At 40.8% G+C, this 144,179-nt stretch overlaps 6 protein-coding genes across 13 annotated transcripts in view; 3 read left to right on the top strand and 3 right to left on the bottom strand.

The window, feature by feature from the left end:
- Positions 1-13,459, top strand: part of LOC138201073 (uncharacterized) — an 18,557-nt gene extending 5,098 nt beyond the window's left edge. For both annotated transcript variants that reach the window (XM_069154199.1, XM_069154198.1), the window contains 18 exons: positions 922-1,037; positions 2,222-2,340; positions 3,005-3,332; positions 4,513-4,670; positions 5,899-6,039; positions 6,138-6,171; positions 6,900-7,127; positions 7,325-8,070; positions 8,385-8,512; positions 8,985-9,101; positions 9,236-9,352; positions 9,552-9,647; positions 9,735-9,946; positions 10,045-10,091; positions 10,204-10,247; positions 11,291-11,359; positions 11,442-11,592; positions 11,742-13,459. In XM_069154199.1, the coding sequence (XP_069010300.1) occupies positions 922-1,037; positions 2,222-2,340; positions 3,005-3,332; positions 4,513-4,670; positions 5,899-6,039; positions 6,138-6,171; positions 6,900-7,127; positions 7,325-8,070; positions 8,385-8,512; positions 8,985-9,101; positions 9,236-9,352; positions 9,552-9,647; positions 9,735-9,946; positions 10,045-10,091; positions 10,204-10,247; positions 11,291-11,359; positions 11,442-11,592; positions 11,742-11,897 (3,007 nt within the window). In that variant the 3' untranslated portion in view covers positions 11,898-13,459. The remainder of the gene's footprint in view (positions 1-921; positions 1,038-2,221; positions 2,341-3,004; positions 3,333-4,512; positions 4,671-5,898; positions 6,040-6,137; positions 6,172-6,899; positions 7,128-7,324; positions 8,071-8,384; positions 8,513-8,984; positions 9,102-9,235; positions 9,353-9,551; positions 9,648-9,734; positions 9,947-10,044; positions 10,092-10,203; positions 10,248-11,290; positions 11,360-11,441; positions 11,593-11,741) is intronic.
- Positions 13,460-16,031: 2,572 nt separating this feature from the next.
- Positions 16,032-37,925, top strand: impg2a (interphotoreceptor matrix proteoglycan 2a). The gene is made up of 21 exons (XM_069155236.1): positions 16,032-16,230; positions 17,577-17,743; positions 17,822-17,847; positions 17,959-17,991; positions 18,741-18,787; positions 19,091-19,146; positions 19,230-19,385; positions 20,620-20,678; positions 20,806-20,826; positions 23,364-23,575; positions 25,349-25,392; positions 26,796-26,943; positions 27,167-27,966; positions 28,734-29,015; positions 29,118-29,337; positions 29,701-29,911; positions 31,168-31,356; positions 32,921-33,122; positions 33,765-33,844; positions 34,357-34,423; positions 35,332-37,925. Exons 1-20 carry the CDS (start codon positions 16,032-16,034, stop codon positions 34,400-34,402), a joined length of 3,198 nt encoding a protein of 1,065 aa, XP_069011337.1. The 3' UTR covers positions 34,403-34,423; positions 35,332-37,925.
- A 30,509-nt stretch (positions 37,926-68,434) lies between these two features.
- Positions 68,435-98,164, top strand: LOC138201072 (target of Nesh-SH3). 5 transcript variants are annotated; one of them, XM_069154193.1, is made up of 23 exons: positions 68,435-68,731; positions 76,747-76,926; positions 77,091-77,159; positions 77,260-77,392; positions 79,162-79,352; positions 80,140-80,183; positions 80,962-81,010; positions 82,263-82,328; positions 82,489-82,566; positions 84,360-85,607; positions 85,901-85,978; positions 86,377-86,559; positions 87,333-87,398; positions 90,065-90,127; positions 92,098-92,220; positions 92,581-92,670; positions 92,819-93,028; positions 94,286-94,391; positions 95,190-95,269; positions 95,836-95,865; positions 95,989-96,147; positions 96,989-97,111; positions 97,191-98,164. In XM_069154193.1, exons 1-23 carry the CDS (start codon positions 68,623-68,625, stop codon positions 97,304-97,306), a joined length of 3,594 nt encoding a protein of 1,197 aa, XP_069010294.1. In that variant the 5' UTR covers positions 68,435-68,622; the 3' UTR covers positions 97,307-98,164. The 5 variants fall into 5 exon arrangements, with proteins under 5 accessions (XP_069010294.1, XP_069010295.1, XP_069010296.1 ...); XM_069154194.1 differs by lacking the exon at positions 87,333-87,398; XM_069154195.1 differs by lacking the exons at positions 84,360-85,607; positions 85,901-85,978.
- A 2,165-nt stretch (positions 98,165-100,329) lies between these two features.
- Positions 100,330-113,923, bottom strand: tfg (trafficking from ER to golgi regulator). 3 transcript variants are annotated; one of them, XM_069154190.1, is made up of 8 exons: positions 113,772-113,923; positions 111,454-111,667; positions 111,256-111,339; positions 108,300-108,446; positions 106,420-106,587; positions 106,183-106,329; positions 101,727-101,816; positions 100,330-101,615 (listed from the first exon to the last, which is right to left on the bottom strand). In XM_069154190.1, exons 2-8 carry the CDS (start codon positions 111,635-111,637, stop codon positions 101,179-101,181), a joined length of 1,257 nt encoding a protein of 418 aa, XP_069010291.1. In that variant the 5' UTR covers positions 111,638-111,667; positions 113,772-113,923; the 3' UTR covers positions 100,330-101,178. The 3 variants fall into 3 exon arrangements, with proteins under 3 accessions (XP_069010291.1, XP_069010292.1, XP_069010293.1); XM_069154191.1 differs by having other exon boundaries at positions 100,330-101,612; XM_069154192.1 differs by having other exon boundaries at positions 106,183-106,260.
- Positions 113,924-114,038: 115 nt separating this feature from the next.
- Positions 114,039-116,196, bottom strand: jagn1a (jagunal homolog 1a). The gene is made up of 3 exons (XM_069154189.1): positions 116,112-116,196; positions 115,328-115,428; positions 114,039-115,237 (listed from the first exon to the last, which is right to left on the bottom strand). The coding sequence occupies exons 2-3, from the start codon at positions 115,414-115,416 to the stop codon at positions 114,775-114,777; spliced, it is 552 nt and encodes a 183-aa protein (XP_069010290.1). The 5' UTR covers positions 115,417-115,428; positions 116,112-116,196; the 3' UTR covers positions 114,039-114,774.
- A 3,329-nt stretch (positions 116,197-119,525) lies between these two features.
- Positions 119,526-122,056, bottom strand: col8a1a (collagen, type VIII, alpha 1a). The gene is made up of 2 exons (XM_069153588.1): positions 121,753-122,056; positions 119,526-121,462 (listed from the first exon to the last, which is right to left on the bottom strand). Exons 1-2 carry the CDS (start codon positions 122,054-122,056, stop codon positions 119,526-119,528), a joined length of 2,241 nt encoding a protein of 746 aa, XP_069009689.1.
- Positions 122,057-144,179: the final 22,123 nt, after the last annotated feature.

Raw genomic sequence — 144,179 nt, 5'->3', positions numbered from 1 at the left:
GGACACTTTAAGGTCCCTGAGGATACAGATGATGCATGAACGAAGGACTCGGTTATGAAGGATCTCAGACATTGGAACAGTCCTTTGCATGATTTCTTGATGTATCATCCTAGAAATGCAGCCGACCAAGGACGCATCTTTGTGATTGAAAAACACCTGCTGCCCCCCCACTTCCTGTTTGGATATCCACACGGATATTAGTTTGATCGACTGCCAGCATACACGAAGGACATTTTGATAGTCTTACTGAATCTACTCTTAATTTGTAATCAAACTCTCCAGATGTTTTTTTTAAAAATTACATATGAAAATACTCTGCTTGGAATGATAATCTGTCTCGTATGTTTGTTCGAAAACAACAAAATTTAACTTTAAATTCTCCTGTTGAAAAGCCCTCTCTCCCTTGTTAAATTTAAAAAAAAAAAGTTCAGAATCTTTGAATATTAAAGGTCTTTCATTTTTATAAATTTACCAGTTGGGAACAAAATGTCTCGTAATTTAAGTCCACTCTCAGAAGACAGTTTGTGCTCCAGTTTGAGCTCTCTCTCTGACATATGAAGGCAGATTGTGTAGTAGGTCGTTACTTTTTACACAACTCTTGACTAAAAAGCAGTGGGAGGTATTCTTTATTGGGGTAATTTCATCTATTTGTTTTCGATTAGTTTAAGGAGGAATTACTTCTTCATAGAGTTTGGTTTGGCCAGCTATTTTCCAGGCTGAATATGTGGTGATTTTAATACCTCAGAAATCTAATTTTCTGCATTTGTTTTTCCTGAGCCTAGTCCTGGTTATTTTGTGATTAAATATAATTTTAGCGTAATGTCCTGAGATGTTTTACACAATTTAACTTGGCTTTGCTAAAAATGAAAATAAAGTGTACAGCAGAATCAGAAAATAGTGTTTTTGGTTTCATGTCCTCAGGTCCAGAGTCACAAGAAGACTACTCGGCGCTGATAACGAAGACGATAATGACGATATCAAGGAGGTGATAATAGGCAAGGGCAGCGAAGAAGATGACAAGTTTGCTGAGGTTGTAGGTGGGTAAACCTGAAGATTTCACCTCTATTGAGTCCCTCCAGGATTTCAGGGAGTTTTGCCTTTTATTTTGTCCTTTTTTAAAGATTGCTTTGTAATTTGCAGAGTTAAAAAAAAATGTTGTGGTAAAATTGTGAGAAGTAAAATTGTTTTACTTTTTTCCATCTACTACCTAATAAAGAGTCATATTTAATCACTGCGTATGATAATAAACATACTGCATATCACAGAAATATTTAGGTTATTTTTTTTCTTTTTCTATCTATTTGGACTTAAGATAAGGGCTTTAAAAAGCTTTATAAATAATACTAATTGAACCCTACTGTATGCACAAAAACAAAATGCACGCTCTTACGACTGGAAGTGTGTATAAAGGTAATTCAATTTACAGTATTCCTCATTCCCATTATAGGACCACATTTCTCATAAACTCCTTTTTTTCTGGTTGTTTTGATTTGTCTGTTCAGCCAGTAAGTCGTTTGTCTTGATGATGAAAGAAGAGGTTGAAGAGCCCCGCTGACTATAAATTGGGAGGCACAGTGGTGCAGTGGTTAGCATTGTCGCCTCACAGCAAAAAGGTTCCGGGTTCGAATCCGGTCCTGGGCCTCTCTGTGCGGAGTTTGTATGTGCTTGTGTGGATTACTAAAATGAAATAAAATAAAGGAGTTATTTTTATTGATAAGGTGATTTTTGTTTGGAAAGGCTTACTTTGTGCTTCTTTGAAGAATCTTTTTTGCTGAAGAATTGTGTGAATTTTTCAAAATTGCAAGCTCATGGAAATATTGTGAATATGACTGATTTTTAAAAAAAATTTTTTTTTACCTGGAATCATGAATCATTTATCTTTTCCTTTGGAAAGCATCACCCTTCCTATTTTCCCACTCTCCCTTGACTTTGCCGAGAAGTTTTTCTCAGGTGTCCTTTAATGTCGAGCTTTTTTTTCAAGAGGAGAGGTTTATTCACACGCCTTATTTCCAGAGTAAATAAACCCGTGATGCAATTTGAATTTCCACAAGACAGACTTTACTCTGCGATACGCCGATGTGCACATCTGAGTTCACAGGTCAGCTGTATGTTTTTCCATTTATCATACACTTTGAAGACAGGAAAGTCCGTCTGTAGTTTGTCGATACTGTATGCATTTAATTTAGCATCAGTCTGATCAGTGTGTGTCTGTCTCAAACAGATTGTGGGTTGTCAGTGAGCTGGGAGCCCAGCGAGGATACAGAAAGCTGTGATGAGTTCTCTCCACCGAGCATCAAGGACACGTGGACAGATCCAGAAAAAGACGTACAACACAGTTTGGTGGGTATCGCACAAAGCCACAGGTTTAAAAACCTCTAAATGTTACCAAGGATAATTTCCTTTCATTAAACCAAACCCATTCATGTAGAAGGCATTTAAAAAAAAAAAAGCACAAGTGTGCACCTTATGATGTGAACTTGGTGGCAACACTTCACTTCTGGCTCTTTCCATGTTTATCTTACCAGGACGTTGCAATTTTGGCTTTCAGCCCACTTATATTATGAAAATCTAATTTTTTCTATGCATTCAGATGTTGTCATTCTATTCTTGGCCTTTATCAGACATATTAAAGGCAGCAAAATATATTTTTAAGCAATAATTTTTAAGTAAGGGACCTTTGTTGCATGTCATGCCCCTCTCGATCTTTGTTGACTCTTCACCATCTGCTGTCATTTAAAGGCAGAAATAGAAATACCAAACAAAATCTTTGAAAGGATTTTTTTTTTTTTTTTTTTTTTTTTGTGGCCAAGAGTTACATGAGAAGGGAAGCGGGAAAACAGCTAGCCTGCTAGCCAAAGAAGGTTTCTGTGTGGAAAAAGGCTTTTAAAGATAATCCTCTCACATTGTATTTGAACTTGGCTCTGTAGTCGTTGTTTTATCCATCTGAGGTGTTTGTTGAATAAACACCAAAAATGATGCATTGTAATCTGCGCTGTCTCAACAGAAGAGGAAAAGAAAGGTTTCTGTGTCTCAGTGTAATGGGACGGGAAGCCCCAAACGCCACTGCGAGAGAGTGCTTCGCCTCACCGGGGAAGACGGAAGTGATGGAGAACTGAGCCCTGCGAGTATTTGTCAGGAGGATAATGAAGAAGATGGAGATGTGGAGAGCCTGGAGCGCAGCATTGTACAATTCACAGTGGGAGGAGATATGACCGATGTTCTGGTCCCAGTCATCACCCCCAATCTGGAAGTTGGAGACTTTATGGACAGCCCCAGACTAAGTTTATCGTCCAGCCAGGATAACACGACTATAACCAGCCCGGCTGAGCCCAGTGAGTTCACCATGTCTGTTTGTTTCTGTCACTGAGGAAACAATGTGCTGGCCAATTATTCTGCTCTGTGTGTGTGTGTGTGTGTGTGTGTGTGTGTGTGTGTGTGTGTGTGTGTGTGTGTGCTTAATGTATTAGGACTCCAGAGATGATAAGCAGCTGCATACAAACATATAGTATATGACCTTATTTGATGGTGTATAATGGAGATGTAATGACCTTTAAAGCAGACAGTGGTCGTCCTACAAAAGACATGTGGAGCGGCTGAACATTAGAAGCACAACAGCAGCTAATAAGCCACACAAGCTGCCAAACCAAAAGACTAATGGAACACAACATAAGAAAAGGTTGTAGTAAAAAAAAAAAAAAAAAAAAAAAAAAGAACTAAATATTTACACAAAACTTAATTTCTTTACTTTGCAATTGTCATAGAAACACATTAACGAGTGTGTTGTTTTGATTAAAGCTGCTCATGAAACAGTTACATAGTACAACATGACGAAAGTGCTAAACTTAGATGATGTAATGAAATCTGAGCAGTCTCCATCTGTTGTTGAAGATCACGAGATTCAGATGAAAGAAAAACTCACAAATTCTTAAGTTTACTCTGATTTGAGATATTTTTTTTTTGGGCTCTACAATCTCCAAGGTAGGATTGAACTTTCATGTTTTGTCGTTTTGAAAGATTGCTGTTTAGTCTTTGATTAGTATTTACCTGTTTTTAGGCTTTAACAGAAAACGTCACCCCCACTGTTTGGGTTACTGCGACATGCCTACTCTCTCCCACAGTGATCTCTATCATATAAAAACATTAATCCATGAAAAGAAAAATAGCAACTTGCACGTTTACAGCTATATTTGCTTAACAAACTTGTATCGACTAACTAATTCAAGCCTTCCTGATAAATTGCCAATCACAGATTTATCTCTGAGCATTTAAGAGATAATTTGTCCGATTTCAGCTGTTCTCCAAATCAGTGCTTTTCTTGGTTCTTTATGTTTTTGCTGTTAGTCAATATTGTTTGAACAGATTCTTTTAATGCTCTCTTTTTTTTTCTTTTTTTTTTAACTCTGTTGATTTTATAATTGGCCTGAAATGTCTGATTGTTCGAGCTCCACCGATAATCGGCTTGAGAGTTTGCGTAACTTTTTCCTAAGGCTTTTCCTCATGCTTGTATTTCAGTCGTGCTGTCCAGTGATGATGAGGAGGGTGGAGTTTCTCAGCGCTGCAGCCAAGTGCTCTGTACACTGGTCACTCTGGGAGACGCGGTAATAAAAGGACAGTCCTCTCAGGAAGGTGTGGCCAAACAGCAGCAAGCTCCCGACATACAGGACCTGCAGGTTGGTACAATGTCCCCTCGTGTCTTATTTGATCCATGCGGTACATCATGAACACATTTCTTAACTGATGTCATCAATGTTTCCGATCCCCTTATACAGTTCTTTCACTTTTTTATTTTACCCACAGAAAACTACGTGTGTGAATGGGAAACAGTGTAAAGCGCTTTGAGACCGCTAAGGTGATAAAGTTCTGTATAAGTGCAGACCATTTACCACAGGCCTCTAAACTCATGCCCACAGCCAGAGTGTTTAGAGACATTATGCGGGGAGCCGAGGTTTTACTTCACCCTGGGGTGCCGTGCTCACCGCCTGCCAATTGAATTAAACATTTGTGTATACATATTACACACTGTAATATATTGTAACACTTGCCAATAGCAGAAAGAGGATGTGGCAATAAATTAAAAGGTATATCTGGAGCTTAAATAGCCGAATTCATGTTGTGAACATATACGTCACTAAATAATGAGCAAACTCGTTGCATCGATGGCTCACTTGCAGAGATGGGTCGTTTCAAAGGAGGGGATTTTTCTTGTGACTGTTCGAGACAGTTTGTCCTGCCAATCACTATCATTGTCCAATAAGTGTCAAGATGTCTTCTGTGGAGGAGCTACCAGCCCTTTCAGGCGGTTTCAGTCTGGTCAGATTCCTCTGATAGTGCTGACTTTCATGTCCGAATAGCAGACGCTGAAATTGAACCATCTGTTTTCATCATATGTAACCTGATGTAGAGGTCCAGTCACATTTTGGCGCCATCTAGTGGTTACTATGTGATGCGCACTGTAACTGCAAAAAGTTGTAGGCTCTTCATTAATTTTTTTGGTTTATTAAAAGAAATTCTAGTTTTGCTTCATCTAGAATATAAAAAAAGGTTTATGAGAATAATGTGCAAGTGAAGACGTTACTAAATTATATCTGATTAATAATAAAGCAGCATCACTCTCTTCACATTCAAAGGTTAATACTGATTGATTTCCACCAGTTATTTTACCTTTACAAATTATTGCTGTCATCCACACTCTCCATGCTGTCATTCTTGTTAACACCACTAGATGTTGCCAAATTATTTTTAAGCTTGCACACAATGGCTTTAAAATATTTACATAAAAAGAAAATTGGGGATTATTGAGATGTTTGTGCGTATTACTGTGTCCGCCTTATTTTGCCACCACACCACCCTCTTTGCACTATTTTCCACACACTATACGTGCGTATGTTTGTGTTGCAGGTGTTGCAAGCAGCCGTTGCAGAAGTTCCTCGTCCTCTGCCAGCGCCACCCATCCCTAGTCTGGACTACGCTTACATGGGGGTGCCCTTCTTCACCTTCCACTGTGGAAGTGTCGAGGGGAAAGCAAATGGAGGCATCATGGTAACCTGAACAAAACACAAACACCAGCATATTCCACTTAGTGTTCATATCAGAATTCGAGTGTATAAAGTTGAATCCATTTTTCTCTACCTTCACAGATTGTAGAGCAAAATGTCATCATCCCATTGAAAGGTAACGATGTGAATATTTTTTTTCATCAATACTACATTTGAGTATCTGACTAGGTTTCCCAGCAATCTCCCTTCTGACTCTAGTTTTTAAAAAAAATAATCCTGAAGATAATATTTCTTGATCAGCCTGATTGATCAGTGTTTGCAGTGAGGTAAAGCTCCTGCCTGTGACCTTTGGTCTGGGTCTTCATAACTTTGACACAAAAGGATCTCATCTCATCTCGTTTTAGTCGAGCTGTCTGCACATCATCGTCTCCCAGTTTAGAGGTCTATTTCAGTTAGTTAAGTTTGTTTGACCTCTTGGATTAGACCCTGAAGACCCTTGTGCACTGTCACCGCTGAGCCAGAGAATATCCCCTTCTGGGAACTGAGGAGGTCTGATCTCAGCTTTGTGTATGTGTAAATATGTATATATATTTGTGAAAGGGAAACTAAAACCGAAGATACATTTTACAAATACAATATGAATAGTGAATCATGAATAAGACTTTAGGATGGGCGTATCACGAAGTGAGCAATGCAACCAGCAGGTGAAACCCAATCCAGCATCACTAACGCAGTATAACGCATCAACAGTGAAGCATAAGATTCGTTTAAATGCTGCAGATATGAAAGACTGTTTTTGGTGAAAGAAATTGACTGATTGCTTTTACTTCCGAATGATTTACTTCTGCACCAGGAGAAAACACTTCTAGATGAATCTGTAACCTGACCTCCTCTTGTCCTCAGACACTAGCGAGCGGTTGAATGTGGTGTTGACCTTCGAGCGCAAAGAGCTGAGGAGGTACAGCGTTTGGGAGCAGCAGGAACTGGAGGAACGGGAGGTTTGCTTTAAGAGTGACAGGGATCCTCCTCCTACGGCGGCCCTGCTGCTTTGTGTGTCTGATTCTGCTGCAGCGGCTATACATCAGGACCTCTGCGAGCTGTGTGTCGAACAAGATGGAGCCATAAACGCCGGTGAGACTACTGGAAGATTTTCTGGATACAGATGCAGAAACACAAATTCCCAATCTGGTCTGAGCAGACAAATGTGATGCAGACTAGATTTCCTCTAAACTGTTGGCAGCTGTTTGCAGTTGGAATTTATTTTTTGTTATGTATTTCTGACCTGATTTTCAGTATTTTTCATATTGTTATGCATTTTATTCTGATAGGGGAGGCCAGCCCCTTCATCCTGCTGACTCTGAGAGATCCCCTGGAGGGAATGGAGGGCGCATTGTTGCGCTCTTTCCTGGACATTGACTGTCTCAGCAGTCTAACACATGAACAAATCATGTTGACGACCCATGATGTCAACACAGCCAGTATCTTGGACCATACTCACGTTCTTTCCCTGGACGAGAGCATAGAGCTGATTAGAAGAAGTGGACTGGACTCTCACCTGCTCTCCATACTGGGCGTGACGATCGACGACCCTGAACTGAACACACCCGAGGAGGACTGTGATGGAGATAAAAACCCCACAGCAACCGTCCACGTGGAGATGGACTTACAGGAAGAACTGTTGGAGCCGGAGCCTGTGCCGGAGGCGGAGTCGTCGGAGTCGTCGGAGGCAGAGGCGTCGGAGGCGGAGGCGTCGGAGGCAGAGGCGTCGGAGGCGGTATTGGTGTCAGAGGCGGCGTTGGCATCGGAGGCGGAGGCAGAGTCAGAGGTAGAGTCGGCGCCGGAATCTGAGGCGGAGTTGGAGGCGGAGCCGGAGTCTGAGGCGGACCCGGAGTCTGAGGTGGAGTCGGAGCCGGAGTCTGAGGCAGCACCAGAGTTGGAGTCGGCGCCGGAGTCTGAGGCGGAGGCGGGGTCGGAGGTGGGGTCGGCGCCGGGGTCGGTGTCGCAGAAAGACACGAAAGTGGAGCTCACGCCAAAGGAAGAGCAGAAAGAAAAAGAAGTGGAGCCGCCCTCTGAGGTACGTGGTTCCCATTCGAAGTGAAGCTACTCAGAGAGTCCACCTCCTCAGTGTGTCTACTGATTGTCAAAGGTTCAGTCAGAATCATTTCCATTATTATATTTGAGTGAAAAAAAAAATAGAAAATTGTTCTAATTCTAACAAACAAAAATAAAACTTAGTAAAACATGAAAAAAGCAACACTGTTGGTAAAAGAATAATTTCTTCTTTTCTATAATCATCTCAACCCCTCAGATTTATTTTTTGCTCGTTACTGGAGGTCTTTACCTCCGAGGTAAGAACCCCTCATCAATGATATACGTTCCCTCCCACAGAAGAAGAAGGAGGAACCGGCTGCTGTATACACACTGTGCCATTATAGAACCAAAGGATCCTACTCTGCTTTGCTGTGTAAACCCAACTCCAAGTGGACTAAATATAAACATCAGGGTCTGCCCCGCAGGCAAGTAACCTCCAGTTATCGTATATATCCAGCTTCTCATGCTGCCTGGTGCCACAGGGGTCGGCGTCTGGCTTTCAAATGCGGATCTTCACAGCCGCTGCAGTTCTCTGTTAGCAATAAAAATATTTGAGATTAATTTCTCAGTTCTGAAATTTGAGATTTGCTCATACAGAAAAGCAATCTGATACCAAAGTGCTCTTTTCGTCATAGGGATCTTTTTAATTGAAGGGAATACTGTCTGATTAAGTACCCTGAAACATAAAGCACTGACTTTTATATTGACCTTAACAAAGACATTGTTTTATGTATTAATAAGGTTATAATTTCCTCCCGTATTGATTTGACATATTGGATCAGTGCATCCCAAAAAAATGCATTTGAACTTTTATACTCTACAATCTACAGTCTGTCATCTACTGTCTACTAACAGCCCATTCTTCTCTCCTCCTCCTCCTCCTCCTCCTCTCATTAGGTTGATCCAGTTTCCTCCTCCGCCCTTGAAAGGAGGAATAACTGTTACAATGGAGGACCTGCAGTGTCTCGACAACGGGCAGTTCCTCAATGATGTGATCATTGATTTTTACCTCAAGTACGTGACACATTTTTAAACAAAAGGCATCAAGCTGATGATGAAATTTCCTCATGAGTTTAGGAGAGAGAGAGAGAGAGAGAGAGCGAGAGAGAGACGTTTAAATAAATTGTGTTGTTGTGTTTTTGAACCAGGTACGTCCTCCAGAACGCCTCCGCTGCTGTGGCCGAGCGCTCCCACATCTTCAGCAGCTTCTTCTACAAGCAGCTGACACGCAGGGACAACGCCAGGGAAGGCAACAACAGTGAATCGTAAGTATCGCATACAAAGTTCGGTTACTTAAATTACGAGGTGTGTTAAACTCAGGAAAGTCCGAGTCGGAGTCCCTTAAGATGTCACGTTGAAGTCCAGATGTACTGGAAAAAAAAAAAAAATTGCTATACAACTTTCAAACTTCCCAGCGTGACTCCAGAGTGTGCTGAAACATCCTGTTTGTATTATCGTGTGCAGCTGTCAGAGGCAGAGACGGCACCAACGCGTGAAGACATGGACACGGCATGTGGACATCTTCAAGAAGGACTTCCTGTTTGTGCCTGTCAATCAAGAGTGAGTTAAATACATGAAGAGGTGTATTGTCGTCCAGGGTATTTTTGGTATGCTGTTTAACACATCACATTTCTGTTCTCTGATTAGAGCTCATTGGTATTTAGTCGTCATATGTTTTCCTGGGCTGGATGAGCCTAAAATGGAGGACTGGACCAGTCCGAACGTACAGAAGGGAAAGAACCCCGGTGGGGCAGGCGAAACTCGGGGTCAAGACGTGCCCCAAAGATGTAAAAGCTCGAATGATAATGCAGAGACACCACCTACGTTACAGCGCAGTGACAATGTGGACACAGAGACAGGTGTGTCCCCCTTTCTTCTACCTTTTGTGCATATTTTAAGCTTTGATTTAAGTTGTGAATGAAGCTGAAGGTAATTTGGCTGCTTTCATGTATTTTAGGAAATGCTAAAGAAGAACCCACCAAAGAGCCACCACCTGGTCCAGTGGTAAGAAATGATTCTGTTGTGCTCACTAGGGAAAACAATATTATCTTTACTGCCTGCAATTTTGTCTTCATTCGTTTTTCCAAATGTGCTCAGTCTCATTTTGTCTTTGTAGAACTGCACCGAGCTGACGTGCCAGAAAAAGACAGTTTGCAAGAGGTGAGGTTTGCTCTGCTGCTTCCATGAAAAAGTCGAGATAATATGTTTATATTTTTGTTATTGAATCCATGATTTGATTTGATCGTTCTGTATAGTTGTTGCACCAGTAGAATTCATTCCTTTAATTATGACAGAATTTGGCATAAATATCTAATGGACCAAAACGACGAGATGATGACATTTTCTATTCAATGGGTCAAAGGTCAATTTCACGGTGACATCAAAATGTTCTTAAAAAAACTGGTCTGGCTTTTATTCAACACCATAACTCAGAAAGTGAGGGGAGATGGTGACCATATTTCACACATGGTCGGATACTGAAGTGGTTTAACCTTGAAACTGCTAATTGTACAGATCTTCTGTGCTTTCGGGTTTAAAACGTGTGAAGCAAGCACGTTTCAGAATCTGTAGCGTCCCTGCAGTAACGTGTGTATTTGAAGCATTGTCTGCTGTCATGGCAATGACTTCATTTAATTTTGAGTTAGCCTAAACGTCAATTCAGTGGCAGCTTCCATTTTGCCTAAAAAAAAAAAAAAAATAAAATAGTTAGAATAGTTTTTTATTGAATTCTTTTAAAGTCTTCACTACATACATATATATATATATATATTCTGAGTTTTGATAGATATGGATGTAAACTGCCCTTTGACTTATATTTGTTTCATGCAGATTGTATTGAATTATTGGTTGTACTGCATGCGTGAGTGTATCCACAGAGCAACAGTACATTCACAGATACCACAAACTCATACTCGGTACAGTTTAAAAGCGCGTTCAGATCGAATGTCTCGGACCCAGAGTTGTAAACAACCTACATGCAGCTGAGACAGACCGCACACAACGCCTGACATCAGAATGTGCTCCGTGATTCAGATGACTACTTGTGCGCACACTTCATTTTATTTGGGAGGAAACTGCAGCTGCTGTTAAACAAAAAGCCCACTTAAGCTCTGGTCTGTCAGTGTAGTCGACTTGCATTTGTATTTATTAAACTGAACGTGTGGACTTAAACACTGACTCACAGATGTGTCTCCTCACTGCAGGCCGTGTATTCTCATTATGGATTCCCTCAAACTTTCTCTTCATGAACGAGTATTCAAACTCTTGCGGGAGTGAGTATGACACGTCGAATCCGTCTGTCTGTAGCTGCATGTGTGTTGATGTGTTTTTAGACGACCTGTGTTTGTCTCTCAGGTACTTGCAGTCAGAGTGGGAGGTCCGGCGTGGTTCATCACGAGACTTTGGTCCCGATCAGATGACGAGCTCGCACTGCAAAGTTCCCCTTCAAGACAACACCAGCGACTGCGGCCTCTACCTGCTCCAATATGTCGAGTGTTTTTTGAAGGTAAAGATCTTATTGTTGTCTGTTTTTTTTTTTTTTTTTAAGGCCACCGCAACCGCAGTCTGACATATTTTAAAATATGGCCACTTAATTTGGCATAAAACTTAAGGCATGCACATTTGGAGGGTAATTGATTGTGCTTCTGCTTGCAGGACCCTGTGGTGCACTTTGACCTCCCTCTACAACTAGATCGATGGTTCCCGCGGCAACAGGTTCGGCGGAAACGAGACGACATCAGAGATCTGATTCTTAACCTTTACCGTCATCAGAACCTGGATAACAGACGTATGAAGCAGCTCAGCCGTTGAGGCCTCTGCATTCCCGTAGCCATTATTATTAAATCACTGCTCATACTGAGCGAGGGACATTTCAGTATGAACTGAAGATATTTCCCTTTTAGTTAGATCTTGTTGTTATTTTATGCATTTTTAACTTGAACCAAACACGTAAACCTTTAACTATCAGTGGGTCCTGTTAGAGAACATGAAGGTATCGGCTCAGTTAGAATAAGTGTGTGTCCATCTAACCAGGATCTGAAATATATCTAAGCACGCAAATGTTTGAACACCGCAGGACTTTTTACTGATTGTTTTTATGTTGATAGATATTTTATTAAAGTAAATATTTGTATTTAATTTTCTATTTAGAATCACAAGAGGAATGTTTTACTTGTGAGAGTTTAACAAGTGGTAAAGCTTAGTTTGTACAGGAAACAGTTTCAACAGTTTTAGTTGCATTTAGTTGCTGACATTTTGTTTACATTTCATGTGATGTATGACTAAAAGTCCAGTTCACTTCCAAGTCATGTTTTTTTTAATTTAAAAAAAATAAATTAAAATAGTTCTGATTTCACCTTCTTTGGCATCAGTACACTTTTACTAGATGAGATTTGCTGAAGACAATAAAAAAATAGGAATAAAAATGCAGGCACCAGTATCCACTACATGGCAGTTTACTTTTCTTACTGACTATCTTTATAAAATGCCACTGAAGCCTCAGGAATGTGCCTCACTCAGTTATCCTATTAGCCTCTCGGTTACAGACAGGACACATGGGATTTAGTCGCCTCCTCTTTGCAGCAAAACAACTGTGTATCTCTGACTTTCTGGATTGCAGTTCATCAGACTGCAAAATACTACTGGGACACTGCAGTGTTAGCTGATGACAACTTTACCTGCATAAATTGGCAGATTTTAACCAAATCCATCAATGCAACCTACTGTACACTCTGTCACTCTGCAGATAACATATTAATCAACTTTTCTTGAAACTGAAGCATCGTCGTCTGTTTGTCCTAATTTGACAGCTGTCCTTCTGAAAGTTAGTGGTTAGTGGTTGCCGTCATATAAACTAACAGCTTCAGCATCTACACAATAGATTTAAGCGTTTTGGTACAAAACGTGGGGGAATGGATGGATCATACTATCTAAAACCATCAGGGCCTGTTGGGTGATGTCTCAAAGTACTTTATTTTAGTGTCGACAAATCATTTATTTTATGAACACGTAGAAGAAATAAGAATCTTTTAGGAATTTGTTTAATTTTAATACAACCTGCAAAAAGTTTATGGCTGCATAAACACTGGCATGTATTACATTATGCTCTAAAATGAAGACACGCTTAAGCCCCATCCCGACCTACAAGACACATACTACTTTACTGTTGTTGCCTAAATTCGTTTCAACAGACATCAATCTTGATACTCTTGTAGTTTCCCTGTTTTTGTCCAGATGTTTATGTCACTATTAACACCTTTATGACGTTCTCAACACAATGCTTTTTCAGACATTGTGCTGGATGAATGTACAGGAGCTGATTCCAAAAATACATTTGGTTTCAATGTATTAAGTATTAAAACTTGTAGAACAAATTACATTGTTTTTGTTGTTGTTGTTTTATCTGGTTTTCCATTTGAAACTAGATAGTTGCAGTGAATAAGCCCAGTCGGGACAACTGGAGACACGTTGGGGTTTTGACTCTTGACGTTTTGTCCTTCATGGTGTTTGTTACAAGTTGCGGCAGCTGTAGTTCGGATGTTCGGGCGGGTTGCCCGCTAATTGTAAGGTTGACGGTTTTATCCCCAGTTCCTCCTGTCAGCATGTCAAAGTGTCTTTGGGTAAGACTCTGAACCCCAGGCCGCTCCTGATGGCGGGCGAGCACCTTGCAGGGCAGCGGTGCCACCAGTGGGGTGTTAATGTGTGTAAGTGGGTGAATCGGAAACAGAGTAAGGCGCTTTGAGACTTCTAAGGTGATAAAGCGCTGTATGAGTGCCAACCATTTACTAGCATTCAGTTAATTGATTCTTTTCTTTTCTTCTTTTTTTTTTTTTTTTTACCCATTTTGAAGTTTTCTCCTATCCCTTAAATTATTATTTTTTTTAACTCTTCATAATTTATTTGTTTCTAAGGTCAAAAATGTAATAAAAAAAAAAAGCCTTTTATTGCAGTGCTTTGTATTATCTGTACAGAGGTCACCTTAGGTGCATTTACTGTCAGTCAGATCCCAACACAGTCACTCGGTAATCCTCCTGCTACCATGTACAGCAGTTTGCACCGTCTATGCTCCTATAGGTTCATCAAACACTCCCCTATGTCTGCACATTGTATTGCACATCATGATTTTAGAGGCGGAGGACCGTGGCTTCAGTGATCCCGCTCATTCAGGAAGCCACACATACAAAAAGTGAACAGTCAGACTAAAGCCAGTGGCGTGGCCGCCTGCTTGGCTAGATGGTTTCAGGTTATCAGATCAAGCACTCGCAGAGTTAAACATACTTCAGGTATTTGGCTTGACGCCTGGACCACAAACAAAGCTGTTCAGCCAATCAGAGTTTCATTTATGAATTGTTACTCTGGAGCAAAATACTTGAAATCTGTTTGGAACTGTATTTTCTCTCTCTGGTTTTAAAAGTCAGTTGTGTCAGCAAAGAGCAGTCTTTTTGTGGGTGTCGGTCTCTTGGTCCACCGCTGTGGTCCTGTCTGAAATAAATATCAAATTCTGCTACATTTTATGAAAGCATCTCTAGATCCCAAGCGATTAATCCTGCTGTCTTCTTGTGTTTCCCGACAGTGAGATACCTCAAACAATAATTGAAAGGGTTGAATGTAAAGACACTCCTGTTCCCCAGAGGATGAAAGTTGTTTCTGACTTTAACACCTTCCACCATCATCTCTAAAGACTTCATTGTGTTCGTTATGATAAAATAAATGCGGCAGTCCCAATCGAACATGGTAAACATCACCATTGCAGCATTCTCGGTGAGCTTGTTAGCATGCTGAAATGAGCATTCCCGTTAAGTACATTGTCACGGAGCCGCTGCAGGTTTTGCTGACTCTTAAGTCGTCTTGGGTGACACTACATCTTAGAAAACGTAAGCCCTCATCACTCGCGTCTCTTTTTCTTTGTTTTCAAATACAATGCTGTATTATCCATCGACTTAAAGATAAGAAGAGACAGACTTCCTCTTTTAAAAACAGGATCAACACCATTGGAAGCGTTTGGGGTTAGAGGTCGACTCCAAAGCCCATGATTCACCCTGCTGGCACTACGTTCAGTACACAGAGAGGATTTCAGTCGATCTCTGTGTGTCTGTGTGGGTGGATGGTCGAGGATGTTTGATGGATTTCTTTTACAGGATCAATTGTTTGTCAATGAACTTCTTAAAACGTTCGATCAGGCCTTTCCCGTGTTACATAATCTCGTTGCTTTTTGATTGAGGATATTTTTGGACTTTGGATGGACCTGCGTCAGTGGATGCCAGTTGAACTGACTGACAAGAGTTTTAAGTTATGCATTCGTCTGCTTGCCGTTGATTGCCTTTGCTACTTCCTCTCTGTCCACATTTCCTCCACAGCAGGTTCCCTCCCTTCCCATTGCTGCTCCAGTAACTTCTGGGGGAGCTTGTCTAAAAGGCTTAGAGTAAACAGGATTAGAGAGCATTAAAAAAATCCTCCTCTCACTAAAGGCCATCTGCTTATATACCTGAGCCAGGAGCTTTCCTTCCAGCACCATGGGACACACCTCTCTTCAGCCACAGAGGAGGAAGCTGAAAACCAGTTTGAGATTGTGTCGTTGAATGGTTTCTGATTAGGGTTCTGTTATTTTTTATTTTTTTTGCTTCTGGAGAATTCTGAATATGCAAACTTGTAAGAAGTTGCTGCTACATGACTTGAGAAGAAATACATATCTACTTGATCCTTTTCCGAGTCCGAGGATTTAAAACCTGATCACGGATTTAACATGAGCATTATATCTTGGAAATGTGTTTTCCACTCTGTTGTTATTAGTTTAGTGGCCATCTTTTTGGACATAAGGACAGGTATGTACCAATAGTTACCTTACAGTCCTGCTCTTTACTTACCTAAAGCACAAGCAAAGGCCAAGTCTTGTATACTGATTGTTGTTGTTGCGGTGCCCCAGATGCAGCTCTCGAAGGTTCCTCTATGGGGTACCTCGCTCTGCCTTACTCTGAGGTGTTTCCATCCATCACTCGTGTGTCTGAAGTGAGGGCATCTCATCAAGGCTATGCAGTTGTCTCTCGACAGAAAAGGGAAATCCTTTTCCCAAGTGGAATCAAACTGTGTGCACAGGACACTGCTGAGCAGGTTGCTGCAAACCATCTGAGCTACTTTCATCTCAGAGGTAGGTCCAAACGGAGAGAAGTATTGATCTCTGTGTAATGTTGATGGATTTTTACATTGTTATTGTTGGTTTTGTTGGTGTTGTTGTTTTTAGGTACTTCTACTCACATTATATTTCGTTTTGGCCATAGTTTTAATTTCACTACATTTCAGAGATTTATGTCATTTTTTATTTTACTATACTTTAACTTTTAATGCTTTTATGTGCTTTTTGTTTGTGATCATTTTACTTGAGTACAGTTATGAAAATTGTTTTCTTTTTTTGATTTGGCTCAGTTGACACTTCAAGTCACTTATGTGTTTCAGATATTCAACAGACATTTGATTTTTGTTTGCTTCAGAACATCTCTGTGATATGTGTGAGGGAGATCAAGGTTTGAGTCAGTCAACTCATGACCTGTCAAACACGGGTTCGTTGGTACAGAGAGACGCTCTGTGTCTCTAAAAGGTTGAGGAATGTTATGGAAGCTCGATTTGGATTTGGAGGTGACCACTGGTGTCTTGGGCCTCTCAGACAGTGTTTATTAGTAAAGAGGATTGGTGCGTGAACTATCTTTGGATCGGTGCCCAGTAGGCTGAGTCATCAAAAGCAGTTATGTCAGGGTGTCAACACGGCAGTGGAGGCAGGTTTGAGCTTCAGAACGTCTAGCTGGAAAAGATCTTGGTCTGAGATTGTTTGAATTAGTCAAAGTTGATTTTATATCCCTGCAAATGAGCAAGTGTAGTGAATTCTAGTTTATGGCCTAAAAGACACACATAAGTTTAATATGGTCTGTAGTTCTCATAGAGCTTTAATAATAATAATAATAACAATAACAAACATTATTTGTTTAGAACCTTTCATACAAGAAATGCAGCTCAACGTGCTTTACAGCAAGAAAATGACATGCAGCAGATATAAAGGGAAATAAAAATAGGTTGAAAACATGTTAAAATGTAATTTAAAAAATATAGAAAAGAAATAAACTGCATGAGAACAGATACAACTGAACATAAGATAAGACATTAATAAAATAGAGGAGATAAAAGAAATTTTTTTTAGAGGTGCCGTAGTGCATAGTGAAGGCAAGTGCAAGAGAGCTGTAGGCATAGCTAGTTAAAAGCTAAAGTAAAGAGATATGTTTTGAACTTTCTAAAAGTATTTACAGAGGTTGCTTCCTGATATCTACAGGTAGTGTGGAACGTAACTGTCAAAAGGTGAATCACGATTTGTTTTTGGCAGCTGCCGGGAACCTCCAATAAACAGAACTTGCCCCAAGAAAAATACTTCTGAAAGCATTATTATGAAAGCAGCAAGTTTAGCAGGTTTCGTTTTTAAGTGAAGTGTGTCCTTCCCTTTTCTGACAGTGTGCCAGGAGACCATATGGGAGGCTTTCAAGATCTTCTGGGACCGTCTCCCAGAGCAAAAAGAATACCAAAGCTGGATGAGCCAATGCCAAGAGGGCTCAGTCAGTGCACTGGATGTTGGCATTTACTTTAGCCAATCAGAGGAGCATCTGGCTGTGGTTAAAAAGGTCAGTTGCTGACTAACCATTTCATAAAAGTGGATATCTGAACAGCACAATACTCATAACATTGTTTTCCATTTCCAGAGAATATTTCAGCCTGGTTGGAAAAGGTAAAAGAAACTCCACACCTGTTTTTCCCCAGTGTCTTATTCAAATGATTCATTTATCGTCTCATCATTACGCCTGGTTTTGTAAACGTGTCCTTCTTCCACTATCTGCAGTGAGCCCCCCAGGTCCTGGCAGAATTTGTGCAGGTAAAGTTTCCGAGGCTCCTCAACCTTACCTGTTCATAATCCCACTCATCAGCAGTCCAAAACATCACTTCAGATCTCTCACGTTTTATTTGTTATGTTTTCCTGTGTCCCGCTTCATTTCTGTGTTTTAGACCATCCAAGCTCTGCTGTCATTTAAAGGATAATATTAATCGCATTATTTTGTCTTTTATTGTTTTTAACAAATTTAGTGAAAAGGCCAAAACCAACAATCAATTTATCCTGTAACAACAAGTAGTTGCAGAGTAATCACAGCCTGATAAAACGTATCCATGACGTCGCCAATCATAAACCAATCAAAGCACAAAATGGAGCAACAGTAAACATAAATCAGTACACCATAGTTGAGCAGATAAAAGGTTTTGCTATTAGTGATTTTAAATGTCATTATATTTGCATACAAATCTATTACAGGGTATTATAAATCATGTATTGCATGTTTATATAGTATTTATAAAAGCTCAATGACGGTTTTCAAGTAAAGTGTATTTTTTCCACCGTAAAACACCTCATACCGTGAGACAGAAAAAAAACCTCCACAGGTTCCGGTAAATGTCATGATTTACACACAATAATAAGGCTGTTTAATGCTGCCTTCACTGAGACAATACTTATTGGCAGAAAAAAGAATATTGGCTTTGGTCTCCTTATTTTCAAAATTATCGTTTAACCTCTACTCGTAGTGCAATGGGAAATCAGCATTGTTAAAATAATCCTTTGCTGTTTCACAGCACTCCGATACCAGATACATCGAGGTCTTTTGAAGCTCCTGAGCTCGGTCAGTAACACACACTGCATGTCGACACTGACAGCTGCAGAAAAATCACGTGCCGTACGATTGCTGTTTTTATGTCAGATCATTGTCTCACGTGTCGTTTTGTATTCTGTAGTACTTGTGTTTGGTCAAAGTTGGCTTCAGGCCAGTTCAGCCTAAGATTTAGAAAAGACTCGGGGGGGGGTCATGACAGTCTAATCCATAACGGCATCAGAGATCACGGCACATGTTACAGGTTTTTAACCTTGCGTCCACTTCAAAGAAACCAACAATCCCTTTTTTTTTAATTTTTTTTTTTATGCACAGCCAAAGAAGAAGAGGATGAGAATGCAGCTGCTATGCCAGAGCTGGAGGAGGATTCAGTGAGTCCAAGCGCAGTGTTAACAGATTTGGATTGATCTTTCACTGATGTGCACACTGACTGTATATGTTTCTGCTGACACAGCTGAACAATGACATCACCATGCAGCCTCACAGCCCTGCTGTGCTGGAGCAGGTGGTGGAGCTGAGCATCCTCCTGCCTGGGGAGGTGTACGACGACGACCTCGACGATCCAAACAGTCATAAGTACCAAACACTCAGCAGACAGCTTGCCAAAAAGGTTTGTCAAAAATTCATATTTATTCACATAGCACATTCAAAACACAACAAAATTTGATCAAAGTGCTGCACAAAACCAAACACAAACAGTCGAATAGACTTGATCAATTAAAAACAATTAAAATCAAAAGCAAGTTGAAGCCAACACAAAGCGCACAAAAATATAGGAGCAGTAAATAAAAACTTAAATAGTGGCTAATGTGGAAAAGCCAGTGAAAATAAATAGGTTTTTAAACAGAGAAGGCCCGGTCGGCCCGGGAAGTCAGTTTGGATCTAAGAACAACCAATAGGTCTCCGGCACTGTCTCCTGTCTTCACATCTCTCCTTAGCGCTACTGTGTCTTGGCACCGGCTTGAACCCACCACATGAGCTCCTTTATGGTCTGTGATTGATGCACTGGTAGTTTTAATAACCGGCACTTCAACAGCAGCAAACCCAAAAATGTCAGGCATGGGTTCAAAACACACACAGATTTTATGGAACAGAGTTGATTATGGTGAAATAACTATGTGCTGAAAATACAGCTTCATAACACGTCTTGGGAATAGATAAGCTTTTGCACATGTGTGCTACCTCAGGTACACCTTTGGAAGCAACTCCAGTATTTTACAGGTAATCGGAAAATGCAGTAAATATATCGAATGGCAGTTTTCCCTGACAGTCAGCTTAAGCTGTTAAATAACAACATCATACATAACATTCGGCATATCTGTTGCCTTTTAGTCTCTGTGGGTATTTCCTAGACATATATGATATTGCACATACCTGTAAAGTACTATTTACCAACACAAATACTGCATGCGAACAGGCTTGCGTGCCTTGAAGAGATTAAGGAGGAACAGCGGTGGAGAGGAGGACAGGGACAGAGGAGTAAACAAGGGTAAAGAAGGAAGGACAGGGGGACAAGTCAGCAGATAAAATTCCCCAGAGACCCTTTTACACCCTCTTTTCTCTCTGAAAGATGAAATGAACTGGGTCAACGGTCTTCAGAACAGTATGTGTGTTGTGTGAAGCCTTATCTACCAATAAAAACAGTTAATCGCGAGTTGACTGCTGAGCAATAATCGGCCTCTTGAGAATAATGATCCGGGCCATAGCACCAAAGACCTTTCTGCTGCTTTGATCAATATTAATCCTTTTAGAGCAATAAATCAGATTTATTTCAAAGTTAATTGTAACCTCCTTAGAACTAGCTGTGGCTTTAGTCTGATGCCAGATCATGTGTGTGTTTGCAGATTGAGGATGCTCTGGAAGGGCTTCCTGGATTTAAGAGTGTGACTGTCATCGAGTTCAGGTCAGTTTCTCTCCTGTTATTGCGTTGGACGAAACAACTGGACGCACTTTATTGCCAACACCAGCTCATTTATAACACAATTTCATCTCTCAGCAGAGGTTTAACAGCTCCTCCTTGTTTTGTATAGACCGCAGAAGGAAGTCCACGGGTGAGTCATCAGCGGTTTACTTTGATCTTGAATAATTCTCCTCATCCTGTCCTGTGTTTAAGCACCCAGAGCCCAGTCCCTTACTAGATCCATGTAAGTGTCCTCACCCACCTCACTCGAGTCCTCACCTCCATCTCACTCTTTGTTTACCTGCGGGTGTGGGCACGTGTTAGGATGTGTCGCTAGTTGCCTTTGTTAATAGTCTTGGCACCGTGCACTCACCTGTTAAGTGGGATCAGGTTGTGTCCCACCAAGAGAGCAGGTGCTTCTCCACAGAGACGATTATCGGGGTTTTACAGCCTCGCCATTTAGCCTCTAGTGGAAGAATGGAGAGGAGGAGGGTGAAAAGGAACTGTGCAGTGTGAGGCAGGCACAATGAGCAAAGACGAGAATTGACAAAGACACGGGGGGGGAAGGACAGAGAGAAGGTGATAGGATTTGGCCTGTAGCAAGTGGAAAACTTCCAAAGTGTAAAAATAAATGTCTTGCAAGCTAATTGTTTGTGAGATCAGTTTGACAAGTTGGAACATTTTTGCTTTCTGATGGAGCTTTTGTTGAGAAGGTTGATATCAATCTCTTGTTTTCATGGTCAGTATAACACTGCAGCCAGCGGCCGTTTGGCTTAAAACAGTGTCTGGCTTGGCTCAGTCCAATAGTAACAAAATCTGCCTACCAGCACCTCCAAAGCTCATTTACGTTGCAATTGGTTTGTGTAATCTGAACAAAATGGAAGAGTAGAAATGACAATTTGACATTTTATGGGCTGTGGGGTGCCTCGCTCCTTTTTGGCTGGGATGAGATTCCTGGAGTCTTCATGGAGCCAAGAAAATAGTCCTGCACGTAACTCACCATTTAACAGCAACTTTTTTACACTGTTTATTTTGCAGATTAAACACATAAGAAATAATGTGTTCATTAATGAGCTTTAGATGTGCTCGTAGGTAGATTTTATTATCTTTGGACAGAGAAAAGCTGTTACTCCCTGTTTCCAGTGTCTGCTTCATATTTAATGGACAGATTTGAGGGCGATATCTTCTCGCGTAACCGGGACAGAAAGAAAGTGGACGAATTTTACCTTACAGAACAACCACATGAATTTTACTTTACAGAACAACCACATGAATTTTACTTTACAGAACAACCACATGAATTTTACTTTACAGAACAACCACATGAATTTTACTTTACAGAACAACCACATGAATTTTACATTTGCAAAAACACACGTGATCAAATGTGAAACATAAAATGTGAAAACGGGAAATATCTAGAGCACAAACGCCTTCACATGTGAAACATGTATTTTTTCCTGTGTTATCATATGTTATAACGTGTTGCAACATGTGTCGTACATGTGGAAAACATGGGAAAGTCATGTGGTTGTTCTGTAAGGGTCCCTATCCATTCAATTCAGATTTTATAAGGCAACAAGTCATTATATTTTATACAAAAACTCAGTTTTGAATGTAAATTCTTAATCTGCAAAGTAGCTGGTAGATACAACCATTGTAGTCCAGCTTCGTCTGCCTCCCGCTTGTGAAACTGAAGAGGGAGAAAAAACTGGATCGCCTTCTTAATGGGGCCGACTGCGGGCCGGCACGTGCTCAGCTGCCCGCCAGAAACCCAACAAACTAGGTCAGAGTGGAGGGCTTCCAGCAGTCAAATGAAGGCTGATAGATGGCTTTTTCCAGGGACCTTGGAATCTCTTGTGAGGTTTCCATGTTTATTATGATGATATTGATCATTCTGCTGACTCGGCTGTTTTTGCCCTATACGGTCGCACGCCTGCGTTCCAAGTAGGAACAAATCCCTGCAGTCATCAGTCATGTGTAAGCGCTCTACAGTGATGTTGATGTTCAGTCAAGCTAAAGTCTGCAGCGATTTTATTTCTCTTCCTCTCTTTAAAATTTCCTTACTATAAATATGTGTACAAGAGGAATTTAATTTGTCATTTGCACACTAATCTATTGACTGGGAAATCTCTTTATCAAGTTTGGGTCATGAAAAGGAGTTACATCGGACTCTTAATTAGATAGGTGACCTTCCGCAAGGCACCCAAGTCATTCATTGCTGTAGAGGAGCTGTGACCTGTTGTGAATCGTGTCAGGGATTAAGGGCTTTTGAAGAGAGAAATGAGAGCTAGGGAATATGACTAAAATCAATGCCATAATATAAATAAGTCTGAAAAGTAATTCTTGACGTTGGAAACAGGAAGTTCAGAGGACAAAACAGGCACTCTGGAGGGTCCCTTTGGTTGCTTAATGAGAGATGTGGAAATAATATTTTGCAGTTTACTTAATGGAAACATATTCATGGCAGTCTGGTAAATTCTAACTAAATAACCTACTAAATAATTAAACTGATGTACAGTACAATTAATTGTGTTTCATTTGTTCACATCAGGCAAAACTCATTCACTCACAGTGTATTTATAGTTTTGTTTATACTGCTCCCTCAAAAGTCGACATGTTTTTGCGTAGTCCTAACTGTGATAAGCGTATCGACTGCATGTAATAACAACATATTTATGTCCCCAGCCTGGACGCTGTGGTGGTGGACTATGCGGTCACAGTGGTGGTGGTGGATGGAGCAGGAGTGAGCAGTGAACAGCTGGACTACCTCACCTTGCAGTCCAACCTGGTGGAGAACTCATATCGCGAGATCAACGAGCCCCCCGCGGTGGTCTACACCATCAGCGAGGTCAAAAACTTTCTCAATGAAGCCCTTCATAACGACGACCAGGACATGGGTAAGACGCTGGCCGCTGCATTACTGCCAGTCTCCCTAAAGATATTCCCTGCAGTGTAACAGAAGCCTCACATGCCTCCATTATGGCTATTTATTTAATTTGCATGGCAGTGAAGTCAGTGGGAAGGTTTTGGCAGAAGTGGTGGATGCAGTGCAGGGCAATCCTCCATGTGTCATATCAAGTAGAGACACAGTAGAGCCTGCATTGATATTACAACATACGGTACACTACTTGGGCAAACATTCTTGGGTTTTTAATAGTCTCATCTGTTTCTTATTGGACCGTTCTTTCTGTCAAAGATGACAGAGACATTTTTATAAGAAGTTTCAGCCTAACAGAGGGGAATTTTTAATGAACAAATTACAGTCATCACTTACAGGAACTGTGTATTTATTCTGTGCTACAGTAAAATCCTTGTCATTAAATGGTCTACGAAAGAAAACTCCGCAAAAAGGACATTTGAAATCTGAACCTTTCGGTTTAATGGCTTTGCTTTAATTCTTTAGTTTGACTTACACGCTGTGGATCTTATGGTTAACTCTTAAAAGAGTACTTCTCTAGTTTAGCATTGCACTCCTATATCATAGTCTGACATTAGGCAACAGTTTGTTTTTCTCGTCAAATCTTGGCGCTAACGCTGCTACCTGGTATCACGGCAAAGCGTGTAATACACCCGCCAGTCCGCTGCGGGGCGTGTCAGTGTCACATCTTTTCCTCATGCATTATCAAAAACCATGTGCTAGAAAATAATTAATTGACTTTGTATTTCATGAGAGAAGTTGAATGGGAGTCTATGGAGCCAAAGCCTTTTCAGAGCCAACCCCTGGCGGCATTCGGTGGTATTGCACTTTAAGGCACTGGCTTCACTTTTCAGACCTGTGAGCTACACAGTAGTCGATGGCTTTAGGACAATAAAAAAAAAAAAAAGTTGGAAAACTGATGAAGGTTTGCACAAAACAACACGCAAACACACAAAAGAAAAATGTCAAATAACAAAAACACACATCGACATCATCTTATCCCAGACCAGGATTGCGACCCCAACATGGCGGCCCGAGACTTAAGGCATCGTGGCCTTTGTATTTTGTGCCATGACGTCCGTCAAGTGACTTTCATCACGATTGCCGTCACTTGGCCTTTCTCGATTGATGTGCATCTTCTTGTCACGAAGACATATAACTTGAGTAAAACCACCTTTGTCATGTAAAGTAGGTGAAGTTCTCCTATGATTCACAGTCACACAAAGCTATCCCACTTAGATTTAGGCAGTCAGTAAGTAGGTTAGCTGCTGGGGCCCTTGAATGATGCGATAATGTTTATACCATCTCCTCCGGTGAGATGTCTCTGTGCTCATGTTTTTAAAGAATGTGTGTCATTAGTTTACTGTGTTTGCGAGCTCCTCTGGAGATGGCTGCACTCTGATGGTCGCATTAGTTATCGACTGTGACATCTGAAATAAAGGCTAAACACTCTCATATGGCAGGCATGCGTAGCTGGGGAACTTTAAGACACAGCTTGACTTTGTTTTTCTGCTTTGGTGGTGATGCGGTAATAGGCCCGCAGCGGCTGATATTCTCTCCAGATTTTTGCACTGATTTGTGGATATTTACCCCTGAAGGTAACACTGTCAAAACACAGGCAGTCAGTGTTGAAGCAGTTACAGTTAAAAGGATTCTGGAGACTCTGGCAGCCAGAAATATTTAGGCTAGTTGGCACATTTGCCTTTTTTTGTGTCAGTTTGTATTACAATTTGTTTCTCCTCTGGTTCCACAGTGTCTGAGATTACTGAGTCTTTCAACACTGGAGACGGAGCCACGGTGAGTAACAAGTTACCTTCACAACTGTCATGACAACAGTCTCTCTCTGTCCAGGCTGTCCCGCAGCTTTGAGCTCCACAATGTTGGTGAAACCTTTGTTTGAGTTTGCTGATGGTTGTAGCATGACTGATGTTGCTGTAACTTGTAACTGGCTCGAGATGTTATCCAGACTACACCAGTGCAGGTAGGGGATGATCTCACCAGTAGGGATGAAGTGCAGCTTTGAGGATTAGTTTGGCTCTTGCTATAATAATCCACTGCTATTCTGGGGCGAAGACTGCGGGGCACCACGCCACAGCGTGTCAACAGGAGAGACTGCACATATGAGTTCTTGCAGACGAGTAATACCATCTTAAGCCCGTCTTCATTTGTGCTGCCTTGTGGTCGAGTGTGCTCTTTGATGATAATTACAGTTTGGGTTGCACTAAATGCGTCTGCTGCTTCACTTTAAAGCTCAGCTTGCTAAGTGATTAAGTTAATTTGACTCATTATATGAGTTGGGCAAATTTCTCATCATTGAGTGATTTACAGGCAAGAGCAGAGAGCTACTGTGCCACAGAAGCACTCTGCTGCCCTGGTTTAGATTTGAAACGTTTTAGATTTAGCTGCTGGTGTTTATTTAGTGTATAAGTATAGTATGTAACTGACCTGCTCCATCATAATACCACCAGTAGGTCACTTAAGTCTTCTGACCAGGACCTACTGGCTGTTCCGCGCACCCTTTTATAGACAAAAGGTGATCGCGACTCTGTGGAAAACTCTTCTTGATTTTTTTTTTTAACGTTTTGCGGTTTCTGTCGACACCTTCAAAAAGCAACTTAAGGCACATGTTTTCAGATTAGCCTTCTAGTGCTCATATTTCAATGGTCTTTAAATGTTTGTGTTGATTGTTGGTTTATTTTTTAATATCGCTTCGTTTCTTTTGTTGTTATTGTTGTGAAGCCCTTTTATGACTTTGCTATATTGAATGAATTTTACTTCCTTTTTTATTTCATTTAGTTGACATTAAAAGTATGCAGCCTGCACTATGCCCCCAAAACAATTACCTGATTAAACAGAGAGAATTCATGTGAAAGAACCAACATTAGGTCCTCAAAGTGGAGGCATCTGCAGTCTAGAGGTTGAGGAAAACGGCTTAGAAATGAAGGGCTGCTGATTCCTTGCACTGACAAGGCAAAACATCATTAGCTGAAGTGTCCTTTAGCAAGCTCCCTGGGTGCTGCAGCTGCTCCAGATGTGTGTGTGTGGTCAAGGATTGGTCACATACACGGGTCAAATTCCTGCGTGTTCCTGTGTGTACTCTATGTAACATGCAGGCAAATAAAATGGATATTCTTCTTTTTCTAAAGAACACAGTAATTCATCTGGTAAATAAAGGCTAATAAATGCTGTTTGTGATGCAGGTCTTGATCCTGGATCAGGACCGTGATGCTGACGTCCTGCCTGAACCCTCCGAAACCGACATAAAAGAAAATTATGTTATTGTTCTGGAGGAGAGTGAAGCTGTAGCTCCTGCAGTTGTCCTGACCACCGAGGCACCTGAAGATGGCAGTGAGTCGTGATCCACCTCTGATGCTACGTCTTCCTTTCTTGGTTTTCACAGTTTTTGCATTTGTTTATCTTTTCTTCCTGCTTTTAAAATTCATTTCAGATCATTTCTATAGTTTTCAGTTCTTAAGTCAAAATATTTTTCTTGTGGGTTTTAGAAAAAGGGAGCCAGTTTCCATAAAAGGACGACATGAGGTTGAGTTTCTTCTCATCTTTGTTTTTCCAGGCATTGAGGAAGAGGGTCTGTTGCGAGAGGACACTGTGCAGACTTCTGCTGCAGAAATCCCACCTGAAGAACAGCCAATTGAACTTCCCACCCCTGAGCTGCCTGGAGGCGTCCCACTTCCTGAACCGCCCGTGGAAGTAGAGGCCTCCGGTTCAGGCACAGATGACATAAAGGGCCCGCTCGAGCCACCTACAACCACCGCAGTAGAAGAGGAAACGTCACTGGAGGAGACCGCTGCAGAGGATGTGTTGATAACAGAGGAAACCGGCAATAACATTGTTGCTCCCTCTGAGGCAGGAGCAGAGGAAGTTGAAGTTGCTGCAGTGGAATTACAACCGACACCCACTATTGCAACTGATACCACAGAGGAAGAAGAAGGCCTCCCTGCCCTAGTCCCACTTCCAGAGGTAGTAGATGTAGCAAGAAAAGGATCAGAGCCAGAGGCAGCAGAAACAGGTCTGCTTCCTGCTGAAGGTGACTCAGTAGACCTCGCAGATGCAGCCATTGAGGTGATGTTGACCCATCCTGAGGAACCTGCACCTGAGAGCGAGGGGCAAGAGGTGAAGGAGGAGACTGTACCTGAAGAGGTACCAAAGCCTACTGAGATCTCAACAGATGACTTTAAAAAGGTCGAGATTTTACGGGTGAACGAAGACGAACCTGAGCCAACAGTAACGCTGAGCCCTCCGCTGCCGACCGTCCTGCCTCCAGAGAGAGAGTCACCTTTTACCCGCATCTCTGACGTTAATCTTGATAATCTTGATAATGAACCTGACCTCGACATCCCTTCACTGGAGGAGGTAAAGCCAAAGAATGAACCAACGTTGGACAAATCTATCTATACAGTATCTCGAGGCCTTTGGGTTGCTGTTTCTCTTAGCAAATCAGCTGTTGACCGTCATCTGATCTTTTAGACGTACTGTAAATTCGTGCCACTAACTACAGAATATCACACCTTTTGTAGCCTACAAATACTGATAGAATGCATGTTTTCAAATCCGCATATGCTGCGCTGTTAACTAATAGAAATGTAAAAAAGATTGGCCTTTTACAACATTCCAAATTTGGGAGAACCCATCGTGTCACGAACGTACTATCGTATTTCACTCAAAAATGTTAAAAAAGCTAATTGGGCTAGCTTGCTAAAAATCGCTGTTTCCCACGAGTTAGTTTTTGTTCATTTCATTTTAAAACCTCACAGCAACAAAGAAGGTCTGTGAACCTCAGCTGCCCACATATTACCTTATGCACTAAGCAACAGCAAATGTGGGCTCTGCAGCTGGTTCATCTTCCTGTATGTCTGTTGAAATTTAAGTAGTATTTGGAGTTCCTACCCACATTTTTCATCAATCAAAGTTCCAGCACCAATGTTGGCAGAGGGAACCATAGATTCATTGCACTGGAGAAAATTAATGAAACGTCACAACAAACACTAAAGATATTTATACCGATTTCTTAGCAAACATTTATTTGAATTAGTCATTTAAGCAGTAAGACAAAGTAAACATTGTTGTACCCCAGTTAGAAGCAACATACAAAAATCAATCTACTTTTATTTATCCCCCAGATCCAACCCAATAATGAAAGCTTGGACGATGCCAACATCCCAGACCGCGGTTATGACGTGATTCATTATGGTTTGATTAACCACACGGAGGAAGGCAGCACTGGGTTCCCGTTCGGTGTGGTACACGGCACAGACCGCGCCAGTATCGCCATGCCTGTAAACCCTGGACGTGCACTGATGGTGTTTTTCAGCCTGCGGGTGACCAACATGATGTTCTCAGATGATCTCTTCAACAAGAGTTCTCCAGAGTACAAAGCTTTGGAGCAACGCTTCCTGGAGCTGGTAAATGTTTTACAACAATTTACAGGTTTTCAGTATTCCCACTGTTGTGTGACATTCTTTGGTTTGTCACCTCAAATCGTACGTGTTTCAATCTTTCCTCAGCTTGTGCCCTACCTTCAATCCAACCTGAGTAACTTTGAGAACCTGGAGATCCTGAACTTCAGGAACGGCAGCATCGTGGTCAACAGCCGCATGAAATTTGGGAAGCCTGTGGCTCATGGCGTCACCACCACTGTCTATCTGATCCTGGAGGACTTCTGTAACACAGCCTACCAGACCATGAACCTGGCCATCGATAAGTACTCGCTGGACGTGGAGTCGGGTATGTTCTCAAAGATCAGTGCTTTTGATCAATACAACAACACTGACAAAATTTACTGGTTTATATTTATGTCACAAGGAATGATTTCACATTTGGCATCTAGAGCGTCCTCTGGGTGACTCAGGCTGCTCAGTTAGCCTGTGGTTCTTCAGCCCACCGACTACGTCACCGTACACGTCAAATGACGGAGCTGGTGCAGAAAGGACAACAAATTTTGCAGCTCCCTCCCAGAGACAGAAAATGTATTGAAGAATTTCTTCCTTCAATCGACTACATTTTCAAGATTCTCTGATTGGACATCCATATGAAAAGTGGCACATTTTTCTTTCAAGTCGACACTAATTCTGTTTCTTTAATTTCCAGGTGACATGGCCGACCCCTGTAAGTTCCAGGCGTGTAACGAGTATGCAGAGTGTAAAGTAAACAAGTGGTCGGGGGAGGCAGAGTGCGTCTGCAATGCTGGTTACTTCAGCGTGGACGGCCTGCCCTGTCAGAGTATCTGTGAGCTGCAGACGGACTTCTGCCTCAATGACGGCAAGTGTGACATCATCCCCGGCCAGGGAGCCATCTGCAGGTGGGTGGGAATTAGGGTAAGTGATCCATGTGTGGGCTTACGGGAAGAAGTGTCTGAGTTTGCAGATTTGCAAGGCTAGCACTTCATCACATAACACTAAACAGATTTTCAAGTGTTAGTACAGTTCATGCAGGAGGTTCAGAGTTGTCTCGTTTTAAAGCTGCTCCTTTTGGCCCCAAGTCTTTTTTATTTTTTATTTGTTTCCACATAATTGAGCTCGCCTTAATTATGAATTATAGTCACATACAACTTAATGAAATATGCATTTTATTTTACACTTTTGTTGGCTACAAAACAATTTTTTTTTTTAAAGATTTGTGTCATTGGTCAAGAAAAAAAAAAAAAAAATCCTCTGGCAGTCCACCATGTTAATTTATTTACACCCAAAGGCATTAAATTCACTGTAATTAAATGAAAACAATGAGTCCCATTTGTGGAGAATTAATTGCTAAAATTGAATTAGCATTATGATCCATTTTTCAGCTGCAGGATACTTGATCAAATTTTTGTTTAATGCAATATTGTGCCTGATACAGCCCTACTTTTCATATCATTATAAACCCCTGGATCTTTTTCCCCCCCATACTTTTTTGAAATTATCTAAAAGATTTCCAAGAATTGCTCCAAAACAGATTGTGTTCTGTGTGTTAAAATGTCTGTGCAAGTGTTTCCATGTCCAAACAGGCATTTGCATGGGTTAATATGCGTAAGATGATTTGCCAATAATCCAAATCAGCGACAGAAACATGTCGGTTGGCTCTGCTCAGGCTTTTGTATGCATCGGGCTTTAACTCAACTGATTACGAACAGACACAGAGGAGGCCTGTGAGCCAAGATGAGTGCTAACCTTTGTTTCACACCCACTACCACATCATAAAACACGCAGGCAGCTCCAGATGCTGTTGGATTGTTATTTACCTCACACCATCCAATCCAAAAGTATTGTATTGCTCCATGGAGACAGGAAAAAAAAACATGTGACGAGATTTTTTTCCACACGTTTTGATTTAATGACACATGCAGACTTGTTATTTACTGTATCAGGACAAAATGCAAACGTCAGTGAGCATCCAGTCATCCACTTTTACGCTCTTTAATAATTTAACTACTGTTTTCTTTCTGTAACATTTGGGTCTTCTGTTGAGTTTTAAAAAGTGGCCTTCATCTGTCTGTGGTACAGTCGTCTGTTTTTGGTTCTCCCAGCAGTGGAAATGATTTCATCACACTGTTGATGAATTTTCCATCGTCACCCGCAGGTGTCGAGTCGGGGAGAACTGGTGGTACAGAGGAGAACACTGTGAGGAGTATGTATCTGAGCCGCTGGTGGTCGGCATAGCGATTGCCTCTGTTGCTGGCTTCCTATTGGTGGCCTCCGGAGTGATCTTTTTCCTGGCCAGGACGTTACGCGATCAGTATGACAAGGACGATTCAGAGGACCCTATACGGTGAGGTAGACCAGTCAAATATCATTTGATATTGTTTTTCAACAACACAGAGCAGGAAGACTTATCTGGAAAGAATATGAGTATTGTTTAATATTAGTACTTGTACAACACCTTTCCATGGGTATAAACACAGCTTCAGTGCAGTTGGAACGAGCAGAAACAGAATATACTGTATGTGGAACAATGGCATACATTGTGGAAAATCAGGGCAAAATTTAATAATGACATTAATAATGCTAATAAATTTTAGTTGTTTAGTACTTTTCTAAACTTGAGTTACAAAGTGCTTCACATAAAATAAGCCATTAAAACAAAGCTAAGCGACCTGTGAATTCAAACAAGCCTTAACAACACAAACCCCAACAACACAATGATCGTATTAAACAACCATAAAACAAATTAAAACAGGGTGTAAAAGAAATAAGAGTTGATCACTACAGTTAACTAAAATCGGCAAAGGCTCTCTGATAAAAGTATGTTTTAAGAAGAGATTTAAAAGATGTCACTGACTCAGAAGACCACAGACAGCTCGTTCCATAACTTGGCAGCTCTGACTGAAAATGCTTTGTCACCCTTGGTTTTAATCTATGTCTCGGGAATAGATAAAAGTCTTTTGCGTGAGGATCTCAGACTACAGGCAGGCTTATGTAGAACAATCAGGTCAGCTCGATAGAAGGGAGAAAGGCCGTGAAGAGTCTTTAAAGTCAACGGTCAAAACTTAAAATCAATTCCAAAACAAAAGTTTGTAACTCTACTCATGAATATAAACAAGTCATACTTTTCAGTTTGAAAGTGAACAAAATACTGCAATTTAGTGGGTTTTAGGACTCGTTCTTCTCAGTGTAATGGGCTTTGGATGAATGGAGCTTTGTTATTTTGTTCAAGGGGACAGAACAAGTTGAGAAACCCAGGACTGTGTCCTCAGACGGCCAAAGTTATTCACTGCACCACATCTTTATCCTTCTTAAGTTGCAGCATTACTGCTGCTCTGCCTGGGTATTTGGAGTCTGGTATTTTTTTTTCGTCTTGTCCTGTTTGCCCTTTGCTTTACTTTTCTCTTGTTTAAACTCACACACACACACACACACACACACACACACACACACACACACACACACACACACAGACACACACACACACACACACACACAGACACACACACACACACACACACACACACACACACACACACACACACACACACAAACAAACACAGAATCTGTTTACCATCCATCAGTGTGTGTGTGTGTGTGTGTGTGTGTGTCTGGCATGGATCCCAGAGCCTCCTGTGGAGAATCTCGGCATTAGCCTGAGCCAATTAACTGATCAGATATGGTGCTGATCTATTTCTAAAATGCCTTAACACCTAACACAACAGGCTTTGTGGTCAGCCGGGTTGGGCCCCGGGTCTAGAGAGTAATCCTAGGTAAATTAAGATGAATCCACATGCAGGTTTTATTCACTGCAGCTGTACATCAATTTTCTTCCTCAGTGATATATGACTTCATTTATCCTCCTGTCTCTGCATTGTCACTGATTTCTCTGTTTATGTGTCATCCTGCAGGCGAGTAGAGAGTGTTCCATCTTTGGAGAGAGCGACCAAATACAACCCCATGTATGAGAGTGAGGCCACCACAGGCTACAGCCACTACTACCGCCGCTATCCGGAAGGCCCTGTGTACAGCAGTGCCAGCGCTGAGGCCTCCACTGACTACAGCAGCGAAGAGATACGACACATCTATGAGAACAGTGAACTGACCAAGGAGGTGTGTGTGTGTGTGGTCTGTCGTCCACTGGTTCATTTAGAAGAGATGTCTCAGCCACGTTAAGAGGGGGTTTCCTTTGACTTTACCCCATTAACTATCTTGTAAAATCACCCAAGTTGCTTTTCTGAAGAGCTGAAAAAAAAAATGATTCGATAGCATGATGTAGTCTAATAAAAACACCAAAATCAAATCAATATGTTAATGGCTGTGGAATAATCACAGAAAAAGTTACCCTCACTGTGCTGGCTTACGTCATCGTTTTGCAAAAGCTCTGCCTTCCATGCGTGCCAAGCACTGAGATGTGACTTTAAGTCTCTCATTTAACACTCCAACATTTATATAGTTAACCAGAAGTCCAGGGGTAAAATGTGCTTCATCCAAGGGCATATGGATGCAGCTGCTGACTCAGGGCAGCGCACATCACTTGTTTATACATCCAAATTTTACCTGTCCAGGATCTGGGTTAGCAAACTTGTTTTAATCACCGTCTGGCTTCTGCAGCCTTAAAATAAAGTCCTTGTAGTGTTTTTTTCTGATTGTAAAATGTCATGTTTTGATTGAGGCCACATCCTGTTCAGTTTACTGTTTATCTGCATGTGATGTAGTGTTTCCAGTCTTGACTGATATCATGTGTTTCTGCAGGAAATCCAAGACAGGATACGCATCATTGAACTCTACGCTAAAGACCGGCAGTTTGCAGACTTTGTGCGGCAGCATCAAGCGTGAGTTCCTCGCTTGTTTTCCCTTTTTTTTTTTTTAAAACTGTGATAAGGAAATGGGGCCAAACAAACCCGGAGATGAGGAAAAAGGGAATTGAGTTTAAGATACAGGAGGCTGACGAGATTGAAGTAAAGAAAGGGGTTTGTTTGTAAGTCGAGAGCTGGCGGAGGATGAGGACTTCAAGCCGTGCCAAACCAGTGTGGAGACAGATTTATCATTCCTAGATCTTCACCAACCAGGCCTGGAGATGATACGGTGAGACAGAAACTCTAATGAGATGCAGACATTCCTTCCACTGCCAACAGCCAGGCAGTAGTACTGTGCCTGTGTGCAGTGGCGCTGATTGTTTTGAAGTTGTATCTGGCTGTACATGTCCCCTCTTTCTACCACAGCGATCCTTCATGCCAGATGAGTCTGTGTTGAGTTGTGGGTACTTTTTATATAGTAAATAAAGTTACTTATTTACCTGGAAAGATGAAATCTGAGGTGTTTGTGTATGTATCTTCATCTGCAGCAATGTCGTGGATACCCGCAGAGAGAAGTCCTCAGTGCACAAATGAAGCTTTCCTGTGAACAACAAGGTATTTCTTATTCATATGAAGACTGTTTGGTGACTTTGTAGTTTTATTACAATTAGTAATATCAACATCTTTGTTAAAAATGAAAGTTAAGTTAGTCGGAATATGTAATAATCACAGATTTATCGAGTTAATTGAACCTCTCAGTAAACTATAATAATTATGGTGGATATTAATACCTTTAATTTAACGTTGCACTACCAAGGCTCCTATCCTAATGTTTCTTTTTCCGTAAAAGAAACTTGGACACAAGGGAACACATTTTCAAAGGAACAAATTAAGACATATAAGGACAAACAAAATACCACCAAAACTACAGAGGGGGTTTAGCACTTCCAACTTTCAAGGATTGTTGTAGAGCATTCTTTGATTGGTTGGTGTAAACCACAGTGTAAAACTAGATGGAAAGAAGCTCAGTACGCAATGGGAAAAGATAATGATTTGTGATCCCGCGCATTCGAACCATATTTTATTAACCACATCATTAGGTCACAACAGATGTGGAAAAAATAACATTTTAAAATGGTTCTGACTCATGATTTAAGTGATGTTAAGGACTTGTTTAAGATTTACGTAAAAAAAAAAAAAATTCTTTCTTTATGAGAGTCAAACAAGAAGGTCTTTAATCAACTTTATCGTAAATGTGAAGCTACAACCAGCAGCTGTGGTTAGCTTAGCTTATCGTAAAAGAGCTGAAATGGCATTGTCCCAAGGTTCTGTTCTTTGTGTAAAAGTTGAAACTTTTGTACTGACATTTTTTTTTTGCTTCACAAAAACTCCCTATCAAGAATTTCTCGGTTCTGGACTGCGTGGTTTAAACTGGACTGTCTGTCTTATAATATCCACAGTAAGTCTGCGTCTGTCCCCGCCTGTGTGGGCAGAGGCGTTGACAGTTCTTTCTCCTTCCTCAGTGCCTTCTCTTGACTGGGTGAGCTTGCTGTGACATCAAGGGATGTGCTTGCTGCTCATCACCTGGACGTCTCCCTGTAGGGAAAACCGGACATCCTGTTACTATTACTTGAAGTGTGGACTGACACGCAACTGTACCAAGTAGTATTTTTGTGTAGCACTATAATGGTTTCTGTTCACCATATCATATCTGTCCATTCTTAAAAAGGAAGAACAATAACTGTGAATATGTATATAGTTGAAATACTATTTAATAGCCAAGATTTAATAGTTAACAGTTTTGATCAATCTGATCAGAGATTCTTTTTTTATTTAGTCACTGGTGCTATTCTAAATTATTTTGAAATGTAGTAGTCTACATTGACTCAAAAGCAACACCAATGGATGAACTGTGCACGTTAATCTTCAACTGTACGTTAAAGGAATAGTTCAATGAAATGCACTTCAGTGTATTCAGTGTCTGGGGGAGAGTTCGATGATAAGATCCACTGAACTCCAATAACTGTGAAATATGAAGCTACAGCAGCCATTTAATAGCAAGACTGAAAAGAAAGGCTAACAGTTCACCGGACTCATTTACAAAGGAAACAAAATCAGCCCATTTGATTATAAAACTCCATTTTCCGGCTTTTACATATTTTACACTTTAAGATTTAACCTGTTCATTCGTGAGCTTTACTAGGAATTCACAATAAAAGCAAGGCTGAAACTTTCAATCCGTCTAGTCCCGATTTTGACCTGTCTGGCAGTCACCAGGTGGACTGACAGTAGAATTTTACTGGATAAAAGTTGTTTTTACATCAACAGGAAGAGATCAGCATTGTTATTTGGTGTGGATTCAACGATTTTATTGTGGAATTTGAAAAAGAAAAGAAAAGTGAAACCAGGAAGCTCGCAATGACACTGGGAGTCGGATCAATAATTTCTGATACCATGAAAAAGTTCCCAACATATAAATGTATTAATCTTTGTACTGTAAGTACATTAGAAGGACAAAAAAAAGACTTAAAACATAAGAAAGCAGAGGAACCTTTGGTGATGGTTACCCTTCGAAAAACACTGTATGTGGATTTGCCAGTAGAGGGTCTAGTAAGTGGACTTTGCAGCTACAGAGCCAGGCAATCTGTGTGCTCTTGTTTCCAGTCTTTGTGCTAAGCCAAGCTAAATAGCAGCCAAATAGTATAATTATATTTAAAGTACAGATATGAAGGTTTTTTATTAATCTTCCCATCTAAATCTCCTATAGAAAACAAATAATCGTATCCTCCAAATTGTCAAACTATTATTTTAAGGTGGCCAAATGTAGTGTTCCTGTTCGTTATAGGCTGCTTATCAATCCAAAATTAGCCTTTCACAGTCTGAACGTTGAGTAGAAGGATCTTTTCAGGTATTTTTCGACTGGCAAGGGATTTTTCTGCCTTCTCTCAAAGCTCCAATCAACGAGAAGGTTCGGTGTTTGTTTGCAAATGAATGACAAGGCAGACAAGAGTGAAAAAACAGTGGTGAGGGAAGAAAGGCAGAGAGCATGAACCGTCTGTTGCTCTGGGATCCAGAAATAAGTGAAAACACGTTTCAGTGGAAAAATGCTCGAAGGCAAGCGGCCCAAGGATTTGATCAAATGCTCTGCTTTCAGATGTCATATGTAATGCAACTGAGAGAACAGGAAAACCAGGAGAAGCAAGCTGATAAACAACATATGCTCCTTGGAAAGACAACCTCAAGTTGCTTCTCCTGATGGAAGAAAAAAATGTTAAGATTACCAGCAGTTCTTAAAAAAAAAAATGTATCTGTCTTGAGACTACTTATTTGGCCACGATCCTGCTCCTCAATCTGAAACCTTCTGACAGACTGATTCCTGTGTTTTCTCTGGTATTCTCAGCCGATCCTCTCTGGACATGTACTTGACCCCTCTCGTTCCAACAGCGGACCCTCACAGCTGCAGCTGATTACAACCTGTAGGATTTTGTTTGTTGTCACAATCGCACCCGTAGATCACGTGCTAGCTCCTTGTTTACATTACATGCTTCTTGTCCTTTGCTCTTCCTTTAGCCGTCCACACGAGTGAAAAACACTGGTGAAGCAGACCCCAGTGACAATGTCATGCCTTTTGCATTTTGTGTGCTGAATTTGATTTGTGTGTGTGTGTGTGTGTGTGTGTGTGTGTGTGTGTGTATGTGTGTGTATGTGTGTGTGTGTGTGTGTGCATACAGTTGTTGTCACTGTTCTTTAACATCTGCCACTGGGACAAACAGCCAACCATCACTTATAGCTCTCTGTCATGTAAATAACATTGTAGATATTATTTTGAGTTGTCGTGTAGGATGTAAATCATGTGCGTCTCTAATGTTTCAATATATGAACTTTTTTTTTATACTTTTTATGACTGTTTTACCTTGTTAACAGTGTTATCATATCATGCAGCTGTGTAAATGACTAATAAATAAGTGAAATGTGTTCAAAAATAAATAATTTTATATAAAATACAGAATCTGGTCCAGTGAGGGAACAAAACTAAATACATTTAGGTAAAGAAAAAAAAAAGAAATCCCTTTTATGCAACTGCACTTCTGCTCTACTTCTTCACGGGAAATATTATCATTCCTGCCTCACTACATTTTATATATATACTTAGGATTTTATTGACAGAATCAGCTGGTAAAATAGGATGATTTGTTAAAGATTCAACATTCACAAGATTCATGTAGGACTTTAACTTGTAACGGAATATTTTTATATTGCAGTATTGGTACTTTTCTTTAAGTACAGGGTCTGAATACGTCTTCCACCACAGGCAGCCCGATAGGAGACAAAGCAGCAACTAATACAGCAAGTGCTGCTTACATGATAATATATCTGAAATCATAACTATCCTATAATGCAACACATATAGCAATAGAATAAATCTAAAATAAAACTCTAAATCAGGAAGTTAGATTGTGATTACAGCTCTTTATTTCACAGACACGGTGGTATTGATAGTTTTAAAACTACTTTCACGACTGCTTGCAAAGATTGTGCTCAAAATGTTACTTTCAAAGAGAGTGGGAGTGTACTTCGCTCTCTCATAGAATGACTGACTTATTGGCTTTCCCAAACTGTTTGACCAGGTGTTTAGCTGCTCCGGGATTATCCGAAAAGCAGATTAGCCACACCAGGTGTGGATTATAGGCTCGTCTGCAGCCATGACTGTTTCTTAAAGAGTGTATACCAGTAATCCGCCTGCGTTACACCATATACATGTGCCAGGATCTGCTTGTGTAATTTAACACTCGTGCACAAGCACATTATGTAAACATACCATTGGCCTGGTGAAACAATACAACTGTGAATCAGTGTGTCATTGTGCTGCTTTCAGAAACAATTGAATCCAGCTGCATACTTTTTTTTGTTATGTTTTTAGCATGAGCATTGTTCCAGAGGTTTGGATTATATTTGGAGTGGTTTGGTGAGGTCAGCCGGCCTGTTGGTGGCCAGCAATGGCGTCATTTAATTTTAATATAAAAAATAAATAAATAATCAAAATCGCCACGGTAACCGAACAGGAGGGTGTGTCTGCTTTAGGTCTCTTCATGTTAAATGTTAATGATCATTGGAGAATCACACGCACCAATGAGTGGTTCTGCACCAGCCCAGTTTGGACTGTTTACCAGCATGAAGTCAGTGTTGCTTCAGTGTCGGGCAACACGGATGAAAAATGGAAAACTCCAAGTAAGGGAGGAAATCATTACTGCACGTTGACAGACTGACATGCCATTTATTTATTTTTTGCTCAAGGATAACACAAATAGAGGAGTGACTTAAATATTAAAAGCACCAGTGGTGAGGGATGTTCTTGCTCGGGCTGGTTGATGTTGCTCATGTTAGAAAAGTATTTTCTTCCTTTTTCAACTAATGTAAAACTAATGTAAATCTTGAAACCCTTTTTTCTTTTCTTCTGACCATATGGTGGCTTTGGGTGAGGACCAGTGACTGGCAGTGCCCAGACAAATCTCTATCTGCCTTTAAAATGTTAAAACATTCTGGAAAATAGCGGTCATAAAGTGACGATTCCTAAAGTGATAAAAAACAGATTTTCTGTCAACTGACTCATACATTTATTTAATAATTTAGGCAAATATTTTTTTCACATTACAGACTGATGTCTTTCCCATTTTCAGGACGTGTTCTGAAATGAGTGAAACAGCGCCCCCCATGGACTTTAACGGCTGGTAAACGTCAGCCAGTGTTTGGTCAAACATGGTGTTGTAGCCTGTTTGGCTGAAGTCGATAGGATTCCCACTAAAAAGGGAATTTTAGTGGTGTACGAACGGATTGGACCCGTGTGAGTTTTTAACCGAGGTTTAGCAGAAACCTCGAGGTACACTGACGAGTCTACCTTAAAGAATTTACTAAGACCACAGCACAAAAGGACTGTATGAAGTAAAGTTCTAGAAAAGTGCGCAAGACGTACAACTGCTTTTTCCGCTACTTCATATCATAAATTGAATCGTAGAAAACGACCCAAATCAAGTCTACTTGTATTCATTTTTATGCATTTTATCTGTTTCTCATGCGTTTTATCTGCTTCTTATGCTTGTTATCTGTTTCTTGTACATTTTATCTGTTTTATCTCATTTCTTTAAATGTTCCTTTATATCTGTTTTTATGTGAAACACTGCATGTAATTCTCTTGCTGCGAAGCACTTTGAGCTGTATTTCTTGTACGAAATGTGCTATACAAATACAGTTTATTAGCATTCATATTTTTATTATTATTATTAAAAGTGAAGACAGGTGGTGCTGAAGGTATCTCTAAAATCCACAATGACTGAACGATAAAAAAATGATTTGTTTTAATCAGCGATGGTTGTCCTCTGCTATCTTCCGGAAATTCAGAGCAGATATTGTTTTGTTTTTTTCAATGGATGAAAGTTTCCTGAAATGTTTTGAAGAGACTTTGAGTTTTCTAGAGATACCGTATTTACTTTTAACTATCGCATAATGTCAGTGACAAATACTACTTATCTTTTATTCAAAGGACTTTACATGACAAAAAGGCTCTAAATCGATGCTTCTTTCTGTTTTCATAACATTATAAAATATAAGTTGCTCATATTCGACTAGCTACCATTTTACATTATGTTATTTTAACATGCAAATAAAAGACAGACAAACAGATCCAACTCTGAGATGGCACTGTACTATCAAGTCAACAAGAATTTACAAACAATTTCAAATATATTATACTGATAATGTGACACTAATGTTTGTAAACAAGAAACCTGTCAATAAACACCTTGGTCTCTCCCTGACCAGCTGAGTTAAAAAGTTAAGCTACACTATTGGTTTGCTAAATGGCACAGCTCCCTGTATCATTTTTATATTAAAACCCCTTTTTTTCAAATTGAGGCCCTCTAACGTTTCATAGGTGGTCAGGCCACTTACTAGTTTTTGACGTAGTCTTGTGTTAAAGCAGTTTGACAGAGTTTCCAGAGCCCCGAGCAGAACAGTCAGGGAATGCCTGCCTGGTTCCAGTCCCTAAGAAGACGACTCCATCTGGCCTCAACGACTACCGACCGGTTGCCCTCACATCTCATGTGATGAAGGTGCTGGAGAGGCTGGTCTTGGCCCACCTCAGGCCGCTGGTGAAATCTTCACTGGACCCTCTGCAATTTGCATACCAGCCTCATGTGGGAGTGGACGATGCCATCATCTACCTGCTGCAACGAGCTCAGTCTCACCTGGATGGAACCGGTGACTCTGTGAGAATCACTTTCTTTGATTTCTCCAGTGCATTCAACACCATCCAACCACTGCTGCTGAGTGAGAAGCTGCAGGTGGTGGGGGTGGACGCGTCCACCGTCTCCTGGATCACTGACTACCTGACAGGCAGACCACAGTTTGTCCGTCTGGGCAGTGTGCTGTCTGATACGGTGGTCAGTGGTACTGGAGCTCCTCAGGGAACTGTTCTGTCCCCCTTCCTGTTCACCTTCTACACAACTGACTTCCAGTCCAACTCAGAGTCCTGCCATCTGCAGAAGTTCTCTGATGACTCTGCAGTGGTTGGGTGTATAAGGGATGGACGGGAGGATGAGTACAGGGCAGTAGTGGAGGACTTTGTGGAGTGGGCGGGAAGAAATCACCTGCTCCTGAACGTGGCCGAGACCAGAGAGATGGTGGTCGACTTCAGGAGGAAGACGACAGCTCCACAACCGCTGAGAGTTCTGGGAGAGGAGGTGGACATGGTTGAGGAGTACAAGTACCTGGTGTCTCCATGACAACAGACTGAACTGGAAGACCAACATCAACGCTGTCTACAAGAAGGGGATGAGTCGACTCTTTTTCTTGAGGAAACTTCGATCCTTCAATGTGTGCAGCAAGATGTTGGAGATGTTCTACCAGTCTGTTGTGGCCAGTGCTTTGTACTTCGCTGTGGTCTGCTGGGGGAGCAGCATTGGAGCCGGTGACACCAACAGACTTATTGGATAATCCTGTCCACCCTCTCCACCACCTGCTGCAGGGACAGCGGAGCACTTTCTCCAAAAGATTCCTCCAGCTCCGCTGTCACAAGGACAGATACAGGAGATCATTCCTGCCGACTGCAATAAGACTGTACAATAACTCACCTCTGGCAAAATCCATCACATAGCAATAACACTGTTGACTGTGTTTCTTGGTTGTTTGTATATAATATATATAGATATATACTGTATATACTGTGCATTTTATATTTTTTACTGCTATTTTTCTGCTATTTTATTGCTTTTCTATTATTCTATTATTAACTTATTGCTTCTGTATGCTTCTGTAGCGAAAAAAAATTCCCCTCACGGATTAATAAAGTAACTGCCTAACCTAACTTAATGGTATAGAATGTACAAGATACATTTAATTGATTCATTTACACACACATTTTACATCTGCACCTGTAATTCATCATGAATAGTGACACTGTTTTGAGTTTGTCTTTTTTTTTTTTAACTAAACCAAATATTTCATCAAACTATTAAGGCCTAACCCAACTCACAAGAGCAGTTCTTCTGGGGGATAACTGGATGGGAACTGTGAGGTCTTCCAGCTGCACAAAGTTACTGTTGGAGTTGTTAATTTTGTTGTGGTGTCTGTGATGCTTATTTACATCAAGTGACGTGCCTTGCCGTGTTTTGGTTGTGTTTGATGATGTGCAGCCGCAAGAGGGCCGGGTATGTGTTTGTTTTTGGATAATGGCTGCATCAATCTCACTCCAATTAAAATCGGCCTTTCTGTTTTGATTTGAGTCATTTCATTGGGCATTGGATTCAGAAAAATAACTCGAGAAAGACATCTTTTTACTCTGGTTGTGTTTCCATACCACCTGTGTGAGTGATTGAAATCAGTGTTGTTTTGAGAAACTCCAAAGTGTGATTGAAGATGAAGAAGCCTTGTGATGAATGTTTATCTGTAGTTACAGCACACTGACAAACAGGATGATTTGGATTAAATGTCTGATTGCACAGGACAGTAATGGATTACAGGGTTCAGACAGGGCTCCTGTCCTCCTGCGTCTGCTTCAACAACAGCATGTAATTATTCTGATAAGCCTGCAGAGGTGGCATTTGATATCTCAATAAGTCTGCAGCTCATTTCCCCATGTCTCTACAGACTCTTGTTAAGTGTCTTATAAAAGTCTGCTGATTTATGAGCAGATAAATGACAGAGTGAGCAGAAAGTGCAACCATGGCCCTCACCACAGTGTGAAACACACACGCTGGAGAGTTTATCTCTTGTTTCTGTGCAGCATTAAACCACCAAGGCGAGTTGTTTGCTGCAGGCAACCTGGTACCTCTGAATGTGACCCTTTTTAAACGTGTTTTATCATTGCTCTCACAGCTGTTAAGGAAGGTTTTGTTAATAAAGATCCTGTCAAATAGCTACATCTGGAGGCAGATGAGCTTTAATAAATATTTTTACTGTAACGAGAAAAGCCACATGGCAGTTTTTTTTATGAAGTCATCTTAGACTTTCCAATGACTTTTATTATCAGTTTACATTCCCTTTTATCTCTTTTTATCACTTGTAATATCACGTTCTTCCTCTTTCTACTTGAATCTCTCGGGGCCCCTCGCACCAGCACCTCCTCTCATTATTACTCTCTTATCATTGTGTATTTTCCTTGTATGCCTGATGTGGACCCGATAATGTCTCCAGCATGTTTTCTGTGGGTGTGTGTCAGAGGAATGGCAGGGGGAGAGCGAATCGGGTTGAGGGAAAAGGGTCAGAAAAGGCACGTGGCTGGATTACGGCCCTCTTTTAAGCCCACGTGCTTCACTAGCAGTCTAATGCATGTAATGGGTGACCAAGAGTTCATTGGCTGTTAGGAGTATGGAAGTCATCATTGACTTTACCCAAGCCCTACTGGCCTGATAAACATCACCACAGGCCCCAATCCTCCCACTGTTGAACTCTCAGACCAGGTGCCTCTTTCACTGCTACAATTATGTTAGCATTAATTAGCTTGCTTTTGGCTTCATTGTAAAGTCTTGCTGTAAGGACTTTACTGTGTTAAATGCCATGAAATAACCTGTGTTGTGATTTGGCTCTATATAAATAAAATTGAATTGAATTGAATTGTCACTGATGTGATTAACAGTTGGTCTAAAAAAGTGTGTGCTAACTGGTCAGCAGCAAATATTGAAGGAAGTTAGGTGACCTCAGGAGAGCACCATCACCTACAGAACCAAATATTTCCCTCATGGGCTCTGGAAGACCAAACCAGAGCTAGAAAGAGAGTGAATATTGGACTGACGTTTATCAAACTCAAATGTGGAAATGTGCTTATCTGCAGAATGTGTTAACAGACAAGTGTTTCCCAACTTGTAGAAAATACGTTTTTTTTTTTTTTTTTTTAACCTCTAATGGCACTATGGAACAGTGTTTCTGAGACAGCTCTCTGTTTTGTTTGTCTTGTGTGTGCATGTGGGAGATGCGATACACATGTCACATTGTTCCTCTGATCAATAGGTGGCTTTCATGTGTTAAAAAAAACACAGCATTGTTCCAGCCAAGGCAGGAAAGAAGAAGACTGCTTACAAATGAAAATGGATTTAAACAACTTGGGTTTAAAATTTGCACGAAATATCAGCATTAAAGTGAATTTAGTGCAGTCTAAGAATATGATCATGATATTTCAGGGTATTTATGTGAAAACAATATTCTTGACAATATGATAAAATGCTGAAAATATTTAAATCATTATTTTCAATACCATACAAATGCACAAAATAAGTATTAATGCTTTATGTCTCAGCATAAACTTCAGTTTGTCTATAAAAACTAGCATATTACTGTGGTTTGTTATACATCTGATGCATTGTAAATAAGCCACGTCCACACCACTTAAGTAGCTATCCTTTTTTAAATAAGTAGTACAACAGCATCCAAGGCAGATCGGTTGACATCGACAGACCTGAGATACAATTAGCATAATGGGTTATTGACTCCATCTTGCTGTTGCATCACCCCATTCTTCAGTGTGTCTCCACATCTCATCTCCAAATCCCTCTCTGAGCATAATTTCAGTGTTTTGGCAATTAAAAATGATGTATTGCAGTTTTTGATAGTTACATTCCTTCCTCTTCCTTGGCAGTCGCTGCCAAGGGCTTTTCTCGCTGTCATCTTGAGACCTGGTGGTTTGTGAGGTAACCTCTCTGAGAGTGATTTATACCACACAGATGTTCTGGGATGAGTGGTTATCCTGTTGGGAACCAGTGTGTGCGTATCTGTGTGATGAGTGTAATGCCTCTAGCTGTGATGTCCTGATGTGTCCAAAAGTAGTCTGCGAGGGAAACACTCGTGGTCCTATGGCACTTTAATGAATAGAGCTCTTTTCTCTTTACGAGAATTTGATTCCATCATTTGAGTATCTGTCAGAAAAGGCACATTAGTGTACTGTACGCTACATGACAGCCAACCTCTTTTGTCATAGTCCCGCACCCTGTCAGACGAGCTCAAGGCGCATCCTGAGTGATGGTGAAGCCGTGTCCACACAGAATATTTCAGCTGTGGGTTTCAGTTCTCTTGCATGTGTCTAATGTTCTAGTTATCAATCCAGCTGTGGGCAGGCAGTGTGGATTTTACGGCACTTTTTTTCCCTTTCAGAAAGTTCTTTCTCCTTCATCAAATTGATTGATACACATTTCCGTGTGGGAAAAGATATTTTGATATAACATAGCTTTGATGCCTGCAGTAAAGAAGCTCAGGTTTATCTTAACACAAGGCTTTCTATGAAAAACAGTTCTTATTGTCATCCTTCTTTCATCAGGGGTAGCTTCAGATCACCTTCTTTGGCAACAACACTCACTAGCCGGCTATTTTATCAGTTGGATTTTTGTCACTGAATCGCATTCTGTTTTGGTGATTGTTGTTGTTTTGTGCAAACAGTTGACACACAGTCATGGGCCTGGTTGGTGAGTGTAAAAATCCCCTTTGATGCGATGATGCATTTCTCCCCACTGACAAAACAAATACAAAATGAATACCACTATTTTTTTTTTTTTTTTTTTTTACTCTGTTGAAATTATGTTCCTTCTTCTATTACAGAGGGGTAATGGAGCGTTTGGTCTGTGACATTATTTATAGCTGCATTAGAAATGCTAAATCAAGACTGTGAAAAACATGATCTCAGCTGTCTTGTTCCAGACCTTCTGTCAGCGGAGAACACAGCTGGAGCGGGTGAGAACAAACAGTTCATGGGGAAACCTCCTCTGGCCCGCCAGCACAACAGCTTATGGAGAGCGGCAGGTTTTCCTTTTCTACGTTTCGAAGAAGCTGATCACTTAACGATGAGCTCAAAGTCTTTAGTGGACATACGGTTGAATGCTGAAAAAAGGAACAAAATTATGTTTTGTTCTTCCTCATGATAGCGGAATGTGCTCTTTGTTTATAAGAGCGGTTTTACTGTATTGGCTTTGTGACACTATAAGTAATCATCTGGAGGTCTTTGCTGTTTTGGTTGCATAACAATCTGCACCATATTGACTGTTAATGGGGGAAGACTGCTGCACCCTCAGTGTAGGAAAGAACGCTACCGCAGGTCGTTTGTTCCGACAGCTGTCAGACTTTTCAACACCGCAATAAAAGAATGTTGCACTGGTCATTTCATTCCACAGCACCTGTCACTTTCCATTCATCGTCCAAGCTGTATTAATTTATCTTTGTTGTATTTTATTGTATTTGTTTTTGTGTATTTATTCTTTTATTGCTCTTATTATTTTCTAAAATAATGATTTTGTTTATTTCATATGTATTTGTAAATTTGTTCATACTGTGTACACGCTGCTGTGACGACTAAATTTCCCCACTGTGGGATTAATAAAGTCTAATCTAATCTAATCTAATCTAATATAATCTAATCTAAAACTGTCATAGACGACCAGCCAGAAATTTAGATCAAAGTTATGAACGTCACGTTTTATGCTCTTTGGTCAGCTGTCTTTGTGGAATAATAAGACCTAAGTGAACTCGTGCTTTGACATTAGAGTCTAAAATGGGAATCACCAACTGAAATGATCAAAGCCAAACTTGAGCGTCTGTGTACCACATTGGACGTTTGACCTTGACAGCTCGTGCAAAACCACAGAGAGCCAGAGTCATGACATCACGTCCAGGCTTCTGTTATTCAACACACCCTCTTAGTCAGCATTTGTGTTTCTAAAAAAAAAAAAAATCAAGAGTTTTCCTAAGGTTTAATGTCTATATTTTCAGAGAAATCATCATCATCCACTACAACATTTTAACCAGAAAGGAAATCTTTTGAATGAATAAGTGGGAAACACAAACAACAAACTACAACTCCCATGTAAATTCACCAGTTTGAAAGCATGCGTCATCATAGCTTGGTTTAGCTGTAGTCTGTGCTGTCTAAAAAGTTCAACACCGTTCAGTCCTGTTTGTCCTGCTGTTTTTACAGACATGACGTGACAACACAGGTCTTGTATGTCTGTTACTGAGTCATTTATGTCGTCAGTAATGGCCTACTTAACGGACTGGGAAGATAGAGGAGGGCTGTATGAGCCATATCGCCCCAAAACCAACTGACAACGCCCATTTAATGGGCTGAGAACAATAAAATCGGGTGTGTTACAAATGTCACTGTAATTTTTAATGTGATTATTTTTCTTCTGAAGCGGTGTCTGGAAGTTTCTCCTACCGACTTGTCTGCTGATAATGTCCTTTCCATTTTGAACACCACGTGTGTCTTGTGTGTGTGTGTGTGTGTGTGTGTGTGTGTGTGTGTGTGTCTCTGTGTGTGTCTGTGTGTGTCTGTGTGTGTGTGTGTCTCTCTCTGTGTGTGTCTGTGTGTGTGTGTGCGCACGCGAGAGTGAGAAACTGTTGACCTGCTGGCGTGAGCATCAAGGAATCATGTGGGTGAAAAAGATGACTTGTGGAAAAGGAAAACAGTCTGAGACGGTGTGCAGGTGTAGAAACAGGAGAAGACCGAAAGCTCTCTGAGGCCCTCTGCTCATCTGGAAAGAACTGTCTGATTTAAATGTGTAAACTGCAGACAGAAGCACAATCATCATTATCAGAAATTGAACTAAACCTAAACATGTTTAGGTATTTCTCTTGTGGTCAGAGCCACAGTGATTAGCTTTTAATCTAGATTTACTTAACATTTATTCAACACCTAATAAAACTGGCTTTGATGGGGTTTGTATCTTCCCTCAACACATTTTTTTGTTGGCTTTCTCTGTTAGGAAATAGTGGCGAGAGGTTGACGTTTTGGGGTTTCGCTATTTTCTTTTACCCAAAAATATAGTCTTCAAACCTGACACCCGGTACTTTGTGAAGAACACTTCAGCTTGTTGAGGCTCTATGGCTGACCATTTGGGTTTGCATGCAGTATGACGGGAAAGGGATTTGATACAGCAATAAATACAGCCCTAAATTATAATTTTTTTTTTATAATAATAAACAGATTAATTAGTCTCCAGTGAGCTGTAATTGTTGTTTTAACTGATGTTTTTCACCAAAAATCCTGCATTACAGGTAACCATGGTCGTTTCATTGCGGTATGAAAATTAACTTGAGGAAAACATCAATCTGCAAGACATAATCTATCAAAATGTGGTCCAGCTCTTTGCAGCTGGCAGCAGGGACTTATTCCAAGACTTCACTTGACAGAGTGTAGTAAAGACAAACCAACCAAAACATAGATGTCAGGAAAAGATAATGTGAGTTTGGTGCATACCCAACTTGCAACTGCATTACTGGGGATGAGTGTACCTTTGGCAAAAAATGAAGCCAGTCTAATGTTTGGGGAGTGACATCAACCTAAAAACGTGGATGGTTTCATGTAGAGTAGAATATACTCTACTTTTAGTAAGTGAGCAAAAAAAAAAGTAAAACTATAGGTATGACCACTCCAAACGGTACAAAAAAAAGAGCTTCGAACCACTCTGTACTGGACCTTTAATATTTGACGAACCTTTAATATTTCATTGTTACCATGATGACAAAGGTCTGGTACGTCTGTTATTGGGTCATAGATCTTAATTTTATCCATCCATCCTATTATACCTAAGGTTAGACAACTGGCATATGTTAATTAGATCTTAGATTAATGTGGCTGGGCAGATACCAGTCGAGCACTAGGACCCAGGGAGGGAAGGAGGAGAGGGAATAAAGGGAGACAGGAAGCTCACCTGGGCCTCTTTCCTGCACACCTGAGCTCAAGCTGAGGCCTGCCTTCATGGTGATTTTGGTAGGCTCCCTTTGTTTTAAATTGTTTGTTGAAAAACATGGTTTTACTAGATGCACTGTGCCTTTTAGCTTTTTAGACAAAATAAAAGATGTATTAATCGATTGTCTTTTCAACATATTAACTTGGCCTCTTTTTTTTTTTTTTATAAATAGTCTCCAGGCACCTGCATGTTTCCAACCAAGGGGAAGGGCTTTGTTTCAAGCATGGAGGGTATTTGCTTTTGTTTGTAAAATGTGGTTGTAAACATTTTTTGTATATTAATTTGTTTGTTTGTTTCCTTAGTTCTTTTACCAGACACTTCTGAGAAGACAGCCACTGTTCTTTTTTTCCCACCATTTGTTAGGTTTTAGTTGGTTTTAAATACAAAATGGTTTGGGCTGTTTGTTGTTTTATTTCTGCCAGGGAGAACAAAATGATGGCAGTCTTCATGCATGTTTTGTTTGAGTTCTTTTAAGTTTCAGCATATTGTAGTGCTGTGAAATAGTTTGTTTTAGCTCCAATTACAAAACGTGTACATGAGGATACGCTGCGCAGGCAGCTTAAGCAAAGCATCAGTCAAGATCCCACCGTCATTCATTATGCTCTGAAATATTGCCACTAGGTGGGAAGATGAGGGAAGAAACGGGAGTCGGCCAAGGGCTTGTGCGTCTTCGTTCAATAGATATACCAGCTCAAGGAACAGCAATGTAGTTGAGTCTGTTATGACTGTGACGCCACATAGCGACTTAGATGAGCTTAAAGAGTGTCTTGGGGAAACAGCAGGTACATCTAGAGGTTCATAGGTTGAACTGTTTTGTGTAACAGATGAGGAGCAGACATGTTGAGTTCTATCAGTCCCATCATGCTCCTCTCTCTTCCTCCTAGGCCTCAGAACAGCTATAAAACCATTGGGTCCATCTGTAAAACACTGTCAGAACACGAGAACAACGAGCACAGCAAAGCTGGCTAAGTGACTCCTCGTGCTGTTGATTTTTAAACCATATAAACCAAGACTGATCTGCAACTTTGTGTAATAAACTATTGTGGCATGTCTTACTTTGATTAGGATCAAAAGATTCCAACAAATGATTTTAAGCCATTTGAATTTGACAAATGTCCCTGCTAAATCAATGAGATGCTATTACATAACCGTGAGTGAGTGTCAAACCTGTAAAGAATGGAATCTGACCTCCTTAAAGACTACTTTCTTTTCGCCCCTTTGTTTATCAGTAAGCGGGTAAAACACTTTTTTTTTGACAATTTACTTTCATTCTTTGGAAGGAACAGTTTAACAGGAAGTCTCTTCACATAAATAGACCTACACATATATTTTGCATGTTTAATTAGTGAGCTTTAGAGGTGTCGGTAGACAGATGTTGTTACCTTTTGACACAGCAGGCTAACTGTTTTTTTTTGCTGTTTCCAGTCCTAATGCTCGGATAGCATAGCTAGGATAACCAACTGCTGGCTCCATCAAGAATGAGAGGGAAGAAGTTTGCTGTCTCTTAGGGAGCACCTCAGAGGGTGAAGGAAGTATCCCAAACAGATTCTGTAAATCTCTATCTGCCCTGCTGTGTTTCACTCCGTCAGTTTGTTTTGCTTGGCCCTTCTGTCGAGGTATTTCTCATCATATCTGTGGTCGACAGTGTTAATGTTGGAGATACATGTTGCTTTGGGAGGGAAACTCTGGCTTCCTGACCAATCTAAAGCGGTAATAACATACAGATCTCAACAGGAGAGGATGTTTTACATCATCTGTGATTGTAATCCTCCTGTTACAGAATCTCTTGGTTCACTTAGCCTTTTCCTCACAGATCACATCTCTGTGTTTTCTTTTTACTCTGTCTAACTTGGTTCTCTTCATGTTCTCCCTATTCCTGCCCAAGCCTCTTTAGCTTTTTTTATTGTCTCCTTCATCTTTAAAAAAAAAGGATATTACAGCCGACCTGTTCTGTGCCGTGCTCTTGTCCCATTTGCTGTGTGATGTAGAGATCAGAGTTAACACATATATTATCCAATGGATTTGCCTGGAATAACCTTGAATCTTTATAAATCTTGAAGATTTATATTGCAAGCAATAATCTATAAGGGAGTCCAATTCACACTGCTGCAACGTTCTGAAACAGGTTTGTCTCTATGAATTTTGTGGGTTTTAAGAGGCGAAACTGACCCACTGCTGTGCCCGGGCAGTTTTGGCTGTTTGCTGTTGGCTGTTTTCTAACGGATGATTGTAAAGTTAGATTGTATTGACCCAGTAGTTGAGGGACTAAAAAGATGGCAATCAGTTAAGCCTATAAAAACTTATAGTTTGCTCATCTCAGTTTTTGGCAAAACTGGAGTAACAGGAAAACCGCCATAACAAGAGCATATATCAAAGCTGCAAACTATATTTCAAAGTCGGTACACCTGGTTTGTCTGGTACATAAAATTGCTTCCGCTTGGTAGATGGTTCGATGACGAGCTGAGCAAGTCACAAACAGGCAGTGCGGATATTTTTGGGGTTTCCAGCCAATTATAAAAGTTGTTTGTGACAGACATATGGAAACCAGATGGTCCGGTTCCCAAACAACTTTTTGAAGGCTTTAACCAGTGTGTGTAATCAAGAGATTGCGCCTTGCACACCAACCTGTCAGCTGAACATAAACAACTCAGCCTTGTATGATGTATGGTGCAGAGTGTAACACAATACATGTATGTGTGAGCATGTAACGTGGACCTCCTCACATCCTGGTTGTCCCCCACTCACTGATTGTTGTGGATCTTTCGCCTTTGTTTGTTGACACTGTGGGGTTTGCATGCATCAGTTAAAACTGCCCACACACATCCATCTCCTGGGAGTAAAATGCAAGGTTGAGACAAGTATGTGTGTTAGCGTGTGTCTGGATGCTGTGTGCAGAGTTGGCCAGGTGGATTAAGGAATGTTATGAAAGATTAAAAAGGTCTGTGAGGGAGAAGGGCCAGTCGGGGTGACTGGCATTTGGAAACGGGGGCAGTTTTTCCAGTCCATCCGCTGTTCGCCTGCTAGTCACCTGCTCACAATTAGACCTGGATGTCTTTGCTCTGGTTTCCTTCTATGGCCTCAGAAATCACTGACTGTACTGAGCCTCTCACACACAGGTCAAGGACTTGGCGCGAAGGAGTAAAGTCCTTTTTATTGTCTGCATATTCAACATTAAGCTCACGTCGTTTGATGACATCGAGCTAGCGGTTGATTGTTGATCTGTGGATGGCGGGCTGCTTTGCTCTCAAATCGCTGTGCGTAGTTGCGCGATTTGAAAATTCAAAAATCATGACCCAACCCTATTGCTAAGGGATTTACTTAATGTAAGTTTTTAGTTTAAATAATTATCTATTAAATAAATGCATTTTTAAAACATTTTTGACATTCCTGGTCAGTAAAATTATTGTTGATTATTGTCATATTTTAATTTAGTGTCTTTTATTGTCATTACATTGATTCAAATTTCCAAACAAGATGGCTCGAAAAGCATATTTCTCCTTGAAAAAAAACCTAAAGTTTTCCAGCTGGATAAAAATCGTACCGCACACGCACACGCACACACACACACACACACACACACACACACACACACACACACACACACACACACACACACACACACACATGCACACATACACACAGATGGAACTATTTTGGTGTCAATTTTTTCCCTTTGTCAAATGTCTTATTTCACACCCAACACATTTTCCATATGGCTATCTGAGTCAGTCTTACTGTCGGCACTATAGACTGGTTCTGTGCAGCAGATAAAGTAAATAATCCGTAGCACGTCCAATTTACATTTAAATCACTGAAGACCAAAAACTGCTCTTGATGTATGCTGCTCTATGACGGCACAGACCAAAACTTGACACATACTATGCTCGTTTATTTGATAATAATCACCACTAACTTGCAGACTGATTGGTGCGCTTTGGATTAAAAAGAGAAGTAGAATAAAAGTATAGACTAAAGACGCCTTGCCGCATAAAGGGTGAAAAGTTATTGGAAAGATTTAAACATCCGGACCAGAGTCTAGAGTTCAGCCCAACTGTCTGGCAAACGCTCCAGCAGGTACTACCTGAGGCTGGCTGTTTCAAATCCTCTCCTCGGAGGCTGGAAACTATTTTAATGGGAAACACAGAGATGGATAAAAAAAAAAAGAGTTAAGAGCTAGAACTTCTCTCTTCTCCAGGCCCAATTAGATGTTGGCCTGTTTCTGTCAGGAATCTTTCAGCAGTGTTTCAGTGAATCATAGTTTATTAGACCAGCAGCACATCTCCTCTCCACAGTGAAGAGTTCGATCCCTGAAGAGACACGGAGGGACAGATTTAAAGACATTCACTGCTCACTATTGACACCTGTGTGTGATGTGACATGCCAGTCATAATACCCTGTTTGGTAATGAATTGAGGTATTATGCAATAATTGCTCCTGGTAAATTGCTGAATAATGTGCTCATTTGTATCAAATTAAATGCAATCAAGTATTTTTATGGTCCTTGCAGACCTGGCCCTGGCTGCTACCATGGAGAATATCTCCCACATGCTGCACATGATGTCAGGTTGTCTGCAGTTCACTATAGCCTATTCTACTCCTCCTTACTGTAGGAGCCTTTCTGGTGTGTATTCATTCACATTTCTGCTGTTTGCTGGGGGGCAGTTGTGCACGTTCAGGTGAAGTTGGGTTTTGTGCCAGAAATATCTGATGTTTTCCACGTGTTCATTTCTTCTTGTTAATTATTCATAAAAAAAAGAAAAAAAAAGTCTGTGCTTCTGATTGCATCCATAAGAACGGTGTCAAAAGAAAACCCTGGGAGATAAACATGTATGTATAACTGAAGCTTGTACTTACTTAATTTATTGTCTGCGTGTGTGTTAATCATGTTACCACTGCAATAACATCAGTGTTTCCACTCTTGTTGGGGAATTCAATCTTTTTCATGTCATGGTTGACTACCAGTGCATCAAGAGCACCTGGTTTGTGTTCCATTTCTGTCAGATTCAAGTACTCCCTCCCCTGTATTTTTTTTTCTTTTCCTTAATATGAATGTTGTGAATTGGATAACAAAAATGAAGTTGTTTCTCTGAATTTTATTTTTTTTTTTTATTTTTTTATTTTTTTAAGTTTCTGCAGAAACTGACACTCACACCTTGGTTGTCTGAGTGTTATGGAGTCTCCACCTTCAACAAGCAGATGCATTAACACACACTGTTAGCATCGCTTGGACAATGAAGTGCTGTACAGCTGACAAAATATCATCTGTGATGGATTGCATCTGAAACTAATTTAACTTCTTTGCAAGTTCATTTCAATAACAAACTGAACCCATGTACTTCTTGGAAGTTAGGAAAATCAATTTAAGAATAACTTATGGTGTGCTTTGGAAAATGGAAAGTAAAATAGTCTCCGTGTGGTTTGCAGTTAACGGGTTACACTCTGCTAAACCGCATGGTGTGGTCCTGTCATTTGTTTTTATGGACCAAATAATTAATTTCAACTTAAGGCTAATGGCCAACTGTGCTGGATAGCACTAAACTTTGGAGTTGTGTTTGTTTTGTGTCCTGCCTGATAAATCTTTCTCCTTGCCTCTCTATGTTTTTCTAATGTTTTGACATATGAAAATGATATTAATGCCACATTATATTGTAATGACCTAAAGAGGTAGAAGAGTGGGATTTTCATCATTAAACTCACCCAAGGATCAACAAAGCATCTATCTCAAGTCTGACATTAATTGGTATATTGTGTAAGGATTTGTCTCTGCTCTTTATAGGATCCACAGGGTGCTTCTGAGGATTTGTAATTACATATTAAACATCTTCCAAATATGAAGATTCACAATCTTTGGTATAAAAGTAGAATTTGTGCTCCTCCCTGCAGAGCAGAAAATCCACTCTCCCCGTGAGTCCATGTGAATGAGAAAGGAGTGTTTTTGTCATTAGAGGAGATTGAAAACATAGTAAACAACCATGGACTCGTGAGTCTCTCTGGCAGTTTAAGGATTTCCCTCTCTGCCAGTAAGGCTGCTTCAAGCAATGATTTTGGTTTATTGGCTCCTCATCAGCTGTCTTTTAGATTCACTTCACATGCTGCTCCTGAGGACACGCAGAGTGTTTCACTTAGGAGAAGACACAGCAGTGTCTGTGCTCATTGGGTTCATCGAACCACAGGCTGCATCCAGCGTGTGCCAAGTGTTGGAGGGGGATTGTGAACACATCCCTCTTTGCTATTCCTCTTTGTTAAGATGATTAATTAGTGTAATTTCACCTGACTGCTATCTTTGTAGCTTTGACGATGATTCCTATTTTTCATGGGTACGTGCACACGCAGAGACCTGCAGCAGTGTTATGTTGTCTGTGGTATCTGTTTGTTCAGTTTGCACTGAAGTTTGAGTTTGTTGTTTTTTTTGACATTTTTTTAACGTCTGGTGTTTTTGCCAGTTGTTTTTATTTGTTGACTTAAAACAGAAAATTGTATTAAAAAGTTTGGTCAATAACAGGAAACAGAAATGTCCCTTTTCTCCAACATCAAGAGTTTGAGACCAACTAAAACGATAAAATTTAAAGACGAATCTCTGTCATGTTGCCTTCTCCCAACTTAACTTTGTGACAAAAAGCATAACACACGCTAAAACTCTCACTTGTGCCTAAATTCTGAAGTGGCTATATAAAAGATGATAATGCTGCTTCCCTACTTCCGGATTGAAATAAACAAGCTTTTCCTTACAGTTGCCGTGGACACCCTCCCACCCAAGTGACCACAAAAATATGGTATTGCAATTTTGATAGCCTAATATTTGCATTCATTTTACTTTTTTGAATGGTTTTACAGTGTGCACTTAGTTTTTCACTCATTTTTGCCATTTCTTGCTATACTTTCCTTTCTTTGCCCCCAACCAGTCAAGGCCAACAGCGCCTCCCTCTGAACCTGGTTCTGTTGGAGGTTTCTTGCCAAAAGGTTTTTCCCTTATGAGTCTGACTGTCCGAGGTTTTCTTCCCATTAAAAGGGAGTTTTTTTTCCTGCCCACTGTCACTTATGTGGGAGTTGTTGAATTCTTGGCTTTCTCTCTATGATGTTGTAAGGTTCTGTTGTAAGGACCTTACTTTGTTAGGTGCCCTAAGATGACATGGTGCTACATAAATAAAACTAAATTTCTTTGTGTGTTTTAAGCCCCTCTTCTGGCATTGATTGAACCTCTAAGAACTCATTTCTGTTCATCTAAATTACATATTTAGAAAAACTATTCCCTGAAGGCTTAAAGGGGCTTTGATGTAATGTAATTCAGTCATATGGATCTATAAACATGCAAATAGTTCCCACCTCTATTTCCGCCCACCTGATACGACTTGCCTGCAACACAAGCTGGGATCTCGATGAAATGGAAAACTCCATTCTGTAAGTTGACTGAATTGCTTACTTTTTTATGTGTTGTATGAAACCCTGGCTGTCTGAATCTGTGTTTTTGAGCCTGTCGGACTGTAAGTGGAAATGCTCAGCCATGACGCGGACTGATTATTTTGCTGATGATATGTCTTCAAGCACATCAAAACCACCACAACTTCCTCCAAACTTCATTTTCACTGGAGGGTGCCATTAAGTCCTTTGTGTTTTATGCTGTTTCACTTTCGGGACAAAAAGTGATGGATGGGATTGGCTGATATTATACTCACAAAGTTAATTGCTGAGATTTGGGACTTGACAACTTGTCTAAAACAAAGTCCAACTGTCAAATTTATTTGGAAAAGAAAACGTATTCAACTTGTTGCAAATGTTTATCACAGTTTACAGACAGACCTCCTGGTCAACTTTGGCGTGTACTTACCGTCGCAGTTTTCCTGTACAATGAAGGATTAGTACCGACATTTCCAGTGTGCTCGATTTGAGATAATCTGTCAAAAATGCTGGGTTTTTTCCGACCTGGATGATCCCCAGACTGCTCATGTTTCCTGTCCTTTGTTACCTCTTTATTCATGTCATATTTGCAGAGCTTAACTATTCACAAATATTTAGCATAAGAACAATGATTTCATCACGAGTTAAAAAAACACAAATACAGCCAAAGTTGTAGTAAATCAGATTTTGCCTTTAGGTTGCAGAGTGCTGTGTGTTTGCTGAAGAGGCCGCCTGGTGCAGGTTCAGCAATATCAGTGTTTACTCACTTATTGTCACAGATTTAGTCTCTTATTTATAGTAAAAATATTTTTTATTTTTTTTTTTTTTTTTTTTTGCTGGAGTTCCTCAAATCTCACTTTGGTCTTGTGATGAGGACGCAGAGGCTTATTGTCTTTGAGAATTCTCCCAAATGTCTCTTGTCACGAGCGACCAACATGGTTCATTCTGGCCTCAAAGTTGTGGAGCTGTTACTGACTGAATTTGGGGATGTTTTTTTCAGGTGGAAATAAATAAAAAAAAAAAATTGCTTACCTACCATATGCCCTCATGTTTTCTTAGTTCAATTCAGTGAAGTTATCCATTCCCCATCAGTTCTGCCTCTTGGACACCCTCACCAAGGACATTCTCAATAAACTCTTGTTGGAAACGGGACATCTGGAAGTTTGGGGAATTTTCATGTGATTGTTTTCCCTCATATTTTAGGCCCTCTACAAGAAAATAGGCTTTTGTCTTTGTTTCTCACTGGGCAGAGAACCATTTTTCTCTATTGTTTTCTGTGGCTTAAACAATCCTAAGATTTCAGTCTTTTCCTCTTTCTTTCCCTTAATCTATCAGCCTGCGAATAAATTATAACACGAACGCTGCCAGCACACGATGCAGGAACCCGTTCTGCTGCTGCACCAACGCTTCACCGTTTGCCATGAAGACAAATAGATGAAACCCCTCGGACACCTGGTGAGAGTTATGCGTCTCTCTTGAGGTCGTACAAGGACTGCTGTCTATCTATTTAGTGCCTCTTACTTCATCATCTGTCGCATGTTGATTTACTCTTGGTTGTATCCAGCTAAATTCTTCAATGCAAGAACCCTTTTTTTTTTTTCTACCTCACAGTCCAGATGGTCCAGATAAAGGGATAGAAAAATGGAAAGCCGGAGCAATTAGTTTTTCAAGAAAGTGTTACAGTGGCGCTTTTCAGGCTTTACTGTAAACTGTGGCATTCATGTTCTGTTCAGTAAGTGTGAAATGATTTGATGATGTGATGTGGAGTGGGTGATTATTTTCCACCGCCCAGTTCAATGGCATCTAGTTTTGCTTTCACCTCCAGAGCTGAACTGAGCTAAATATGTCGAAATCTCTCCTGTCTTCCCGCGCTCTGTCTTGCAGGGCCTGCCTTAGTTTGATCCCGTGGTTTATTTGTCTTAATCACCCAGAGGAACAAAGACAGAGCCGAGACCAAAGGCTTTAGTACAATCATATCACCAAGCCAAGAAAACAAACTCACTTCAGTCAGAGGTAATGCCTTCTTCATTTCTTTTGGTTTGACTAGCTCATGCACCTTTTTCTAATAATTTCTTTTCCCTTAGCCAATTAACATTATTTCAAGATGTCTACACGATCACAGCATGAAGTGATCAAAGGAAACTTTAGAAAACTTATACCACCAAAATCCTTCCTGGCTGAGACAATAAATACTGTAGCTGTTGTACTTTAACTCTCAGGTAAACTTCATCACACTGTGTTATGCGATTTAAAAGACTGGTTTCAACAAATATATTTCATTTCATTTTGCTCTTAGCTTAGTCTAATGTGAGTTAGTAATTTTCAAAAAAGTAAAGACTGCCTAAAAAGTTAACCCCCATAATTAAACTCATAGTTTTAATGGTAATAGTCAGGGACACTGAACACTGCTAGACAAGAATCGAAATGGTTTATATAGATCACAGTAATCCGTTTTGTATACCTTGAGTTAGCAGAAGTGCTGAGTCACATTAAGAAGCCATAGCAGCTGAGCTCTAATACAGATCTGAGCTGCATTGAGTTTGTGCATTGAATGTTTTTTGTATTGTTTCACTTTTATTTGTATTGTTTCACTTTTATTTGCTTAACTTTTGGAGTAGAATATCCATGTAACCATAAAAATACCTATTTTCTGCTTGAATGAAGAGAGCTGAGTGGATTGACATTTTGTTTTTAGAGTCTTAATTACCCAGAATTCAAAGCAAAGTTGTTGTATTTGACTAAATTAAGAACTAAACAGTCTGGTGGAACAGATAAATTCAGGTTTCTGTTTGAAGTCGAAGCCATATTCCAAGTTTCATCTTTCTGAAACCGACACCGAGAAAGAAAATCTTTCAGAGCACAAACGTTCCGTGTTAACTTTCAGAGTTATACAAACAGTGGAGGATAGGAATGAAGCATGCAGACGTTTACTGTGTACAAACACATCTAAACAATTTATCTTTTGGCTTATGAAGGCCTCCTGTGTTTGGTCCGCTGTGTGCACACTGACCTACTCTGCAGAACTCGTGTACTGTACAAGACTGCCCTCACAGCCGCCCAATGTTCCACCATAAAACATTATTTCATCGTGTGTCTTGACTGTTAAACTAAATGTGATGCTGGATTTTTACTCGAAAAAAAAAAGCAGAGGTGAATAGTTTTCAGTGTGTCAAAGCCTGAAAATTATTTTAGCATGATGTGCATCTGCTTTGTGATTCTAGTCGTAAATGTGTTACGTAAAGTATTGCTGTTTTAACTGTTAAGGACGCACCTTCCTCTGTGTTTGACTGGTCTGTGTTTTGAATCTGAATGCTTAATGAACTGCTGGAGTTATGGAGAATGCAGTAAGTGTAATATATGATGGTTTAGTGGTTAATAACACACTTCACTGACCCACAAATTATGTTTGTTATTTCTTTACACGTACTTTTCCGCTTATTCACTGAGAGTAACTATTTATTCTGCTTTAGCCTGAGAAACCTTTGGTCATGTTAAAGGAACAGTTCAACATTTTTGGAAATATAATTGTTTACTTTTTTTTTTTTTTGCTGAGAATTTGATAAAAGATTAATACCCTTATCACGTCTGAGCTACAAATCAAGCAATAGACAGAAGGAGGTTAGCTTAGTTTAAGGAAGAGTAGTTGCTATAAGTGGTAGCTAATAGGGATCTGAATAAAGATTAAACTAGCCCGACCCTTATTAGCATGCTGTCGTGATGCTTTAGTTTGGCGTGTAACACACCAACCAGTCTACTACAGCATACTGTGCCATTGTCACATTTTGCCTTGCCTTGGCGTGTAAAACCACGTAGTCAGGGTTAGGCACCATATTTTGTTCGGAAAATATTTCTTAAAATATATCCACGCTGCTCTCTGACGGATTTAAATCCTGATCTCAGTCCAGGATTTGATAAATCCAACCTCCCCTGACCTACCTTATTTGGACTTTATCCATTTTGTACTCCTTCACATGACCTTCTTCTTTCAACTGTGGTCATATGTGTGTGTACTTTTCACGCCTAGGCTGGGAAAAAGGTCACACTGATCCTCTTGTGGACTGAACAGGTGTATTACACACTTACTATAGGTGTGACACCGGGCTGTATGTTAACAGTAATAAACATGTGGTTAATGTCTTCAAGGCGCCAAAACTTTTTGTCAGGTTTAGAAAAGGGACAGGGATTATTTGGGCTGTTACGTTACGTATGTGATGTTATGTAAATTAACTTACGTTCACAAGTTAAGATATATCAAAGTTAGGACACAAACATTGTTTTTGTGGAAGTTCTGCGTTTAAATCATCTGACCATTCCCAATGAACTCCCTGCTTGTTGTCTTGTTACGTCACCTGACATTCTCCTTTGCTTCCGTCATAATTACCACGACCACTAGAAGTCATATTAAATGTAAATATGGGTTGTATCAAACTACTGATTATGGCTATGTTTTAGGGTTTTTTCCTATCTTTATGAAATCAGATATTGAAATATCTGTTGTGTACAGATAGCTTGTATAGATTGTTGTGGCTGGAACTGATGCAATACAAATGGGTTGAGTGAAGTTGTGTGCTGTAAAACCAGTAAAACCGATAATTCTCTGTAGGTTCATAAGTGACCCCTTTCACATGCAAGCAGTCATGTGATATGCTGATAAAAATAATAAGTTGATTGTAACTTTTTGTTGGCAAAAAAGTGACTCCATATTTCCCAAAAGTGTAAGTATTGCTTCTTTTAAAGGAAAGAGAACATTTGTGTGGAGGTCATTTATCGACTGTTAAAACTAGTGGGAGTGAAATAACAGTGTAGTAGCAGAGCAGAAAGTGTGTAAAGAGTGGGAGTTTTATGATGCCGACATCTGTGTGTTTTTGTATCGCTGTATCAGGGCCAGATTCTTACTTTAAGTCTGCGGATTTGTCTCGTATCCTATCTGCTGTCAGCTCTAAGCTGCAGGCCTGATCCTCCCATGTAATGTGATTATTTATCATTCAGATGGAGGATCCATCCCTACAAGCGTGCTCACATACGTTATGTATGTGAGCACGCTTGTCAGGATGGATCTGTGTGCACAGTGCACACACATACACACAGACAACAGCACACAAAATGAGAACCACATTGAGCTTTTGGTCGCTCCTTTCTGCACTCTGAGACAAATTTAGAGTGGATGAATTATATTTCTATCTTTTCTCTAGTCCCCCTAAATCCTTCTGCTTCAGCATACACATCACTGCTGTCCCCCATGGCTTTCCAGAAAACAAGATTTGCTGACTGCCACATGGCAGTTGGCAGTAACACTGGCCCGTCTATCAAACGCCATCATATTGTGGTTGTGGGATTTCATTTTCACAAAAGAATTACTCGTCCGGCCTGTGGTGTAAATTTTGAAAGCAGTGACCAAAAATAGTCTCTTTTTTGTATTTAACTTTTCAAAAATCTTCAGCAGATGTGGTAAGATGCACAAATGTTCTTCACCTGCTCTGTGTGTTTGTGGAAGTATGTGAAGTTGTAACATTGTGTAGTTGTGGGGCAACAAGCACAACTGTTACATTAATCAGCAATGAAGTCATGCACAGGGGGGATCCAGGTACTGCTGAGACTTTACAATTTATGAGTTAATATTGCTATCAGCAACATGACAGTATGATGTGCAGACTGGTTTGACTTGGTGTTATCTACAAGTGTGTGCACAGAGTGAAACCAACTGAGACTGTGACCTCTGAGAAACTGTGTCAGTATTTGAAAGATTATTCCATACATCATATTTTCCACTTTGCTACAGAATGCAGAGCCCGTTTATCTGGCAGGAAAACCAGACTCGCTGCACTACCACACATCCTGACAGGCACATAATAAATTCAAAAAAATGGAGCTAGGTCAGAAGTTGGAGAGGTTCAATAAATGTATCAGTATAGAGGTTATATTATAGGACGATGGGAATACAGTGATGACAGAAAAGTCTGATTTCTGTGGTGCGGGCTGAAGCGGAGTATGAGAAGTATGAACGTGTGTCTTTTAATGTCTGCAACATTTTCATCCCTGAACCGCTCTGACCTGGTATGAAAGTCTGTAACTCAATAAGGCATTCAGTTCATGGCATCAACGCGTTGGAAAAAGTGAGTGAAAAAAAAAAAAATTCTAAATTCTTGTCTTTTTCCATAGTCAAAATCACAACCAGTCCAAGTGAGGAAGCTTGCACACACTCGGCTGAGCTGTGAAAGACCTTCTGCTCTTGGCCACGGCAGCAAACATTTTCCAATCGCCTGCACCCACTGGAAGCAAGAAATCACAGAGGGTGCAGAAAAAAGAGAAAAAGAGTCCTGATCTTAAAATTTTAACATGTAAGTTAAATGTAAAAAAAAAAAATTTTGTTGCAGCCTTCTTTGAGTGGTTTTCCACCTGAGTAAAGGTGATCTATCTTCAGGGGCTGTAGTAGCCAATAGCCCGTGGCTGAGAGAGAGAACATTATTATTTCCTCACTATCATCAACTGTATGGAAACTGACATAAACAAAAACTGATGTGTGATTTTGTATGAATACTCCATTTTTTTGGTACCCATCCCTGATGCAGTTTTCCGGCTGCTTGGCGCACGTTGGCAGGTCTGGATGATGATGTGTTGAAAAGCTATAAAATGAAGGAAAGGAATGACAAGTCTGTGATGACAAAAGCAGAAAGAGGACAGTGTGCCTGACCCATTCTCCTCTGTCCTACGCATCCTTCACAAACCCTGAAGGAAGAAAGACGAGATCCCAGTTGGGGAAGGAGAATAAAACACACCAGTGTTTGAGAGAAAATTAATGAAATCCTTAAGGCTTCAGTTCATTCTGGAGGACGTTTTTTTTTTTTAAACCAATCAAAACCAATTGTAGTGTAGGTTTGAAGGCAATTGGAGCAAGTCAATTGATTTAAATATGACAAAAATAATTTGCATTCAAAGTTGGTAATAAACACACAAGCTTCTTCCTTCTTATTAGAACAATGACAGAAGGCTCCAAAAAAGGTAAATTAAGACAAGACTTCAAGCATTAAAAACCTCAACTACACTTAAAAGGGGTCTAGAAAGTATCAAGAAATGTATCTAAAATCAAAAAAGTCTTATGGCTTTATTCTGTGATGAAAGCCACAAGAGACTGAAATACTTGTTGCTTGATTTTTAAAACAACTATATGAACTACTTGATTACAGTATATTACATTTTTAATTGGAGAAAAATGGGACTGTCCCCAAAAAAACATTGTCAATGTATTGCTTTCAGCCCATTCATCTTTTAGTAAAGCAGTCTGCCTGCCTCTACTCAATGAATGGTTAAATGATTGTCCGACTGTATGTGAAACCACACACACACACACACACACACACACACACACGCACCTATCTCACATCAGATAAGGTGGATCGTGTTTGACCATTTATGTAACTTTCCGAAACAGACACGAGTTACATCCCCTTTCACTACTTGTTTGGCCAGATGTAAGAAGATAAAAAAGTAGTCAACGTTTGAATTTGTCTGTATAAATCTCCTTTTTCAAGGTATGGCTCAGGTATGGAACATAGATCAGGTCAGGAGAGGCGGTCTGAAAATCTGTGCTCTAATCACAATATTTAATTGATAACATGTCTCCACCCTCTCTATTGCGGCTGTTTTTTAACTCTGCCCCTTCAATGTGAAAGAAAGGGCTAAATTCCTTCACACTGTCACCACTGAGTTTATTAGGGACACAATGTTTCAGTCATTTCCCTTCATGACGCATCTGCCTGACAGTGTGTCGGGGTTCAAGCGTTTTACAAACTAAAACCGTCCCAAAGTTGAGATTGAATGATGGATCATCTGGATGTAGAAGAGGGCCAATACAGGCTCAACGACTGAAAAACACTTTGCACAAATGGTCCAAACTACAAAAGCATCAAAGAGCTTTCTTTCTAAATCTGTTAATGATTGAACATTGATTCAAATGTGACAAACAGCTATAAAATCCTGCTCATCGGGGGATTTAAAGTTGACTTTCGGCTGAAGAAATGTCTTCTTCTGCAACAACAGCTGATACATAATACAAAAAAATAAAAAAAATGAATTGTAACTGCATAAAAAAACCATTTGAAGAAACTTGAAGTTATCATAACACAAATTATGGCCATTTAGAGGCCTGCTATGTGCACAAGTACATTGTACTCCTGATACAAACCAGGCTACATTCAGCAATAACAGAAAGCAGGATGAAAGAGAACAGAGGCGATGGTGATGCTGCAGGAAAGTGACACCAGGGGTGACAGGGTGAAGGTGGTAGAGAAGTAGGAGGCTGCTTTTTGGAAGAAGGTAATTATGGAGAGGAGCTAGAGCAAGAAGTCAGGAAGATGAGGAAGAGTAACACAGGGTGTGGAGGAAGATTAAAGAGTAATTCTGTGGCAGATATGTACTATATGAATACAATTATACACCAAAACAGACACAATACAGCTTCTGTAAGATATAAGATTAAACTAGTGGTTTCTAAACTATTTGGCTCTTTGGTGATCCCTAATATTAAAGCAGTGTGTGTTGGGGGTGGTTGTCTTGTTTCATACAGTTTATCTCAACATTTCCTATATGATTTCTATTCCATAAGTATTTGCTATTTTTCAAAACAAAGCAAAGATTTGAGAAAAGTGTGCAAATGTAATACAAATTTATATAGCAGGACCCCCTCTTCCCCCTTTCTTGACCCAATTTTGCATCACAGCACCTTTTGATATATCTTATGACACATTGGATATATACCATAAAGTAGTTACTATTACCTCCACCTTAACCAACTTCAAAAGCATTTGCATCAGTTTTAAGAAGCTAATGATGTATAATAAGAAATAAAAGAATCAGAACTTTATCCCTTTGATATTTTTTGTGCTTTTTTTTTTTTTTCTGATAATACCTCTGTATTTGTACTTAGTAAGAATTTTGAATGCAGGGGCAGTGTGTAGGATTTAGGAGCATCTAGTGGCGGTTGCAGATTGCAGCCAACTGAATAACCCTCGCCTCTCCCTCCCCCTCCAAGTGTTGAGGCAAATCTTTAATGGCCAGTAAACTTGCAAAGAATGCGAAAAGCCCTCTCTGTAGCCAGTATTAGGTTTTGTCCATGCTCTAGAAACATGACAGAGAAACATGACATGCTTCATATGTAGATATGAATGGCTCATTCTAAAATACTCAATTTCTGCCAATACAAGGGGTGGAAAAAAATTCATGCTGCTGTTGCACACGAACATTGTGTATCACAGTGACGTACATAGAGTTATGTGAAGCTACAATCTTTGTGAGAAAGTGTTCCAAGTTACGTCACTTGATCAACGTCAATGCCTGAGTTACACATGTTTTGTGAGCTGTGCTGCTGGAACTTGAGCAAAGGGTGTACATCAGAGTTTGTGTCAAACTTTAAGGCAACAGAAAGAAGTAGCAGAGAACTTAATCTAGTGAGTAGGGAAAGGGTAGGGAGCAATGATTTTGTTGAGAATTGCGAATGTTTTCCCTCAGAGGCCTCAGAACATCACAGTAGAACTCGGTGTTGACAGTCTGACCCTGGGGGACAAATTCACAGTTCACAACTCCATGAAAATCAAAAGGAAACCCATCGGGCTCCTGACCTGACGCGCCTTCTTCAGTCTTGGATAGTGACATTCTACACCTCGGAAACGTGAATGTCAATTAAAATCGCCTCTTCATGCTCATTACTTCATTGTCCCAGGCTTTCTGAAGCATTTCGAGGGTCCCAGTTGCCAATTTCCCAAGTTTGGCTCAAAATTTCAGACATCTGCACCAGTTCTCAAAAAACGTGTGAAACTCAGATGCTGATTTTCATCAAGTGACTTAACTTGGAATACTTACTCACGAGGATTACAGCTTCTTCTTGCTCCGTGCACGTCACAGTGCTGCCCTCCGTTCCTGTGCAACAGGACCAGTCTTGGATCTTTTGATCCACTCATAGATTCCCGCAAAACCTACACACTGCACCGTTAATGTGTAAGGCATTGGGTACTTCTTCCCCCACCAGAAAAGAACAAGATAATGGTTCATTAATGTGGTTGTCCTTATCTTCCCCCTCATTCCTGTGTAATTGTGCCTTCACAAACTAACAAATCCCATCAGCAAAGCAAGTGAAGTCAAAGTGGTCGCATACTAAACTTTTTTTTTTTTTTTTTATCATTTCCATTGTGTGCAGTCTATGATTCATCTCTGTTTAATGGGATCTGGCAAGATGAAGGTTGGTGTTCCACTGAAACAGTCTGCCCAGGGGCTTCCTCTGGAGACACACCTCCTTTGGCGAGCGACATCATTTCCTGTCTCGTGTGATGACATGTGGGATACAGTCAACGGCATCAGCGGGTGGAGATGTTAAAATACACACTCGCATGCATGCATGCACGTGCAGGCAGACGTATGAGCCTTGCACAAACACACACACTTTGTGTCCTTGAGGCCCAGTTCTGGCTGAAAGTCTTGGCTGACCAGGATCAAAACTGACGTCAGGAAACACGCACACACATTTGCACACAAACAGATACAGAAGCCAAAGTCAATATTCTAAACAGAGAAATACTGAATATTTTTTACTTCAAAGAAAGCAACGCAGTCCTCGTATTAGTAATGCACTAGAAAGTCATGTGGATGTGCGACACATGGTTTCAAAAGACACTTTTTGTGTCAGCTGATCTGAACTGCACGTGATGCTAATGTGTTTTTTCGACACTGGCAAAGAATATATTTATACATAGGATGATGAGTGCCATTGTTTCCATGGAATATAAAGACAGCAGTACTCTGTACACTCATGACTGTTTGGATGCAAATCCCTTTATGACTGGTTTAATAACCCTTCAAATTGTACAGACTGAAGAGTGTGTCTGTTTGTAAACGACATTGTGGGGACTCATATTGTATATAGAGGCACATTCCCGCTGTGGAGACCTGCTGCTGTTCTGTGACCAAAAAGCTGTTAATCCTGACTTTTGACAATTTATTTCAGGGTTTGGACTCTGTTTGAAATTAAGATCATGTTGAAGCTGAGGTTTTTTAATGGGTTCTTGTAAATGATGTGGTCAGTGACGAGTCTTCACCTGCAAGATGTCGCTGTTTGATCGTGTTCGAAGAAGATATGAGTGGTTAAAGGATTGTTTCTGGTCATTTAAATGTGCCCCCATCATGTCCACTGAGGTACCCGATGGATTGATTTTCTCAATATAATATTTCGATGACACTTCTATTTCTTAATGGAACTTTATTCAAAAGACTTACCTTTATTCTTGTTTATGTCATATCCTTTTTTAATTTTTTTTTATTTATCATGTTCAGGATATGATATTGAGGTGACCGTCAGTTCAGAAAACAACAAAAGGGTTAAAGTGTCTGGATGAGAATGTCATACGTCTGATGTTCATGCAGGAGACAAGCGTTTATTTCACATTTTTAATTGTTCTCACCATGTCCTCAAATATTGGAGTTGCCTAACCATAGTTTAATGGTAAATTTAATTTAAAATATTGCCATTTTGTCTGTTGACAGGGTTGGTGTACCAGTGATTAGAAATCTGCAAAATAGTAGATTCATGACTATGAATAACCAGATTTCTCAACTTCCATGTGCATGTCATTTGCAGAATATGAAAAGTGGGACTTTAGAGAGAAGCATTTAAACATATTTAGTGTAGAAGAAACAAAGTAAAGGATAAGGGGAAGGAGAGAAAAGAAGGACAATGGAAAGTGTCAAAAAGCCTTTCTAGATTCATAGCAGGATTGGTGGGACACACCATATTGAGCAGAAAAAAAGAACAGAAAAAAGAGACTGAGGAAGGCGGGAAGATTGGAGAAAACTTCTACTTTTCCAGAGAAAGAGAGTGTGAGATGGAGAAAGTAAGTGAGGGAAAAAAAGGAGAGATGGGGGAGGGGGAGGAGAGTGGGTGTGTCTTACTCTGTTTGTCCCCTCCCTCTATTGTAGAGGTATAGATGGTGCAGGAGCAGCCGGCTGCATCCAGAAGTCCAGTCCAGTGAGCTGCACTAGTCCTGAGAGCCACCAGAACATCCAGCCGGACTCCTGCAGCTGCAGAACACATTTCACCCAACTTACCAGAGAGTTACTCAGCGTTTATTTCTGTGAGTCCTGTTGTGAGACCTCCGAGCTCGTTCAGATCACGCAGCTCGTCACACCTGAGTCTCAGGGCTGACCCCAGCAGAGATGAGGATGAGGATGCAGCAGCACTCGCACAGCTTTCTAGTCCCTCTCCTCATGGTCTTCATCGCTGGGATAGTTCTGTCTGGTCCCTCCACTTCCCACCGGAGCAGAGGTAGGTCATATCTGCATTTATGTTACTGTTTTCTACTGACACATCCACATCAGGTGACACTGTTGATGAAATGTGATGTATTTATTGCATGCATCAGTGCTGGGTGAGGTCTGCTAGGTTTCCCACCACAGACTACGATCCATGCAGGTGAACATGAGTGTAACTGCCTCTCTGTCTGAGTGCTGACGGACTGATTACTTCTCCATGGTCTTTCTGTGCTTTCTGCCAAGTGCATGCTGGGATAGGCTTGGAAACACAATATGTCATAGTAAGATGAATATTAGTTTTAAGGATAAATGACAGGAGTGACAACTTTGTAGGGATACTGGGACAACCATTTACTGCAAAGATGTTGAGTGATGAAAGTCGTTTAAAAGCCTGATTTCTAACATCATAAACCTCTTTGCGGCTTCAGAAATATGCATGAAATATGCAGATAAAGGCAGCAGTTTTTGAACTCAGTTTTCCAGTTGATACTGTTATCTGCTGTCATACTGTTACTACCAGATGCAACGCTGAATACCACATTTGGCTTTAATGCAGTTCTACCCTGTGTTTCCTGTCCAGAAGACAAAGCCAGCTCTGCACTTTTGCTGTGGTAACAAGTCTGCAAGTACAGTGAGACCGAGGGCTAGAGTATTGTTGAGTAGAGTCAATTCCAAATGCTGACTTTATTTTGGATCTTTTGGGTCTTTTGTTTTAAAATAAGTAGTTAGTAATGAATAGTAATTAGCTGAATAGTAAATATTTAATCTATGTGGTAAAATGCTAGAAAGTAGTTGTTTTACAAAGTAGTGGTAGATTAGTTGTGCCTGCACTGAGTGAAATACCAGCTGTTTGTTGGCCATCCTGCAAACAAGGCAGCTTAATGAATTAGATAAGGGATTTGAAAGGATCCACATTTAACAAGTGAATTTGACACCATCTTCTAATTCTGTTAAATGCTGCGCAACTTCAATTCTAAAGTGGAAAGTTTAGCCTTCCTTTTTCGGGTCACCTGTCAGGCTTTTAAATTGCCGTGATTAGAAACTGTGCGAGTGCACTGTTTTTAAGATGCCTGCGGTTTATCCACATTTCCCTGAAATGATGTGAGCAGTCACAGGGAAATAGGTCAGTTACTGCTCACAGGTTTTAATGAAAGTGTTTCCAGGTAGGGGGTCAAGGGTTAGACGTGGAGACAGCCCTGATGGGCTGACTTTCTGGGAACGGTGCCCGCCAAGCAGACGTTCTGAAGTGTTAAAAAGTGGCCTTATTACTTTCAAACATCTCCTCAGGCAAAAGAATGTTGTATTGTTTCATTTCTTTCAAACATCTTACAGCTCTCATTAATCAATTGTAATCAAACCAACCCGAATGGAAAATTGAACTCAGATTTACACTTCAGTAAAAGCTACATTTCTCCAAAATGCAAAAAAATAAATAAATAAATAAAAAAAAAATATGGAGATTATTGCAACAGTGCATTTACATTAACATGTGCAAAAAACAACAACAATCCAGGTCCCTATTTGGAGGGTTTTATCAATAGTTTGAGGATAACCGGTCTTGGAGGTGTCAAACCCATGTCCCCACTTGCATTGTTTACTTTTGCCAGATGCCACAAACAAATCATAAACCAACCACATTTTCTTTAACAAGCAGAAGACGGCGTATTGAGCCTCCACTCTTTGATTAAGAGTCTCGCAACATTCTTGGAAAACTGCAAATTTTCCACAAACGTTTTCCATATTGTCTCATTATCCAAATGTTTTTTCAGTTTGTGCAAACACATACACACACACACACACACACACACACACACACACACACACACACACACACACACACACACACACACACACACACACACACACTGTAGCCTGCTTTCCATCTCTGACTTTGTGCTTTGCAGCCATGCTCTATTTTGTGAGTTAAACTTGCATGCGCAGACTTTGATGGTAGTAAACATGATTAGAGGTGAGCAGACTGGAGTCGGTGTAAAGAGGTGAGCGCAGTGGAAATGGCTGCTTCCAGTGTGTAACCTGAATGGCGGAGGCTGGCTCGCGGACAAATCTCAGTGTGCAGCTTTGGCAGCCAGATGAAAGGAGCGATGTGTGTTTTTACATTGGGAAGAGTGTTAAATGTCTGTACTTCTGTTCTTTTTGGATCAAGAATTAAACATGTTATACTGGAAAGTGTGTTTGTGTTCTTGTCTGATAGATATTCTTGTATAACACTCGGGTGTCAATGTGCTCTGAGATCATCTGTACTTTCCAAGGCTTTTAATTTCCATTTATGTGTTTGTGCTCTTGAACAGCTTTTCCATCTGTATTGGAATGAGTTGAAGCTTTTGGAATATGATAAATTATTTACCTTTAACCCACTTGAGGACAACATATGGCCAGAGCAAACATAGCCTCACGTCACGCACAGATTGATGAGTGGGAAATAATGGCAGGAGAAGGGAAAGTAGAGGAGATTAGAAGACATGACAGATAAATGAATTCAGAGCACTTTAGGAAGGTAAAAGAGGATCCAGTTGATGGAAAGATGTTTGGTGACACATATAGGACAGCAGAGATGGAGTGAAGGAGGTGAAGGACGGAATGGAGCAGTGCCACAGGGAAAAGGGAAAACAGCTGTTGCGGAGTCGAATCTGACAGGATGGATATATGGTGTGAGAGCAGAGAGACCTGCATGGAAGCAGCCAAGGCTGTGGCAAGATGTGGGAGTACAATCCCAGGCACAGCTCTCTGCTGCTGTGCTGCAAGGTGAGGCTTCCTGCAAATCCCAAGGGATGTGATTGTTCCAGAGGAGGGTGGGATCAAAGAGGCTCCTGCTGTGTTACAGTAGATATTCACCGGGCTGAGTTGCACTGGTTATTCCCATTAGAGCTAATATAGGTCAGTTCAGCTGTCGTTTGCCCAGCAGCTAAATTATCTCAAACCTTCGCTGCTCTGGCTCATGCGGGGCTCTGAGAGATTTTCACACTTCATTGCCTTAAATGAAGGTGACTGTTATACCAAGCGCCATAAATCATCTGTCTTTGTCTCCACGGTGACGGAGACCAAGGCTCCTCTCTACCTCCTCTGTGCTTCCAGGACGGAAACCCCAGAGGCCAAAATACTGTATACCAGCGACTCAGGACACCTACAGCAGGATATTGTGTTTGTGTGACAAGAGGGGTGTCGCCTATATACAGATGTGTCAAACTGGGGGTAGCAGAGCGATATAACAGCCTTGTTTGGTCAGGGGGGGTTACAGTTGTGATGTTTTGCTGCTTTGACTCAAGACAAACTCACATGACTTTATTATTCTGTGTCACTTCCATCCTCCAAAACTACCACATTAAAGAAGGGAAAAGTTATTTTCCATTACATATTTTAAAAACAAAACAAGCCTTGTCGCCCTGCTTCAATTTTTTTCTTTTGCTTTGGGTATTTATAGTTCTTTCGTTTACACATCAGCATGAGTGGAAAAGTCCTGTGATGATCTCAGTGCATTTTCTGCAATGCATCTGAACCTGGAGGGGGGAAAGAGGTGGTGAAGAGGTGATAGAAATCTGTGGATTGATAGTGTCAGATAGTAAAATCTGGAAGTGACAAAGCCAAAACTGCACATATTGCACAGATGTTTTAACATCTATTTTTTAACACATTTTTAACAAAATATCATGCTGCACTGCAGTTGAAAGTAAGAAGAGCTTGTTACTCTGACAACCTCACTAACCGACTGATCATCCATCGTGGCTGATGATCCAGGATAGCCGCTCTCCAGAGACGAGATCGAGTTTCCTGTTGAGGGTGTTTCTCTCTTTCTTTCCAGCGGGATTACATTCTTTAAGTATTAGTCCAAATCAAGATGACTACAGTGGTGAAATGTTTATTTAATGATGTGGCATTGTTTATTGAATAATCTGACAAGTTTACTGGCTGACTCCCAGTGTTACAATTGATTTACTTGGACAGAATTCAATGGTGAATTGGCTGTGTTCTTGGGGTGCACAGGGCGATTAACTGCTGCTGTCATGATGTTTTTATTTGAAGGGATCAGTCTTTACTACAGCATACTGTAAACAGGACATTATATCTACATGTGTGGGAATCTGTCACCAACTTCTGGCACCATACAGATGAAATGTATTTAAATAGAGATTTATTATATCATGGCATGTAACATTTTTTTTTCCTATTGAACTATTGCTTGCTGCTCCAGATGTTTCCCTATGATAGACTGGTTATTAACATGAATTGATTATAAGGTAATGGGCTTCTCGGGAGACATGTGAAAGCCCCCCCACAGGTCGAATCAAACCCAAAATGATTACAAAGAGGGTTACAGAGTGGTCGGTCTAACTCTCTATGTTATTTTGTGGTCGATTAGCATGTTTCTTTATGTGTCTTCATGGTTGTTTTATGTCTCCTTGTGTGTGCTTTTACCCTTTGATCTATTTTCCAATAAGAACTGCTCTGTTTCTGCATGGTTGGCCTGTACAGTAATCCACCCATGATTGTTACAGGTAAGATTGTGGCTTTAATTATACTTAAGTTGCATGTGTTTTGGTGAGGTTTTAAATCTTCATAGATCTCACATGCTTGACGGGGTCAGACACCAACTGAGCTGCCTTCAGGAAGACTTTGAATAATCATTATTTCACTCATTTCAATACACACAGCAATAATGGTGCAGTTCAGCAGGTTTTTTCTCGCTTAATATCAATAGTTTGCCTTTGCACTGTAGTTGATTGATTATCGGGACTCTGTCTGGAATCGTTCCCAAAGCTCTATTCATTTTACACTGGAAATACAGATAAGCCTTAACAGTCCCCAAGTGTTGTGGGCCAAATGGCCGGGCTTTGGACGGGTTATTGTGGGGCAGAGCCAGCATTTGCTTGTACTGGAGTTTGAAACGTGTTGCCAGAAGTTTCCTAATGTTTCATGTGCTCCGAGCCCCTCTCCCTCGGAGCCAATCTCACTTGTTGCTTTATCGGAAATACTGATGGAAGAATCAAAACAAATGCAGTTTTGATGGGAAACACATAGCTGGAAAAGCATGAGGGTATTTTTCAAATCCAGGGCTTCCCCCTCTGTCACTGTCAGTGTCTGTTTTGGCGTCCAGCAGCTTCTGGCAGTGGTCCTCCCACAAAGTTCCACTATTTCATTTAGTGCTGAGATATGAGCCAAGGACATGTGCTGTGGAGAGCATAATACAAGTCGTAATCCAGGCAGAAACTCCAGTGTTTTAAGCCTTGTAGACTATGAGGGGTGGAAGTTTAAGCCCCTGGAGATTTATTGCTGATTTCCACTGCAAAATAAGTGACAGAAACAGAGATGAAAATATAATTGACTTCAGGAATTTGGTTCTAATTTGAACTGGATTTCCCAAGGGCATGAATCACTGAATTAATACACACTTAATATGATAAAAACAGAATTACAATCTAAAAACCAGACTCAGGAACCTGAAAATCTTTCTATCCCTACTGCTCTCCATTTATCATCCAAGTCTGCACTGGTGGGGCTATTGTCTTACATATGCACCAGCCAGCTATCAGTGTAAGTCACAGTCCTGGTCCAGCAACACTCATCTCAGCTCTCTGATGTTTATTAGCATGCCAGTTATAGACTAAATCAATTGTTAGCATACAGTTATTGGCTGGTGTCACAGTCCAAATGGCAGAGCTAATAAACAAAACAAAACCATTTTTCTACATTTTGGGCTTCCATAGACTGAGAGTTGCTCATCACTTCCTGATCATGCAGACTGTCTTCAAGCATTTATGCATATTAGCAGTTTGTTGGCTTTAAAACATCCACCTGCCACCCCTCCTCTGGCGGTGATGGGCAGCTGAAATCCACCACAGTCTTAACTTTATGTCTAAATAGGTGTTTATTGTGGTCAGCATCAATACATCCATCATATTCAACACACATTACACTGGTCAACGAGCAGTTTGTCCCCCGCTTGATCTGAATCCGTTTTCAGAATTTTTTTTATTCCAGTATACTCACATGGACATGGAAAAGTGCTACCAAGCCTATTGCTTGACACTAAAGATGGATTTTTGGGAAGCCAAAAAACTTTACACTTTTACCTTGTAGAAATAGGTTTTTACCCATTTGCAGTGTATCAACATTGAATAAGTAATATACTGTATACACTTTTACTTAAAAGCCTTGCATGATAGAAAAATACTCAAAAAAATGTAAGTGTAGAAAAAATGCTCTAAAGTTGACCTATTTTTTTTTTTTTTTGGGACAAAAGCATTGAAATTTTGTTTCTCTGTGGTATTTTCATCAGATGTTTTAACACCAGCTGCAAGTGTCTCTCAATAATACACATTCCTTATGGAACCTTCCCCGTTGGTCCATTTTGAACACAGATCCATTTTTCCACTCTCATTGGCTTGAGTGTTGCCGTTGCTGAGGCCACAGTGAAATCAGCAAACCCTTCAAAAACACCAATAAATCAATTCAACTCTGTAAACTTTAACAAACAAAACAATATATGCTCTGTTAGAAACGTATAAACAACATGCACCCATTGCACTGGACATAAATAATGTTTCTTTTACTACTTCATTTATTGTTTTGTTTTATTGGTACATATTTTTGTACGTTCTGTGAAAAGGGAATGATTTTCCTGCCACTTCCAGCAGGTATTATATTTACGATCAGCAGCAGAGTTATACATGTACACATCATGATATTAAAGAAACCAACCACAATATTAAAGACCTCAAAAACCTATTAATTCAAATTAGTTTTCAAAAACTATTATTCTTTTTCTTATTTTTTTATTGGTACATGAGCTTTGTTTTAATCAGCAGCGTCACCAGTATGAACTGTAGACACAGCTCTGGTTATCGTTTGTTCCAGGCACCTCCAAGTTGGTTGATTACAGAAAAACATGACACATTTTGTTTAATATGTATTCCTTTCTGTTTTTGCCTTGTATTTTGCCAAATGGCTCTCTGACCAAGACCTTAAGACCAAGTCAAGTTTGTGAGGTCAACCTTAACATGAAAAACAAGCTAATTTGAAAACCTTCTTGATTTTTGGTTTATTGCGATCCACCCTTTGGTGCCTGTCCTCATCTGACATCTGTCCCCAGGCGCTGCTGATTAGGACTGTAATCTGTAAAGGTCACGGCAGAAAAGGTGTTTGTGAGAGAGGAAATATCCTGTGTGTTCATGGATTATCTCATTTTCTGGTTGCATCAACACAAGCGTCACGCTGCCTTACTGACTTCATGTTTTAATAACAAGTGTTCACAGCTTTTGGTTTTTACAGTGTCTCTTTCAAAAGCCACTTCTGAGCACAGACACATACTGCATCCTGCATCTGCTTACACATCACAGAAGCTGGAGTTTCGGTTTATGATGCCTGTAACAGGCACATCCTTAAAGTTTGTATTCTCTATAAAAGTAATGTTCTTATCAAGTTATAAAGCACACAAAAGGTGTTATTAGATACTTCTTCTTGTGCCCACTTAATAAAATTAAGCCCACTACTGTCTTCCTTACTGGCAGAACTCAAATCAGCAGCAAATCTGCTTTGACTGCATGTACTTGTTGAGTGAGTGTGAGATGATGAAGAGCAGAAGTACTGAATCTTGGAAGGTGAAAGCTATTGAAATTAAAGCATTTATATAACTCAAAATGTTTCTCACAAGCCTTTTAGTCTTCTGTTTTTGTTAAAAAAAAAAAATTGAGACAGAGGTTTGTTTGATAGCTGTGTCTTTTAATTTGTTTATCCTAAATTTTTGTCATATTTTGTATTTTTGGCATTTTCTACGCATATTGTCTTAGAAACTACAATAATAAACTGCATTCCCAATATCTACTCGCATGAAAAAACACATCTTGATGTGCCAAAGATGTCATTAGAATCTCTGAGGCTGCTTTTGTCATAAAAATAGCTAATGACTAAAAGCTTGGTTTGTTTTTTAAATGTCTAGAATCTATTGATCCTCTTTCTTCTACATGTTTATGTAATTCCTAAATTAATCACTGGTGTCCTCTCTTGTCTTCTCAGTGAGGCGTCAGAACATGAAAGTCCGCATCAATGCCACAGGAGACACCATTGTGATGAAGTTTTTACGCCCCAACGCTGAAACCAAGCTCGAGGGCTACATCCTGGGCTACGGCAGCAGCATGTTCTCCAAACAGTTCATTCAGCTGCCAGAGAACGGACAGCCGTATGAGACTGAGTTTGGTAAGAAAGGCTGGTGATGTTCCATGTAGGGTCAAAGACCAGGCTCATATAATGTGTATGTGAATTGTATTGTGACCATTTTAGTCTTGCTAAAGAGATGAGTGTGTCTGTAGAGGCTCATGGGTCATAAAAGCCTAATCTCCAGTTTGTGCTTCATTTTTTAGATGCTGAGCCCAAGTACCTGATAGCTGTCCAGCCGATCCCAACCAATGAGTTGAAAAAGCACTGCACAGGTATGTTTGTTTAAAGGAAAAGTCATCAGTAATCATAGTAAAAGGGGCTTTCAGACATGAAAGATGAGCTATTAAACTAAGTTGTTCATTTTTTTCTCAGGTAAAGTGGAGCTGGAGAAGCCACTACACTTGGTCATTGGTTCAGTGACCCCCACCTCAGTTCTCCTGTCCTGGGGAACGCTGCTGAGAACCCCTTATGAAGGCAACATCATGAATGACTGTTTAGAGGATGGGTGAGCTTCCACACTAACACACAGGCCTACACATTCATCCCAGTCAAAGACTTGATTGTCGTGGCACAGAACGTTTTTTTTAAAAAAAAATTTATTTAAGTGTCACTCTTTGGAACCTCTAAAAGAGAAAATATTTGTGGATTTTAGAAGTCTTATTCTTGGCCCTAATTCTATTTGGAGGATGTTTGTGCTCCAAGGTTTGAAACTACAGTTCTCTCAGTGCCTTGGATGATGTAAACAGGAAATATGACGTTAATATATCAAGTCTTCTACTTTCCTGTGAGTAAGTCTACATTTGAAATATTTTGGCAAATTGGCACCAGTAAAAATTTGCCAAATTAGCTATCAGCAGTTGTTTTTAGCAGCATACTGACAAGCATCATAAGGTTACTTTGACAAGATCTGAAGTTAAAAGCAGTTTAAAGCGAATTTGTGGATGTTTATTTGTGGTGGACATATGGAGATATCCATCCTCAGTAAGTATAACTCGCACTGATTTTGATGCAAATTGCAGCAATCTGGGTCTAAAAGTATCGTATTTACCTCCATGGGCTGTGTGCTGCTACTACCGCTGACCTTCTGTTAACAAGCAGGACAAACTACAGGGTCTGAGTTCCTGTTATTCTCAGGCATCTACCTGTCTTTTTTACCTCAAGCAGTATCTTTACCTCACCCCCTCTGTCCCTTTGTACATCCTCCTCTCACTTTCTTGGGTGGATGTGTGGGTCCCAATCTGACAACCTCTGCCACAGAGCAGAGACACAGTAATGCATGTGCCAGCCTGAAGCTTGAAGATTTCTTTGTCAGCCTTTTGATTTCTTGTGCCCTAGTTGTACTGTATTTGTGGTAAGCGTAGAACCAGATGGTGGAATAACTCAGAAACTCTGGTATAAGTGCATAAACAGCAAATGACTCCCTGAAGCCTCTCAGGTTACGTAGCTGCGAATCCAGGACAGCTTGTGCACACAGGTGTTTAGGAGAGGAGTCAACCCACACAACATACGTGACACCAATTTAATTTAAAGAGAAATTACTTTCTACTAGTTTTATGTGTATTGTAAATGAATGGTGAAAGCATGTATTCATTTGTCCCTTGATGGAAAGAAGAGCAGAGTTCAGCCACAGCATCGAATCACTGTATCCTGACTTTGCTCTTCTTATGATGGCATCAATACACAGCATTAAACTCAACTGGAAGGCTTGTCATTTGAGACACTTCTGCAGTCAGTGTTTAATTTTTTCTCCAAAAGAACAAAAACTGTGATCGAATCCTGCCAACATTAAACAAATTTGGTCTGTTCTTTTAATTCTGTCTTTTTAAATAATTGTGTCAAGTGCCTCCATGTAGCCAAACTAACAATTACATTTTATAGAAAAGAGTGCTCACACACTCACAACAAACAAAACAGCAGAAGCTGTTCTTCACATACAAAAATAATCAATTTATTCCATGTGCAAAAGGTTGCTTGTTACTTTTTCAATGACATTGAATTTTTAGTACATTGTCAACATTGTTGGCTATGCAATACGGAATGAGACAAAACAGCATTGTTTTATGGTGATATTTAAAAGGGAATTTCCCAAAAATGTCTGTGAACTGCCTCTGAGTCAGAACTCTTGTCCTCATGGATCCCTGACAAACATGAAGTCAGTAACAGCAGATCCAGATGCTTTTTATTTCTTCTACTGCTAGTTGTCCTTTCACATAGGCATCCTAATAGGCACAGAGTTCACTGTTTCCCCGCTGTTCTGCTCTGTCTTGGGCCCAGACATTACACGGTGCGTTACCGGGAGAAGAACAGGAAGTGGAACTACCAGACCTGCCCGACAAGTGACACAGTCATAGACAATCTGAAGCCAAACACAGTCTATGAGTTTGGTGTCCAGCCGAACTCGAAGGATGGCACAGGGGTGTGGAGCAAGCCGGTCGTTCACAACATCAGCACTGCAGGCGTAGAGGGTAAGTTTGATTTATTTCTATGGCTGCTGTGAGTGGGGAGGAGTGCAGTGACACATGGTATACAAACTGGTATCTCCGAGTTAAGACCATTCGGACCTGGAAAGTAATTTGTGCAAAACCATTGGTCAGTGGATGTTAGAATTTATGAAGTGTCCTGACGTATTCTTTATGCATATGGTACTGTATGGCACTCCTGGGAAATGTAGAGTAGGTGGGTTTTAGGACTTCCTGTGGTGCTTCTGTTCTTCAGATTTAATCAGAGTCAATTTATTTGATTTGGTGTTTCATCAATTCACCCTCTAAATGAAAGCACAGGTTTACGATTAATGGGAGAAAAGGCCAGAAATCCTGCTGCTTGCTGAACTTCAGTACAAACTCTGAAGGGCAAGATTCCTGGTAGTCTGTGGATGCAAATATTTTGACTGATTTATGACATTTTATTAGGAAAACCCAATGCTTAGTTCAAAAGTCACTTCATGTTGTTGGGATTTTTTTTCCAGTCTGTCAGTCTGTAAACAACATATGTAAATTAGAGGGAAATGCTGACTGTTTACCAATAACATAGGAGTGACCATGGTGATATTATGTGCATATGCAGTATCATATAAACCCTTAAAATACTAAGAAGTGTTACTGAATCAAAACCATCTTGGTTCACTTGTTTTAAGGCATTACTGAGAAGCCCTTGTTCAGTCGTCTAAGATTTAAAATGTGGTTTCATTTAATTCCTCCGCTTTCTGCTCGTTCCACTGAAGTAACTTTTCTGATTGTTCTCTTGTGTTTTTAGAGAAGGCCATCAGGAAAATTTTTAAACGTCCCATCAACCCTGTGGTATGTAATGGATACACTTAATTTCTTATCAAAACTAGAGCAAAGATGTTTTTGTTACATTCTCCTTTTATTATATCAATATGTGGATTCAGCTGCCAATAAATGTAGAATAGGCTTCATCAGAGGATTGTTGTAAACAACTGAGTGTGGTGAGACTGCTCAGGTACTCCTCCTCTTAAAAAAAAGAAAAAAAAAGAAATTGGGAACAGGGTGTCTATTTGGAACGGACAATCTGCTTTAGAGTCCTTGTTGTACACTTTAGTGAGCTTATGCTATTCTCAGGGTTGTTTGCCTCATTAATTTTCCATCCAACTGCTGAATGGAAACGGCGTCAGCGCAGCCAGGACGGGCCAAGCCAAAGAGAGCAGTCTGTAGCTAGCGACAGTGGAATAAACTAGAGGAAAAAGAGGGGAGATGGCTTGGAGGGACAAGGGAGGAGGGGTAGCAGTGCTGAAATGAGTTGAGAGATGAAAGGTGGCCCTGATTTTCTGACAGTGCTGTGTCACGTGCTCCTATAACCCAACTCATAAAACATCACAGCTGTTGAGATTTAGCTGCAAGATTTGCCCTTCCACAGGGAAACTTTGAATAACAAGCCTCTCACCAGGGACTTTACCAATTTGACTTGGAGCACAGAGCCTATGAGTTATGCAACACAAAGAAAGAGGCTGAGGAAGAGATGGTGGCGAGGGCAGAAGCTGATACTTTGGCCTGCTGTGAACATAACAGAGACGAATGACCACTTCTTCCTCTTGTCTTTTTGTCTTTCATCCATCAGAAACCCTTAACGCCAGGTCCCCACTCTTTCCCCTTTCCTCCTCACCACGGTAAGCCAATAGACGCACTGCTTTTGGGGAATTGGCTCCTATTTGATACAGAAGCAAAGTTTTTATAATTCACCACAATTTATCGCTGCTCAGAAATGTCTGTTTCAGTCCATCTCACAGTGCTCTAAGACTCAGCACTGGGAGAATTTTAACCAGAGATCTGGAGCCGTATTCACAAACATTCTTAGAATCCACTGAGAGCTCCTAATGTAGGTGAAAACATTTCTAGCAAATAGTCTCAACATCTCAGAATAACTCTGAGCAAGGAAAGGACAGAGAAACCCTTATCTTAGTGAGCTCTGGTTGACCCCGTTGCTCGGTATGATGCGTCCTTTTAAAAGTTGTGATTGGCTGATCAAAAAATGCACACCTTGTGAGAAAGGGCACAGAATTGACAGTAACATCCAGTAGAAATGAAATTAAGTGCATACCAATTTGAGGCTGTGAAAGCGCTGTTGTTGTTTGTGTGGTCACTGGTGATGAATGTTGCAACAGACAGGAGTCATCATTGTCAATTTTTTTTCAGTTGCCAATATCTCAGTGCTGCAATCGCTTCCATTTCTGGCGTTATTGCGTTGAATGGGAGATATGAGTGCCTCTCTGATGAGATCGACAACAAACATCATCCCTGCATGATGTAATTTGTAACGTTTCATTTAGCATTGGAATAATATTTCTCCTATCCCGTGTCAGTTCTGCAATTTTGTCCACTGCTGCCTCTTAAATGTCCTCCTCCCTGCTCCTAACAGTTTTTCACCTCCGCGGCTTTCTTTGGGACTGAGATGTTTTGTGAATAACTAAGTTATTCTCTTGTAACTTTTTACAAGGATCTACTCCTGACTTTAAGGGGAAATTCTGTCACAATTGTAAGAATTTTCTTTTTTTGTCACTGGGGAATCTTTATGAATACGTCCCCAGATTCATCTCATTGCAGACAAATGCAATTTCTTTAAATCCCACTTTTTGTTTTTCTGCTTTATTGATGAAACCTGATTCAGTAAAGCTGTTTTTAAACTGTGTAGTGATGATGAAACTAATACATGCAACAAAGCAGGGATTTGTTCCAAATGACAAAGCTTTAGTTTTTTCAAGTAGTTTTTCATCAAATGAAATCTGTGTCAAGTTGGTTGAGTGGGTGAACTCCTCTCCTTAACACCCGTGTACAAGCTGTCCTGAATCCAAAACTTAATTTTTTTCAGAATATGTAATAGTTTTGACTCTTTGACTTTAATCTCTCCTTTGTCCTTGTCAGTTCTTCATAACAGGACCCGGGGCAGACAGCCCCTTCTCCGGAACATAGCCCCACAGACAACTCTTGGTAATGACTTTTTTGCTGACCTAAACCTGAGTTCAGAGGTCAGAAAAGACTCTGGACCTTATGTCTGACCATTTTAACTGACTTCTCTATCACTGTCCTGCAGGAAATCTTAACTCTTTGTTACTCTCCCAGGTCTACTAACATACACTATATTTCTCAGCTCCAACCACAACCACTAGACAGGAATCTCTGTCGACCCCCGGACCCACACTGCCTGTTGTCAACAAACAGCAAATCGGTAAACAGCGAATCATGGTTCTTTTTGAAAACGCTTAATATGGCTCTTATTTCGGCTGTGTGCAATGACAGACTTGGCGGACTGTAATTGAGAGGCTGTCAGTGCTGTACAGTGTACTTTTTTAATAGCTGCATGAGCAAGAGTGGCATGGACAGAGCGAGTTCAGTAGCTAGATGCTCCCCGTGGAACCCAGCTGATGGTGCCAGCTGTTTGGGTTGTAAGGTGGGTAAAGTAGGTGCCCTTAGCTGCATGGCAATTTAGCAAAGCAATCAAAGTTTGGAGAAATTCTTGATAATGATCTGAAAGGTCTGTTTTGTATTTCAGTTATTTTTGCAGCGAGTGATTTCCAAGATATTATCTACAATTTTATCACAGTTATGACTTGAATAAAAAAATCTGTTTGACAAGCCCTCAAGCCAAAAGAACGAAAGAGAATCGTTCATAGTCCTTAAGAAAGCATTGACCTTCAGTGAGCCCCAAGAACATCATTTAGTGTTGCTCAGTCAAACAATGCATTTCAGTCATATCTGAAATCATATCTCTCCAGTCATGTCTCAAATATACCCCTGGATTTCATGATTTTCCTGCATCTGTTTCTCATTCCTTTGCAATTTATAAATCATCAGTGTCTTTCAGAGTTTACAGTATGACTATATTATTTATTTATTTTTTGCTGATGATAAATCTGAGGCTTTTGCTTTCAGTGCAGCACAACTGATGGTTTGAAATCTGCATGACTAGGCTGCATGAAGCAAATGTTTATTTTCTCCCCCAGCAGGAACTTCAGCAGGATCTCTCAACTTCTTTTCTGTCTGTGTCAATGTCCTTCCTCCTACTGTCCTCGTATCTCACTTTAAAGTATGATTTTTGCACAAATTCAGGACTTCATATGTCCAAATGCAACTAAATTGACCAGTTGTCCACTACGTGTTATATATTAAACTGTAAGACATCAAAATACAAAATGTAATATTTAGTGATTCTTTGTTGGGAAACTTCCTGGTGATTCATTCTCAAAAAAAATTCTATACAGTAATCATGTTTCTTTTTAATACACAGGGGACAATTCCAGGACATTATCATTTGGCCAATATTGTGATCCCTGTTTTTGGTGGGTTAGTTGGCTAATTCAGTGAAATCAGCCAACCAATCCCCTAAACAGGAGAGTTTTAGACACAGCATAAAGTTGAGTAGAGGTACTATATGCCTGGAATTTCATGTTATCTATTGATTGCTTTTGTTTTGTTTTGTTTTGTTTTCTTATTTTCTGAACTCTTCTTCTTTTTCTTCATTCTCTGACTAAGGTGAACATCTGATTTCATTAAATAACTAGTTTAGAATCGTCCATTAAAATCTTACAGCAACCAATTTATCAGCAACTATTAAACTCTCATGTGTCATAGCCTCTCAGAGGCACAACCAATGGATTTGGAGGGCTGTCACTCACAGGCCTCCCGACCATAGTAGCCACGTCTGTCTGCAGTGACATGGCTGTTACATTGCAAATACTTCCATATGGTCTGTCTGCCTTTGAAATTGGACACGCTCTATCAGACTGAAGCCAAGTAGAAGTTATTGTGTAACGTGTACTTTAGTCAAGCATTTTCTCTGAGACTTTTAGGCCACTAGCCGTTGGCACTTTTTTTAGTCTAAATTAGATCATTTTCGTGGTACTAAAAAAAAATCATGTTGCTACATTTCATTTTGTAAATGATAGAACATATTTTGAATTATATTTCTCAGTATAGTATTGTGGCTTCATGGCCATATTTTCTCTCTCTTATGCAACCCAGGAAAAGGAGACCTCTCCAGATCTGTCTTGCCTCCTTTCCTGGCTCCCAAACTTCATCCTCTACTACATATAACAGCTACTGTGCCAGTACCCCAGGCAAATTTGGAGAAATATAGAGGGCATCCAGAGCAAAAGCCCCTGTCCTCACCTCAACCTCAACCAAACTTTAGGCTCAAACCACAGTCTCAACCACCACCCCAACCAAAGCCCCTTCCCCAACGACCTCAACTGAAGCCCAGAGGGAAGGCTCAACCTCTGCCAAAATCCCACGCCCAAACTAAACCACAGCTCCAATCAACATCCCAGCCAGAACTCCAGACCCAACCACAACACCGCACAACACCCCAGCATAAGCTCCTGACCCAACCACAACCACGGACAACACCCCTGCCCAAATTCCAGACCCAACCTCAACCCAAAGCAATATCCCAGTCTGTACTGCCAGCCTACCCTCTGTCACAGGCTCAGCCAAAACCACACCGCTATTCACAGACTCAAACTACAACACAGATCCAATCTGAACCACAACCTCAACCAACATCCCAGCCCAAACACCAGGCTCAACCGCAAACACAACCACAACTAAAGACCCAGACCCAGCCTGAACCATTAGTTCTATCACCTCTGGCACATCCTCGAACCATTCAGTCAACACCTCAGCGCATACATCATATACAGCCAGCATTACCAAAGGCACTCACACATCCCCAACCTCAACCACAGACTCAGTCTCCAATTCAGACAAAACCACAACCACAACCTCATCCAAAGACCCACCCAGAGCCTGAACTAAGCACTGAATTGCAGTCCACGGCCCAACCATCACCAAGGATAATTTTGGCCAAACCAAAGCCCACAACACAACCTCAAACCAAGGACCAACCCAAGCCCCAAACACCATCTCAACCAAAAATGCAGACCAAGCCATTACCACGACCTCAACTAAAAAATCAGGTTAAACCTCACTCAAAGCCCATAAGTAGGGGCCAACATCTACTCCAACCAAAGATTCAGCCACGCCCCCGATCACAACCTCCAGCAAAAACCCTGGCCCCACTTGTACCTCATTCTCAACCTGTTTCCCAGCCACAACCTACACCAAAGGCACTGTCCCAACCTGAACCTCTACCTAAGCCACACCCTGCATCTAGGCCCCAACCACAACCAGAGCCTGGGCGACAGTTTCGGCCTCAGTCCAGGACCTACTCTGGTGCAACCAAGGTTTCCCCAAGGCAGGCAGTCCCGACGGGTAAAGACCCTACTTTTTGCCATTAGCAATTAACAATTAAGCATTTAGACGTCATCTAAAATTATATTTTAAAGGGGGCATATTTGTTTAAAATTTGGATGGATTCATATTACCTTTTTAAAGAAAACTTGAAAACTAGATTGTAATCAACAGATTCTGGCTTTTGGCATTAATCCTAACAAGTTGCAACAAGGGTCTTTGACAAGTTAGAATAGGAAATGCCCCCTTTAAAAGTCAAAACTATATCCATATACATATTATCCTAGATAAATAGTGAGTTTTCTTTCACACAGCTCCTAGTCCACCAGAAGAGGGCAAGCCCCTACCAAGACCTGCCCTGGCTGCAGAGAAGGCTGGTAGTTACAATCATGGTAAACACCATGACCATGAAGTTTGTCACATTACCATCTCTGCTTTTTCGTCAAGCCACGTGGAACATTCCAGTTGTATTTCAAACCATTGGATGATGTCACTGCTTCCCCATCTCCATCTCCATCCTACCACCGTATACACCCCACCCCATCGTTGTCCCTGTCTCCATGTGTGCCTTCATTTTCAGTGCAGTACACTCACCTCAACCGTGCCCTCTCTTAACCAGAGCAGTCTGACTAGCTTTGGATCTCATTTGTGCCTCTTTCTCATTTCATCCATTGTCCGCTCCTCTAAATTCCTTTTCACTGATGTGCTTTATCATTTATTCCATCTAGGTAAAGCTTTCAAACTCAGGAGTGGATCTTCCCTAACCTCTAATTCCCTTTTGCTCGTCTAGGTACTGGTGTCCTCAGATCCTCCGTTGCTGAAGTCCCTCGTTCTCCCATTAGCTCATCAGTTGCTACAGCAGGAAGAAACACGACGCTGTCTCGCATCCGGGTTCCTCCCCATTCCACTAATCGTGTCAGAACATTCTCTCCATCCAAGACAGTCACCTCTCACAGCTCCAACACACCTGGTGGTAATGGAGTACTTACTTCCTCTCTGCTTTTTCCCTTTCCCCAAGCAGCTACCTCAGGTTCTCCTCTTCTGTTAGCACTCTCTCACACTCTCGTCTGCAGCATCTACTGCTACAGAAAAACACAAAGAAACTCATGGCTTTTGTTTTAGCTTCACAATCTGTGTTAAATCCCCTTTTTCTTCCCCGGCTCAATTTTATTTCACCTCCTCTTACAGTACATGCTCTCGCCACGCTCTGCTACATGTGCTTAGTGTGTATTTCACACATTTACCATGAGCAGCAGTGGCGCTCTGGGGTCAGGATTGTTAACATGATTTACAGTTCATCTTGTCAGCCAGGTGGGAAGTCTGGCCACAGCACTGGCCAGGACACGCCACATTTTAGGCCAACCATGCCAAGCCAAGTACTGTGCAGACAGTACCAATTCTACAGTCTCTTTGTTTCTCTTTCTGTATCTCTTTTTCTATCAAACACCCACACTCTCCCCAAAACGTTATAGAAAAGAGAGTGACCATTGTCATGAGATAAGGACACATTTTATGTTTTAAAGTCATGGAAGTATAATTTGTATATCCAGAACATCTATGAAAGCAAGCTGAAACCATGAACAATCTCCACCTGTATTGGCACTGACATTGGACAGTAAGACAAGAAACAAAAAAGACAGAAAGACAACGAGCATCTTTTCTTCCTGACTTTCCTCTCATTTGGTGTTCGTATGTTTGTCACAGGGACACTTAACATTTTATAACAGCTTTTTCTCCCTCCAACAGCCAGTGGGGCCCGTCATAGGGGCAATGCTCTTCCTAAACCTGTGGGCTGGTCCAAAGAGAAGCCTGGTAAAGACAAACCAAGATAACCGCCTTTCAGTGTTCCTCACTCACTAACTGAAGAGGCACTGCAATGTCCCGTCCCGTACTCTGTAATTTTCAACTTGTCTGTCAGTGTGACATTTGTGTCTGGTCTGTGTTGCCTAATGGTCCCAGTAGCTTATACTTGACTGAGACTGAAGCCTTATGTAATTATAATTTTGGCATATACCTGTCGTCTCCACATTATTTAGTCTACAGCACATATGGACCTGTAATCAGCTGGTCTGAATTACTTTGAGAGGAGTTTAGAGTGCTTGTTAGGATAGGTGAATGTGGTTCGCCCCCTTTTTTCTTGGGTCAATCACATTGTTTCCATTCTGCCAGGCAGACCCAGTTAATTAGAGTAATTGAATCCATCTCAAGTAGTAATTCAAACCACGTCTGGACCACATGTATTAATGGTGACGCTCTGCTCACTCCTTGTTGTTTGGAGTTGTGAGGAGAGGTTGTGCTTCAGTCCCATGTCACAGCTGGTGTGTGTTATTTCTGGAAACTTGGACAGTTTCAGAGGTCTTCAAGGAGTCGCAAGGCTCTCTGGAAGCAACTCTACAGAAAGTAATTGCCTGCCATCCTGCACATCCAAGCACAGAGCTCGCTCAGTGACTGTACTTTTTTTTTTTTTTTACAAAACGTTATACACACATAGTTTACTTTCCTGCCTCCATGAAGTGAATGAACTAAATATTTTTACTTATACCAAACAGCACCCTGCAGCTTATTAAAGTATACAAAGCTGGTACAGAGTGTGCTTTTGGCAAAACTAAGAATTAGAGTGTGCCCTCAACAGTTTTATAGACTGGCATTTCAACTTGAATTCGTTTGAAAGCCGGGCTTATAGTTGAATGCAGGTGTCCATCCATGGACGCCATCCATGAAATCTGAGTGTGTGTTGCAGAAGCAGCAAACCCCAGCGTTGTGAGACACCGGTATGTATTTCAGTGGGAATATTTGTCTGGACTGACCATAAATCTCTGTATTGTACTTGCGTATATATTTTCAAGTTCTCGCCCTGAAAATGAAGTGATCTGACAGAAAGCAGCGCTCACACCACGGCTGCTGTTTTAAATCACGTGTGAGCCTGAGGCCTTTTGGCACATCAGAGGCTCAGTCTGCTCTTTGAGGGACTGTATAGTGAGACAGCATACCAAACACACCGGCTGTGCAAATTATAGACCGGCTCTTATCTTATCATACTTTGTTGACATATTGTTGACATACGTAACATTGACATCACATCTTATCGCATTACATCTCAACAGCTTGTCTCATTTCCTGCCCAGTTAGCCATGACATCACTCATCTGAGCTGTCAGTCCTTCATGCTTCACAAACCCCCGTGTTTTATGTTTGTGTATCTTGTGACTGGCGTTTAAATTACTGCATCACCCTTTAGTGTGACACAGTATGTGAGCATATGTGAGCCATTTCCTGACAGTCATACCATATGTGAGTCAGAGGTACCCCTAGCTTTTATTCAGAGTGTTCATCAGTGAGATGTGTTTGCAGATGTTGGCTTAGTTTGTGTTGATATCCTCAACTCTTTTCTCTTGGTAGTAAATGCGTAAGATCACTCATATACACCAACCATGGGGAGGTCATGTCCAGAACAAAGGACACGAGTCCAGGAGAAACATGTTTTGGCCTCGACACATGGACAATTACTGTATCTTGTTGACAGAATAATCACTAATGAGTCTCCAAGATAAGAAATGACAAATTGCAAGCGTAGTGGATGCTCTGGAAATGAATCCTAATTGTTTTTAAATGGACTATCGCGAAGCAACTGAGCTATTAAACATGTCGAGGAAATTTCACTCGTCAAGCCTCCCAGAGCTTCTCCACCTCCTCTAAGATATCACAACACTGATGGAGGGGGATTTTGTGTCTTTAACAACATGAAGTCATGGCAAAACCCTCACATTCAGAAAGCTGAGTCTGACACTTTGTAGCTGATGTGTTTTCATTACAAAGCCTCGCACTTCTTTGTGATTACTTATCCAGTTCACTTAAGCCAGTTCATTCCTCGTGTTCATTTAGGCAGTGAGAGTGAAAATGATGTGGTCTTCATCCCATGGCTCGGTTTATTTTATTGTATTTTCTGTGGTGTAAGGATTCTGTGGAACATTTGGTGGTCAAACAGGATCAGATCCCAAATAATATTTCACACAAAAGTTCCCTGACCTACTGCCTCAGTCGCTCATTTAGGATTTACGTTTGAATTCCTCAGTTATTCTTCTGGGGATTTTAGGGTGAGTGCTTGAAGCACTGGTTTTAACTGATGCAGGTTTTCATGAGGTATAGGTCATAGTTCTGGCAGCACTTCACAGTGACTTTTAAGCCTTCACATGCAATCCTCCTGGCTGCTTTATTGTTGCTTGTATAACTGTATGTTTGTGTTTGTATGCTCCTTTTTTTGCAGCACAAAGTATTTCTGCAGACTTCTGCCCTGCTTAACGTGTCCCTCTTTTTGGATCTTTAAACTAAACATTCCTTAATCATTATTGCACTATTAAATTAATCAGTAACACTTGTTTTCAGTTTTGTATCTGGTCTCCAGTGCCGACCACCTGTTACTTTGTCTGTGTTGTGAATTTTAATCTGAAATGGACTCTTGTTTCCCACAATTCCTTGCAGTTCTTCGTCCCCCTGTTCCTGGCAACAAGAGACCCAACCTGGTGGGGAAACCTAGTGACCATGGTGAGGGCAACAGTGGTGGATTTGCAAACCACTGACACTACTGCACCTTATCCTTTGTACTATAATTACACATCCAGCAAGTCGAGGGGAACACTTGATTTCAACTGCTTTTTAACCCATTGGTTCCCTAAAACTTTTTCTATGATAATCTCCTTCTTCAAATGCCCCTATTACCATCAGAAATATGTTATAGAATGCACATTTATGGAATATTTTCATACCTTTGGAAATAAGCTCATTTGCTTTCTGGCCAAGAGTCAGCAGAAATACTTGAAGCACGTGGAAATGGTTAGCTTGACTCCAGGGAGTCACTGGACCCGGCTTTTAAATAGTCCTACAACAGTCCTGGTTAAACAACAATATGTCATTTTTACCAGAGACTGTATATAAAAATGAATGGAAATGTGAAGCTAATATGGAAATCCGTTAAAGTACAATACCACCGAGGGCCACCAGGGGCTGGCTCCAAAATACCTCCAATTCCTTGCTTCCTTCCTTCCTTCCCTCCCTCCCTCCTTTGGACCAAATCTGAACCTTATCTGGACCTAATTTAGACCTTATCTGGACCTAATTTAGACCTTATCCGGAACTAATTTAAGCCTTATCCGGACCTAATTTAGATCTTACCTGAACCTTATCTGGACCTAGCTTAGACCTTTGCCGGACCTAATTTAGACCTTATCCGAACCTTATCCGGACCTAATTTAGACCTTATTCAGACCTAATTTAGATCTTATCTGTACCTAATTTAGATCTTATCCGGACCTAATTTAGACCTTATTCATAGTCCTTGAGAAGCTGCAGCCTGTATTCATAAAGGCTGTAGCTTCTCAAAGACTATGTTGTTGGAGCACGTGTGTCCTTTCATCCACGTCTACAGCCCTGTAAGAAATCAACTTCTATGTTCTCCAACTACGGTCTAAAATCATAACAGGAAAGGTTAACACGATGAAGAATTTCCTTTCCTTCACCTCCTAAATGGTAGCATTATTGACCCATCCAGATCAAAAAATACTGATAGTTTTAGATTTGTTCAGACAGAGCTAGGCCAACTGCTTCCAGACTTTATGCTAAGCTAAGCTAATGTGCTGCTGACTTTATCTTCATAAGATTAGGCATACAGATATGAGTAATATGAATCTTTTCATCTAACTGTCAAAAGACAAATTGCAATTTCCAAAGATATGGAAAGATTTGTTTAAACTTTCCCTAAACTGCCACATTGAAGACACAAAGAACTCCAAGCTTTACTGCTTCGTTGATTCATCTTCTTGATGAGCACTACTCGCTTTCCTTTTCTTCTCTGTTAAAAATCTGTTTGTCTTTTACTTTACGTTATTTGAATGATTTTTTTCTAAACTCAATCTTGACGGCCTTGTGTGAAAGCAATCTTGTTTATACTAGTCCCACATGCATCCAAAATTTATTCAACACATTTTTTTCCCCATGATCAAGTAAGTCTGAGCTACAGTGTTTATGTCCTTCACAGTTTAAGAACCACCCTCTTAGACTGTATTCTGCAAATATTGTAAAACAAAATTCTCAAAAATGCGTGCAGTGAATTGTACAGAGTTTACTAATGCACCAAATAGCATTGATCTTTATATTACAACTTATCTCAGCTGTCTTGTTGTTGAAGCTTTTTGCGGGGCTTCATGTTTCACTAATCGCTTGCACTCACGTGCATTTGTGTGTACGAAGCAAGAGGGTGTGTGCGTGTGTGAGTTGGTGAGTGCATCTGGGTATCCTTGGTCTCAGCAGATGTATTCTGGCTTCCCTCTTTCCCCTTTAAAGAGCACAAGAGATATTTCTCAACAAGCAATCTCTGATGTTTCAGCCGCCAGGAAAAGGCCACAGAGTTGCTCAGTGAGGATGGCCAGAGCAGATGGATCACAACTGTGTATGACTGTGAGTCAGATGAGGAGGAATAAGAACTGATCTCTCCTCCTCCTGCTGCTCTGTGTCCTCAGATAAACCCATGGACTTGAAACAAGGAGACAAGGAGTCCATCTTGAAGCCATTCCCACTGGTCACAGCCAAACCCAAGCAAGAGCGCAGACAGCAGACAACCACCACAGCCCCAGCACTAAACAGTATGAGCAACACATCATGACTTATTACACGACCTAGATTAATACCTGGGTGCACCTCCATGAAGGTATGATCATATGGTACTAAAACAGCTTTACAGCCACTCCAGCACCTGATAATAAACAGGACATGTTGGTGATGCAGCTTGCATTTGTGTGTGTGTGTGTAGTAGTGAAATAAAGAGAGAAGAAAAATTTGAGTATCAACAGTCAGGCAAAGAGTTTGAGTGCAGGCCAGAGCAGGTGCTGGGCTGGCTGGTCGTTGACCTGGACCAGAGCTGTAAAAATGAGGACAGAGAGAGCTGCCAGGGACTGCTGGCACATCCAACAAACCCCAGCTCTGCTCTATTGTTTCCTTTTCAGGCAGCCGTTTTGACCTCAGTGAAAACTCCTCCATATTCAGGCCCTTGCCAGCGTCAGATGTTGACATCATGGGCAAGAAGCGATTTGTTGGTAAGACTTCATCAGGCCTGCTTTACGTCTCCACAGCACTTCACTGAGTTAATCAGCTGATTAGCAACACTTGTTAGTGTCTTAAGTAAATAAAATACTTGGCATATTTAGAGTGAATAACTGTAGTTCTTACTTTCCCTGTCTACAGCTCCCCATGTGATCTATAAGACAGACAAGAAGCCAGATGAGCCGTGCTCCATCACCTCCTCCCTGGCTTACTTCCCTGATGAGGAAGGCGGTGATCAGAATGTGACTGGTCCTCCTCGCATTCCGCCGTCCAACCTCACGGTGGTCACCGTGGAGGGCTGCCCGTCTTTCATCATCCTTGACTGGCAGAAATCCGACAATGAAACCAGAGGTACAGTTCATGGGAATGGAAGGCTAGTAGTTTCTTGTGAGTGGGTGAGCCTTGACGTTGATTTGCATCACACTTGCTGGCAAGTCTGTTTTTGTTTGGTTAGTGACGTCACCGTTGGGTACCGCTTGGTTAAAACCTAATTCATTTGTGAACGGCCGTTATGAAGCCTCGAGTTCAGATATCAGGCGTCACCATCTTGCTAGTTCGGAGCGTTTTGGAACCAGAAGTGACGGGCTGAGGGGGAGTGAGCGTTTGATCTCGATATGATTGGAAACCCAGCGATACTATGGCCCGCCCAAAAACATGTCTTTTTGAGGCTTATTTTCTAAGTTATGACGGGATTATTTTCAGATAGGCCGCCGGAAACTAAGAAGAGGCAGTGACATTAGCTACCAACACTAAAACGACTTGTAGAAAAAAATGTATTGACTTGGAATTTCATGAGAGAAGTTCAGTGGGAGACTATGAAGCCAGAGGCTTTTTGGAGCCAATCCCTAATGGCCATCGGTGGTATTGCACCTTACTGCACTTCCACATCTGCCTCATTTGTCAGACCTGGAAGCCATGTCAACTTTTATATACAGTCCATAGTTGTATCTAGGTAATTTCTTGGGAAAAGATTTTGTGATCGACAAAGAGATGTTTAATACAATTTTTTTTTGTGATTTATAGATGGATAATAAGCAATTTAACTTAATTTGCCAGCATCTTGGCATTCTTAACTGCTGAGTATTGGGCACACCAAGCTAAAACTAATGTTGCCTGATACATCAGTCCTGCAGTGAATTCTCTCTTAATGGAGGTTATAATATTCTGTGTTTGTGATTGTACAGTGTTGTGTTATACACAGATGTATTTCTATTATTTCTATTACTGATATTAATGTGGTGGACGAACATATAGAAACACCAGTATAGCTTTAGCCAGGTGTACCTGCAACAGAGTGTGTATTGAACACTTCTAGAGAAGATCCAAGATTGAATCCAAAAAATGGTTGATAGCAGAAACTTATTGATCTAAAAAACATGGAAATTGCTATTATATCATTAGTAAAGCCAGCATACTGTATAAACCATATGTAACAAGTACATGACATGTTTGAAAGCCTTTAAATGTCATAGCTGAGCTCAAAAACAAATGCCTGAAGTTCTCACATGTCTCACCAAAATATTTTACACTGTTTAATATTATATTATGAATTGTCACAGGCGAAGCATGAAATTTTGTTAAAAGCAACTTGTTTTCTGCCTTTGTCAGAGTATGAAGTTGTATCCACCACTAAAGGACCGCACGGACAGGAGGTGTCGATACTGACGACCAACCAGACGCACACAGCCGTGGAGAATCTCAAACCAGAGAGCAGGTATGAAAGCTAGACATTATAAAATAATCCTTTAGTTTTCAAGTTAGTCAGATTCTCCAGCGGTGGTTTTTTTCAACATTTTGGACAAAATGCCATAGTATGACTTTTTTTTTCACATTTTGGACGACATGCTATAGTATGACTTTTTTTTCAACATTTTGGACGAAATGCTATAGTGTGACTTTTTTTTTCACATTTTGGACAACATGCTATAGTATGACTTTTTTTTCAACATTTTGGATGACATGCTATGTTTGAACTAATGGCTGATTACATGAGTCAGATTCACTGTTGATCTAATCAGGAGGAGGGTATTAAATGACACTGCGGTGCTTCTTTAGTTATCCTCAGGTTTGCTTGAAGTGAATCGTGTTTTGTTTTGCACATAAAAGTGGCCAAAGTGACACAAGAGCTGAGGAAATGTGGGTGGAGTGGATCACTGAGTTTTTAATTAGATCTCAGCATCTGGACTCTCAAGACCCAGCAGAACCCTCCCATGGGCTGGGTTCGCTAGACGGGCTATTGCCAGCACATCTGAACACAGCATGTGGAATAACCATCAGCCCAGAGTGTGTGTGTGTGTGTGTGTGTGTGTGTGTGTGTGTGTGTGTGTGTGTGTGTGTGTGTGTGTGTGTGTGTGTGTTACTGTGAGCCCATACTTACTGTAGCTGTCAAAGAATACAAATGTTGTTCCTCCCAGCTTTGCAGATGGGAGGAATTCAGATCGATTACACCTTGTATTTTCTTTTTTCTGTGTAAAACTCAAATTTCTTGTTCTTAATATTTGTTTTCTTTCAGTTATGAATTCAAAGTCACACCAAAGAACGAGCTGGGAATTGGACCCTCCAGTGATCCCGTGTCTTTTAGCACCGAATCAGGCAAGTTTAACAAGCCATCAGTTTTAATCCCTGATATGTGTTTGCACTTAACGACTAATTAGTTGCATGTTAATGCCTCTGTTCAGTCTATGTTACTTATCAGGCAGTGATTAGTGTTGCTCTTAATCTCACAAGGTGGGCCATTAGGCAGTTTCTAGTCTAATGATTTCAACATGGCTCTGAGGTCTAACTGATTAAGACTCGAGGGTCCTATCAGCTCACCAGATGTTCTCATTTCTAACAAATCATCCACCTGGCAATCAGAGCATGCTGAACAAAGCCTAATTTGCACCAATCATAAAGCAGCCGAGGTATGACCCTGTGCTGATCAGCTGTTATGTTCTTAACTGCAAATGACAGTTGATGAGGAGACTGCTTTGCTTAATTGGCATCCTGCCCTTGTGAAATCTTTTGGGGTTTGAAACACTGTGAATATTTCTCCAAATAGGCCCAGAAACAAGTCTGCGTTTTTCTAACACAATGTTTCACAACTTCTCGTGCCTGCATGTTAAATCGGAGTTGCTTTGGTGATGTTACTCATTACAACTTATCACTTCTGTTTCTAGCGGATCCACGAGTCAGCGAGAATGTTTCAGGTGAATATGTTTTCCTCTTTTCTGAATATTTCAGCCAACTTGAGCTGAATCTTTCTAAATCCTTCTGAATTCATTCACAACACAAACCGTATAATAAGGCTTTGCCTCTAATTATTTCCTCAGGCAAAGACGCCATCTGGACTCAGTTCCCATTTAAAGCCGATGCCTACTCCGAATGCAATGGAAAGCAGTATGTGAAGAGAACTTGGTACCGGAAGTTTGTGGGCATCCAGCTCTGCAACTCCTTGAGATACAAGATCTACCTGAGCGACTCGCTTAACGGTATTTACACACGGGAATGAGGCAACACCAGTAGATTAGAAATCACTTGTAAAAACAGTGTTATCTCCAAAATGTCAGGTCTTCAAGAATTCCTTTCTTTTGGTTGGACAACAGTGCATTGCTCTGCATTTTGATTAAAACTGGCTTCAGCCCCAAGAGGAATACGCAGTCACTGATTTGTTTTTAAAGTGACCCCGAAAAAGGTTGGGTCAGTTCATGCTAACTGTGTGTCAACTATTGAATGTGCATGTGTTGTTTTAACAATGTTAAATTTGAAGAAATAAATTACTTTAATAATCATGTATGACAAATAACAAAAGAAACACTATTCAGACAGCAAAACCTTATGTCATATATCTTCCAAGAGGATGTTAGCTCAGCTGCTTTGGCTGAAAACGGAGCCAATTACAACAAGAAATAAGTATGTAATGAAACCATGAACATGAAAAGTTTGATAAATTTCATTATTATGACATCCTTAACTGGTCACACACTTCTGGTCAGACTTCTGAAAGTAGTAAATGAATGCATGGCAATGAATTAGGAGTCAAAATGATGATTAACTTATTATATAAGCAGCTGTTTTAAAGAATGTCGCTTCTATCATTAACAGCAATGCTGTTGCACAAACATAGAACAAATCTTTGTGAGAACATTACAGAGCTTCATACTCACAGACTTAAGATTCAGGTTTTGGTGAGCAGTTATTTGACTTAAAAATATGTATTTTTACTCAATTCTGAATTATTATCATTATAGTTTTAAAATGCATTCTCTTCTTTTTTAAAAAAAAAAATAAAAAAATCACCAAACAGAATTTGTGTTTTTTTCTTGTCTACAGGGAAGTTTTACAACATTGGAGATCAGACAGGGCACGGTGAGGACCACTGTCAGTTTGTGGACTCCTTCCTGGATGGCCGGACCGGCACCCAGATGTTCGCTGACCAGCTACAAAGCAGGCCAGGTATTTTAGTTACCGAATAACTGATCATCTAATGTCCTCTGTCAGTCAGACTCTCATGCCTGCTCTGTGCTTGTGTCAGGGTTTTTCAGAGCGTTGAGACAGGAACCTGTTCACTTTGGAGAGATTGGAGGAAAGTCCCATGTGACCTACGTGGGCTGGTATGAGTGCGGCACGCCCATACCTGGGAAGTGGTAAAAAAAAATCCCGCAGGGCTGTCCAGGAGGATGACTTCCTTGAAGTTGAGGAAGAAGATGGGCATCAAAGACGCCTGAGTAGGCCTGAAGGGAGGTGGGCCTTTCTTTTACGCTACCATGGACACTGCAGATGGCTCTGTCTGTTTGAAGTCACCCTACTCTCCCAGGTGGGATCCTTTACAGGACTATTCGGTGTCACAAAACTCTCTTGAGTGCATTTGTAACAACTTACTTTCTCTATTTATCAAAAATGTCACAACGGGCGAAAGGAGGCGGGAGTGAACCAAAACGTTGAATATACAGTAATCGCAGAGAAAATGTTGGGAAGCTGGCTCCCAAAGTGTAATAACTTGTATGATAATATTTATCAAGGGACCGTTATTGAATATTCTGTGTGTGCTCTGGCTTTTGAGATGAGAGTACAAAAATGTTCCCAATACTTGCATGTCAATGAGCACACACATTGGTCATGTGTATACAGAAAGGCGCCAATCATGCTTTCATTGTACATGTGGGCTGTGTAAAATACAAGTACACTCAGACATGCAGAATTGACCTTCTGCTGGCCCTAAGGAATTGTTAACAGCTGCAGTTTGCACAGTATTAAACTTTTGGTCATATATGTATATGGTGTGAAATACAATATGTTTACCAGGGATCATAAAGTTTGATACATTTCAGGGGAAAGATAAAACAGCTATAGCCAAATTGTTGATCTATCGTAAGAAAGCCAAAAGTTGAACCCAGAGTTTGTATGGGGCCACTTGGAAGCAAAAGATTTTTGTATTTTTAATACCCATGCAGTTTTGTCCTGTATTTTTTAAAAAAGAATAAATATATGAAAATATAAAAAAATAAACTGAGCTTCAATGTGTAACTTACACAAACAGAATACATAATTCATGTTTTTGATTTCGGTGATGCCAACTTTAGATAGACGTGTTTAATCATTGGACAGAAATTACAAAGTTTATTCCATATCGTTTGATGTATGGTTTCAGCGAAAGACCTTGTTTTTATATTTACTGATATTCAGTACCTTTTATGGAAAAGAAAACTTTGGGAAAAGGCTCATTTTAACAACGCTTTTATTTATTTATTTTTTTAATTCGAGATGTTTGTTGCTGCCTGAAGTGAGGCCAATGCAAGCAGCTGGCTAAGTTAGCATCGCAAAAACAATGGAAAGCCGGCTGGCCCATTGCTATCTACAAACCAGCATTTCTAAACCTTTCTAATGTCCCGTCGTTAGGTATTAGTTGTCTTTTTTTTAAATTTATTTATTTTTTCAGTCTGATTTTATGCAACCAGGAGTTGATTGATTTAAAAATAAAAAATGGTGACTGGTTAAACTAATAGTTCACATCATAGCTTGATTAATTTGGTAAGAACATAGGAGCAAAAAAAAAAACGGCCACACAAAATGACAGTATTTGCTATGCTTTTCATACAGTTTGTGGTGTCATAGCTGCACTAAAAATCTATTTTGAACTGTCCAAACAAGGTTTCTGTGCATGGTTAATTTTTGTTCACTTCTATCCTGCCAAAACTTTCAGCCATGTGTTTACGGTTTGATTTATTCTAAAAAAAAAAAAAGAGGTTAAATATGCTACTTCCTCTTCCTCCTACGTTGGCCTCAGGCAGACTGGATACTACAGTGACTCAGTATTGCCTCCTTATTGTGTTGGGTGGTATTACTAGATGGGATGGACTGGGACTACCTTGTTAGAATGTTAACTTCAGTAAACAGCTTTACATAGTAGTCTTTTTACATAACCTCAAAACTGGATGATTTTAGTTATTTTATTATTTTTTAAACTGAATGAAATACATATTGCACCTTTAAAAAAAAGTTGTGTGTCAGTGGGCATCAGTTGTGCTGGTAGGTGGATTTTATTGCCTTTGGAAAAAGGTTAGGGCAGCTCTGTACTTTCTTTTTTTTTTTCTTCTAAACTAACCTAGATTAGTGTAAATCTAAACTATTTTGAATGTTAAATTGGCTTAATCCCCTAATACAGCAGCAGTACTTTGGAAATCATTTACCCATTTACAATAAAATCTGGCAAATTATATATTGTTTCAATGCACAAGGTATCACAAGTAGATAATTTTAAGATATTAAATACATATAAGTGTGCAAACACAGCAAAGCAGCAGTTTCTTTACTTGTGCTGCACATTATTTTCACTGTAGACCAACCAGCAAAATGCTTCAACGTAAATGGTCTGCACACGGTTTGCCATTCACGCATTCATGGGGCTGAGCTGCCCGCCATCAGGAGTACATTCACACGGACGGTACGCCATCGGAAGCAATTTAGGGTTCAGTGTCACTTAGGCATGTGGACAGGAGGAGCCGGGAATTTAACCACCAACCTTCCAGGTTAGTGGCCAACCCACTCTACCATCTTAACAACAGCCTCTCCAAGGTATTTACTCTCAGATGAGTCATGTCAGCCTTCTCTTTGTAAGAAACCAGGTGCCTAAAAGCGTCAACCTTTGAATAGATGAGCACACTTACATTCAGGTCTTAATTGCATGAAAATCACAAGCATCAATGATGGAACACGTTTAGACGTGAACCCAGTTAAATAAATGATCAATACTGCAGACTTTCACAAAAATCCATCTGAAGAGTGATTTCAATTTGGCACCAACCAGGTGGGGAGCAACGTTAGACACGCTTCTCTAAATCATCTTTAATAACTCTGTGCGCTCAATTCCTCTCACTCAGCGAGACAGTTTGACATGAAAGACCGACCACATACTCCCATGCCACATGTCCCGGCCAACCACAACCCACAGGCAGGAAAACAAAATAGGAATACCAGCATTACCACAGTTTTCCAAATCCGGGTGGAGGAGAAGAGGAAGAGACAAGCCAAACTTAACAGAGACATGAACTCACAAACCACAGAAAGAGAGAGAGAGAGAGAGCGAGAGCGAGTGTGTTGAAGGAAAGACAGGCAGGACAACACGCTGCCAAGAGCAACACCATATCAAAACAAAGAGATAAACGGACTCCAACTGGGTTTCAATTATTTATTAGGTTCAAGAAAAAAAAAAAATGTTACAGTTTATACATAAACAACTAATCTCACTTGAAGGTGGAATCTGACTTGATATATTAGTAAAAACCAGCGATAAGATAAAGAGAGAAAGGAATAGCAAGCTTTATTGGAGGTGATATAAGAAGCTAAACAAAAGAAGCCTTCTTCATGACGTAAGGATCCACACCTCCCATAAGCCATCACATAGCTAGTGTTCCCAACATGGGGCAGTTTCATTGACACATCATTAATACCGACACGGTGGTGAAATTGATCGAATAAAGTCAGAACAAAACAAACGACAAAGGGGCTTTTCATTGAGATAGTGTCTTATGAATGCATCTATGCAGAGTAAACTCGGGACGACCGGTTGAGATTTGTGTTGCAAATGGATGCTGATCTCTCTCGCAAATTTAGCGTTACTATGAAGAGGACAAGAAACAGTTTGTGCAACAGCCTGTTTTGGTCTTCCAGGTGTGTGCAGACAGACTGGTTTCATTTTTGCCATGACAGACACGAGGGGCCGGGGTGGACAGAGGAGGTGGCGGGGGGATGGGGAGGGGGAATAACACAAGGAGCGTACAGCAGGGCGCGAACAGAGTGGTGTGGTGGAGAGACAGCATACAAACACTAACCATCAGACTGGGGGAGGAGATGCTCGTTTCATATTTGGACTTGATATTTGTACGAGGGGAGGGTGTAGAGCAGTAAGCCTGCTTCCTGCACCGGCTCCAAACAGTTGGAGCCACATTTAAGGTCGGGGGGAGGGGGGGGGGGGGAATGGGAGGGGTCGGGGTGAGAGGACCAGTGACATCCGTTATCCTCTTTTACCGGTATCCAGGGCCTGGCTGAGTGTAGCCCTGGCCGTAAGGGGGGCGGTTGCGGGCATACGGGTTAGCAGCTCCAGGCGGAGGGGTGACAGTGCTGCCTGGAGGCGGGGTGTATCCGGGGCGGGGTTGGTACCCTGGGCCTGGCTGGGAACTGGGCGGCATGCTGTAGTTAGCAGGCTGGGTGGCCTGGGAGGTATAGTTTTGGGGAGGGAAGACTCCTGGCGGGTACTGCTGGGCTCCCTGAGATGGATGCGGCTGCTGCTGCCCACCCTGGAAGCCTGGAGCTGGAGCCTGACCAGGGGCCGGAGCCTGGGAGGAGGAAGGGGCGTAGTTCTGAAACTGCTGCTGCTGTTGCGGCTGCTGCTGCGGCTGCTGCTGCGGCTGCGGCTGCGGGGGGCCGGGTTGGGGAGCTCCTGGCTGAGGGCTGTACCCTGCTGAGAGAGGGAGGGAGTCTTGTTAATTCACTCTGAAGATGAAATAAATCCACTTGACAACACAGCAGCTTCCCATTCTTCTTCTGAACTCCTGACCAGTTGTATTCTTACCAGGGTACTGCATACCGTACTGCTGCTGCGGGGCAGCTGGCTGCTGAGGCGGGTATCCACCTGGAGCCTGGTATTGCTGGTACACCTGACCTGAAGAGGCAAAGACAAACACCATCAGTACCCAATTAGACACTGTCCAACACCAATATGAGCCAATATTCATATCATGGATGACCTCATTTTCAAGTGCCTAGCCAGATGAAATCCAGACGCAGTTCAATACAATTAAATTTACAATCACGTACATGCTCCTCCGTTGGTCAGAACACAAATCTGATAGTAAAGCTTGGGAAGGGTAGAGACTATGTAAGATTATACATGCTCCTTAACAACATCTTCAAAGCCCTTCGTTTACACGGCTTTTTTTTTTTTTCCTTTTTTTTGGGGGGGGGAGACCCAATAGCACCCGGTATGCCCCAGACACACGAGACAGAGTGTAAATGGGGTGCCTGCATCTTCATGGAAACACCTGCACATCTGGAGAGAATAACACGTCCACTGGAAACAGCTGCGACCACTTTGATAGAACTATTTGTTGCTAATCTCCCACACGGCGCGCTCCATTACAGTAAGATTTGGCTCGGAGCGAGAGAGCAGGTGCCCGATCAGACGTAAACACGCTATAGACACGCAGACGGAACTCTACAGCTTCCTGCATAACAACACGGAGACGTGGTGTGCAACACCAGACAGGCCTGTGTTTGCAGACAGTGACTTCCTGCAGCACTTTTATTAACTATGACTTCACCAGTCCAGACTACCTACATGCACATATGGAGATCATGTCTACAAGTCCAGTCATCTCAGTGGTGTGATTTAAATAGATGTAGGAAATTTAAAAAAAAAAAAAAATTGGGGGGGAGAGAAACATTCGCCTCCACTGTCTAAAAAAAATTGGGCCGTTTACAAAATTTTTGGGGCACTTTAAAAAAACAACAACAACAACAACAACCAGTAAGTGGTACGTAAAGTTGCTGTTTTTAAAGTGACGTGAGCCCCGATTGAGCGGGGTTAAAAACTGCTGCTGATTTTCCACTGCCTGACGAGGGTTCATAATCTAATACCGAGCGAAGCTGAAAGGAAACTTTAAACTCCTATCAATTTATTCTGAACCTCAATGTGCTCAAAAATAACCCCATATAACTCCATGTTGGGGTGGAAAATTACAAATGGCTCATTATTGAAGACGTGCCACGCAATACAGACACCCTGACTGTCCTAAATAAAATGTTGGCAGCTCTCTTTACTGTATAGTCCAAGCTGCTGAGGCCCGATGACCTGGCAACACTGAAAGTCTGCATACTGTTTGCAGTGATCTGGGAGACACTGGACAATACTTGGGCAGGAACGGCGTGCCTCTTTGCTGTCTTTTAATGAACACCTAAGCGATGTGGCAACCATCTGTTATCTCACTGACAGCACCTTTAACATGAGCACTACGGTCTTTATTGTGTGAAGAGCCATGTGTGTGAAATTGGCTTCTTCTCCTGTTCTCCTCGTCTGTAATCCATCACGAGTGTTATGCAAGAGTGATGGAGGGATGCGTGGCTGTTAGACCTTTTTGGCCTCGGTGTTCATTTCACTCCAGTCTAGCTTAGAGGTCAGCCATCAGGGACAAAGATACGACTGAATGAAGACGGCTAGATTACTTCGGTTAAAAAAAATAATAATAATTTTTTTTAAAAAACAGTCAGGAGAATGATTTCCACTGGAATAAAAAAAAAAATATTTGGCCGTAGCCCCGCTGATTTGTCCACATGCCGAAGGACGGAGTCATGAGAACAAGTCTTATTTTCAAATAAACATTTCACACCAAACACACATCTGCCCATCTGATAAAGAGCCTCAACTGTCCGAGCCACTCTTACACATGCATGTGTTTACAGTTTCGCTCTTGCACAGATGTAAATTATTGCCAAGAGTCCATCAGTATTAGACAACACATTCAAATCTTTACCATCTGCTTATGGATGTTGTTTGCATTCTTATGGTAACAAGTAATCTAAGCTTGCATTCAAAGGGACCTTGAGGCTCCCTTTAAAAGGCCACACGTGCTCGGCTGGCGTCCAATCTCATATTGCCTTTTTATAAATTCTCGTGCATCGTCTGGCTGCTTTGATTTGCCTTGAGGCTGCCACACAATAACAAACAGTCTGCAAACAGAGACGGGGACACTGTGAGGGCAAAGAGTGATGACCGGGTCGAGTGGGAAAGGAGAGTGGTTTGCTGTCTTTGTGTGCCAACCATCTGCAGCCTTGGAAGTAAGAAAAGAGTCTCGAACTCTAGGAAACAGATGAGACGACGACAAACTGTTCGTCGCCATGGAGATGCACCTTAACAACGCGCTGCAGGAAGATTACGAGATAGTTTCTAACCACAGCTGCCAGTGTGCGTCATAATCATTCCTTACAGATTTCAGGTCAGCTGGGAACGCAACAAGGAAAACTGAACTTCAGCACAAGCCATGTCACACGGAGATGTCGGCTGAAGTCCTACATCAAGTGCCTCACATCTAACTGCCTACAGCACATGAAGAGCTCTCAAATGTTTCTGTACGAGCTACTCGTGCATCAGATACACTTCCTCAGTGACACCGCCTGTCTTGCTCCAGCTGATATCAAACTGGAGTGGCAGGAGTTTAACTTTTCAGTGTAACTATCAGTTGTATCTGGGGAGCTCCCGATCGAGTTTATTTTTGGGCTCTTGGTTCTGATCCAAGTCCTTTAAAACTGGATATCTGACAACGTCAAGTTTTATCCAACACATATTACTTCATGTTATGATGCCTTATCTGGCACATTATTTTTTACAAGCTACTTAGCCTTTAACTGTAGGTCCCGGTACAAATGTATTGTGTTTACAAGCATAAATCATTCATATGATATGAATTAACCAGGAGAATGTGACTCTGGAAATCGGCTCTGGACATCTTTGTTTCCATCCTTCTTTGAGCAATTTATTGCAGCTTCTCTACCTGCTTGTTAACTGGTTCTGACACACACACACACACACACACACACACACACACACACACACACACACACACACACACACACACACACACACACACACACACACACACACACACCATCATATCAGGTAGCGTATTGTTACGGTGAATTAATTATAGATCAACCTGACATGAATTTGTAATACTACTGTTTGTTTCACTAGCACACAAGCATCACAGAGCCAGAGATACAGTCAAATGTTAAAACAACATGAGCATTAAACTAGTATTAAACAATGAAAATTTACTGAAACGTGGCCTTCAATTTTTTGTAATAAGCCAAACCAGATTACCAATTTGTGTACCCGTGCAGAGCTTGGACTGTTTGTTCGACGTTTTATAGATGAAATAAAAGAACTATAAACATGTTTACAACATGTTCTGTGTGACGTGCCGCTGGCACCCGGGGACTCTTACTTGGCCTTGGACAAGTCCTGCTACTCTAACCAGGCCAAACCACATGCGCTGATCTCCAGTGTGGCGGGTGTGGATAGGACTTGCGGCTCTCACAGGACGCACCGTGAGGCCTTTTCTTTTGTCCAGTGGTCTCCACATTCAGCTGGGCCCAACCACAAGTTAAACAAAAAAATACAATCCAACACTCTCACAGCAATGTGATGAACAACAGAAATCGCTTCACCTCTGTGGCTGCACCTGACTGGGTCTATTTTCACAACAAATGGAGACAGGCCATGTTCAGTTTTAAGGTTGGATAAAGAAGCGGAGCTGCATTCGAGAGTGAGACAGTGCTGAGAAAAACAATGTTTTTTTTTTTTTTATTATAACATATTGCCTGGTCTTTCTTTCATTTATCTTCATCTAGGACCCTTTAATTGATTCGAACATGTCTGTATTAAAGATCGCACACTAGTCAGAGCTGCGATAAGACCTCTGCTTCGTGACATGAGTATTAATTCCCTGGTTACTCTTGTTTACACAGTATTTAAGATTTCAAATCTCAAAGCTCATTTCTCATTCGCTGAAACCTGCTGCTTGCACAGCAGAATAGATCTCATTACCAAATAAGGAAACAAGCTCACAGTACATGGAAGAGTCTGTGAATAGAGAGATGGACTACCCAAGCATGCACACACACTCTAACTGATTGATGAGTGTAAACTAATATTGGGCTATAATATACAGTGGCTGTACATGTTTTTTTTTTTTTTAATGGTAATTTCCAGTTTATATCACATTTGTTATCCAGGTTGAATCAACCACTGGTAGTCAAACCTGATGTCATTTGTTTTCTTTTGAAAAAGGGTCATGTGATGAGGCTGTGAGAAATCAGGGAAGGACTCGTCGTGACTGATAAGACCCAATCGAGAAGCGAACCTGGGTGCCTGCGGTACCTTTTCACAAGTCCCTACTTAGACAGACACCCTCAGAAGGTTGCGTGTGTGTTTTGGGCATTTAGTACAGTAGGTCTGTGTGCATGTGTCTCACCATCCATGCCAGCTGGGGGTCCCTGCTGTACTCCAGCGTAGGGGGCCTGTGGCTGGGGGGGCACTCCTGGCTGAGGGGCTGCAGAGGAGGAGGAAGCGATGCTGTCAGGGGTTCCTGAGCGCTCCTCTGGTGCAACCGCTGGGGGAGCTACTCAGACACAACAGACATGATGGCTATTCATGTAAACAAAACAAATACTATCAGATCCTCTATTATCTGCAGTATAATGAGCACTACCTGGGGCCTGGTCCTCACTCAGGCCGAAAGCGGAGATGACATTCTTGCTGACCTCGTCCTGGTTTTTTAACGGGTCGAAGGCTGACATGCTGGCTGCACTGACCGGAGTGGCCTGTTTCAGAGTGGGGTCCGCTGCCATAACTTTTCCTTCACGTCCATCCACTGATTCTAGAAACACAGTCAGACAAATGTTTAAGCCCTGGCAGAAAGGAAAAGACAACAAAGCAATGCTTGCAGGCAGCATTTTGGGTTGATTATAAAAAGCTTGTTAATACATCATGAACATAAACAGGTAATATAACGGTGGTTTGAGGGAGCCTCACAAATTGAAGGTTGCCAAAGCCTCATAAAACACCTTGATAAGTCTCCAGCATTTGAGTCAAAAATCAGATCCACCTGTTTGTCTCAGCATGGTGCAAACTAAAGATCATCCTCGTCTACATCACTTTTTGATTCCAGGAAAATCACATATGAGCACGCATTTATTCAGGAGTGAAAATAAATAAAAGCTGCATCAAATTATAGCTCAGAGTTTTACTATAGCAGTCTACCCTTTAATTTAATTTAACCTTTATTTAACCAGGAAAGGTCCCACTGAAAATCAAAATCTCTTTTTCAAAGGATTCCTGGCCAAGACAGGCAGCAGCATAAAGTACACATAAAGTTAAACAGATATAAACAAGACAAACAGAAATACAATATAGAACATCCTCAGGAATAAAAGAACATCAATAGTGTTTAACTACATTAGTCCAAGCATCTACGCCCCAACGACTCCCCCTCCTGGTCTTATAAAATGCATTTTAAAGCATTCAATAAAATCATGGCGTTTTAAAACTTTCTGTAATATATTCCAGTCTGAGCGTGCCGAGTACCTAAACGCCTTTTTCTCAATTTCTGTAAAAATGTTTGGTACAGGCAACATATAAAAGTCAGTTGACCGCAAAGAAGACCGCCTACAACCTTACTGTAAATTAACTTCACATGTTCCTTACATAAAAGCTTTGATCATTGCTGTGATGTCAAAGGAAAGTCCTATTTTTGCTCGACATGTGCATGTCTGTGGGAGAGAGCGACCACAATCAAACTGGAGCCAATTAGTATGTAACAAATTTAGAGTGTAACTGCAGACAAATGTTCATTTAAAAAAAGCATTCAATTATTCTAACAGTGACCAACTCTTATAAACGGTCTCAGTGTCTTTGTGGGATTCAGTTCCCACAATTTTGGCAGTAAGGTTGTGAAATATGAACAACTGTTATTTGTTGAGGAGGTCACGCAATACACATCAGTGGGATTAAGAGACCAAACATACATGGATTAAGATAGAAAATAAACAAATCCAACAACATAAAAAGAGATAACCTAAATCCAGCCTGGTTGTAGGTGGATTTTGCTTTTATCTTGTGGGCAAGATCACTATTAATCATCCAGGGAGTTTTTCTTCTCAGTATAGTTTCGTGTACAAGTAGGTGAGGGGTTGTTTAATGACTCAGCAGAAACCAAGAGTATTCATGTTAAAACTGATTTAAGAGTTTTAACGTCCAACTCATTTTCCAAGTTGGTACTCATTATCCATGTTTGATATACAGAACAATATATTACCAGACTAATGTTTTGCAATGTAAACACATTAGATAAACAAAAAGACTTGATAAAGATCAGTTAAGATGTTTTTCAAAGATGTAAACTCGGGACAGTTTAGAGGGAAAAAAACAAACTACATATACACTGACAATGTTTCTAAATTACCTTAAACCTGTGCTGAAATTTCTTGCTCCACATCCCATAAAATACAGTCTACACCAACACTGATATACCCACAGTGAGCCAATATCAGATGATGTGTTGGTCTCCTTCATGTGTGTGGAGATGCTTACCACTGTCCGGCGCTGTAGCAGTCAGACCAGGCTCTGTGGGGGGCTCCAGGCTATCGAGGAGGTTGTTGACTTTATTCCTGAGCTCGATCAGCTCCCTGCGCAGGTACTTCACCTGACTGGACTCCAAAGGCCGCGGCTGACCGTTCACTGCAAGTAATAAGATGAAGAGAAGGGATCCAGGTGAGCAAATCAAACAAATCCTTCATTTGTATTCAGGAAATGGGTTCAGAAAAGTCAAACCCCGTTTTCATTGCTGCACAGGCCATTTCTGTTGAGTGTTAATTCTTATGTAAGTTGATGGATAGAACAACCCTTTTGTGCGCTTTTACAGAACACAACAATCTCGCGGTCCAATCCTTTATTAATTGGACATTTTGCTACACTTCTAAACCTGTATCCCATTATGATCGATTCACACTTTGAGCAACGCCGTCTTGAGCTTGAGCTGCTTGTTGACACAAGATCACGGCCTAGATGTGAGTCACAGCCGTGGACTCGGGAGTATCTGGGTTAGACTGAAACAAGAGCCCCTGTACATGGTAAACTAAACCAAATGTGATGGGAAAATCAAGACGCATTAGCTGACACGCCCAGACACACTTGAGTGCCTCCAGACTGATTGTAAATACAAGCGTTTGTCGGGACAATCAGCCGATAATATACCGTTACCACAGAGACCTTCACATTGTGGTCTCCACACCGCCACAAACATCCAGAAAACACAGCATGTTGATTGATCATCACATAACACTGGAAACATGTCCTTAGTAAATACTGATATTTAAGTTGGCAGTCAAATTGTAGGGTAGTTTATAAGATGAAAGCAACACTGCATTATGATCCAACATCTGCATGAAGAAAATAAACACGGTGGTTATCATTTCATGGGTTTGGAAAAGTTGTTCTACACCAAGTAGGAGCATGTTATGAATGATGATCCGTCCCTGTTCTGTTGGCTCCTCACTCTAAATACCTGGGATTACCGAGTTCAACTATCACATGACTGTTTCCACAAATCCATTCACAAAAGCAGCCAGAGCGGTAGAGGAACTGTGAGCTGCTTCTTCATCATCAGCATCACACCCTGCTAGCTAAGCATTTAACAAACAATGAAGTTGGGAAACACTGGTTTGTCCACATACTTATTGACAAACTGTAACCTGTCAATCTGCAGGAAACAGGCGTTCTCCACTGCCTCGATGTGACATAGAACAACTTTCAAACCGTATCCTCTCTCTGCAATTTGACTGAGGGGAGAAATTTACACTGCAAAATGAATAAATGCGAGACTGAATATCGCTCCACATTCCTCTGTCACACGAGTTTCTCCGTCTGTGTGGATAATGCTGAACAGAGATGCATGGTGTCATGAGGCTCTGCGCTGAGACGCAGGCGTCATGAGGTTCCAGCTGCTTTCTGGGCCTTTGAATCTCCACACATGTTGAAGAGTATAATTTCCACGTGAGGTCATGACAGGTCATGCGATGACAAGCCAGGCCTCAGTTTTGATTTGTAGGAAGTAAAACATATCTTTAAAAAAAAAATAAAATAAAAAAGGAATAAAAAAAACATCTTTCAGCTCCCAGGCTAATAATAGCAGCTGCAGCAGGAGGACAGTGACTGAGAGTAGAGGAAACAACATTATGTTGTCATTACAGATTCAAGAGTAGAGTGAGTGTTTGTGAGAAAGTTTTAAAATGACATTGAATTAAATGTGTGGTGCGTTATGGTTACAAGTCATACTATTCTAACAGCTGATAGGAATATTCTATAGACTCAACATCCTAGTTTGACTTTTATTTCGTGTTATATTCCCACACTGCCAAATCTCTGCTGCTGCTTATTTTCAGGGCAGAAAAGAGAAAGCTCTAAAACACAATTTAAACAGATAAACTGGATATGACTTTAAAATAAATAGAATTTTCGTGTAAAAATGGCCAGCCAGTAGATAAAATAAAGGAAAACATCTGATGGTTTTCTAACAAATTCATATTATGTGGTGTATGCGGCCCTTGATAGCATTTTTTTGCTGTGGCTGAAAAGAAGAAAATAAAACAGATGGCATATCTTATCGGTACAATTCAATCAACGACGTGCAGTCGAATTTAACATCAACGCTGCTTCTGCCTTCCTTGTTTTTATGCCCACAGGTTAGATTACAATTTCTGATGCTAAAAGTGTTTTTTATAAACAGATTATATATTTTTTTTTAAACGTAAACATGTTGAGAGAGTGGAAGCCTTTTTAAATATATTGTTTCTTTCTGTCTGAGAAAAATAATCTAATGTCTATAAACTTAAAAACCTAAACAGAAAACACTCTTTACCCACAAAACAATTTTTTTCCCCCTCTATTGAACCAATAACCTTAATACTAATTATGTGCCATATGTATTTAGGCCTGTAAAATCCCTGAAATTTAATCACATCTTTGTGACAAACTGACAACAACAAGCCCCAACTGACGTTCAGTTGAGGCCTATTGGTTGTTTGGGATACGTAATTAACCTTTCTTGAAATCATACAGCTGTAAAGCATCTTAATGATTGTGGATTTCCCTGGTCTGGAACATATTTAAGGTTAGAAACTAGTATAACTTGCACAAAGGGCTTTTATGAGACTATTTACCTACTGCATTTGTTTGCTTGTGGCAGTGCTAGGAAACACTGAAATACCACTGCAAGTAGTCAGAAGGGAGTGCAGACAACTTTCATTTGGAGAGTGAAGAGCTGAGGTTTGTTATGTGAAACAGAAGCTGGACTGCCCTCCACTGACTGACTACTGTAACAGCTGAAATAAAACAATTTTAGTTTGTCCTGACGGTGCAATTTTATCATTAAAGACTGTTAACTTCTACAGGCTTGAAGTCCGAATACCTCATGGCAAAACCCCCCCCCAAAAAAACCTCCCGTACGGCTATCAAAGGGCAAGAGAAAAGAAAAGCTTTAATGTCTCACCAAACAAAGTCAGTTTCAGTATTCTACTGCACTGGATAGCGAAGGAGAGGTCAGAGCTGTCGAAGATAGTGATGAGGTCATCATCTGTACACAGAGAAAAGAACAGAAATACAAAGAAACCTGTCAACATTCACACTTTTACCCTTCAGAACAATTAACAAAGAGGAAACCTGAGCGAGGGCCCGTGTCTTGACTCACCTTCATCCTTGTATTTGATGGCGACCTCGTCATTACTCTGCAGCTTGCCCCTGAAGACACGCTGCATCATCAGGACCAGCTCATCGTAGGTGATGTCTTCATTATGGATAGGGATGCGTCTGATGTCGTCGCCCAGCTGGGCTTTAATGATCAGCTTCCCGCTCAGGTCCAGCTGGCCGTTCATGGTGCCGTCCGACCTCTTCTGCTCCACGGTCTAGAGACAGAGGCAGAAGAGAGGTCGTTTTATAAACAGCCAGCTAAACAGCAGGCCCGTTGTCCCAGTTTTTAATCCTCACTTTCCAAATGACAATTTTAGTCTTTAAGAATAAAAAAGACCCAAATAAATGCACACTAGTGTGATCCTTGTTTAAACAGGCAGGACTGTGCAAAAGGGTGCGTGGTTAATTATAAAAATAAACAGGCAAAAATAATTGAAATCTTTTCTAATCTGTAATCTGCTCTCTGAATGGATTAAATACCAAATGTTGGCAGCCAGAGAGATAGTAGAAGCAAGATAAGTATAATAATATGACAGTATGTACTCTGCCACAAAGTTGATTGTTTTTGCTGGTTGAATGTCACCAGAGTTCATACTCCAACTCCTGTAAATTCAAACAGGGGGGGGGGGGGGGATTCAAACTGATCTGCAGCAGCACTTTGGCTTTTAGACCTCCTTATAAATTTTGACCCAACAGCAAGGTGAGGGACAAAACTTAAAATAAAATATTCACACATGTTCATGTAGTGAAATGCTGCACCACTGGACTGCAATATTACAGTCAAAACAATAACGTAAATCACTGTGCTAGGTATGGAAAGATCTAAATGATTTGCAGCATGAACATCTATCTTAGAAGATGACATTAATCAGGGTACATTAAATAAACAATAAAAAAAAAATGTTATCATCACCGTCACAATGACGACTCTGGTAATTCACTAGGTCTACGCAAGTAGGTCAGGGGGGAAGTAGCTGCTGAGAGATATTTCTGATTAAAAACGTCTCTTGTTACGTTCACAAAGACTTATGGTGAAATTAGAAGCTCCTCTTTACTCCGACTGAGCGTGTTTTTTGTTGTTGTCTGGTGTAAACGCATCTTAGCAGCCACAAAGAGAAGTAGAAACTGAGCTTCCCTTTTCTTTAAAAGGATATAATCAAACAATACCCCCCCCCCCCCCAGTAACAATATCAAGACAGTTTGATTTTACTACAGAGTCTAAGGGTCCAACATTATCCAACTGTGTGCCACCGGTAGACGTCCTTGTAGACTTTGACCTTATCTTTTTGATAAGAGGAAATCCATTTAGTGGATCCTAAATCATCATAATTACGATGTCAATATCGATCACAATGTGACTTTTGTTTGGCATTAGTACACAGCAACAGTACATATAAAACAAGCAGCGTCACCAGCCTGCGATAAATGCAGGCGTCTCTCGTGTGTAAAGTCACTAGTTGGATTAACTACGATGTTGTAAGCTGGGACAATACACCGCTGCGAGTTTAATACCAGTAAACGCTCCGGCTGCGGCTGTTTCCTGGACCAGATGCATAATTGGCTGGATGCTAAGGGGATTGGACGGTAGCTAACGCTTAGCATACAGTCGTGTTGAATGAAGATCAATTTCTACACGAGATTGGCTCCAACAACAAAAAAAAAAAATGTAAAAAAAAAAATCTCCGGAGCACCGCAATATCAAAACGTTTTAAAAAAAACAACAAAAAAAACAAGTAGAAAATGCTGCAGGAGGGTCACCTCATTGCGAAAGACTCTCCATCGCAGAGTCATCTGTCAAGTACAGCAAAACCAATATGACTGCTAACGTTTGATAGGCCGTGTCAGGCCGAGGGAGCACAAGCTCAGTAATAAAACAGAATATATTATTAATCTCTTATAGTTTAACAGCCTGCTTTTTAATTTTTTTTACTTTACAGTAATTGGTCGGTATATATGTATATATATAAAAAAATTAAAAAAAAAAAAAACCGGTTTCTTGGGTAACTTATACGAGCAGCTTTTTTTTTTTTTTTTTTTTTTTTTGTAAGGAATTCAGAGCTCCGTGAGGCTTTGAATTAATCTTCTGCCTTCCGTGAATTTAAAAAAAAAAAAATATCCGTAAATTAGAGCATCTTTTTTATATTACTTCTAACGAATCAGCCGCGACACCTGTTTTGTGCTAGTTAGCTTAGCGTTAGCTCCCTGCGTAGCGAGCGTAACGTTAGCCAGCTAGCACTTAGCTGCTGTGTTGGTTGAAACTGAATTATGATTCCCCCTCCTCTCTCCCTCCCTCAAAAACCCCCAAAGAAAGTCTTTCACCTGAATCAGACGACTTGACCACGCAGTATTTCACAGGTTTCCCCACACCGTGAAAAAAAAAAAAAATCAAAAACAATGTGTTAACTTAGCCTAGCCGGGCAGCACCAGCCTCAGGAAGTGTCCTCCCGACTGTCAACGTCAACCAGTACGTGGCATTCGTGACGCGCAGCCGCAGACGGTCTTCGGACAAAGTGCGTTGTCGTTGTGGCTGACTCCCTTTATTGTAGATTATCATCAAATATTAAACATGCTAAAGAGCTTTTTTTTTTTTTTTTTTTAATTATTTTTTATAATTGGTTTACAATGCATATTTTATATTTTATACACAGTACATAATAAACTGGCCTTCTGATACTAAATAAGAATAGCAAAACATAAAGTAGACATATTATTGTGATCACCACGTTTCTCTTTTAATGGGATTTACAACATAATATAGCGAGAGGTAGACTTAATAAAGGAGACAACATCAGCACATCTGCAGCAAAAGTACACCTACTTCCTTTCACATATACGGTAGCAATATCTTAGCAACTCGTATATGTTGTCTGTTTATGCTTTTAGCTGTTGAAATGTAGTAATTCTGTTCAAATCATGGCGGAAATATTATCCTGGTCCCAAATGGGCCCATTTTTTGTTTGTTTAGAGCAGAGCAGCAGTCCAGACTTGGTGTTGAAAAGGGTTCAAGGTGACTATGGATGTTGCTTTGACGCCACTCCCAACTAACCTGAGGCACCAGATTGTTTGGTACACTCTCATGAATCCAAGGTAAACTCCTGACTGGGTGTGCAAGACTCAAATCATCTGCTTTAAATAAAGGGTGATCCAGGAATTTAAGTTCCTGCGTAAATGGTACATCTCTATGTCAAAGGACACTGGTTTCTATGGGGTGATTGTTACATAAAAATAAAACTGAATAAGTAGAGATAAATAAGACTCATTACACATGTATAAATTAAGATTAAAAACCCATTTTAGCACAGTCACAGCTTTCTTTACTCCATCATTTCTTCTTTTTCTCCTGAGTGGTGTTAAACCACGAGTCTAAAAGTTTTTTCATGTAATATAACTGCCAGGCGTGCACCTGAACAGCGACCACCATGATGAGGTACATAACAGTCACTGCGGAGAATCCAAAAATGAAGCGGTATGCTTTTCCATGGCGGTAGAGCTGCTGAGCTACGGGAAACATCTCCATGCCACCGTATATGAGAGGCGCCACAGAGAACAGCCCTCCGCTGATCATGGACAGGACCAAGTAACTGACATTGTTCTTTGGGAGTGACAGACTGCTGCAGAGCAGAGGGAGGAGGCTGAGCAGGTAGGGGTACTCCCACTGGTACGGCATGGACACTGTGTCGTGTGACACCAGGTTGAAGTGGCTGACAGTTACCTGTGCAGCCACCAGCAGCCAGAGGAGAAGGTGGACCAAGTTCAACTTCCGCACCTCTGACTTCATAGAAGCACTGGAAAACAGAAAGTAGACACTCAGATTGCTGTTCAGCGAGAACGTTCAGTTTTAATGACTGATATCAGACATAGATAAAAGTACGTGCCTCATCTGGTAATGTGGGGTCACCCTCTCTCTGTGTTTAAAGTCACTTCCATTGCTGCCAGCAGATCTGAGTCCAACACGTGATGTCATGTTGAGAAAAACCTACAAACACACAAAAGAAATGACTTGAGACAAGCAGGACTAGAAACTGTTTTAATCTTTTATTCATTCATTAATCGTTAACACAACAAAAAGAAGGAAAATAGTGACACTATGCAGATCGTGATGTCTTCTGATCATTTGTAAATTGTCAAAAATCAATAGGCTACATATTCAGGATAATCAAAGATGTTTGATGTACCATCACATAGAGCTGAGAAAAGACAGCAAACCTGACGGCTGAAACAATGTGATGTAGACATAAAACATTAATCAGTTAAAATAGTTGCAAATTATATTTCTTTAAAAAACAAACAAACAGCTGATTATCTAAGTATTTGTTTCAGCTTTAGCACACAACATTTTACACTTTAACCTGCTTCTATCCCAATATGACAACATGAAGCTATGGGACAGAGGAGAGAGAAAATAAACAGAAAAAAATAATCTGTAATCTGCCATAATAAGCCAGACCGTTGAAGAGCTCTCATATCTTGATCCAAACAGATATTCAAACAGAAAATGACTCATTATTCATGAGCACATTAGCTGATCGTGCTAGAAAATCTAATTCAGCACCAACTTTGACCAGAGACGGATTGTATGTTAGACCGGTGTAGTTTGAACAGCAGCGACGACAATAGGGTGTGACCGTAGGTAGAATTTATCTCACCGACGGTACTTACCGACGTGTATTTTCCTGCGGCTTTCCGAGCTCGTTGTTTAAATTCGTGTCAACAGAGGATGTGATGAATGAGCGTCGCAACCGGCTCTGCGCATGCGTGCTACCAGCCGAACGCCCTCCCCCCGCAGCATCAGCATCTGTCCTCTCAACACACCCAATCGAGGATTTGAACCGGGACTGTGGACTGCAACGTTTCCTAAACGGATCGCCCTTCTAGAAGCAATTCGATTTATAAATCTAACATGGTTAACATTTGCCCACTGCAATCAGACTGTACAATAACTCTCTGGCCAAATCCATCACACAACAATAATATATTTGTTGTTTGTTTAGTTTAGTTTAGTTTAATATTATTCTATTTTGATTTGTATATAATGTGCATTTAAACAAAACAAATATATTTATTATTTTTTTACTACCCTCTATTTTTTATTTGTCATTTTTATTGCTTTGCCCTGTATACACTGCTGTAACGTAAACATTTTCCTTTGAGGGATTAATAAAGCATCCATCCATCCATCCATCCATCCATCCATCCATCCATCCATCTATCCATCTATCTATCTATCTATCTATCTATCTATCTATCTATCTATCTATCTATCTATCTATCTATCTATCTATCTATCTATCTATCTATCTATCTATCTATCTATCTATCTATCTATCTATCTATCTATCTATCTATCTATCTATCTATCTGTGTGTCATGCGCAAACCTGCTTTGGGACCCTGGGCAAGAATTAAGTTGCTGGGTTGCTGTTAACCTTCAACGTCTCTCTGTCTGTACCGTGTCTCTTCTTGTTTATGATCTGGCTCCATATTTGCAATGGGATCATTAAATTAAATGTCTTAATTTAGGAATAGTTTTTCAAACTTTCTAGAAATAAAAGCCTCTTCAAGACCCCCAAAAGGGCATCTTGTGAGTTGGTGGCTGATGTGAACTCACCTAAAAAATAAATATATACTACAATGACTGACTGACATTTTACACTATTACCTGTGAATGGGTGGATTTTGCGTATGATATAAATCATATTATCCATGGACTATGAAAAAGCCAGTGTATCTTTTACCGTGCTTTTGTCAGTCCTAAAACTTTAATTGCGAAAAGGGTGGCTTCCCAAGCCATTCAAAGTAGTCATTACACTGTAAATGTAATGACCTACATGACATTAATAGATTACCAACCAAATATGTATTTTATGACATATTTTGTCCCCGATATGGCCCAACCAATTATTCCAGTTATCACTGGGCTATTGCTTTAGAGCTGGACCGTTCCACTTCAACAAAAACAATAAACAGTGATGCCTTGCATACTTTCTCTTACCACACAGTATCCAGATGTCTTGCAGTGAAACATTATCAAATGAGTCAATTTAACATGAACATATCATATTTTACTGGAAGTGTCAAGTTACCCAGGATACATATAACCTGACAATTCTATCAAGATTTGAATTGATCTTCCGACAACTTTTTTATTGATGAGGCACCACAGTCAGGTAGTTGATATGCCATCATCAGTCAAATGAGCTTGATTTGCTTACTGTGATGTTCAAGATGATGTCAGTGACAATTTCTTTTAATTAAACAAGTTTTATTTAGAAAAAACAGACAATAGTAACAAACTTGAAACATTAATACAGATTATTTGGTTACAATGACAATATCAGCACCATGGTTATCTTCCTTTGAAGGTTTTCATACTCTATGTTCTCTACTTTGTATGGAGGCAATAAGCAGTAAAAATAATAAATTACTGACATAATTGTTTTTTTTGAATTGCTGCAACATTCAATACTTGCTTCAAGTCCATTTGGTATAATTCAGCAAAGCTCACCAAGAATGCAGTAGAACTTGATTTTGTTGTCACCCCTAAACAAATCACACCACCCCACTGTTTCACTTCAAAGTAACAAACTATAATTTATTTTCCAAATATAACTACCTCTTATGTATAAATATTCTGTCATTTCAGCCATAATCGGATAATGTGAGATATGCTTCTGATCAGAATATAATTCGATGAATTTTACGTTAAAGCAGGAAAGAAGAGGGATAGCAGGTAACAGTTCAAGTCATTATGTTCAAAAAGAGAGATTTGTCTTCTTACAGTAGGACTGAATGAAACACTACTTAATCCATTTGTGGTATTATTTTGTACCATTACCTGTACATTTGTTCACGTGAAGGTGTGTGTTTTAATGTATCACCTATATACCTGTATAATGCTGCACTTTAGCTGGTGAGAGAGAATTGCTTTTGTTTTGGGTCGACTTCTCTGTTTAATGTGTTATAATGTTTTATAAAGTGTATGGAGTGGTTTTAGTTCAGAGCAAAATTGTGTTTTAATTTGAATTCCATGATTTTTTTTTTTCACAAAACAGTTTCTTAACAGCACTACACCCATCTGCAAACATTAAAACATAAAATTAACATTACATTCTTACTCTTTAAATCTCACTCAAGAGCAGTAGTCAGTTAGCAACATACTCGCTCTGGTTGTTCATTACTTAGTTTTGACCATCTAAGCTTTGTGTTTTGAATTGCCATTAATTGTCACAGGCCTATAACAGGTGTCTTTGACGTGTGCATTTCCATTATGCACTTCTTAATTTCAGAATCTGCTCACAAACAGTATTTTACAAATATAATTATTTTTTGGAAATCTACTGAGGAGCTTGAGAAAATTTTCATTGGAAATTAGAATTGGACTATTCTCTTTCCAAAACATTTGCAGGCTACACAACTAGAAATGTGTTTACCTTTAAAATAAAACAGGTACATACTACTGTAATGCAAACCTTATAACAATCTTGCTGTTATCAATAGAACGACAAAAACTGTGTTCATATAAAGGTATGCATGCAAAAATATTGGTTTATGTCTTCATGTTTTCTACTGTCTTTCACATTCTTTGCGACATGGGGTAGCTGCCAATTTTGAAAACGTGCAGAGACTAAATTTGCCACTGTTGAAACAGTGTAATTCACACTGTACAGTTTGTTTTATCATCTTTTACATACACTTCACATGTTCCCTACATGTTTGTACCGTATAACAAATTGCACTCTTCAGGGTTTCTGGCGCATTTATGTATAAAAATACATCTGGAGCCATCTTTGAGGTGATCTTTGCATGTCATTTGTGCATTCTTATACATCTCATATGATTCCCAATTAAAACGGCTATTAGGCTTTACAGTATAAAGGTACATACAGGCCGTCAAACATTTCCTTAAAACATTTTATCTTGTCCTCTCATCTCTGTTGACGAGCTCAACAGTTTGTTGATTCTACATTAAAAGACTGTTCAGCTGAGGGTAATTTATGATCATGTTTTATATTATACAAAAATAAGCTCCCACATCATTCTCATTGAAGCTTCTCTCTCCCTGGAGTTTGTGGTTTTACATTGGATATAACAGGTACCCGGAAAAGGAGGAATGCACATACTGCCCAGCATATAGTCCTGAGGCCTGATCTGAGGGCATCTGAATATACACAGTGTCCCCGGGTTGTAGAGGTAGGACTGCACTCCCTGACGCTTGGTCTAGGATACCCTTTTTGTATTCATCATATGTATACATCACCGGCTCATTGTTTCTCATCAGAGCCACCCACACATTCGCTCCTTTGCAATGAATGTGGTAGGAAAAGTAATAAATGCCAGGCATGTCACAGGTGAAAATCCCTGTCTGTGGGTTGTAGTTTTGGCGACCGTTGTACAAGAGCTTGTCAAAGACGACTGGAGTGCTCACAGGTGGAAAGGGAGTTGTTGCTACAGCTGTGAATGCGGGCATTTCCAACCCACTGGGACCCATTACTTCTGCCCCATTACCTCCGTACTTGCCCTTCTTACCATAACTTCCGGCCTTAACACCATCTAGTCCTGGGCCCATCTCAGAGAGCACTCCTGCCATATCAGGAGACAGACCAGATGCTCCGGGTGGGCCTGGTGGTCCAGGGAGGCCAGGCTGACCTGGTTGTCCAGAGGGTCCAGACGGGCCCTCTTTTCCCGGGGGACCTATTGGACCAATTAGACCTGGACTTCCCTCAGCTGCAATGCCTGGTGAACCTGGAGGACCGTTATCTCCTTTTGGTCCAGGTAGACCAGGAGCCCCAATTGGTCCTGCTGCACCATCCATTCCTGGAATTCCTTTTGGACCCTGTGGTCCCACTTCACCAGGCAGTCCACCTTGTCCTTTTGGACCAGGAAGTCCTGGAAGAGCAGGAGTACCAGGGAGACCTTTATGCCCGTCGTCTCCTTTGTCACCACTTGGCCCTGGTGGACCTTTTGGTCCTGGCTGTCCACGTTCTCCTGGCAGACCAGCCTTACCAGGCATTCCTGAAGGACCAGGGTCACCTTGGGTTCCATCAAGCCCTTTAGGTCCTCCCTCTCCACAGTCTCCTTTAGGACCAGGTGTACCTATACCTCCTGGGGGTCCCATTGATCCTGAAGGACCTGGTGGGCCATTTGATCCAGGGGGTCCAAGCATACCAGGTAGTCCTCCATGACCTTTATCTCCCTTTGGTCCAGGAGATCCAGGTGGCCCACCCATACCTTTATCACCTTTTGGTCCTGGGATTCCTGGTTTGCTAAATCCTGGTAATCCAGCCTTTCCTGGCAAACCTGGTGGTCCCGGATAACCTTTCCCACCTGGCATTCCTGGCTGTCCCGGCAGTCCATTTTGACCTGGCTTTCCTTGACCAGGGAGACCTGGTGGCCCAGGCTGTCCTCCTTCACCAGGTGGCCCAGCAAGTCCTGGCTGTCCAGGATGTCCTTTTTCACCTGGTGGTCCTTGTGGGCCTGGCGCCCCATTCAACCCAGGTTTTCCAAAACCAGGCAGTCCTCTTGAGCCAGCAGGTCCAGGGGGCCCTGGGAGCCCTTTGTGACCTGGTTGTCCTGGCTGTCCCATTCCTTTGTCTCCTTTGGGTCCCGGTAATCCTGGTAGTCCTGGCAGACCTTTGTGACCTGGCTCTGCTTTGGGCCCTGGCTGACCAGGTAATCCCTGAACTCCTGGTTTACCTATTCCTGGAAGCCCAGGTGGTCCTGGAGCACCTTGAGCCCCTGGCTGTCCAGCTGGCCCATCTTCACCTCTAGGGCCCATTTCTCCTTGAGGCCCTGTCTCACCATTTCCTCCTGGCTTTCCTGGAAGCCCAGGTAAACCTGGTTTTCCCATTCCAGGCCCTCCTGGTGGACCAGGAGGTCCAGGTCGTCCTGCAGGTCCTGGCTGTCCATTTCCTGGAGGCCCAGGAGGTCCTGGTGGTCCCTCTGGTCCAGGTGGCCCAGTTGGGCCGGGCTCCCCCAGTGGAACTCCCTCAGCTCCACGAGGGATTGTCTGACCTGTGAGAGATGAGATCAATATTCGGCCAGAAATTATATATGGACAAATGTTTGGTTATGAAGTTATGAAGCACACACATGCACACAAAAATTATACATAGTTGAGCGTAAGAAACACTTCCCATAAATACTTTTTGGGTAATTGAAGCAGCACTGCAGCAAACACCCTATTATATTCTAAAAAAAAAAAAAAGAAACTATTTGTGCACTTGTCAGGTTTTAGCTGGTAATGTCAAATGTTAAAAGTCTGATTATTGGCTTTTCTCTGGTAAAAATGTTGACTTTCTCACCTTTGTCTTGGCCACCATTATAGCCACCGGCGCCGCCTCCTTTTCGAGCATTGTCTTTGCCTTTGTGCATAGGCATCTGGGGTAGCTCCTTCCTGTAGTGGGGATACTGCATATAGGGCATCTCTTTGCCGAGATACTGTTGCTGAGGAAAGCCTTCTTTGCCCATGCCCATGTGTTGGAGGTGCTGCATCGGCTGGTATGGTTGAGGGTGCTGTTTGTGTCCGTAGTATGCCCCGCCACTCACATACGTAAGTACTCCAATCTGTAGCAGTGTCAGGAGGAAGGGGGCAGGGAGGGGAGACATGGCCAAGGCCTGTATGGAAGAAGACAAGATATGAGATAAAGCTGCAGTGAATTTCACAGCACGTTTGATGCCGGGATTGCAGTTATGGGAGTGGCCACAGAAAGAAACATTTTTTAAATCGTGCGCACTAAATACAAAATCAAGGCCACGAGATGTTAAATCGTGCCCACGAATTAGTAAACCGTGCAGACCAAATAGCATTTTGTTCCCACGTTTTAATTAATTTGTGCGCACGAGATAAGTTTCGATATAGAGAGACAGCACAGCACAACAGGCTTTCTCCTCTCAGCATGAAGTCCAACTGTCAGTTGATCATCTGTAAAGTCGATAGCATCCTCAAAGTTAGCATATTGCCAACGATATAATCCATAAACTCTCAATATCATCATTATTGCCTTTTACTAACAATATTCCTTTGCATCCCTTGTGTTACAGCTGTCCTTAGTTGTTGTCAGCGTGGCCATCATAGCCAGTCTGACTAATCAGTGACAGATATGGATATGATCAGTATGAAATGGCATGTGATGTGTACAAAATTTTTATCGCTGGTTTTCCTCGGTGCATACATACATACACTGCCATTTCAGACCATCAGAAGATAGATAATAATGAGAAAACACCCCGACGTCTTTGAAAATAATGTCAACGCCACGAGAAAACATCTGATGCTACGATAATAGCAATTGTTTACTCACTCAATGTATTTATACATAGTATAGTGTCTGTATTAGTCTTTTTGGTCTCTGTTAACTAAGAACAGGGAATGCAAAGCATGATTGTTAGTAAAAGGCAATGATGGCCTCAATTTAGTATTTTGTGCGTATGAGTTAATTCAAACGTGGGACCGAAATACTATTTCGTGCTCACAATTTAGTATTTTGCGGCCTCGCTTTAGTAATTCGTGCGCATGATTGATTTATTTTGTCTCCATGGCCACTCCGGGGTTCCGTAGTTATGCATTTCCTGCAAAATCAATAATGTCTTCAAGTAAATAATTCCATATGTAAAGTATTGGCAAGGAGGGGCACTGTCTCCCTCTGCTGGATATTTGTTGGATCTACACAACGGACCTACACTGTACATAGTCACTGTTACAATAATGTCACGGGCAGACAAAAAAAATACATTTCTTTTTATGATCTAATCTACAAAAACAAACAAAATATATTGTAAGAGTAAATGCGCTTTGCAGGTGGCATAGTTGGTATCTCTATCACATTAAATATTCTAGAAAACCACCATAAATATAATGACACCCTGGACAAATTTTAACCTTAATAATGATTATTATTATATATTTGAGATAATTCATTCAGCATTTTTTTTCTATAAACTCGTAGTGCTTTGTATCTCATTGCAACTTTATCAAGATGACATCCATGGTATGTTAAACAGTGTTGTAGTCCACTGGTGGTGATTTATAACCTTCTAAATAACTTAAATGTGTTTAAATTTCAAACTCGGCTAATACCAAGCTACAGTTTGTCAGGTAAGGTCTCACATGCCCTCCAAACCATTGAGACCTGGCATAAATAGCACACATCAGATAATAAGAAATGTGTCACTCAAATGCAAGCACATATTAATGTTGTCCACGAGAGGGAGCCATACTAAATGTCACACACAATATATCTTTTTGGGTGAATCTGTCCTGCAAGAGCACACATAATATCTTTAAATCTCACCAGAATATGTTCAATGCTGTTGGAGGCAAAGATGCTTAAATACCATGGCCACAATTTTGTGTTGGCACATATGAGTGCTTACACTAAATTGCCTTTTCAGTAATGTGACTACATCATAGGCCAGCAGATGTGCACATATTTATACAACAGTCATAACTCTGTCACACTTAAATGATCAGCAGGATTTATAGTCTGAATGACTGAGATGAGTGACAAGAAAGCATTTTGGTATTTTTAGACACAGTCAATGTTTTGAACACTCGAGTTTGGTTTTTCTTTTTACAAGCGTGTGAAGTATTTCTGCCACCTCCAAGCCAACTCAGTGGTGTGCACACCCCTCCTGTTGGTATTATTAGGAGCATTTGTTTCATTCTTGCCTCACTGCAACCACTGACACAAAAACAAAACAATAAAAATGCTCATTAACGGTGCAAAAAAAAAGGTATCTCATGGTGAGAAATTTCTACAGCCACCTGGAGTCCCCGTCATAAGTACGGGTACTACCAGGGTGCCACCCCCTTTTCCCACCGCAAACCGTAAATCATCTCCAGTTAACTCTGCTGAGAAATAGAGGAAGAATCCATTCATTTCTCATTGCCTCTTGTTTTGGCCTGCAGTCAGATGTCTGGTCCAAAAATACATTTTTGAGCAAGCAGAGTTGCAGTCGAGCTGTGCAGTTCAGACCAACTACTTATGTTTTACATCCATTAATTACTCTCCTGTTCTCTGCTTTAAATGGTCAGTGAAGGGGCAAAGTGTTTCCTTCACGACACTGAACATTAATTCATCTTTCAGCTGCTGTTCTGACTGTGTACTGGCTTTATTCAGTCATTCTTATAAGTACCATTTCCATCTTGGTCTCAAGCCACTTACTTCCAGCCTAACTCCCTTGGCCAGCTTCAAATGTGATCTCGGTGCCAGTTGTATTCTGGCCAACTCATTTGTAGGATTTCTAATTCACATCCTCCGTGTCCACTCCGTCACTGGCTCTGTATTTTCTCTGCCCTTTGACCTTTTCTCAGTCGTCTGGTGATTTTGACATGGCCGTGCCACTGTCTCCCCTGATGAGAGCTGGCCTTTGAAGGAAGTCCACCTAGTTTCCAGGATGACAGACGCCAGACATGCCAAAGAGTCCAGACGAATGCCACAAACTTTTCTCAACAAGAAATGGAACCTATTTTTGCCTGCCGGGTGGAAGACATGGTTTGTTCCCAGTATCCTTATCAGCAGAAAAAAATCTGTGACGTCTGCAGAAGTTGCTGGAGTGGGGGGAGGAATAAAGTTGGTGATTATAACGTGTGACACAAGCTGAGCATCAAGTCTTTCCCATCCTCTGTATGAGGCTGCATTATGGTTGTTTTGTCAGGATGTTATCTCTTATCTGATATGATATCATAATAAAGACCAGAGGATGTTTCAGCAATGGAAACACAGTAAAATGAAGTCTAACTGAATACATAAGCATGAAGATGGTTAATATCTGAGTATAATAAGTATGATAATCTGAAGAATTGATTTTGTCTTTACTAACAAAGTGCACACATAGTTCTTTACAAAAGATGACACGGCATACTTGTGTTCAGGTTAGAAATGCGTTCTCTTTGAGAGTTGGGGCCGGATGCTGCGGTCGGAAGACAGAGATGCATTGATCTTGAGATATTTGTCAGGTTCAAATATTCAGACATTCTTTTGACAGCAAATACTTAGAGCTAGAAATCCATCAAAAGCTCCTGAAGAAACTCTGAAAACTTTCACCTACTATCTATTGGCATGGCGGACGCAGTCGCTGTTCGCAACTTTCCACAACATAACAAAGAAGCTTTATGTTGTCAAATACGCAGGTCTTAATGAGAGGACAATAAAAACATGATTCATCAAAAAGATTGTATTTACAAGTGCATGAAATTCAGTATTGAAATGTGTGAACAAGGGTTCAAGCTAACATTGGTAATAAAAACGTCTGATTCAGACCTGATCGCAGATATTTACCCACAAATTGATATAATAAATCCTTTTATATATATATATATATATATATATATTGCTCATCTTTCTTAAAATGAATCCTGTTCTGTCTCCACTGTGAAAGCAGTTTGACACATTTTCACAAATGGTTTTTCATCGAAGACCATTGAACAAATAACTCAGCAGCTTTCACTGAGTTTTCTGCCGAGAGAAATGAAATCAGTGACGACTGTTTTCTCTGACTTGCATACAAAAAAATTCACAGACTATGTGAATAATGTAAAAATGTAATTAGATAATAACCAGAAAGAAAATTCATTTTTAATGGATAATTAGGAGAGATGGCGATATCAGAGATGGACAATGTATGATATATAAGATGATATAAAATAGTATAATAACTAACACCATATATACATAACAAACATAAGAAAATAAATGTGACAGGTTTACTACCTCAGTGTCAGTGTATGTGTGCGTGTGTGCGTGTGTGTGTGTGTGTGTGCGTGTGTGTGTGTGTGTGTGTGTGTGTGTGTGTGCGTGCACGCATAGGTGTTTTTAAAGTAGCGGAAATATTCTGACAAAACTTGCATCTGTAAATCAGAGGGACCGTACAACGAGAGGTCTGTTCAGTGTCACATAGCAACACCCTATGGAAACACCTTCTGTCTTTACCTGGTGTGCTTCTCTTCAACACATTATTCTACCGAAGTGTTGCCTCCCGAGTGACTTGTTCATACAGCAGGGTCACTTTCAGACATAAACCAGCAATTTCCACGTGTTCACTTGTTGTTAGAGAAAATAGGGAGAGAAGGGTGAGTTATACCAAAGTGACAATAGAAGTCTGTTATAATGATCAGTTATTTTCCAGTGATAGTGTCATCCCTCTTTGTCCATACAGATGACTGACAGGGTGTCACATATAAATGTGGCACAGCTGTGACCAGTCATGATGGCGTGAGTAATGTGTTTGTAGAGGTTTGCAGTTTAATTTTTCATGTGCTGGTGTCAAGCAGTTTGACTCCCACCCACGATGACTCTCTGACAAGAAGTCATTTGTAACAGCGACCAAACAGGACCAGCAACCATGTTCTACATTTTCACTTCAGGCAGATGCCACTCATGTGTCACTCAGTTCACACCCTTCTCATACCGGTTTGTTTATGAGGCAGAGGAAATGCACACACATATACAGCACTGACAAGATTGGAGAGGAAAGCAAAAACGGCATCTGAGTTGACACACACTGACAGAATGACTGTTCAGTGTTTCCTCTCGCATAAAAGGTTGGACAGAGAGCTGTGTCGAGGGCCGACATATGACACGAGTTTGTGACACCACAAACTTACAGAATTCCAAATGGCTCGTCCAATACAGGCATTGTAACGCTTTCACAGTATTTACCTAGACTTGCTTTATCATCAAAACAAATGGAATGGAAATAAATGGAAATCAGAATTTTTTTTTTTATACAATATAAGACCTAAAAAAAACAGCTAACAGTTTCTGGAAAGTTATCAGGTCATCTTGTTCACTTTGACACAGCAGTCCTTAAAACAATTTGATTTTTGGAAATGATCTCACACTACTGGCATGTTTTTCACGTATTTTTGAGATCGTGGTATTCAGTAATTGACATCAAAACAAGAGTCTGCCATGCACATAGTTCTGTGAGGCTGTACTGCACTGAGCCACATGCTCACATGTTAATGTTTAGCAGGTATTTAAGATAGAACAGCAGAAGACATGAATATCATTAGTTTGAGATTAGTCATAAACCAAATATGATGTCTGACCGAATGATGGCACCAGATGAAAAGATCACGAATGTTTTCTAATTTATTTTGGATACGACTTGAACGTGTGGACCAACTTTCATAGGAGTGCATTTAACTGCTGCTGAGATGTTTCACTAAAAAACACAAACATTAACCTCGGGGTGGCACTACAACTGAAGTCAATAGATCATCAAAATCTTCAGGAATCATCCCTCTCAGGGTCATGACGTTCGTGCAAGATTTCATGACAATCCATCGAATAGTTACTGAGATATTTCAGACAAATGAGACAGATTGTAGCGTGGCGAACAAAAGCTCATCGAGAGACAACTAATTTAATCTCGCTCTGGCTGCTGTATGAGTAGAAAATAGTACATTAGAAGATTATTCATTTACTTTTTGGACACTTACAATATCACCTTTGCTGAGTGTCATTCAAACTGACCCAGTATGAGAAAACAGTCCAGGGGGACAAGGACGTACAAATATCTGCCATTAGGACCCTGATTTTCCCACATCTGCTGCTACAATCATTATGTGTCTGGACATACACCACTGAGCTCTCACCATGTGCTGCCTGACCCAGACAGTTTAAAAAATAAGCAAAGCTCAAAGCTGTCTACCTTGTATGTGTCATGTATGTGTTTGAATGTGTATCTGTGTGCCTCTGTCTCCTTGACTGCTTCCAGATGTCCATCTTTTTGACATTTCACATAAACGAAACACAGTCAATTGTTCATCAGGTGCGTGACGTGAGAGCACTTGTGGGCGTCATATGGCTGTAAGCTGTCATTTCTACTGAGTCAACCCTCACCCAGTGGAAACTGAGGTGTTGGCTACTGCGATTTATACAAGCTGCGATGTCCAGGATCTCATTAAAATTGCAGCAGCTGTGCAGCCCCCCAGACAAACGTGTAAAGTTGTGTAAGTGTGTAGCTCTTGTGATTTGCCGCCACTTGCTGGAAGGAATGCAGCAAGAGAACATTAAAAACACATATTTCCATTAAGTTGCCTCAAACATGATGGAAGAATGCACTTTTAGATCTAGTTACAAACAAAAGGAAAGAAACAGTAAAGAAATAAAGAAACAAAATTACATGTTCAACCTTAAAATATCTTTTGAAGAAAAAAACGATTTATTATGAAGCAAATGTATTTGAAATATGTAATTGTTTCTGTACCTTCCGAAACTTGTGGTATCAGGATGAACATTAGATAGTATTAAGAATAGTGGTGATTATAATGTGGAGTTACATTGTCAAACTGTCTAATAGTGAGCTCGAGAGTTTAGAGCAGACGTTTATTTTCATATGTCAAAATTGTATGAGGAGAAATTGGGGAATGATTTCATACATTTATATCAGAAAGATTGTTATCTAGGAAAATCAGGGAAGACAAATAACAATGTCATTGGTACTGTCTCTTATGGATATTATAGTATTGTAATCTGTATCGTAACTCCTCAATAGACAAAAATGGAGGACAGGAAAAGAGGAAGCGATAATGATGAAGAGAGGCAGTTGGCTGATTCATGGAAACACACCTGTGTCTCGTGTCCTGGATGTATAGTGTCACACACACACACACACACACACACACACACACACACACACACACACACACACACACACACACACACACACACACACACACACACACAAAAAGCATGCACATATATATACGTGATGGATCTCAGATGATGGATAGGACAACCTAATACACACAGTGATGCAGTGTGCCACATTCTCACCCAGAAGCACTTTTAATCTTCCCCTGCATTAAACCAGGATGGTAATATAAGCAGTGCATCTCCCGCCATCACGTCTCCAGACACATCTGTCAGAGAGACTTTTCTCACCGTCTCCCTTTCTTCCTGTGTCTCTGTGTGCACAGAGCCATGTCTGTTCTGCTCCATCAGCCTCATCTTTCCTCTTTCTGTCTCCGTCTGTCTGCTTGCCCTCGCCGGCCCTTTTTCTCCCCTCGGAAACATCCTGGTTCAGTGACCTGAGGCCACTCAGTCACCTTGCAGACTGTGGTGGAGGTCAGAGGACAAGACAGTCTGTTTCTTCAAACCACCATGCTGACACACCAGGGAGAACAACGGCACAAAAGTCCAGAGGGAATGAGACGTTCTGCTCATGTTTTATGTTTGTGCGTGTGAAAAGGAAGCTTTAAAGCTAAATTACACTTCACTCTGCATTTAAGAAACAGCGAGACCGACTAAAAGTTAGCGTTTAAATCCCCACCGGATATGTTTGGCAAACCACTCCACCTTCCTCTCTGCACCGCAAACCATTGACAAATTTATACTTAAGCCAGCAGTACCTTTACACTCAATCTTGGTAACTGCCCCACTGGTGGTTGTGGTTTCTCAGTGGAAGGGAAAAACATTTGCAGCTCCTCGCCTCCCTAAACGCAGCTTTTATCACAAAGCACACCTTGTAAAATTAACACCTCTTCAAGTCACGCTGCAAACGTCCTCATTCAAACAAACCCCGCACACAAGAAAGAGCAACACAGCCCCTTCACACACACACACACACACACACACACACACACACGCGCGCACGCACGCACGCACGCACGCACGCACACACACACACACACACACACACACACACACACACACTGCCACAGCTGTGCAGCTAAATGACCAAAGTGTTTACTTCTTTCCCTCTCCTTTACACGACCATCATTCTTGGTTTTCATAGCGTTCTTTTGTCCTTTTGTCCTGTGCATTCCTGGAGTTTGCTGAATAATGCATATAGCGGGGTGCAATGTTGTATATGCACACACACACACTCCATTTGAAAGGTTACTTTTTGTGCACAGGGCCAGCTACATTTTAAGGTCTCACCTTGTCCAGCACCTTTCACACACTCAGGTCAATCCACGGGCCACATACTGATTTTATACTATGATGCAGTGCAATGCAAGATAAATAAAGAAAAGAGAAAAAGAGAAGGACAGACAGTTTAGCGAGAAAGGATCATTTGTAATTAGTGCTTTAACAAAAAAATGAGAGGAACATTAAAACTCTTACGACTGGCTTGACTAATTATTTGTCGCTGAAAAGATCTGGTAAGAGACAGAGCAAAGGCAAAAGTGCAAAAATCAGGCGAGAGGAAAAAGACCAGATCTCAAACCTAACAAAACCGTTTTAATGTGAGAACAGAGATAACTTTTTATCTCATTATTTTGTGCAGATCTTTGTTGATGCCACATATTCACAGCTAAGCCACATGACACAACTGATCAACAATATTTTCCTTACAGTTCAATCCAAAATCATGGAGCTAAAAAAAAGGTTTCTGTTGTAAGGCAACAGCTCTAAAAACCCAATAGATATGTGTTCCCTCCATATTATCTTTCATGCTATAATCTCCTTCCAACAGGACTGAGGCGAAAGTATAAATTTATCATCGCTCAGTTTAAACCTTTGAGCCTCCAGATCTCGATCTCAGTTTGCACTCTTCACCTAAATATCTGATCAGGAGGTGAGATCCTGATCATAGATAGAATATAAACAAGTCATGGAAGGATTCAACCTTGATTTTTAAGTAGCTGTGTTTGACCAAGGCACCAAACCAACGAGCAACATCAGAGAATGAAAGCATTACCAAGAAAACCAGGCCACAGAGACGGAGCTGCGCCGGGCCGAAGGCAGTGTTTGCTCTGCAGTCTCTTCTCACCAAACTGCCGCTCTTGGCCCGATCACATACAACTGTCAGTTTGCCTTCAACTTTCTGCACACACGCATGCACACTAAGCATTTGAATGGATATTTGCCCTCAGTGCAGGCTCTCAGATGGATGTATAGCTCACGCTGCGGTGTATCCTGTGCATGCAGCAGGCTTGAGAAACACCCGACTGGCTGAGGCGATGTTCTGCCTGCTTCTCTGCAGAAGGATGATGTGCAGAAATAAAACAAACTCCTCAGACTTTTGTCAGATCCCAAAGCGGCCCAAAAACAACTAGCACTGACACAAAAAACACACAAGCGAGCTTAGACAAAAAAAGGAATAAGAAATATTCATGAACTTTAAATGAGAACTTTAAAACCTTTTTTGTTTATAACCTCATGGTTGAAATTAACTTATTGTAAGTCGCTTTGGATAAAAGCGTCAGCTAAATGAAATGTAATGTAATGTAATAACCTCCATCAGCGCTGAAGGACGATACATTACAATGAATTATTTTAACAGACTATAGCCCATCAAACTTGAATATTTTCATTATGCATTGTTGAGCATTTATAATTATATAGTAAAGAAAATTCAAATGTACTCATTAGAACATGTGTTGGAGGGATATTAGACAGTGGAACAACAGTGGCAACTAAACTCACACAAAACTCATGAAAAGCAATAAAACCACCTTCATGCAGTACAAAATATACTAACATAAATCATACAAATAAAAAGCTAATGCAGATAAAAGTGTGATGTATATAAAACTTTAGATTTCTTGAGAATCTTACCTTTGTGAGTGGCCGTTTATGGGGAAATAATCACTGCAGTCACAGACAGAATAGCAGGCAGACAGACAACCACAGAGGGAACCCTGGCATATGTGCTCATAACAGACACACACCTTGTGGACAGCTTTTATCTGCTGCAGGGTGGAGTCACTGTGGTGGGTGGGAGACAGAAAGAGAGAGAGGGAGAGAGGGGAAGGGAGGGATGGAGGAAGGGATGGAGGGATGGGGGATTTGACAGAGAGAAAATACAACCTCCCAAAAAGTTATGCCATAATTTATAGCAGAAAAATACGCTCACATCCCCCTGCTGAGAACCCACAGAGGATGACAATGATAAAAAGGAATGTTTCCCTCATTAATGCTGAGATATACTGACCACTGAATGCAGTAAAAAAAAAAAAAAAAAGAAAAAAGCAGAGTAATTAATTATTCTATGATGAGCCCAGACACACTGGAGTTGGTTGTTTAGGATCACCTGTTCTGGAACACACCTGGGAAAAAACCTGTACAGCAGCCATGGATGGACACACACACACACACACACACACACGCACGCACGCACGCACGCACGCATGCACGCATGCACGCACACACACACACACACACACACACACACACACACACACACACACACACAGATCATAATTAAGCATTTATAGAGTATATTTACTGCATGTGAACAATAGTTTATAGAAGTACCTGCAGTTTCTGAAATATATTTATTGTTAAGTAATGACACTTAATAGGACCCAAAGTATTTCCTTTTTGTCAGTTTTAATTATAATAATGAATTTATCTGACAGCTGTTGTCCCAAGGTACATTAGTATTTAAAATATGAGACAGACATAATGTTTTTCTGTATTTATAGATTCATATTTAAGGCTAAAAATGTAACTAACTAACTAAAAAAAAAAAAAAAGGTGCTTTGTAATAGTTAGAGACATAATAACAGTATGAGGTCATCAGAATTGGTTTTACCTTTGCAGACTGCAGCATTAAAATATGGATTTAACATATATGTTTACATTCATTTAAAATGAGGAGGAGTATTTACTTTTAATACTTCAAGTGTAATACTTCCCAGATATTATTTACCTAAAATCTGAATGTTGATGGCTTCAGCTTTTAATATTTGATCTTATACCTGGGTATTGCTACTTTAGCTTTCTTCACACTGTGTACATAAACTGAAGCATGAAATAGTCCGTTTTGACAGGATGTTTGACTTTAGTGATGTGAGTATCGAGTATTGAGGGAAAAATAACATCCTTACTTTTACGTCTTAATGCAAAAGTGTGAAAAATTAAGTCGGCATTAAATGTGCTGAAAAGCTTCATGATGAGTGCTTGAAGGAGCACTCAGTCACAGCCTCACACTAAAAATACTCTTCAACTCAGAGGTTCTTTGTTGGTGTGTGACGACAGACACTTTCCAGGGCAGTTTTGACAACCGTGCACAACAACTTTCTTATAACAACTCAGTAACTCTGACGTGTCTGCCCACTTTAATATATACAATATGAACATACAGGGTGACTCTGTACTGTTCATGTTGCGCTGGCTGTGTGTGTTCTCTCTTATTTCCTTTGCGTAGACTGCTGTGCTCTTTGCTTTTGTGATTTTACACAAGACAGACCTGCAGTGTGTCCGTGCTGACGTTGAATTTAATGCGTCTGTTTGTGAGGGTCGGTGGGTGCGTGCGGTTCCAAACCGACACGGTGGTGTAAAAGGGTGGATGTCCTGTTGCACCTCCAACAGCCAAGTGTCAGCTTAGTCAGCTTAGCGGTTTAGGTGTGATTCGGTAGCTGAGGACTGTTAACGTTGATGGTGTGCTCAGTAGTATCACGCACTTTTTATCTATGCAAGACTGATGATGTTGTGTTGTCCCGCTCTAATTGCTGTAATGACACTGCCCTTCATTAAGGAGGTGATTGTTTGAAGCCATCTTTCTTTAACGTCAGTGCTATGATGTTTGTGTACGTGATGTGGCCCACAACCTTAAGACCAAATATTATAATGCCGTTTTTATCCCGAAGGAGCTGAGCTTGTAATCGTTCGCCACACACAAACACAAAACTCATAGAAATGCAATAAAGGCACCACACACACACACTCAGACACACACTTTGAGTTGTGGTGTGAAAAGTACACGATAGCCAGGGGGGTAATGAGTTGTGTGTGTTTGCCCTCGTGCTTCAATTCTCTTCCTGTTCCATTAATGAAGCCTCAATGGGCCTCGCAACTGCCGCTCACCATCCGGCCTGCACTTGTTGTATCCTGCAGCACGTGAAAGTAGACCCCGTGCACTGATTCGGTGCTGTTATACACATATCCATACCACTACATTTGACTCATTATATGATATATCTGATATATATATATATATATATATATATATATATATATATCAGATGATATATGAATGTGTGTAGTGTGACAGGAGTTACCCAACTCTGCAGTTTCCCCTCAACTCTAAACAAATTCTTCAAGATGACGTTGTGGGTTTTAGGACCCACAACGTCACTGTTTTGGTTCAGTCTTTGCAGTTCAACCCTGTTTCCATTGATAGCAGCAGCTGTTGTTAGAAAGAAAACTCCAATAAACTAGCCATGCCCAACCTGTCCTTTCATACAGATTGCATTACACATATAATGCTTTCATAATTTAACTTGCCATGTACAATGAATCTATGTTTTTTTTTTACACAGAAGATTGTTGAGTCAAAACACAAGTCGGTTCAATTGTTGCCTTTTTGCTTCTTTTCTATCCAGAGCTTTTTTTATTTTTTGTAATTTTTGTCTTGGAATTTGACTGGATAATGTGATACAGTACATAAAGATTAAAAGACGTATATAATGTCATACAAGACTTCATATATAGTGCGTTTACTGGAGAAATGTTGCATTTGAAAATTGAATGTCAGGGGAAAAAACATAGGGAAGGACATGGACTGTGAAATAAACTATGAATAAAGTAAATATATGGTTCAGCCGCTTTCCAGCCTGGGTCGTATATGCAGCAAGAATGGAAACACAAATACAAATTGTGTGCATTTACTCAAACACAGAATTGCCTGCAGTACATAAGATAGAGCGGCTTTGTTTTCCCACCAGCTGGCACGCCTCCTGTGCGCCCTGAGAAAGTTTATGATGCATATTATGCATGACATTGTCCAGAGCCCCCGATGAGAGCTACACTAGGTATTTGTGTTTCTACCCAAGCGTTCCCGGGCAGCAAAACTCAGAGGCTGAACAAAAACACTCATTTGGCTCTAATATAAATACTGCTTATTAATAGTCCAAACAAGTAGAGGGCAGACAGAATGGCAGTCGGACAGAAGACGCATGTCAACGTGGGGAAATGTGCTGCTCTTAATTGGTTAGATGTATCCGTAACCTTTAAAGCGATCTGTGCCCAGTCTGCCATTTGTCACTGTCTATCACTTGCTCTTGGTCACCAGCTTTCACAGACTATTTTCCTAGACCTCACCATCTTCAAACCGTGGCCGTTCGTGCGTTGTGAATGCACAAATGCTACAACTCACTGCCTCTGCCTCAGCGCGACATGGCAACTGTAGATGCATTTTTAAATATTTGCAGTGCTGTGAGTTTACATTGTACAATCATAAAGCAGAGACAGTGAGCACCATCACCCCAGTAACTCCCGGTCAAGAATCTGCTTTTAACAGGTGGAGAGTTGCTGCCCTAAAGTTTGGCCACATTTTCAGATGAGTTTATGGCATTGAAGTTTCTAAGACTTCCACATTCCTGACTTCGTCCCTCTTCACCATGAGGCAATCTTGGAATTCGCAGTGGAAACAGGAGCAAACATCGGAAAGTGTCCGTGTCACCTCATCCGTTGGGACAGAGAGCTGTGGAATTTAGACCTGCCAGAGGCAACCCAAAACACTATTTATCTATCAGTCAATCAGCAACATGTAATGAACAGGCTGTATTATCTACCTCATCATTGATGGAATTAGGGTTTTCTTTTTTTTTAGAAAGAGCATTAAAAACTGTGTTAAAATATGTTCCCCTTTTAACCAGATTCTGATCTCACACTGAGCTAATATTTACCTCTTTGTGATGTAACTCAGCTACCGGGGGACAACAAGTAAATCAGGGTCATACAATGCTTTTCAACAAGTGTGTGATCAGCTTCTTTCTTTTTAAACTTTTACTATTTCGACCTTTTGCCCCAGTGCCCAGAGTTGTGAACCTTGACTGTCCCTCTCGGACCTTATGGGCCAAACTGAACATACAACAGAGTCCGAAACTGAGACACTCCAAGCTATGTTGGGAACAATAACCACCTCACTACATGAGCCATATCACTCAGTTTGATTAGAAAAACAGTTTTTTTTTTATTGAGAAATTAAATACAATTATCTTGGGCTGTCCTTCATTTTGAGATTTTCTTTTGTGTTTTATAAAAACAATACTTTTTGGGCACAGAAATATATTGAAATATATCGTAAGATGAATTTTTTGAATGTTATTTGCGCAGAAATTTTGAAAAGAATCACAGCTGATAATATCATTGTCATATCACTGCATGAGGGTTTATTTCCTAAAAGTTAAATACTTCTCTAGCCTGCTCGCTAACAGATTTACTACATGCCTGCAGTTGCAATTCTGTCCCCCTCCATCATCGGTTGTGATGATCAGACTGTCTCAGCCTTCACCCGACACCTGCTGCATTCAGGGCGGGTACTTTTCGTTCATTGCCCCCTACCATGGGTCCAGACATAAATCGTTGGCTTTAAGAGTCCCTTGTGTCATTTTAAAAATGCCCCGCTCATCACCAACAAGGCCAGAGGTTTGTTATTCCGGTTTTTTTTAAGAAAACAAGCTTGTTGCTCACACAGTCGGGCTCCCAGGACTCGTACCACCACCTCCACCCCATCTGTGGGTATACAGAGAGCGGCATTCCAATGAGATCAAACTCACATAACCTTTACTTCATCTCTTAATGATCGGACAGCTGTCGTATGTACACATCAGAGAATTTGGGTAAAGCACAACGTAAATTGATCACATACTTTAGCTAATTCTCTCCCAAAGTGGAACTAAATGTGTAATTTGTCTGACACAGGAGACTCCCATGGTTTAGGCCTGGCAACCGAGTCATTACGACTCCAAACAGAGCAGTCTCCACCAAGGAAATAGGCTAATAGCATAAGCAGCACAAAGCCTCTGGTAACAACCCTGCTGTACATGTATCTGATGTATCTGTGCCTGTACGTGAGCAGAGGGCTCGTTTAGCTTTGAGAGTTTTCTGTGAATGTACAGGTGGCCCACGGACTCCCCCGCTCCCAGCTACCCCGTGCAGAGACAAGTCTTCACACGGCAGTGTCGCAGCAGAGCCCCTATACATGCACACGGAGCGCTGCAGACGTACACATGCACAAACACGTGCACGGCCTCTCCTCCGCAGTCTCTTCATTCCACATGTTAAAAAACACACATATTTAGCACCTGGCCCACGATCCTTTGCCTCAATCAACAGGCTGTAACATTCCAGTCTCTCACCCAGGGCTATCCGACGATGACATCACTGCACCCAGAGAGAGGGTTTTACAAGGCAGGAGGTGGCTCGGTGGGTCAAGACGGATTCAAAAGGCTCCCTTTTTCACAGGCCAGGAGTAATAAAACATGTTGCTTTCTTTGCAAGAATGAAGTGGGCAGATTTAGATTAATCTCACATCGGTTTGTTAAGTACAGAAGTGCAGCCTAAGTTAGTGTGACGTTTGGAGGCAGAGAGAAACAATTAGCTCTCCCAAGGATAAAATATAAAGACCAACATTTTCAAACTGGATTAATTTGCACTTAATCTTGTTCTCTTAACAAAAACAAAAACAGATGTTTTTAAACACAACAGCAGTGCACTGTGCACGGCTTCCTAAATTTTTTTTTTTTTTTTTTTTTTTTTTTTTTTTCCAAAACAGGTTGCCACTTCCATTTCCTGCCATTGAGCCTCTCGGAGACAGAAACCAAGACCTGTTCTTTCCTGTGAAGATGAATACGCTGTTGAATTGTATTATTAAATGGTGTGAAAGAGTGATTTTCAATTAAAGAGCTGTACAGAGAACCAGCCTGCCGCCCGTAACATTTTCCGACTTGAGACCAAACAAGAATGTATGAGAAACAACTGGATTGTCTAATGATTCAGTACTTTAGGCACATTATACTCTACATTGAGCAGATAAAAGTTTGTAGGTCGGTGTGTATTTCATTTTGGACTTCAGGAAAGTTTACACAGGGGGGCTCACGCAGAATGAAAAGAAAATACATAGCACCTGGACACGGCTGGATGAGAGGGTCCTGAGGTCACAGAGACCTTGAACTTTGACCTTTGAATCAGTTCATCCATGAGGTCAAATGAATGGTGGTGCCAAATTTGAAGAACTTTCCCCAGGGTGTTCTTCGGATATCGTTTTCAGGAGAATAGGTCGAGGTTTGATTTGTGTGATGATGCTGCAAACATGGAATAATTCCTCATTTCCATCTTCATCGCACACGTACAGATATAAGGCTGATATCCATTACAATGTTTTGACCCATGTGAACAGGTTTTGTTACTTAAAGAACTTAAATAATGTCTGGAAATGGAAAGTTACATCTACTGGATAATCCAAAACACTCTCCACCCGCCAGCCTCCCTCATCACACTGTCATACGACCGCCTCGTTCCTGTCCACCAACATCTGCAGCTCGGCAAACAGACAGAGACCTATTAGCGATATACTGTACGACATGTCAGACGGAGACATGCAGTCTGTAGGTTCCTGTCACATTTGATTTTGGAGGTGAGTGGGAGAAACAAGTGAGTGACAGGTAAACATATTTACAGCTGTAGAGGAGCGTACATTGCCATAAAGTACAAGTACAGTGCAAGGTCAGACACTGACATGTTTTGGACCTCAAACATGTGTTCCTGTAATCCGATCTGTTTTTCTCTTCTCTGGTTTCCTTTCCCGTCCTGCAATCTTGTCATATGACGTCTTCCTCTCCTGTAAGTGTCATTAATTTGAGGTGAACTGTGGCATTGTGTGTGATCTTGTGATTTATTGTATCTAATCATCTTGGATTAAAGTTTGTTTGTTTTGTCCCTTTACAGTAAAAATTCACTCTTGGCTGACCTTTGACATAACAATAATGTATCAGAAGTCATTTGATTGGATTTTCTTGCTCATAATTTTACACTAAACAGATTCATAGCATGGGGTCAATCAAATATGAGCACACACATTCACAAATGGGCCTCACGGGTAAAAAAATTTCAGGTTGACCTCACGTGATTAATGGTTTTCATAGCTTTGTACCAATTCTTGCACACTGTTTTTAGCTCTAACAATTCACACTCTGATTTATTAACTGTTTGCCTGAGTGTGTTTCTCCTGTCTGATGGGGAATTTAAAGGCAGGAAGACGTTCTGTCTTTAGGTGGAGCCTCTGAGCCAACTCTGTCTGTTGGACTCTGTACGTGTCCCTCATCTCCAATCCAATAAGTAGGGAATGGCTAGAGACGCTGCTGCTCCATTTAGTCTGAAATAACCATCACTGATTTCTTGGCTTGGAAGACAAAAGCAGCATTGCTAAAAAGAAATCAGAGCTCATTCTGACTCATCAGTTAACCGATGTTAGAGATGGATCGACATACATCTTGTACACACTCGCTCCCTCGGTCTGCTGTCATAATAATAAAGCTGCCCCCACCTCTGGGTTAAAGGGTATGGTATTGAGCAATAAACACAGGTGCTTGCTGAAATGCATTATGGGAAGGGTATTCTGCAGTGAGGTGTTAGTATGTGTGGAATGCTCACAGGACTCAGTGTTGACCTGGGACAAACAGATAGCATTGTGGGGTGCAGCATATGGGACGAAGACAGTTCTGGCTTGTCTTCCTATGTGGTAATCACAAACAAAAGTCTGTGACAGCGGGCACACAATGTGATGGATAAAGAATAATTGATGTATGTGTGTCCTTAAAGATAAGAAGAAATAACAGAAAATTAAACATGTAATTAAAATGTGCATCTGAAGCAACATTTTTCTATTGATCTACAATGAAAACACAAAGATAATGATTCATGATGGATCCAAGGAAACATAAGATAAAGCAGGTTCCATCTCAAAAATTTCAAATTTATTCCACTTTTCTCTGCCAAAGTATCGAGTCAGAAAGAGTCCCACATGCTTCCATACACATACTGTCACCGTCATTGAATGTCAAATCTCTGCCATGGCTGACAAGCAGGCTAGGTAAAATATGTATGAAATCTATTCTAAAAACTGTCTCATGGTACAAAAGTTTCTGGATAGCTTCTTGGTACTAATGTGTTTATTTGCATTTTGTTTTTATGCCAATGACTCTCAATCCTTTTCAAATTTGAAATGCAGAGCATAAATTGCTTTTAGGATCTTAAACAGGAGCGACAGTAAACTGACAATAATTTTACTTAGATAAATTGTAAATGTGGCAGTTAGACTGTTTAGTGGGTCCAGGTTGTTGCAGTGGCAGACTGTTGTTATGTGTATGATACTTATAATATTTGTATAATAATTCTAAAACCTGCTAAATTTACAATAATTAATTTAGTGTCATAGTTTCATTGCTTTTTCCATAAGAGTGGAAGAGATGATTATAAACCAACCTGATAATGAATTGTATGATTATCATGTCAATAATGCGTTGTGGTCTATTTAATTATGAAACTATATTTTGTAAAACATTTCCATCTTCAGAAGGAACCAACGGGGCTCAGGCTGAGCATTGTTAGTTCAGGGTATTTTCCAGGGATTTGTGAACAATAAGAAATTTCACAATATCCTTGACTTTTACTGTTAATTCTTGGTTTAAACCCTCATCTTATTATTTTTCGACTGAGCTCTTTATCCATCCCTCGGCTCTGATATTTAAATGCCAACAGTTGTTCCCTGCCAAAGTTACCGCTAAGTTATGGAGCAATCAGCAGAATATGAACACTGCCAAAAGCTGCAGGCTTCAGTCTGATTCCCTTTTGTCTGCTAAAGCTGCTGCTGGAGGAACTTCACAATAAAAAACCTGCATGTTAAACGATATGTAATGGAGCTTCCATCAGTAATATACAAACCACACACATTCACACATGCAAACATGCTCCATATAAAGTACAAGGAATTTGAGTGTGGCCAAATGGACCTCCTACATGTTGACCTTTGACCTTGATATTGCAGTTTATTTGCTCTGAAAACCCCCACAAAAAAAAGCTTCTCTTTCCCCATTAAAAACTAGATCCAGAACAACCTACACACACTGAAAATGTAAGCTTTGTTAGAGTTTAAATAAAATATGACCTCCTGCTATTGTCTGTGAAAAAATAAATTAATGAAGTATTTCATTTTTCCTGTGAAGCTGGTCAAACGAGCAGATGATTTTACCAGAATATCTTAAAAATATAAAGTCCTGGGCTGGTTGCCAGAGAGATGAAACCTTTTATTGTGTGTTTGAATAATGAATGAATTTAGCCGGGGAAAGTTTACATGGGGGGCTCACGCAGAATGAAAAGAAAATATACAGCACCTGGACGAGGAATGTGCCCAGACAGCCGAGAATGGATCGCGGGCAGTCAGGCAGTCAGGCAGCCATCCCAGTTCAGGTCCAAGTATCACAGCCACAAGAAAAAGCTCTGGGCCTTCAACCAAGACGAGGTATTACTGAACACTTAGCAAGATAGAAAAAACACGGTTCCAGTTTCGGAAGCTTCAAACTCAACTTGTGTCCCCGATCCAAACCAGAATCACAGCTTGTAAAACTCAATCACTGTAAATCTATGCAGTGCAGAGAAGCAGAAAAATAGATCTGGTACAATCTTCAATCTTCAGAAGCTACTCGTGCTGCATGTGAGTGCGGACGGGCATGCATGTGTGTGACATGTTGCATCACTGATACAGAAAAGACGCATCCACAACAAGTAGACAGAGAGGTCAGAGGTCATGCCGGGTCCACGCACCCCGAGCCTGATCAATATCTGGTCTGTAGGTCATTCTGGCTGTGTTTCTCTCCTGCTACAAACTACAGATGGAAAACAGAGGCTGTTGTGACAGAGTGAGATGAATGGGTTCGGATTTGAGGTGACATTTCTGAGGTGACATCAGAGGGAACGTTTTTGCTGTGTACGTTGCGGACTGATTTGTGTGTTTGTGTCCTGCAGTGACTTTGTACTCTGAACGGCTGATGTTCATTCTTTGGTTTTCGTTGCTGAAAAGGCAACAGTGTGTATAACCCTGATGAACAAACACAATTTGTCTGAGCCAGCAATAAATACTGGAGGACAATCAGAGGTCAGAAGAGCTATTAAACGAAGGGGAAAAATAGAGGGAGGAATTTAAAGATGAATAGAATTCCCTCCAAAAAAAAAAACATTGAGGGGAAAACTGAAAATAGAAAATATTCCCCAAAAAAGTCAAGATGTGCAACTGAGGAGAGATCCCTCTTCCAATAAGGATGACAAAATTATACATAGATTGTAAATATAAATGAAGAATATAATCTGGGACGAAGTCAAGCACCTTTCAAAGGTGCCAATAAACCGACCTGAGCCATCAAACCTCCACCATGAAGAGCAAAGACAGATTCTTCACATTCGCCCTGTCAGGATAAAAGAAACAAACGACCAGCGGGAGAAGATGAGAAGCTGAAAGCTTTTGGGGGATGAGGATCCGGATACAAAGCATCTGTAGTGGGACACCGTCAGCCAGAGGACAAAGAAAGGTCCCCGGACAGCTGAATGATGGTCCGACATACAGAAGCCTGAATTTAACTAGAAGACAGGGAGGAGGAAATAGGAAGAGAGAAGGGAGAGAGAGATAGGCACACAGCTGGATGCTCATGTGCCTCATGAACAACAAGCAAACAAGAGATGCAGTGGTTTTCAGAAAGGTTACCATCTACTCAGCATGAAAACATAAAATATGGTCTACAGGTTTAACAGAGTCATTGAGAAAGGTCTGAAGTAATTAAAATATGAGAAGTTTGGGTGAAAAGATTATTTTTTAAAGGCTCGATAGAACCAGACAGTCTGATATCAGCAAGGGTATGAAAAAAACCATAATGACTTCTTTTCAAATCTGGGGACAGACTCTGTGTTGTGAGGGCAGAGAGGAAGGGGTGGGCTCAAGGACATCTGACAGGTGAGAGGGACGTGACTATTTATAATTTTGTAAGTCATCAGAAACACCTCAAAGTTTGATATTTAATGGATAAGAAGCCAGTGAAGGAACATTGTTTAGTTAAAAATGTAGCTAAACTTTGAAAATCATTTGAAGACTTCTGGTACCAGCACGTAACATGAAAATTTAAATGTTCAAAATGTAGGCATGTAGGTGTATTTCTTGTCCAATTTTTCACAGCAGACAAACAAGCCTCTAATTTAATCATTTGAGAACCAGCCTTTAGAGGCACACGAGTTTCGTCAGTGTAGCAGTGTGTATAATTTAACCAAGAGGTGAAAGTTAAAGAGAAAAGCAGAGAGCCTAAAAGGGAGCTTTGACGTACTCCGTATTTCACATTAGATAGCCACGACACAGTGATTTTCCAATCTGTCTACATCCAGTGTGAGATGGAGGAATCCAAATCCAAAATAAGCAGTGACATGTCCTGAAAGCAGATTAGACACAACTCTTTATAGATCTTTTGAAAATAATTTAGACGATCAAGGTGGTTTCTACGCTAAAGGTTTTACCACGTGGAAGGACAGTACATTATAGCACTTTATGTTTCCAGATCAAATAATTCTTTCAGTTTTACAATTGGTATTTTAGTTAGTAATTGGTTTTAGTATGCCTTTATGACAAACAGTGGAGCTTTTAAACATACTTTTATACCTGTTTTTGGTCATAACACTTGCAACCTTACATAATTAACCATTTTATAATGTCTTCTTTGTTTTTGGGCCTTTGTGCATGCACATAATGCAGAGTACGGTCTTTGTCCAGTTTTTTATTGTATTCCCAGTGAAGATGGGAGGCAGAATGACTCCCATCAACTACAGTCACCATAGTTTGGAGAGTCTGCTGCTGATTATTTTGTCTTCAGATAAAAAAAAGAGCTTGTTTCCATGCTCCCATTGAAAAATACAGCACATACTTTAAGACAACCGTGTGTGCATAGGGTCTGAATACAACTGTCAGTATGTCTTCCATAGACTGTCTATTTGTATGAGGAGGAAGAGGA

The sequence above is a fragment of the Embiotoca jacksoni genome, unplaced genomic scaffold, assembly GCF_022577435.1.
Source record: "Embiotoca jacksoni isolate LCO1_2020_lvr unplaced genomic scaffold, fEmbJac1.0.p SCAF_2, whole genome shotgun sequence".
In the NCBI taxonomy this organism is placed as follows: Eukaryota; Metazoa; Chordata; class Actinopteri; family Embiotocidae; genus Embiotoca; species Embiotoca jacksoni.
Note: the sequence above shows the minus strand (reverse complement) of the source record. Positions and strands in the feature narration are given on the sequence as shown.

Coding starts and splice junctions, on each gene's coding strand:
- impg2a (XM_069155236.1), top strand. CDS start 16,032: ATGGGGTACCTCGCTCTGCCTTACTCTGAGGTGTTTCCATCCATCACT. Junction 25,393..26,795: donor ACACTGGAGACGGAGCCACG/GTGAGTAACAAG, acceptor TTTGTGATGCAG/GTCTTGATCCTGGATCAGGA. Junction 29,338..29,700: donor CTCGCTGGACGTGGAGTCGG/GTATGTTCTCAA, acceptor TTTAATTTCCAG/GTGACATGGCCGACCCCTGT.
- LOC138201072 (XM_069154193.1), top strand. CDS start 68,623: ATGAGGATGAGGATGCAGCAGCACTCGCACAGCTTTCTAGTCCCTCTC. Junction 77,393..79,161: donor AATGACTGTTTAGAGGATGG/GTGAGCTTCCAC, acceptor TCTTGGGCCCAG/ACATTACACGGTGCGTTACC. Junction 80,184..80,961: donor AACGTCCCATCAACCCTGTG/GTATGTAATGGA, acceptor TTCATCCATCAG/AAACCCTTAACGCCAGGTCC.
- tfg (XM_069154190.1), bottom strand. CDS start 111,637: ATGAACGGCCAGCTGGACCTGAGCGGGAAGCTGATCATTAAAGCCCAG. Junction 106,588..108,299: donor TGCTACAGCGCCGGACAGTG/GTAAGCATCTCC, acceptor CTGTGTTTCTAG/AATCAGTGGATGGACGTGAA. Junction 101,616..101,726: donor GTACGGTATGCAGTACCCTG/GTAAGAATACAA, acceptor TCCCTCTCTCAG/CAGGGTACAGCCCTCAGCCA.
- jagn1a (XM_069154189.1), bottom strand. CDS start 115,416: ATGACATCACGTGTTGGACTCAGATCTGCTGGCAGCAATGGAAGTGAC. Junction 115,238..115,327: donor ACCCCACATTACCAGATGAG/GCACGTACTTTT, acceptor TCTGTTTTCCAG/TGCTTCTATGAAGTCAGAGG.
- col8a1a (XM_069153588.1), bottom strand. CDS start 122,056: ATGTCTCCCCTCCCTGCCCCCTTCCTCCTGACACTGCTACAGATTGGA. Junction 121,463..121,752: donor TAATGGTGGCCAAGACAAAG/GTGAGAAAGTCA, acceptor CATCTCTCACAG/GTCAGACAATCCCTCGTGGA.